This window comes from Stomoxys calcitrans, chromosome 3, assembly GCF_963082655.1.
Source record: "Stomoxys calcitrans chromosome 3, idStoCalc2.1, whole genome shotgun sequence".
Classification (NCBI taxonomy): domain Eukaryota; kingdom Metazoa; phylum Arthropoda; class Insecta; order Diptera; family Muscidae; genus Stomoxys; species Stomoxys calcitrans.
The window spans coordinates 150,679,729-150,822,588 of NC_081554.1; the positions used below are offsets into that span (position 1 = coordinate 150,679,729).

Below are 142,860 nucleotides of genomic sequence, written 5' to 3' on the forward strand. Positions count from 1 at the left end.
TTTTCGTCCTATTAGTATGTCATCCTTTATGCTGAAGATTCTTAAGAGGGCAAATTTCCCTGAAGATCGCCTGTCTCGGCAGCAGCATGCATATAGTAAAGGCAAATCCACTGAAACAGCCTTCACGACCTAGTCGACTACATATAAGGTTTTCTCGCTGTCAAGGAATATACAATGGTAGCATTTCTTGACATTGAAGGTGCTTTCAATAATGCAAAACCAATTTCAATCATGAAGGAGTTTCTAAACATTAAAAGATGCATTACGACAGGCTTGGGATCTGTGGATCTAAAAAGATGGGTCAGCAGAGGAGTACCTCAAGGAGGTATACTGTCTCCTTTACTTTGGAAAAATGCCATTAACAATATATTATTGTCTCTGGAAGAAAAAGGTTTAAAAGTTTAGGGGAAAGACTCTAAGGGATATAATTCAGGAAGCTCTACATGCAACAGCGAAGTGGGTTACCAAAAGTGGTCTAGGCGTAAATCCGTGCAAGACAGCAGTAGTTCTTTTCAGCAGGAGATACAAGTTACATACAGAGGCACCTGTCTCCTTGGGAGGAGAGAATTTTTCATTTACAGAAAGCTCGAAATAACTGGCTGTTTTGCTGGACAGGAAATTGAACTTCAAATCCAACATTTTGGAAAGGGCAAAGAAGGCAACGCTTGTCCTGTACATCTGCAAGAGAGCCATTGGCAAAAGTTGCGGGCTTTGACCGCGCGTCATGTACTGGGTATATACTGCAGTTGTCAGACCTATAAAGCTATATGGTGTTGATGTCTGGTGGACGGCGCTTCAAAAGTCCACCTACTGTTCAATAGTTAACCGGATCCAAAGGATGGCTTGTTTGTACATCACATACGTACTGAGGACGACACCATCTGATGCACTGAATTCAATGCTACACCTAATACCTCTGGACATTATGGCTAGACAAATTGCTGCGACTACTGCCGTGAGGCTAAGGGTGCTTTCTCTTCGATCGTGTGGCGGCAACGAACACTGTGTTATCCTTGATAAAATGTCCGATGTTCCAGGTAGTGTAGAGCAGCTTTTTAATAAAATGCACTGTATCACTATTCCTGATAGAACCAATTGGAACTACGATATTCCTGGCAATAAAAGTTACATAGACTTCTATAGGGATTGTTCTGAACCAGGCGACCAGGTGGGCTTTGGGGTTTACTCTAAAGATCTAAAACTGGTCATATCGAAAAGGTTACCCGACCACTGTAGTGTGTATCAAGCGGAGATACTTGCAATTAAGGAAGTGGTGGAATGGCTAAGATATAATGTCTTAACGACGATTGGCATAAATATCTTTTCAGACAGCCAGGCAGCCATTAAATCCCTCGAGAACGTATTTCTGAACACAAAAACCGCCCTCGATTGACCCAGAATTCCCAACGAGATGGCTGGACAGTTCAAAATTCACCTGTTCTGGTTATCGGGCCACAGTGATATTACAAGGAATTGTAAAGCGGACGAGCTCGCGAGACTAGAAACTACACTACAAATTCCAGGGATACTGGTATCTGTGGGTATGCCTCTAGCGATATGTAAGCTAAGTTTTCAGAACCAGGTCCGAAGGACAACGATTGATAAGTGGTCACAAAGAGGGAGCTGTGAGCATTCCAAAACTATGCGGCCTTATCTAAACTAAAAGAGGTCTACTGCTTTGCTGTCATTGGCTAGAACAGACGTCTAAGTTAATGTGTCCGTCATGACAGGTCACTGTCTAATCGGAAAACATGCTGACAGACTGAAGGCTGCCAGCAACAACTTTTGCTGAAGCTCAGAGAACATCGAAGACGAAGAGACTATAGAACACCTTCTGTGTATGTGTACCGCACTAGCAGTCAGAAGAATTTCCACTTTCGGTTCTCATTTCTTTGAGAACCTATCTGATTTAGCGGATATGAACATTCGAAAGTTATTGGGTTTTTTAAAGCGATGTGGATGGTTCAACGGTAGGAACTAGAAGGCATCCTTACCTTCTTCTGTTCCTGTGGTATCACAATGGATGAAAACGTCTAAGTGAGTCTGATGGCAGACTACCACTTAAATTTCAGAAAGTTAACTTTACTATATATTGCAACTGGCGTGAACGGTTTATGTTTTCCAAAACCTTTTGAGCAAAACGAGTCAATGTAGATATTATATTGGGTTGCCCAAAAAGTAATTACGGATTTTTTAAAAGAAAGTAAATGCATTTTTAATAAAACTTAGAATGAACTTTAATCAAATATACTTTTTTTGCACTTTTTTTCTAAAGCAAGCTAAAAGTAACAGCTGATAACTGACAGAAGAAAGAATGCAATTACAGAGTCACAAGCTGTGAAAAAATTTGTCAACGCCGACTATATGAAAAATCCGCAATTACTTTTTGGGCAACCCAATAGAATTTGATCAGACATTTCGGTCAACATTTAATTCTGTTAAAATTTTTAAATTTTCATAAAATATTGAAACATTTTCCTACTCCGAGCCGCAATTAATACTTTTTATTTTCTCTATCATTGGCTCTTGGTGTCTATTGGGATATCATATAAATATCCATAAATAACCATTTGAAAAAACGGCATAGCCTGGTCGTTGAACTACTCATATAAACATTCTTCCTTACTTATGTATACAAATGACACTAATTTCGAAACATTTTTTTTTTTGGTTTAAAAAATTAATTTCGGATCTTTTTGAAATTCTCACACCTTAAATGTTTCCGTTTGACATTAGCGATACGTTTCCGTTAGACTTCCATGATCGTAACATAACACGTACTTAGTTGTGATGAAGTATTTCGCCTTAGAAAAATTCTATGATATCCAGCAGATAAAGTAAACAACGTTTCCGCAATATAATGCGTGCCTTAACTCGCGGCTATGTGTATAAACACATTCTAATTACCAGTGGAGAAAAATACTGATATCACGTGTTTATGTTATTTTTGAACTTCTGTCCTAGGGTTAAGGGCCAACCTTACTTTGGTAGTGTTAACTCTTGTCGATCCAATGTCATCGCTAATGAGTTAGGTTAGTGAGGTTTCGATTTGTGACCCGTGAAGGATGCTCAATGTAAAATGCCACATTAAAACTATATACCCACCACCATGGGATGGGAGTATACTAATCTAGTCATTCCGTTTGTAACAACTCGAAATATTCGTCTAAGACCCCATAAAGTCTAGATATTCTTGATTGTCTTGACGTTCTTAGTCGAACTAGACATGTCCGTCCGCCCGTCCGTCTGTCGAAAGCACGCTAATTTCGAAGGAGTCGAGCTAGCCGCTTGAAATTTTGCACAGATACAGATAGATAGGAAGACAAAGATGAGCAGACCAAGGATATTTTCTACGAGCACCTAGAGAGAGTATGTGACCGCTGCCCTGCCCATGATATTAAAATCGTTTTGGGAGATTTTAATGCGAAGATAGGGAAGGAAGACATTTTTGGTCCAACAGTCGGAAAGTTTAGCCTCTACGAGATAACGTCCAGTAATGGGTTGAGACTGATAGATTTCGCCGCGGCAAAAAACATGGTAGTTAGTTGCACCAGATTTCAACATAAAAATATTCACAAAGCCACTTGGCTGTCACCGTAGCGCAGAAGTTGGCATGTCCGCCTATGACGCTGAACGCATGGGTTCGAATCCTGGCGAGACCATTAGAAAAAATTTTCAGTTTCAATTGTAAGGTACTATGTAAAACTCCTCTGCAAAGAGGTGTCGCACTGCAGCAAGCCGTTCAGACTCGGCTATAAAAAGGAGGTCCCTTATCATTGAGCTTAAACTTGAATCGGACTGCACTCATTGATATGTGAGAAGTTTGCCCCTGTTCCGCAGTGGAATGTTCATGGGCAAAATTTGCATTTACATGGCTGTCACCCGATCAAAACACGAGGAACCAAATTGATCATGTTGCGACATATGGAAGGCATTCATCCAGCGTGTTAGATGTACGATCGATCCGTAGAGCAAATATAGATTCGGATCTTTACCTTGTTGCAGCAAAGGTTCGCACCCGATTGAACATGGCGAGGAAAGTACGATCTGATACTGCACGGAAGCTGGACATTGAAATGCTGCAAACACAACAGATGGCAGCGGCATACTTCACTCGACTGACCCAACTTCTTGTTTCAATGATATAATGGTGCAGTGTCAAACTATTTCCCACTCCATGGAAAATGCAGCGAAATCCGTACTTGGGTAGCGGAAGCCTCCTCCAAGAAACCTATGATACAACCAAGAGTGTCGAGATGCGACTGAAGCCAGAATGCGGCATATAGAGCAACGCTGCAATCAGTAGCAACGTGCCAGATGAAGGAGAGGTATCGGGAGGAAAAGGAGAGAGGAGAAACGTCTATTCCGCAAAAAGTAAAAGGAAATGGAAAGACAGGAGTGTGAGCGAATTGAGATGTGCAGGAGTCAGAATGAAGTCCGGAAATTCTACCAAAGAAGTAAACATCAAACCGATGGCTTTGGTGCAGGCACATCCTCCTGCAGAGACAAAGAAGGAAATCTGGTAACTGACACTGATAGCATGCTGAGGATATGGAAAGAACATTTAACCCATCTGCTAGTGTCCGACGTTGGCGACGAAGATGATACCGCAGAACCAATCAATGATGATGGTATAGAATGTTTACCTCCTAGTCAGAATGAGGTCCAGGTAGAAGTGACCCGACTAAAGAACAACAAGGCAGCTGGAACCGACGGGTTACCCGCTGTACTATTTAAGACCGGAGGCAACACGCTGATAAGGCTTATGCATCAGCTTATCTGCGCAATCTGGCTGGAATAACCCATACCCGATGATTGGAACCTCAGCATACTATGTCCCATACACAAGAAAGGAGACAAGACGGAATTTGCCAATTACAGAGGAATAAGTATCCTCCCCATCGCCTACAAGATACTCTCGAGCATACTGTGTGAAAGATTAAAACCTAAAGTCAATGAGATAATTGGGCCCTATCAATGCGGCCTTAGACCTGGTAAATCCACCCTGGACCAGATATACACCGAGGAGGACAAATCAACACCTACCATCTCTTTGTTGACTGCAAAGCCGCTTTCGATAGCCCTTTACGTTCAAAGGTATTTTAAGCCATGACTGAGTTTGGTATTCCTGAAAAACTAATAAGACTCTGCAGGATGACACTTGCTGATACGCGTTCCTCAGTAAGAATAGGAAAGAATCTCCCCAAACCATATAATACCAAACGAGGTTTCAGACAAGGAGACAGCCTATCGTGTGATCTCTTTAATATCCTGCTGGAGAAGATTGTCCGAGATGCAGATATGACACACTAATCACAAGAGAACAAATGCTACTCGCCTATGCAGATGTCATCGACATCATAGGTCGGTCACCGGAAGTAGTAACTGCAGCCTTTAAAAGAATCGAAAGACAACAGTGAAAATGGGTCTGGCAGTAAATGAAGATAAGACGAAATGAATGGTTTCGAAAACACCTTGCACAACCGAGCAGATAAAGAAAATGGAAAAGTTGGAAACCACAACTTTGAGATAGTCAGTAACTTTATCTACCTCGGCACCGCCGTAACCGAAACGAATGACACCAGTTTTGAGATAAAGTGAAGAATAATACTTGCAAACAGATGCTACTTTGGACTAAGTAAGCAGTTTAGAAACAAGACCACCTCTCGACAGACGAAGATTGCACTATACAAGGCACTGATACTACCCGTGTTGTTATATGGTTCTGAAGCATGGGTACTTGTGAAAGCAGATAAGGCAGTGCTTGGAGTATGTGAGAGAAAGATTCTTCGTAAAATATATGGATCAGTTTGCGTTAATGGAGAATATGGGCGACGTATGAACCACGAGCTGTATGAGCTGTGTGACGACGATAGCATAGTAACATGCATCAAAATACAACGGCTGCGTTGGCTGGGTCATGTTGTCAGAATGGATGAAGAAGCTCCAGCAAAGAAGTCTTTTGAAGGCAAACACGGTGGTACAGGGTGGCTGATGAATATTGCTACAATGATGAATATTGCTACATTTTTTTTTCGGTGTATGGAATACATTTTTCTTTTATTCATGTTAAATTAAATTATTAAATTAATTATTAAATTATTATTAATTAAATTAATTAATTAATTAATTAAATTAATTATTAAATTATTATTATTAAATAGAAAAAAAGTTATTACATTTTTTTTTGGTAGCGGCTTTCATCAGCCACCCTGTACACGCAAACTGGGAAGATGGAATCAAGTGGTGGGAGACACCTCGAAACTTGGTGTCAGAGATTTGAGAATGAGCGCAGAAGATCGAGACGCTTGGAACGCTATTCTACTTTCGTCTAGTGGAACAAATATTCTGTCATAGCCAATTAATTAAACAAACAACACAAACGTTGGGGATTGCAAATGAGCCATAACGGTTCAGATTTAGATATAGCTCCCATATAAACCGATCTCCCGATTTGAGTCCCTGGAAGCCGCAATTTTTGTCCGTGTGGACGAAAATTTGCGTGTGGTGTTCTGTTATGGCTTCCAACAAGTGTGCTAAGTAATCGGTCTATAACCTGATATAGCTCCCATATGAACCTACCTCCCGATTTGACTTCTTGAGCCCTTATAAGCAGCGATTTTTATCCGATTTGACTGAAATTTTACATGTAGTGTTCTGTTATGACTTGAAATTTCGCATGTAGTTTCCGGTTTGGCTGGAATTTCGCATGTAGTGTTCCGTTATAACTTGCAACAACTGTGCCAAGTACGGTCCAAATCGGTCTATAACCTGATATAGCTACCATATAAACCGATCACCCGATTTGACTTCTTGAGTCCTTACAAGCCGCAATTTTTGTCATATTTTGGTGAAATTGAGCATGTAGTGTTTTGTTAGGACTTTCAATAACTATGCCAAGTACGGTTCAGATTGGTCTATAACCTGATATAGCTCCCATATTAACCGATCTCCCGATTTGACTTCTTGAGTCCTTACAAGCCGCAATTTTTGTCTTATTTGGGGCCAAAATTTTGCATGCGGTGTTCTGTTACGACTTCCAACAACTGTGCCAAATATGGTCCAAATCAGCCGCATGTAAAGTGGTTTCTCGATCATCCTTGTTCGGTTCCAAGAAGCTTTCATTTTTGCTGGTTTGACAGAAGTTCGGTTTTGACTTCTTGAGCTTCTAGAGGACGCAATTCTTTTCCGAATTGGCTGAAATTTTGCACGTGGTGTTTTGGTATCACTTCCGACAACAATGTCAGGTATGGTTTAAATCGGTTGATAGTCTGATATAGCTGCCATACAGCCCGACCTTGGGTCTTGACTTCTAGATCTAGCTGAAATTCTTATCCATTTGGCTGAAATTTTGCATGAAGTGTTCTATATAAATATAAACCGATCTTGGGTCTTGACTTCTTGAGCTTCTAGAGGGTGGTATTTTGTTTTGACTTCCAAATCAATCCATATCCTGATATAGCCGCCATATAAACCGATCTCCCGATTAGGCTTCTTGGGCTGCTAGAGGGAGCAATTCTTATGCAATATGGTTGAAATTTTGCATATGTTGTTTTGGTATGGCTTTCAACATCTGCTCCAAGTATGGTATAAATCGGTATATAACCTGATATATATATCGATGGTGGAGGGTATATAAGATTCGGCCCGCCTGAACTTAACACGCTTTTACTTGTTTTTTTTTTTTATTTTTGGTTAAAACACATTTTGCAGAATATATATGAAGCGTTCATTTCACTTGCTACCTTAAAAACAATCAAAAAGACACTCAACTGTTTAGAAACAACATAAAATTCAAAATAAAATTCTTTAAAACTACAGTGAGGTAAAAAAGTTTTCGATATACATACAAGGGCGATACCTTTTTGACATTTTTTCTTAAGAATTATTTCTTGTTGAGCGAGGGAATCATATTTTGCCTATTAATGACTAAAAAAGCGTTTATTCCAATTAAATTAAAAAGTGTTACGCACAAATCATTTGAAATTATATTTTTTTGAAAAAAATTAAATTTTTTCTTTTTGTTTATAGAGATATTGATCGTAAAAATTTGTTAACATGCTTCGTTTTTATTAACAACAAGCCGAACTGGACCCGCTCCGCTGCGCCTTCTGTAACTCTCTCATATCTTTTTAAGGCTGGGACACTTCGCCCCGAATGGGACACTTCGTGCCAATGTAGCTTACGTCCGCTTATAAAGCTGAACGCCTGCATTCAAATCCTGGCGATAACTTTGGACAAAATTTAAAGCGGTGGTGACCCCCTCTTAATGCTGGCGACAGTTGCCATGCATGGTCATGTAAAAAATTCTCCCCAAAGAGGTGTCGCACACGCCATTCGGACTCGGCTATAATAAAATCCCTTATCGTTGATTTTAAACTTGAATCGGAAAGCTTTCATTGATGTGTGAGAAGTGTGCCCCCACTCGGTTCCTGGGTACATTTTTACTCCACTCCCAAATACCTATATTATCGCATTGGTACATATTTCCGGTTTATAGAAACACATACCCTTAATGTAAATATACGCTTCGTGCTCTACTTTTAAATACATTTTCGCTAAATAAATTCTGTTTGAGGGTGCGGTGGACCCCAGGGAATTTGTCCCGAAAATGAGTGTCAATTTCCAGAAAATCAATCAATTTAAACATCAAATAGCTTTTATGTAATGGGGAGGTGTTTTCGGATGGGGCAGTTCCCCAAACACATGGCACTTCAATTTGGATATCGAATTCGTTTTTTTTTCTCAAGCTCCTTTCGTTTTGAAGCTCTTTATTGTTGTGATTTGTCTATACACCCATTTGGGGGGTTTTGGACGGCAGCCAACCCCAACGATAGAAACCATGTTTTGCTTTGACTGTAAGAGTGCCAAAAGATTTCTAACGAATCGCATTACAAATCTCCGAGATCTGGTGTTTTTGAAAATAAGGGTAATGAGAAGTGCTTTTTATTTATATCAAATTCGTGCTGCACTCCCAAATACATTTAATGTGAGCCCCATACCGCCATTTGAACTGTTTGGAGGGTGTTTTGGGGCTGGGGTGGCCACCGGCACTTTGCCCTGAAAATATTTAGATATCAAATTCGCTCTTTACTCCAAAATACCATTGGTTTGAACTCCATATTGCCATAATCGGAAATGAAGTTCAGTTTAGGGAGTGCTTTAGGGCGTACCCTCAAACACTTGGCTCCAAAATTGGATATTAAATTCGTTTTCAACTCTCAAATACCTTTTATTTAAGTCCCATATTATGATAATGGGTCAATCAACCTATTGGACTTATTTTTGGAAGGAAAAGCGCCACCTAGACTTGAACACAAATTCATATTCGTAATCTACTCCCAAATACATTTCATATGAGTCCCATATAGACATGGTCGACTAATATGGCAATTTGGGGTGCTTGGGGTGGGGCTACCTCCCATTACTTGGACCTTATTTTTTATGCCATATTTGTAATCTACTGTCGAATACTTTTCATTTGAGGCCCATATTGTCATGAACGTGGAATATATCAGTTTGGGGGAGTTTTTGGGTTTGGGAGGCCCGCTGGGTACTTGGAACCAAATTTTAATGCGATATTCGTTTTCTAGTCTCCAATATATATATTGTACCCATATTGTGCCTATCGGTCCACTTTTGGTTTTGGATGGCGTAGTTGGGGTAAGTGGGAGGGACCCCCCCCCCATCCTATATCTAAAAATTATATAGCATATGTTTCCTTCCAGACAAACTTACACAATCTGTGAAAATTTTAAGAAAATCGGTTTAGCCGTTTTTGATTCTACGGAACAAAAAAAAAACGAGTGCCATATAGTCATGATGGGTCATACACCCATTAAAGGCGTTTTTTTATGTCATATTCGTAATCTACTCCCGAATACCTTTCATTTGAGGCCCATATTGACATGAACGTCCAATATGACTGTTTGAGGGAATTTTGGGGTTGGGGCCCTGATCGGTCAACTTTTGATTTTGGTTGGTGTTTTTGAGTAAAGTGGGAGGGTCCGCCCCCTTTCGAAATCAACAAACTATAAAGCCTATTTCTCGTTCCTAACGATACTCGCAATCTACTCCCGAATACCTTTCATTTGAGTCCCATATTGTCATGATCGTCCAAAAAAACTATTTTAGTGGGTTTTGGAGTTGGGGCGGCCCCCAGTTACTTGGACCCAATTTTCAATATTACATTCGTACTCTTCTCCTGAATACCTTTCATTTGAATCCCATATTGTCCCGATCGATCCACTTTAATTTTTGGATAGTACTTTTGGGCTAAGGCGAAGGGTCCGCCCCCCTTCCGATATCTATAAATTATATAGCCTATGTTTCCTTCCAGACCAACCAAGATTGGTTTTAATTTAGTTTTGCCATTCACAATAGAGGTATCTCTGCAGGGTGGTCGCACTTACTTGAGAAAAGCATAACTGGCAATCCTGGCGACAGGTTGAGGAGTCGGGCGGGGTGCTCATTTAATCAATTAAAAATAAGACTGAAGTCGGGCATTGTCGACCGTAGACTACAGTGGCGATAGTGCAAGAATTTCAAACAAAGCAAGCGGAAAACAGTTGAATAGGATGTACGTTATATATATCCTATGCAACTGTTTAAAAATAGGCTAGGAGTCATGAACAATGAGTGACATATCAGATCAAAATAGAACAAATAAAAACGTGTTAAGTTTTGCGGTGCCGAACTTTGGATACCCACCACCATGGATATATTAATCATTCTATTTTATTATAACTTCACTACCATATCCCAAAGTTATATCTAAATAGGGGCTGGTCTGATTATTTTTTTATTCAGGTCTCGAGAACTCTTATACAAACGAAATCAGGCAATAAATCCAGTTTTTATGGGATTAAGGAATCGGTCTATATGGCAGCTATGTCTATATAGTCTGATCTGGGTCATATTTGTGTCGGATGTCGGGAGGCTTAAAACAAATCACTATTTCAAATTTCAACGAAATCGGGCGAGAAATAAAGCTTTTATGGGCTTCAGACCCTAAATCAGCAGATCGGTCTATATGGCAGCTATACCCAAATATTTCCGATCTAAACCATCATTAGGTCAGATGTCGGGAGGCTTTGAACAACTCACTGTTTCAAATTTAAGCAAAATCGGGTAATAAATAAAGCTCTTATGGGGTTCAGACCCTTAATTGGCATATCGCTCTAAATGACACCTATATCTAAATATAGCCCGATCTGAACCATATCTGAGTCGGATGCCGGGAGGCTTAAAACAACTCACTTTTTTTCGAAATCGGGTAATAAATGCCGCTTTTGTGGATTTCAGACCTTAAATCGGCAGATCAGTCTATATGGCTGTTTTTAGATATAGTCCGATTTGAACTATATCTAAGACGACTATCGGGAGGTTTAAACAACTCACTGCTTTAAGTTTTTGAGGAGTCAGGTAATAAATTCAGTGTTTTAGACCCTAAATCGGCAGTTCAGTCTTTTTGGCACCTATAAGTAAATATAGTCTGATTTGAACCATATTTGAGTCGAATATCACTGTTAAAATTTCAGCGAAATCGGATAGTAAATGCAGCTTTTATGGGCTTTGGACCCTTAACCGACAGATCGGTCTATATGACAGCTATATCTAAATATAGCCCGATCTGTATCATATGTGTATCAAGAGGCTAAAAACACCTTACTAATTAAAATTTCAGAGAAATTGGGTAATATATATAGCTTTTATGTGCCTCAGATGTCAAGAGGCTAAAAACAACTCACTGATTCAAATATCAGCGAAATCGGGTAATAAATAAAGCTTTTATGGGTTTTAGACCTCAAATTGGCATATCAGTCTATATGACAGTTTATCTAAATATAGTCCGGTCTAAACCATATTTGGGTCAGATGTCGGGAGGCTTAAAACAACTCGTTGTTTCAAATTTCAGCGCAATCGGGTAATAAAAGCAACTTTCATGGGCTTCAGTCCCTTAATCGGCAGATGGATCTATATGCCAGCTGTATCCAAATATTTGTATCAGATGTCGAGAGGCTTTAAACAACTCACTGTTTCAAATTTCAGAAAATCGGGTAATAAATAAAGCTTTTATGGGTTTCAGACCTTAAATTCGCATATCGGGCTATATGGCAGCTATATAGTCCGATTTTAACCATATGTGAGTCGGACGTCGGGAGGCTTAAACAACTCACTGTTTCAAATTTTAGCGAAATCGGGTAATAAAAGCAGCTTTTAAGGTTTCAGACTCTAAATCGGCAGATCATTTTATATGGCAGCTATTGGGTTGCCCAAAAAGTAATTGCGGATTTTTCATATAGTCGGCGTTGACAAATTTTTTCACAGCTTGTGACTCTGTAATTGCATTCCTTCTTCTGTGAGTTATCAGCTGTTACTTTTAGCTTGCTTTAGAAAAAAAGTGTAAAAAAAGTATATTTGATTAAAGTTCATTCTAAGTTTTATTAAAAATGCATTTACTTTCTTTTAAAAAATCCGCAATTACTTTTTGGGCAACCCAATATATACAAATATAGTCCGATCTGAACCATTTTTGAGTCAAATGTTGGGAGGCTCAAAACAACTCACTGTTAACATTTCAGGCAAATCGGATAATAAATGCAGCTTTTATGGGTATCAGACCCTTAATCGGCAGATCGGTCTATATAACAGTTATATCCAAATATGGTCTGATTTGGCCCGTTCAAGAACTTAACCTGCGTGCAGCAAAAATACGTATCTGTGCCTATTTTCAGCTCAATATCTCAATTTTTGAAGGTGGTAGAGTGATTACAACAGACGGATAGAGTGATTACAACAGACGGATAGACATCGTTAAATCGCCTTAGAATTTTACGACGATCTGAAATATAAAGGGTGATTGTTTAAGAGCTATAAGAAAGTTTGTAAAAAAAAATACATAAAATTCATAAAGATGCATGAAGTCTTTAATTTAATCGATAGTACGGTCCATATAATTTAATCTTAAAAGATTATTTTATCCAAATGTTGACCGTCACTGCACCACAAATGGTCCACCCGCTTAGTCCAATTATGGCACACTCTTTCCAACGTTTCGGCCGGTATCTTACGAACAAATGCTGCAATGTTGTCTTCCAATGCGTCAATTGACAAAATTTGCTTTAATGACGGCAATCAGCTGTTAACGCGAGCAGTTCATCTAAATTTAAGCGGTCACGAATATACATGATATTCAGTGTACGCCACTATTTAGGTGCAAGTGCTTATGATATCAGCACTCTCCACCGTAGACTTGGCATGGTGTTAGAAATGCAGGAATTTTGCACTCTCTATAGGCAGCACCATTACAAACGAACACTACACCCGGTGGTGGGGTTAAATTTTTTTTTGGTCAAAAGAACACAAAATTTCGGTTTCAGTGCGATATGTCATCATTAAAATTTTTCGTGAATGAGTGAGTGCGAATCAAGTTTGCTTAGGATATGGAAAGAACATTTCCTTGCCGCTGGCATTCGGTTGTGGCGGCGACGAGGATACTGCAGAACCAATCCCTGATGGTGGTAAGTCTGCATACCGCTTAGTCTGAACGAGGTCCAAGTAGCAGGAACCAGAGCTGAAACAAGGCAACAGCAGCCATTGGATTGCCATATGAACTATTTGGAACCGAAAGAGACACGTTAATGACGCGTATGCAACAGTTCGTCTCCGCGATCTGACTAGGTGAACTCATACCCGGCGATTGGAATCTTAGAATATTTTGTGCCGTACCCAAGAAAGGGAACAAAACAGAATGTGCCAAACACCGAGAAATAAGTCTCTTTCTCGTGGCATATAAGTTCGTCTCCAGCATTTTGTGTGAAAGATTTAAATCTAAATTCAACGAGATAATTGACTTTTGTTCACGACTGACCAGATATTCCCACTGCGCCAAATCCTGGAAAAGATCCGAGACGGACAGATCGACTTCTAAAATTTATTTCATCAAATACTAAGTAGCATTCGATAACCCTATATGTTCAAAGGTATTTCGAGCGATGACTGAGTTTTGTACTTTGGATGTAGCTAGCAGTCCAGAAACAAAACTACCTATCGACAACAATACAATACTCTGAATCTTCCAATGTTATTATTTGTTCCGAAGCCTAAGTTCTTGCGAAAGAAGGTAAGGTAATTCTTGGATTGTTTGAAAAAAAAAAATTTTCGTAGAATTATCGACAAATCTGCGTTGAATATCGGGTATGAACGGAGAATATCGGGTATGAACCAGGGGTTTTATTTAAACGTGTCAAACTACAACGATTGCGTTGGCTGGGTCATGTTTTCAGAATGAAAAAACTCTAGTGGAAAAATCAAATAAAGAAAGACATCTCGAAACTAGGCTCAGAAATTGGAGAATAAACGCCGAAGATCGAGCCGTCCAAAAATGTACTCTGAGTTCGGCTGTTAGAACAAACGGTCTCTGAACCAACTTAGTATATTACCTAACGGGCCTCCGAGTCCGGGGCTGATAAGTCCTGAAAAACAATTTGTTGCCAGTATTCTCTGCAGAATTTGAAAAACGCGATTGATCCTCATAAACCGACCAGTAACTTACTAATTTGATGTCCGGAAATCCAAAACGGATAAACGGTTTTCCTATAACATTGTAGTGAATTATTTGACTTTTGGTTATAAAAAAATCATGCACTGAAGTACTAAACTACCGCAATCACTGGTTTGTGTTCATTTGTTGCATACAAATTTATTTGTGGTTAAAAATTGATTTCAAATTACAACTTGTTTTGAAATGGCGAGGTTATAGAAAAAGTTTCATTTGGACAGCATTTTTCTAATAACGTCAAATAATTTTTGGATCACTGTAGTTTTTGCTCGTAACGTTTTAAATCAATGCTCCATCGCAATCAATATTGAAAAACCGCTCGGGAATGATGGCACAATGCACGAGTTGATCTAATATAAACAAAAGAAATTTCAAAGTATTTTTAAACATTTACACATTCTTGTTTCACAAATTTAGAAATAAAATTACACTAAATATTTTTTGAAGCGTGGTAGTGAATACCTACCCATTAAGGAATGAAGTTGTTTAATTGGAAAACGAAGAATAACAATGATCTGAAACAATAAAGACTTCAATGTTTATATTCAAATACTATTTTACACCTTCCATGCGACTACGACTTCGAGCGTGCATGGATATGTCTTTGGGTATTTTTAGCGGAGATTCATTTACATCTTTTACACAAAAGGGAAAGGTAAAACTCACTAAAAAATCTATTGGGAAGGTAGAAGTGTAAACATTTGGAAATTCACAACAAAATCAACATAGAAGGGGAAAATACTAACAAATTTGCTCTTTAAAAACATACGAGGGCTGCTATGTAAGTTTCCGACCTAGGCAATGCCAAGTGCTGCTAGGTGCGATTTGACATTTCCATTGAAAAGTGTGACATTTTCTAGCATTATCGTACTTAGAGCGATTTGAGGTACGACCATCGTTTGTCATGTTTACAGTGACATGAAAAAATTAATTTGAAACAAGTAAGGACGGGCTAAAGTCGGGCGAAGGCGACCTTTTGATACCCTACACCACATTGTATATGTAGGCTAAGTCATCGAATTTCAAATTTGATTAAATTTTATATGTAGAATTTCGATCAAAATCCGTACATATTGTAGGAGCCACAGAGTAAATCTTTATGCAACTTTTTGAGAAGATCGATTAATAAATGGATAAGCAAAGGCCTTAAAAGTGAAAATAGAAAGGTACATATATGAGAGCTATATCTAAAACTGAACAAATTTCTATGAAATTCATCAGTCATCAGAAGAGTTATGGGAGAAACACTTGTGCCAAATTTTGTGAAGTTCGGTTAAAAAATTACTAAATTATTGAGTATTATTTAAAATCGGTCGAAATTATATATCGGAGCTATATCTAAATCTGAACCGATTTCTATTAAATTCAATAGCATTTGCGGGAGTCATAAGGGAATCCTTTGTGCTAATTTTTGTGTGAATCGGTAAACAAATGACAAAATTATTTCAATACTAGTCCAAGTCGGACGACTATATATATGGGAGCTATATCTAAATTTAAGCCGATTTCTATAAAATTTACCAATAAGGTCGAGACTTGGTGCAAAATTACGTGAGAATCGGTTTACAAATGACGATAAATTGCAATTTTAGTCCAAATCGGACGAACATATATATAGGAGCTATTTCAAATCTTAACCGATTTTTTTACAATTTCAATACGCTTCGTTTCTAGGTCCAAGAAAATACTTGTGCCAAAATTTAAGACGATCGGATGAAAATTGCGACCTGTACTTTGTACACAAATTAACATGGACAGATGGAAAAACAGACCGGCAGACGTACAGACAGACAGACAGGCATCGCTAAATCGAACCGAAAAGTGATTCTGAGTCGAATTTCCTGAGAATCGGTTCACAAATGACGATATAATTGCCATTTTAGTCCAAATCGGACGAACATATAAATTGGAGCTAAATCTAAATCCGAACCGATTTCTATAAAAATCACCAATAATGTCGAGAGCTATAAGAGAATCATGAGAAACATATATATGGGAGCTATATCTAAGTCTGATCTGATTTCTACGAAATTCACCAATAATGTCGAGATTTATAAGAGAACCCCTCGAACAAAATTTCAATGAGAATAATTAAAATTTTAGTTCAAAATAATACGAACAAATATATGGGAGCTATATCCAAATCTGAACCGATTTTTCCAATTTCAATAGACTTCGTCTATAGGCCCGTGAAGATTTTCGTGCGACCATTTTCACTACTTTCGGCGTGGATTATAACGACAAAAGTACACGGAAGAACTTAAATCATTATATGGCGATGAAGTAGTGATAGTGATAATTCGATTGTTGATAGATATATACCTCTAGGAAGCATAGTTTGGAAGATACAGCCAGTTTAAAATTTCGATAGTGAAAATTAGATTTTTGATGGATTTTCAATGAAATTTTGAATTTTTGGGTGGACTCACGACTTAAGGCCCATTTCCGTAAAAGTTAAAATTTCCATGGTGAAAATTCGATTTTTAATTAAAAGTGATTAAATGAATTCAGTCCTGGCCGACGCTCGCACAAATTCAGTGAAGGTCGTTCAAAAATGGTCGTTATACCAGAGAACATTGATACCATGCGAGAAATTATAATGCAAGATTGTCATGAGACATACCGTGAGAAAGAGGCATCGTTGGGCATCTCATCCACAAGCATACATTCGATATTGCATGAATACTTGCCATGAAAAAGGTTTGTTCTCGTTAGATCTTGCACAATTTGACAATCGCTCAAAAAGACTCGTGTCGATTAGTGCGAGAAATGTTGAAAAAATACGATTGTGGTGCTTGAAAATACTATTATAAGATCGTCACTAGTGGCGAATCGTGGATCTTTGTGTATGAGCCCGCAACAAAACAACAAATGACCGTGTAGGTCTTCGAACACGATCCAAATTCAACGAATGTTGTTCGTGGAAGAAGCATTTCGAAGCAACTGGTCACCTGTTTCTTCGGTAAAACTGGTCATGTGGCTACTGTTTTGCTTGAGTAAGGTAGGACGCTCAATTCTGAGTTGTACATTACTATTGAAATCCAAACCAGCGCCTTTTGGACCGACCAAAACGTCGAATTACTGGGTCATCCGCCGTGCAGCCCTGACTTGACAATAAATGAATTCTTTTTACTCCCGCATCTTAAGATAAAAATGAGTGATCAATGATTTTCTACGCCGGAAAATGCTGTTGAAGCGTTCAATAATCATGCTTGGAGGTGTTTTGAAAGTGCTTCGACAATTGGTTTGAGTGTATGAAAAAGTGTATAAATCATGATGGAGGATACTTTGAAAAACAATAAAAACCTTTTTTGATGATGAAAAATTGCATTTTCATTACTAGGCCAGCAATTTATATAGCAGCCCTCGTATAAATACAGTTGGATAAGTGAACAGTACATGGAGTTGAGCTTTAACGATGTTGCGAGTTAATCTTTTTCTTTGCAGAGATTATTGCAAAATTTTCCCGTTATGAATAAATTATTCTTATTATATGTCGGATGTATGAAGCTGCTATTACACGATAAGACATATCATAAGTTGTTTCAAAAAAACTCTGAAAGCAGAAAATAATAATTTTGAAAAAAAACAACTTTGATTGAAAAATCGACGACGAAATTTGTTAATATTCCTGCAACATTCTGCATTGTACTTCTTTAATAAAGGGTGATTTTTTTGAGGTTAGGATTTTCATGCATTAGTATTTGACAGATCACGTGGGATTTCAGACATGGTGTCAAAGAGAAAGATGCTCAGTATGCTTTGACATTTCATCATGAATAGACTTACTAACGAGCAACGCTTGCAAATCATTGAATTTTATTACCAAAATCAGTGTTCGGTTCGAAATGTGTTCATTCACCGTAACGTTGCGTCCAACAGCATCTTTGAAAAAATACGGTCCAATGATTCCACCAGCGTACAAACCACACCAAACAGTGCATTTTTCGGGATGCATGGGCAGTTCTTGAACGGCTTCTGGTTGCTCTTCACTCCAAATGCGGCAATTTTGCTTATTTACGTAGCCATTCAACCAGAAATGAGCCTCATCGCTGAACAAAATTTGTCAAAATTTGAACACATTTCGAACCGAACACTGATTTTGGTAATAAAATTCAATGATTTGCAAGCGTTGCTCGTTAGTAAGTCTATTCATGATGAAATGTCAAAGCATACTGAGCATCTTTCTCTTTGACACCATGTCTGAAATCCCACGTGATCTGTCAAATACTAATGCATGAAAATCCTAACCTCAAAAAAATCACCCTTTACATCCGCCAGTGCGTATACTGCACCATCTCTATAGAGAGTGCGGACATTTCAGGTGCAGAACTGCAAATCATGGTCTTTTTTTTCGTTTGCGTGGGTTGCAACGTTAGGGGGTCCGATTTTAGTATTCTTTTGTTTCTAAGAGTGATAAAAAAAAGTAAAGAGTGATTTTTTTTACCTATCACCTTTTTGGCAACCCTGATTTAAACAGTGCACGCACGTTTTGAGTGCTGTTTCACTATCAAACAGCTTCAGTTTGGTCTATGATATAACCACGAATCGCCTTACAAACGAACAACGCTTGCAAATTATTGAATTTTATTATCAAAATCCATGCTCTCTTAAGAAAGTTCAACGCGCGCTTCTTTCATTTCATCGACAAAGCTCATTTTTGGTGCAATGTGCAATGGTTCTTAATTAAAATACACACACACAACCAAAACTCGTTGAGGAATAGTGCACTTTATAACTTGTTTTATACTAATTTTCACTTGGTGGTTTTATCTGCTGGCAACTCAACTGTATTCGAGTTGCAAACCATAATCGACCCATTAATTTTTGGCAGTACTTGGCATGGAGGATGTCAACTGGTTCCCTTTTTACATTCATTCTTTGTTTACGTTTTCTCCTATATGATGACATTTTCAATCGACAGATTTGAGATCCTGAATGATGTTCATGGAGAAGAAACCAAACCAGGATTCACTGAATAAGGTTAAGCCAAGCGATCAGCCGATATACTTTTTTTTAATATTTGACAGTACTTGGCATTGAGGATGTCAACTTGTTCTCTTTTTACATTCATTCTTTGTTTACGTTTTCTCCTATATGATGACATTTTCAATCGTCAGATTTGACATCCTTAATGATGTTTATGGGGCCTATCCACTTTATGTTTTTACATGTGACCTAACCTTCTATTAGTGAATCCTGAAACCAAACAATACTCCGAAAAATACTTGACAAAGCTAAGCAACCATCCTAATCTATTAGCGCTCTACACTCCTCATTACAAGGCTATAATTAGCTGATTGATAAAGGGAAAACAGATGATCGAGCCATTAAATCCGCATTTAAAGAGCAGTTTAAACGGGGTTTAAGATTTGTCCTATATATGTTATATACGAACAGAACGCGCTCTAATCGGCATGTATTTTACTTTTTGTATAGTCATGTGTCTACATGTACATATATGCGATGATATAAAAGCTTGATTCAATCGAAAAAGTTGCGTACTTATATCAAAATCTATTTGTAATATTCAATTTTTCGTACGTATAACACGATGTGTACAGCTTTCAGAATTGTTATTTTTGAAATTACAAATGACATGTCTGATCGTGTAATGGAAGCTTAAATACTATCAAATGGATACGTTTGGCGTAGCGCGCACATTTTGTTGGCTGCTGGAATATCAAAGTTACCAGATCGAAATATGTACATTTACAAAGTAATAATACAAAACAGAAATAATTGTGCAAAATAAATTGGTAAAAGTTCAGAAACTATTGCCAAAATCCTTCAAGGGTACTTCCAGAAACGCGAATAAAGCGACCAATGGCAATAAAAAGGAGAAGCCAGGCAAGGAAGTTAATGTGAAATCAAAGAAGACAGAACAAAGTTAATAGAGCAAGTTGTTCAAGAAAAGCAGTTGGGTCAAACCAAATCCACGAAAAAATATGTCGCAAAGGAACAAAAATATAGATAGAAAAACATACAGATATTTTCTGAATGTCAGCAGTTATAAAACTCCCAACCGTCCTAAGCGTATGGTCAAACTGTAAGTAAAAACCATTTAATATGTGGTGTATAACATTCGAATTGTATTTTTTTTTTTGGGTAGGAATGTGGATCTCTTTAGTAGATCCAAAAGATGACGATGTCGTTAGGAATGTAAATCATTTTAGTGGATCCAAAAGATGACAATGCTGTTATTATTATACCCGACTTAACGTGATGCTAAATTGGATCATAAACCTACTGTACAACACTATGAAGATGTGTTTTGAGAGGCCGGGGTCTCGAATCTTAAGATTGCAATCAAATACAAAAAGAAGATCTCATTTCTATACCTGGAGGTAATCATCGCTATAGTATCGAACATTTGGCCGAAAATGTGCAAATGGTGGTTGAACAATTGAAGACATTCTTTCCCGGAGGTTTGGGAAATATTCGCCAAATAAATATGAAAATTGACATTACTGGCACATTCTCTCTGCCATTGTATGTTAATTTGGCTGGTGCTCCTGCTGAGACAAAACATTGTGGGTTTACGGGATCAACGTATGCTTATATTGAAGAAGAAGCTAATTGCAGTTGTAGTAGCCACATTTTCATGTGGAGGTGGCGATCCTCGTCAAGCTCCTGTGTAAGCACGCTCGTTCCGGTCGAAAGAACCGATCGCTGCGGGAACAAGGTGGCCATTGGTTATTTAATGCCGCCAATAACTCGCCTCGTCATTTCGAGCATCATAGGCACTCAGTATTTGTGGAAGACCCAGTGCCTCCCGGCCAACGCTGATTATCCGCGACTGCCGTTGCACCTACTACGCATGGAGCATTCCACTATCGACAACCTGTGGACGCGCCCGGTAGCTCGGAAGCTAATGGTGTTTTGGAACAATTTAATCTCCTTAAATTGCTTGTTAAGCTAGATATGACACAAGTGGAACGCAAACGCCAAATCAAACAGGCTCGGCAAACATTGTTCACTGGTCAATCACCATGGGCCCGATGGAGTCTTTCATCGGCAAGAGCTGCCGCCTCAGTTTTCAACACACTGCTACAACAACTGTTGAAGCGGAAAATGAAGAAACGCCTTCTAAAAAAACCAAGAAAGATCACGAAGAGGAGAGTTAAAACGATGATTCGAAAAAAAAAACGAAGAAGCAGAGGATGATGATGAGGATCAAGACGGCGAAGATGACGGTGATGGTGAACAAAATGAGGGGATGATGAATAAGTAGTTTTATTAAGATTAAGTTTATTACACAATAGATCCCGCCCTATATATTTATTATGTTTGTGAACCTAAAACAAAATCTAAAATAATGAAAAATAATATTGAAATTTGTAAATGAGCACTTACGATACATTTGGTGTTATTATCTTTAAATTCCAATACAACTTTCTCTTTAAAAGTAAAATTCAAATAAAATTTTACTTTGATATTTATGAATTTATGTTTAAAGACAACATATTAATAAAATTTTGCGAATATGATATGACATTGGAGATACATCAGATTATGGACACAGACCATTGGTTTGAATGTTGGAAGCAGACCTTACTAGAAGTCATTGTGCAAAATTCAATTCATTGTGCAATATGAAATAAATCTTATTTTAACGCATTTAATTCTTTCAAATCAAAAGCGGTTTTCATTTGGCAGCGTTTTAAAATGTATGATGTAAGGCGAATGTTCAAGGCACGCAATTATAATTTTCAGTAATTAGGTCCACAACTATTACAGCTTCTAATCGGAATGCAAAGCGAATCTTTGTTAGATTTTGCTAAGACCATCAATCATTATTATCACATTAGTTTTAATCTATTTACCTTGCCTTTCATTGGAATCCCATATTGTCGTAATTGGTCTATATATCCATTTGGCGGGTTTTTTTAGGCACCCCACCGGAATAATGAATACCATTTTTTTTGGTTATAAAAGAATGCAAAAAAATATACATCGGACCAACCCTCTGACGTTTGGGGTTGTTATTCGACCCCCAAACATTTGGCCCCAAAATTGGATAACTGATTCGTTTTCTTCTCTCATATTGACACCTACTTTAGTTGATTTTAGGAGACAAAGCGCCACCTAGATACTTGGATATAAATTTTAAAATCATATTCGTAATCTACCTCTAACTATCTTTCATTTGAGTCCAATATAGCCTTGATCTGCTAATATGCCCATTTGGGGGGATTTTTGGAGGTGGGGTACCCCCCATTACTTGAACTGCATTTTTGCCATATTCGCAAACTACTCCTCAATACCTCTCATTTGAGCCCTATATTGGCATGACCGTCCAATATGTCTTTCTGGAGAAGTTTTGGGGGTGGAGCGGCCCCTGGGTTCTTTTTTTAACTTCATATTCTACTCTCCAATACCTCTTATTTGTTACCTATATTGTCACGATCGGTCCACTTTTGATTTTAGGGGTTTTTACTTTCTTTCCAAAAATAACTCGAAATGGAGCGTTTTAAGCTCCATTTCGAGTTATTTTTGGTATTCTTCCCATAAATATGACTTGTAACTTTTGCAACCATAGTAAAAATTAAATTTTCTTTTTTCGGTTTTTTCGACTTTTCAAAAATTTTCGACTTTAAATTCGATTATTCAACTCATGGTTGAATTAAGAATTTGCCCAACAACAACGAAATCAAAGACACGGAAAAAAATAAAAATTAGTTTCAATCACGCAAATGATAATATCAATCACCGCTTTGAAAAAGTAAGTAAATTTTTTTTTTTTCAATTAAAAAAATTGCATATTTAATTAAGACAATGAATGATATTTTCAATTAATTTTTTAATTGGATTCATTAAAAAATCATTGAAATTTTCAGTTAATTTCAATTTCTAATTAATTTCTATATTTTCTACACAGATGTGTACCTGGAACATGAACTTTAGGTGCTTTGTTTGGGCAAAGGTGCGGCGGGCCACCGTATGAAAAAAATTACCCGCGGGTTCTCCAAAAAATTTAGGTTGTCGGGTACGGGTGCCCTATGATTTATTGTTGTAGTCATAGCCGTGTGTTGTGCACTGAGGCGGCAGCCCTCGGCCGATGAAGGACTTCATCGGGTTAGTCTGGCATGTGAACCAGCTGCCATGCTTTAGATTTGTCGAATTACTGGACATATGGGTCATTGAATTTTTTTTGGTTTTTACTGTTCTGTTAGCTGTTTTTAATGAACTGGTGAACGAATCGACTGACAGATAGAAAAAAATTTAAACTTAGGCCGTTATTATTTAATTAAAAAAGATCAAATTTACAACCACATTTATATTAAAATTTTTTTAGATTCAATCAAAAAAATTATTGAATTAAGAAATTTTTTAATTGAAAATTTCAAAATATTGTTGAATCAATTAACTTTTTAATTGAAAACGACAAAAAATGCAATCACAATCGTAACTGAGAAAAGTTCAGATTAAATTAAAAGAATTATTGATTGAATTACTTTTGAATTGAAAACATTCTTATTTTCAATTGAAAAAATTATGCTGATTGCCTTTTCTGTGTACAACCTTGTGGGGATGGTGGCTCGAACAGCCTCTGAACACTTTCCAATTGAAATTCTAGTTTTCATTTGTATTATCATGTGCGACAGCCACAAGAATAAAAGATTTATGACTTTAAAGTATAAATTATAAAATAAAACAATTAAAATGTGAAAAAAGGAACAAAATCTGAAAAAAATTTTAAATTCCAAACAGAGCATTTGACATTCTAGTGGGATTTGGATACAACTATGGAATTGGAAAATTTAATCAGCTGGGCAAGTGACCTATCCTTCTTTAGTGAACCCTGATTCAATGTTCGTATCCAGTGAAAGTCGACTTCGACTTTTTTACACAAAAAGTCGATTAAACGATTAGTCGACTTTTAGATCCCTACCATATACACACATCAATCTCTTGCGCGAGCAAACTAAAAATAAATGTTATAGGAACTTCCAGCTTATAAAATTTAAATATTTTTTTTTACATAATCGAGTTGTTCATATAAAGCCACGAGAATGTATTTATTACGATTATTAGCAAATATGTATGATATGGATTTTGAAGAACGTTTATAAAACACAAAGTGTTTGGAAGAGTGGTAACGCAAAAGAAAGAAAAAGTGACCCTAACAAAGTACAGTAGTACAGTGTTTTCTCGATTCACATCACGACGAAGGCACGAAAATAAACTGATAGCTCATTTGTTTATATTAAACAAAGGCACTAAATTATTTACCACGAACAACAAAGTATCTTTCAATTGTGAAAATTTGTGAAACTTTATCGCGTGACGATAGTGAATCCCATTGTAAATCTGAAAGGTGACGCCATTTTGAAAAGCCACCACCAACACAATCGCCGCCGCTAGCCTTTAGCAGACGAAGAAACGAGATTTTCCAAAGCAGAAGAATTTGTGTTAGATCTATTCCGGTATAATCGGGTTTGTTGTATTAGTGTAATGTTTACTCAGCAACAAAAACTCAGACTACAACAACAGGCAGCCAACAAAATTTACAGCATAAACAGAGCCGGAGTGAAGAAGAGAATCCTTGTCCATCCCTCTACCATGTTCAGAAATTTCAATTGCCAATTGACGAAACCAGTAGCCACCACAATAACGAAAAGAACAACAACGGCAATGAACTCGACCTGTGCCCTCAGACAAAGAGTCGTCATCTGTCAGCAACCGTGTCTCATATGCCTCCTTCAAGCTTAAGAAGTGTGACAGCGACCTTAAACTTCAAGTCCAATTGAAATTTAAACGTAATATCCAAGAAATATTATCAACCTTAAAAAAAGGTCGTCTTGTCCCCTCTTAACTTATATTTGTTAAGTTATATGCATCGTTAAAACAAACGTGATTTCAAACAACTACACTAGTGTTATTATATATTTAAAACACAAATTAGTTACCATAGCCAGCCAAACGAAAGGAAAATAACAAGGAAATATCCATAATACAATAAATCAATAGACATACCAAACATACACACACAACCTTTAAACTCTTCTTGGCGGCTTAAGGATATTTACCTGGAACGTAAATTTCCTAAAAATTTGGATATTACAGAAATCTCTAAAGCATCACAGTATAAAAAATCTATAAATATTCGCCATGAAACTATTGGAGAGTTCGCGCTTTGAAGCGATCAATAATGCTTTGTCCATAGGTTCGGGCAGTAGCACCATATTTGGACGCATTGAATCTTACTCATGCAAAATGGTTGCTGCCGACAAGACGTTGTATAAACGCTTCACCGCTGAAACCCATGGCTATGGACCACACGATCTACAGGCCCTTTCGCCACCACAGACCTTGGCTGATCTCTCGCCAAATTTTCATCGAAATAATAGCCAGTCAGGTGATGAGGGCGTCATTTTATGTGATACCATTTCACGTAAGACCCTCTTTCATTTGATTGCTACGCTAAATGCTTCGTTCGAGCCGGACTATGACTTTTCGGAGGCAAAGGTAAGAATAAGCTTTTTTATCGCTTAAGCTTCTATCAGATGATATGTATTTTCGGTGATATCAACTCTGAAAGTTGCACACATCGTGTGATACGCACGAAAAATTTAGTATAAAAAAGGGGTTTTGGAATAAATATGCACATTTCAACCGAGATACATGTAGACACATGTCTGCAAGAAAAGTACAATACATATGAGAATATACGCCGATTATAATGAGCTCATGTTCGATGTACATGGGGAAAGTCTTCAGGATACAGAAAGTGACAACACATATGTAAAGCACATATCGTAATAAAAAAGTAGGATTATGTGTTAAGAATAATTGAAGATTTATGAATTAACTCAGTTCAATTGGCGGTTAATATTCCCAATTTTGGAGGGTCTAATCAATTATTTATTTAAATTGGTTTGAAATTCACATCTGTAGATTGATAGGATTGATATGGATGTCCTTTTTGTATGGAGTTACACACATAGACAACTAATATTGGAAACAAAGAGGTCACCAGGCCTGACTACAGAAGCATGCGAACTACCTGTCGCCCCTTCTTGCCAATACATTATTGGCAGGAGGCAAGGCTAGTATCGACCTATAAACGTAGAAACGCTTCTGGGGGTGGCCTAAGCGCCCAAGATTAGTTCTAGCCCACTTCAGAATTTTTAAAACTACGTCGTTGTCGATTAAATTTGTTTTCTCGGCAAAGGCTGGGCGATGAAGACCACGTCTACCACGGTACGGGAGATAACCTCCACTGCGGCTATGAGAGGGTAGGAGCAGATCATACCATTACGGAATAAACAAGGCGACCATTGTTGTTGTTGTGGCCACATTTGTTTGTGGAGGTAGCGAGTCTCGTCAAGCTCTTTAGGTGAGCAAACTCTTTTCGTCCTATAGGAGCGATTGCCTCGGGAAATTGATGGCCATTGGCTATTTAAAGGCGCCAATAACTCACCTTATCTTATCGAGTATTACAGGCGCTAAGTATTTAAGCAAAAGGCGGTGTCGGTCGACTTTTCAATGAGACTCTCCATTCGATGCCGCTGGTTGTCCGCTACAGCAGTTGTTGATATTCCTTATATGGAGTTTTCCACTATTTGAAACCTGTGGACGTGCCCGGTAGCTATCAGTTGAGGTTCTTGTGATGATCACCACCCGGTACGGGATAGGTGGCAGCACCACACAGGCCGGAAAATGGAGGTCCGATCTGTGTGGTGTTCAATGCTATCTCGAGAATCATAGCTGTGAGCTACCGGGCGCGTCCACAGGTTGCGGATAGTGGAATGCTCCATACGAAGGAGCTGCAACGGCGGTCGCGGACAATCATCGGTATCGAGCTCCGAGTCGCAGTGAGAGGTCGGGCAGAACCGCCTCTTGCACAAATACTGAGTGCCCATGATGCTCGATATGACGGCGATCGGTTCTTTGGATTGGAACGAGCTTGCTCACCTACAGGGTCTTGACGAGGATCGACACCTCCACATGAAAATGTGGCTACAACAAGAACAACAACAACGATGAACAGCACCACACAAATCGGAGCTCAGAGCTCCAACCCGTGGTCATGGTCACACCGTGCCGATACTCGGAAGATTTCTGTATAGAACTTTAAGAAAAGTTGATCGTTGAAAACTATTGAGTTCACAAAAACTTAAAACTTTTATCTGCCCACCCTATTATACATGTTAACAATTTAATTAATATTTTACATGTCTTTAATATTAATACTTTTTTAATAATTTTTGTTGCGTAAGGTAAATACTAAAACGCCTTTTTTATTTACACAAACGTCAAAAAGTCTAAAACAAATTTTAAATGTGCTATCAATACAAAGAAAGCAAAGAATTTCAAGTAAACATATCTCGAAAATAATAAAAATAAAGGCTGATTACTTTATATGTGGTTAAGTTAAAGCACAAAAAGATAAGACATGGGATTGAGAAAACAACATTGAAAATTTGAAATATGAGTGCATGTTCATACGTGAGTTTAATATTAATTTATCAGCCAAACATGAGTCATATTCCAATGTGGAACAATGAACCTAAATTCACACTTAGCCTATTTCGAAAAGGTATTGTACAGTACTATCAGTAACCAATGGTTAAAATCACTAGTCAACAATATAACATTGACTGCAGTTTCCCCCTGTTAGTTTATATTTCGAAATCTATTTTGTTCGTAAGAGCCACATGATGCTTATATAAAAAGATACATAATGATCTACTACTTACCTTTTGGAGAGAAAAAAAAAGTTTTCTGCCAAATCTGGCAAAAATTATAGCTATTAGGAACCGAAGAAGAGAAATTGGGATATCGGTTTATATAGGAGACATATCAGGTTATAGATCGATTTGGACAATACTTACCACGGATGTTCATAGCAAAACACTACGTGCCAGCCAAATCGAGCAACAATTGTGGCTTCTTTATCGCTTAAGCTTCTATCAGACGATATGTATTTTCGAAGATAGCAACTCTGAAAGTTGCACACATCGTGTCATACGCACGAAAAATTTTGTATGAAAAATGGGTTTTGGAATAAATATGCACATTTCAACCGAGATACATGTAGACACATGTCTGCAATAAAAGTACAATACATATGAGAATTCACGCCGATTATAGCGAGCTCGTGTTCGACGTACGTGGGGAAAGGTCACCAGGCCTGACTACAAAAGCATACGAACTACCTGTCACCACTTCTTGCCAATACATTTATGGCAGGAGGCAAGGCTAGTATCGAGCTATAAACGTAGAAACGCTTCTACGGTGGCCTAAGCGCCCAAGATTAGTTCTAGCCCACTTCAGAATTTTTAAAACTACGTCGTTGTCGATCAAATTTGTTTTCTCGGCAAAGGCTGGGCGATGAAGACCACGTCTACTACGGTACGGGAGATAACCTCCACTGCGGCTATGATAGGGAAAGAGGGTAGGAGCAGATCATACCATTACGGAACGAGACGACCATTGTTGTTGTTGTGGCCACATTTGTTTATGGAGGTAGCGAGTCCCATCAAACTCTATAGGTGAGCAAACTCTTTTCGTTCTATAGGACCGATTGCCTCGGGAAATTGATGGCCATTGGCTATTTAAAGGCGCCAATAACTCGCCTTATCATATCGAGTATTACAGGCGCTAAGTATTTAAGCAAAAGCCGGTGTTTGTCGACTTTTAAATTAGACTCTCAATTCGATGCCGCTGGTTGTCCGCTACAGCAGTTGTTGATATTCCTTATATTGAGTATTCCACTATTCGGAACCTGTGGACGTGCCCGGTAGCTATCAGTTGAGGTTCTGATGAAGGTTGTGATGAACACCACCCGGTACGGGTAGGTCCGATCTGTGTGGTGTTCAATGCTATCTCGAGAATCATAGCTGTGAGCTACCGGGCGCGTCCATAGGTTGCGGATAGTGGAATGCTCCATACGAAGGAGCTGCAACGGCGATCGCGGACAATCAGCGATATCGAGCGTAGAGTCTCAGTGAGATGTCGGGCGGAACCGGCTCTTGCACAAATACTGAGTGCCCATGATGCTCGATATGACAAGGCGAGTTAATGGCGCCTTTAAATAATCAATGGCCACCCTGTTCCTGCGGCGATCGGTCCTTTGGACTGGAACGAGCTTGCACACCTACAGGATCTTGACGAGGATCGCCACCTCCTACGCCACCGCTACAACAAGAACAACAACAACGATGAACAGCACTACACAAATCGGAGCTCAGAGCTCCAACCCGTGGTCTTAGTAAAACCGTGCCGGTACTCGGAAGATTTACTGTATAGAACTTTAAGAAAAGTTGATCGTTGAAAACTATTGAGTTCACAAAAACTTAAAACTTTTATCTGCCCACCCTATTATACATGCTAACAATTTTATTAATATTTTACATGTCTTTAATATTAATACTTTTTTAATAATTTTTGTTGCGTCAGGTAAATACTAAAACGCCTTTTTTATTTAAACAAACGTCAAAAAGTCTAAAACAAATTTTAAATGTACTATCAATACAAAGAAAGCAAAGAATTTCAAGTAAACATATCTCGAAAATAATAAAAATAAAGGCTGATTACTTTATATGTGGTTAAGTTAAAGCACAAAAAGATAAGACATGGGATTGAGAAAACAACATTGAAAGTTTAAAATATGAGTGCATGTTCATACGTGAGTTTAATATTAATTTATCAGCCAAACATGAGTCATATTCCAATGTGGAACAATGAACCTAAATTCACACTTAGCCTATTTCGAAAAGGGATTGTACAGTACTATCAGTAACCAATGGTTAAAATCACTAGTCAACAATATAACATTGACTGCAGTTTCCCCCTGTTAGTTTATATTTCGAAATCTATTTTGTTCGTAAGAGCCACATGATGCTTATATAAAAAGATACATAATGATCTACTACTTACCTTTTGGAGAGAAAAAAAAGTTTTCTGCCAAATCTGGCAAAAATTATAGCTATTAGGAACCGAAGAAGAGAAATTGGGATATCGGTTTATATACGAGACATATCAGGTTATAGATCGATTTGGACAATACTTACCACGGATGTTCATAGCAAAACACTACGTGCCAGCCAAATCGAGCAACAATTGTGGCTTCTAGGGACCAAGATGTCAAATCGGAAGATGCTATATCAGGATATGGAAACTATATCGGAGTATATACGAAGTTGAAACGTATTTGGCACGGTTGTTGAAAGTCGTAACAGGCGTGCATAATTTCAATCAAATCGGATGACAATTGAGGCTTCCAGAAGCTCAAAGTGTCAAATTAGAAGATCGAAATATATGGGAGCTATATCAGATTGTAGACCGATTTGGAGAATACATACAGACCATGGATGTTGGATTAAAAACCAAACACAAAGCACAAAATTTCAGCCAAATCGGACAACAATTTCGGCTTCTATGGGAGCAAGAAGTCAAATCGAAGGAATATTTACATGGAGTGTATATCTAAATACGAGTCGATGTGGTCCATAAGCAATCCCCAATGATGGAGGTCATTGCGCCTCCCATTGCATCTGAAGAAATTGACCTCCCCCGGCAAACCAGAGTAGTTCTGGCTCAATTATGATCCGGCAGATGAAGCCGCCTAAACTCCTCAGAGCAAGGAATGATGCCAAAGTGCAGGATGTGTGTACCGATTGTGACCTGGCACACATACGACACACGTTCCAGTGTTACTGCCCAGCCAGACCCACTCGTTTTAGACCCAGATCACTCTGGAGGCACCCCACCTTAGTCGCAGAGTCTCTGGATCTCGATACTCGACTGAGTCAAGCGGACGAGAGATGGAACACGATACACTGCTACAACAACAACAGCAACAACCTACGTCAATAAGTATATGTGCAAAATTACAAGCGTATAGGTTTACACATTCGACTGTTATTGTGATTTCCTCAGACGGACGGAGACAAGGAAGGATGGAGGGCGACAGACAGACGACGGTCATGGCTAGATCAAGGAATTCCTTGCTATGCTCAAAGTTCCTTATTGTTCTCTATTTCACATCCTTAATGTGGTTTAAGTCGGCTATTGTGTCCCCAACTAAGTACGATGGTCTGTTAGCTGCAAAGGACGGGAAATGATGCAATAAATGGTTAGCTCGGATTATGTCCTCCCGAAAACGCTCGGATTAACCAAGACGGCATTCCTCTGGCATTCGCGGCCAAATCGTCCGATGAGCGTTTCATCCTCAGAGAAGGCGTTAATGACCTTACACTCCAAGACTGTTCGTGACCTTATCATCCTGTCTGTTAATGCCCTAATGGACGGTTTATTGTCCGAAAGGATGTTCCCACTCAACGTCCTCGCATTAACATTATACTACCTCATGCATTCCATGATCGCCCGGATATTTGCCTACAGGACAGTATTATGGTCAGACAATCGGAAACATATCTCAGTTCCTGGTTCCTCTATTTAGGCTCCCTGGCCCACTATGTTCTCTAACATTGATCTATTCTTGTATCACTACCTTCTAGATGGTAATATCAGAGTTTTGTCAATCTGGGACTACTGCTGACAGTATTGTCTCGCACTCGACCTCAAGTGCCGTCATTTTACACATCCTGTTAATTCCTGCCCCTCGGATATTGAAATCGTTCTGTTGAGGAAACGTGGTGCGTCAAATTGATCCACCTTGTCTTCCACGTGAACAGGCAGATTTCATTCTTCTCTGGCTTAACATTAAGACCCCTTGGTCTAGCCCAGTCGTATACCATCTTCAAGACCCTTTCGGCCTTCCTGCATTGCTGTTTCGATCCATGACCCTTAGAAGTATTATAAGATGGTCTACGTAACAGACGTATGCAAATCCCTCTTCAGTCAGGATCCGTTTGTGCTAAATGTATTGTTCCTTTTTGGTGTTCAAAAAGTCGAATCTAGAAATGGATATATATCCAGTCTGCTACAGACTTTGTTGTTGTCGTAGCCACATTTTCATGTGGACGTGGACTCATTATGGTCCATAAGATGGATCGCCGTGTCAACGGCCAATGGTTATTTAAAGTAGTCAATAAATCACTTTGTCATATCGAGCATAATAGGCACTCAGTATTTAAGCAAGAGTCAGTGTCGCCCGGCTATTCACTGGGACTCTCCACTCACAGACTATGTTGTTGTCGTAGCCATATTTTCATGTGGACGCGGATTCATTCCGGTCCATAAGACCGATCGCCGCGTGAACGTGATGGCCAATGGTTATTTAAAAAAGCCAATAAATCACCTTGTCATATCGAGCACAATAGGCACTCAGTATTTAAGCAAGAGTCGGTGTCGCCCGGCTATTCACTGAGACTCTCCATTCGATACCACTGATTGTCCGCGACTGCAATTACAATTACTCCATATGGAGCATTCCACAGGCTGTGTATTCGCGGCCCCCAACTAACACCACACAGATCGGAGCTCAAATATCCAGCCTGTGTGGGATTCATGGCTAAAATCCGTGCCGGCCCTATACAGACTTTACTAAGCATGTATGATAGGCAGGTTTATACTTTAGTGAACATATGAAGGCTTTGTATATTACTTGACATCCGTTTTTTCCTTTAATTTTTTTGTTCAAAGATAAACAGCAACAAGTATTTTTAAGGCGATGTAATATGATTTGATAAGAGCCGTTTTCTATATCACAATAACACTCGCAAGCGGTATATTTAACTTTCGTACAATATTATCTAACAATACATATTGTGTCCGCTACACTTAAGAAAAATATATTTTCATCAATTCAAAGTTGCACCATCGATTGCGTAATCTGAAGATTCATCTTGGGGTTATTGCTTCAATTACTGAGGAAATATAATAGAAAGTATTTCGTTTAACAAAACAATCCGCTAAAAGTGACAACAGTTTAAAAAAACCAGAAAAAAAAACAAAAATGGCATTTAAAAACAAACATATATTTGCACAACCACAAGCGTAGTAAATAACTTTTAGAATACCTATTTGTTTTCAAAACAAGCCGTTTGGGTTGTGAGGTTGCCAAAAAAAACCCAAACAAAAATACAAAAACAAAAAATACAAATACATATACAAATGAACGTAGGAGTTCTTGTTGTTGCTTAGCTCTTTCATTTCGTGTGTTCTTTATACATATTTTCAATGTCGTGATATAAGAAGCTCTTGTACGCATACTATGTAGTGTGTAGTATTGTTTGTATACGTATACTATGTACTCGTAGTATGTGCGCATAAACTTAGTACATTACCCGAAAATCATAATATTATTTGTTTTTAAATTTAATGTATGTATAGATTTATTGTATACGATGTGTTGTTCAACCTATTCTCCCTCTATATAGTATTTAGATTTTTGTTTATAAAAATAAGCGGTAAACAGTTTATAAATTATTTGAATTGAGAGAAAAACATATTAACCTATATAAATGTCTAGGGATGCAAGAGTTAATTGCGTTTTAAAAACTAATTTGTATAGTTGAAAATGAAATAAATATACGAAAAGTTGGAAAATGGCCATGTTATATACAGCGATATATCCATACATTAAACAGGATGAATAGTTTGTTTTTTTTTTTCTACCAAACTATAGATTCCCATTATTAGTTTTTATCCCATACAATAACTCAAAAGATATGGAAATATATTGTCTCTAAATTTTTATCCTATAAAATAAATAAAAAAGACAAAACAAAACAGCGTTAAGTTCGCCTGGGTCGAGTTTTATACATAAATCTTCTGTCATGGATTACAATTGCTAAAATTTATATTTAAAAACAAAGACTAAGAACCTTAAAAAAACAACTAAAAGTGTGCTAAGTTCGGCCGAACTTTGGATACCCACCACTATGGACATATTAATTATCCTATTTTAATATAACTCCACTACCATGTAAATGCAAAAATGCACTTCTCACACATCAATGAGTGTTGTCCGAATTAAGTTTAAGCTCAATGATAAGGGATCTCCTTTTTTATAGCCGAGCTGGAACGACACGCTGCAGTGCGACACCTCTGTGAGGTACTTTACCACGTTAGTTGTAACGTAAGTATCTCACAAATGTCGCCAGCATTAGGAGGGAATATCCACCGCTGAACATTTTGTCTGATGTTCTCACCAGGACCATAGTTATATCTAAATAGGGACTGGTCTGGATCATATTTGATTCAGGTCCCTAGAACAGTTTTAGCGAAATCAAGCAATAAATCCGCTTTTATGGGATCTCAATATAGTTTGATATGTATCATATTCCGATCGGTTGACGGGGAGATTAATACAAGTCACTGTCAAATTTCAGCAAAATCGGATAATAAATGCTTCTTATACGGGATTTAGACACTATGTTGGCATATCGATCTATATGACAGCTATATCCAAATATAGTCCAAATTGGCTCGATCAAGAACTGCGTGCAGCAAAAAGACGTGTGTGTGCCAAATTTCAGCTCAATTTCTCAATTTTTGGAGGCTGTAGCGTGATTTCAACACAAGGACGGACAGACACGCGGACATCGTTAAACCGCCTTAGAATTTTACGACGATCCGAAATATATATACCTTGTAGGGTCGGAAATGGATACTTCGATATATAAGAAACGGAATGACTAAATGAATATACCCCTTATCCTATAGTGGTGGATATAATAATGGGGTGTTTAGTTTGTCTTTATTTTGGATGGTACTTGCAAAATCCTTTAGACAATTTCCATTTATAAGCAAAAACTAAAAATTTTAGCCAAATCAAATTAGATTTGCGCCATCAACCAGAGTGATATATCATATCAAATGATCGTTTTATATGGCTACTTTGTTTTATGACCGATTTGTGTCCTCAAGAGGCTCAAAAAGTTAAATCGGGAAATTAGTTTGTATGGGAACTACATTCGAACATAGACCAACTTAAGCTAGTTTGGAAGGCAAGCGGCTAATAACCTCTTTGCCATCCGCGTCACTCGGTGTCCTTAGGTTTCTATGTCGTTATACCCACATTTTCATGTGGAGGTGGCGATCCTCGTCAAGCTCTTGTAGGTGAGCAAGCTCGTTCCGGCCCAAAGAACACATCCAAGGCCATGAGGATTGCGAAAACTTCAGCCTGAAAAACACTGCAACCAACCAGTTTCCCGGTTTCCCTCCCAGCGCTGTACATAGTCCTTCGCATCTCCACTCCGCAGAACAACTGAATGCCCGAAATTCTAAGAGCACCATGACCCTGAATTCCTCTGTCTGAGGGTAGTCTTCAACTCCGCGCAGTCCAAGTATAAGTGCAAATGTTTCAGATCAAGTATCGCATTCAGCTCTACTCTCAGAGCAATCCTACACGCAGCCGATATCAGCACCGCTGCAATACCCTGCAACTTCTCCAACATTTTGCGAAAACACCTCGAGAGCCCGGTGCCATACCAGGCACTCAAAGGTGAGGATCAGCCGAACCACAACAGTGAAAATTCAATGGACCGTACTCGGCCTAAGTCTCCGAATCGACATGAGTAGAGCGTTTTTAGTTTGATTCTCTCCTCAACGTTTCTTCTCCAGTTCAATTTCTGGTCAAGAATAACGCCTAAGTGTTAAGCCCCTAAGAAAATGGCGGCTCCACTCCATCGTGAACACTGTTTTGCTCGAGTTTATGCCAAGCCCATTGGCTTTCGCCCAATCTTGAAGACGACAGACTGATCGAACTAAAGTTCTTGGGCGGGAAGTGACCCGGTTTCGCAGCCTTGGAAAGAAAACTACCCCCTAACATCCCGCTACGCAGTCGGCAGAAAGCCCTAAAAATCCCCTGTAGGAGACTCATGGCCTACGCTCTCGCTCTTTGCAGCATGACAGGCGATATCCCATCCTGCCCGATTAATTTGTAGGGCTCAAACGAATTAATCGTCCGGACTATACTTCCCTCCGTTATCATCCTCTCAACAACCGATAGCGCCTCGGCATTGCTATGTTTCTATGAGACATCCATAACGTCGGAAGTCACCGGTCCACTGGCACATCTAAGGACCTCGGAGAGTGGGCTGTGACCAGGAGTTCGAGAGTTTCGGAACTAAACTCCGTCCAAGTTTCGCCACTCCCGAGGTCTTTCCGGTCCTTATATGACGCTCTCCGAAACTTAAAAGACTTTTTCATCCCCATCACCCACTCAGAAAGGCCGATCCATGAGACCCTCTTAGTAGAGCTGGCAAACTATCGATAATCGCAACATTCGATATTTTCGATTCTTTTAATAATAAATATCGATAGTGTATGTACTATCGATACTATCGTTAATTTCCCATCACCTATATTTCAAACGAAAATGAGAAAATAAAAATCAGGAGATCGATTTATATAGAAACAATATCAATGGACAGACCAAAAAAACCAAGGATAATAAAGTCAGGTGGAAGTCGAGAGAGAAATCGTTGTAAAAAATGTTAGTCTACTCAGACGAAAATTGCGCCCTCCATAGGCGCAATGTACCTAAAAGGATACATTTAGTGTCGGATTGCTTACTTTGTTTAGTTTTGCAAAAAATTTAACTTTTGCGATAGTATTCATCGGAAAAATATCAATCGATATTCAGTCAAAAAATTAATATCGATAGTGCCATTGATATTTTGCCAGCTCTACCTCTTAGTCGATCATACCTCTCCCTCGTACCAGATTAGGGACTCCATATAAATGTCCAATTCAATACCTAGCATGGTATGCCTGGGCTTGTTGTACAGCCTCCTCGTAGTCCGCCCTAGTTTCCTCTGAACCACATTCCATCAAACAGTCTGCGAGAGAGGGCAGGTAAATGAGAGTGCAGTTCTACTCAAAGCTGCTCACCAGGCTGCTGTACCATCAAGCACAGTGCTAAAGGTTCGAAGCTTTACATAGCCACGCTCGACATACGGCACCAGTTCTGTTAGGATTTATAAATGATGGATTATTGTTCGTGGACAAAAACAGATTGCAATAGATATATTTATGGTTTGGGTAGGAGGCCTCCTTGGACCCTCCAATTCGTCAAAACAGTATTATCGAGACTGGTCAACGTTATGTATATCACCTCTGATCTATTATTTATCTTCAATCCCATGGCAGGTGGTTTGTACGTACCGGATTGTCCCGATGGATTCCTTGTTGGTGTTGTAGCCATGTCTATATGTGGAGGTGGCGATCCTCGTCTAGCTCCTATAGGTGAGCAAGACCGATCGCCGTGGGAACATAATGGCCATTGGTTTTTCAAATGCGCCAATAACTCGCCTTGTGATATCATCATAGGCACTCAGTATATATGCAACAGCCAATGCAGCCCTGCGTCTCACTGAGACTCCACTTGATATCGCTGATTTTCCGCGACTGCAGTTGCAGCTACTCCGTATGGAGCATTCAACTATTCACACACAGATCGAAGCTCGAAGTTCCAGCCTGTGTGGTGCTTATAGTCATCCCGTGCCGGGCCGATGGAGTCCTTCGACAAGGACTGTTGCCTCAGTGTACTTAACACTGCTACAACAACAACAACATTCTTTATTCTCAGAACAGAATAAAATCGTAAATCGACTCCTTTTTTATTGATAATGAACTCCTCCATTTGAGTGGGGCGCGTTCGCATCGCAATGAAGATCAGGCGAGTACTATTCTCGCGCACAAACCTACGCACAGCCTCATTCGGCTGGTCCGTTTCCTCATAGGGCAGATATATAAACGAAAAGTCTCAGGGGTTGGAGTTTCTCCTATCTAATCTCAACTTTGTCAGATCGCCATTTCTGTTTGAAGGATTAGATTTAAGTTCTCCTTTCCTACAAAAATGTCCTCACCTTGTCACCCGTGTACTTCGCATTGCTCAACCCAGAGATCTATTTCTCACGATGTAAGGTTTCTGAATCAAAGCTAATTTTCCCATGAACATTCCATAAACTTCTCACATATCAATCAGTGCTGTCTAATTCAAGTTTTAGGCTGGACACTATCCACAGAAAGGTTGAGGACCTTAGTCAGGTACTCGACTCCCGTTTCATTCAGATTCTCCAGAGTCTGATTCTGGGAACAGTATGGTTAGAGCGCCCAACCCCATCACACTCGTCTGCGAGTTACGCTGCCTGCACCGGGAAATTGGCCTCAACTGTCGTATTAAACCGTCTGTTACGTGTGATTCCGCCAGTCTGTCTGTTGACTTAATTTTGATTCCAATTAATATATGTATATACAGCGGTCAAAAAAAGTATTCATCATTAGCAAAATTGATAATAAATTCACTTATTTTGGGTAATTGAAGAAAATTTAAAGTAAACAAATAATGCAGTTTTATGCAATAGTTTATTTTTCGTAATATGTTTTAAAATAAATTCAAAAAATAAATTTAATTAGCGCAAAAAATGCAATTTTATATAATAACACCAAAAACAGAACAAAAAAAGTATTCATCATTGATGTGCTATCATCAAAGTCAAATTCAAATATTATTTGGGAATCCCCCTTTTCTGTTTTATTTAGTAAAGGAGGCTTTGCCCTTGACAGCAAATATTTAATTTCATTGAAAATATAGTTTTTGTCAAAATGGGTCGTAAGCAAAACGAGGTTTCTGATGAGGTAAAAGTTTTGATAATAAAACACCACAGGAATGGTTTAACTCAAAAAACTATCAGTGAAATATTAAATAGATCTACTATACAATCTACTATACAATCCATCATCAGAAAGTGGACAGAAACGAAAACTGTTGACAATAAACCAAGATCTGGTCGACCAAAAGCACTTTCAGTTGGAGATGTGCGTTGGCTAGTGCGGCAAGTTCAGAAAACTCCGAAGACAAATGCGACCATTCTTCGTAAAAACACTATGGAATATTTAGGGAAGGAAGTTACTACACAAACAATTCGAAATACACTCAAAAGGCATAGTTACAGAGGAAGAACTGCACGTAAGAAGCCCTTTATAAATAAAATAAACCGAGTGAAAAGGCTAAACTTCGCAAAAATGTATGTAAAACAGCCCGAATCATTTTGGAAAACAGTCATTTTTGCAGACGAGAGCAAGTTTAATCTTTTTGGGTGCGATGGAAAGGTCATAGTGTACAGAAAACCAAATACAGAGCTTGAAGAACGAAACACAGTTGCTACTGTAAAACATGGTGGAGGTGGTTTAATGGTTTGGGGGTGTATGGCGGCTTCAGGAGCGGGAAATCTTGAAATTATTAATGGAGTAATGGATCATAAGTATTACATTGACATTTTAAAGAGGAATTTAAAAGATAGTGCTGTAAAACTTGGGCTTGGTAATAACTTTCAATATTATCAAGATAATGACCCCAAACATTCTGCTTTAAATACCAAGATGTGGATGCTGTATAACTGCCCCAAAGTCATTAAAACTCCTCCTCAAAGTCCCGACTTGAACCCAATTGAACATCTTTGGGAACATCTCGAACGCAAATTGAGAACGCGCAATTTTTCGAGCAAGAGTCAAATGCAACAGGTGATAATGGAGGAATGGACTAATATAGACCAAAATATAACCGCTAAATTAGTCCAATCGATGTCAAACCGTTTAAAAGAAGTTATAAGACGCGGTGGTCGAATAACAAAGTATTAATTTTTTTAAATTATGTTATTTATTTTTTTGTTTTTTTGCAATGATGAATACTTTTTTTGTTTAATTTTTTGTGTTCAGCTGTAAAATGGCCCTTTTTGTTCCAATAAATACTATTTTTTTCTTTAAAAACAATGAAATTGTGTACATATATATCACACAAGCACTACTGCATCATTAGTTTAATATGTTTTTATTCCAATTGTCTTTTGTAGACTTATTAAAAAAAAAAAACATTGAATGATGAATACTTTTTTTGACCGCTGTATATCAATCATTATCAATTAATATCTGAATGTCACATTTAAAGAACACAAAAAGCAAACTGTTAATATATTTTAATCAAATATTGACCTAAAGTACTGGATAACAGCACTTGCTTGGTTATAGCCAGTGGGAATGGTGACCTCACAACAGTTTAAACGAATACTTAACAATGTGCTATGACTTTTACATATGCATTAGGGTGTCAAATTCGATTATTATATTGGAAGGAAGGAAACTGTATCCTCTAAAAAAAATAATAATTTTTGGTCACGATAAATTTGTTGATTTTTCAAAAAAATAATTTCTATTTATTCAGTGCATTGTTTTGTCAAATGGTTGGTTTGAAATCGGTAGGGAAGATTATATTTGATTTAACACTGAAACAACAGAAAACAGTTTGTAAAACCTGCCCTTTCAATCGTTCATATGTATGTATGTAGGTATGTTAAACAATTATTCGTTCGTATAATGCTGTATACGATGTTTGTATATGTGCGTATCCATTCATGTACGTACAATACGATTTGCGTTGGCTAGAGTTGTTCTCTATTTTATGAATTGCCCTAACAGAGGTTATTGACATTCTCTTGATGGATAAAAATAAGTGAGATCTCTCTTTTGTGAAACACTGTAGTTGAGAGCAAAACTTACTTGTATGAAAAGAGTTTTTTTTTTCTATTTACATATGTGTCCACGGCTATACTTTCTTGCTGCCTGTTGCATAATTTGGCTCCCATGAAAATCTTGTAAAATAGAATTTTTTTCTATTCCTTCATAATACAAAATTATGGTTGATTTTACAAAAGATTATGATTATGGGTATTAGTTTTGTAATGAAATATATTAAACGACTCAACAAATTAAGACAAAAATCGAAAATATCGGTCCACATAATGCCAATCATACCCAAAACAATTGAGCGAAACATTATAAATATCTGTTGAAAAATGCGCTTGCTTTGACTCAAAGAGTTGTTGTAGCAGTGTGTTGTACACTGAGGCGGCAGCCCTTGCCGATGAAGGACTTCATCGGGTCAATCCGGTACGTACAACCGGCTGCCATGGGATTGACTCAAAGAGTGAAAATTGGCAGTGACATACATACATATATGTATATACAGTGTCGTGCAAAACAAAAGCAGAGCTTTTCATATTGATGAGAAAAAAAAACCTACAATTCGGTTAATGCATTATGTGCATATAACGCCTTCCCTGAGAATGGCACGATCCGCATCGTTTGGTTGCCGGGTCATAGCGGAGTAACGGAGAAGCCTTTCGGGCCGACCCAGTCCAAGTTAAGGGCGTGGGCAACGAATGCGCATACAGCCCTGTAGAACAGCGAAACGGTCGATAGGACGGCGAAAATCCTATGGGGAGACTCAGATCGTGAGAAGACGAGTCTACTACTGAAACGAGGTCAGTAAAGCTTTTCCCACCCCCTTACCCTAATGTTTAGAAATGCCAGATTTCGGAGTCAATGGTCACAAGGCGGTCTTAAGCTTGATTTGTGGGGAGGAGTCATAGATGGTTGAGCACCTATTGTGAGACTGCCCTGGAATTGCGAGAGTAAATGCAGGTTTATGGCTACACAAAAACCTATTTCCCTGTCTAAATTGTTTTCATGCAACAGTCCTTTTGACATTTTGGGCTATTATAGCTTTAAATTCTATACAGAAGGAGCTTCTCCAGACTGCCTGGTCGTTTTGTCATCTATGTTGGCTCCTAATCTTCTTCATTTTAATGCCTGACATTGTACTGACGTAAATTTTATCAGTGTTCTTCTTTCGAGGGCGACAAAATAGACCTAAGTTCGAGTTTGCTAGACGCGTGCCTAAGTTTAAAAACATAACAGCAGCAAACACAATTTATAAGATAATTATTTTGAAGTTTATATTTTGGTACAATCCAAAAATGAGTTGACATATCAAATTTTCTCAGCTGGGTTGATGCGGCCACCTGATAAATACGCCCTGCTCCAAAGGCTAACCCACAAAACCATCAAAGAAGGCAAAGTTTTCACAAGGTTATTATAGCGGTGGATAGCTACCAAGTGAAGCTGATGTTTAATACTGCAGCGTAGTTCTAGCAAAGGGCTCAAAAATAAAGATTTTAACTAGAGGGGTTTTATATGACTTTTTGAAGCTCTTGGATATTTTTGGGATTTTCAGGATAGTTAAAGTTTGTTGGCTACGAGGATGACGTTGTCTTTACGGTGTGTGGCCGTGTGGCAAGATTGACCAATGTGCGTGATGTATCCCATGAAAGATAAAGTTGGTGCTATTCACCAATTTGAGGGAATTTGATGTGTTCGGACTTTGTCAGGACTTTGACGTCGCGCCGGACATATGACGGACTTACAATTGATTTGTGGGGATGAGGATGAATTATAGACTGTTGAGCACCTATTGTTTCATTGCCCAGAAATTGCGGGAGTAAGTGCAGGATTATGGCCAAACGAACACCTTTTATATGTCTAAATTTTCTTCAGGCACATAGTCCTTTAGCCATTCTTGACAACTAAAGCTTTAAATGGTAGACAAGAGGAAGGAACACTCCAGCCCGCATTTTTTTCATACATGTTGTCCTCCTTATTCTAATGTCTGACATTGTACTGTCGTAAACTTTATCTATGTTTTTCTGCGCTCTAATTCTTTCAAAAGTCAATTCAAAAAAAAATATTTATTTTGAAATTTATATTTTTGTAAGGCGAAATAAAAAACGAATTGACATATCACGTTCTATCAGCTGGGTTGATGCGCCACCTGATAAATACGCCTTGACCATATGTAAATTTTTCTAATCTCCAAAGAACTTAGTTGATTTGTTTCCTTTACTTATGAAAATATCTTTTAATTTTTTTCAGAGCCACGAATTCAGTAAGGAACCCTCATTGCAATGGGTTATGAATTCAGTACACTCGAACTTATCGGCTTTGGCTGGTGATCAATATCAGGGCTTACGTCAGCCATTATGGTCAGCTATTGATGATGAAATCAATTTACAGGAATGTGACATTTACAGCTACAATCCAGATTTGAGTTCGGATCCCTTTGGTGAACCAGGCTGTCTCTGGTCATTTAACTATTTCTTCTACAATAAGAAATTGAAGCGTATCGTATTCTTTACATGCCGTGCCGTAAAGTAAGTTTTTACATTGAATTTTAAACACAAAGACATTTAACCATTAGTTTAAATTGGGTCATATAATTTTTAATTGATAATGCATATCGATGGCTTAATATTGGGTTTTCCTATAAGGACTTGACCCCGAGACACCGTAAAGTGTATATATTCTTGATCAGCGTAAAAATCTAAGACAATCTAGCCATGTCCGTCCGTCTGTCTGTTGAAATCATGAAATCACGGACTATATCTTGATATAACCCCCATATAAAAAGATCCGCCGATTTAGGGTCATATAGCCACATTTAATATCCGATTTTGCTGAAATTTGGAACATTGAGTTGTGTTAGGCCAGTCGACTTCTTTCTTCAGTTTGGCCCAGTTCGGTTCAGATTTGGATATAGCAGCCATATATTGGGTTGCCCAAAAGGTAATTGCGGATTTTTCATATAGTCGGCGTTAACAAAGTTTTTTACAGCTTGTGACTCCGTAATTGCATTCTTTCTTCTGTCAGTTATCAGCTGTTACTTTTAGCTTGCTTTAGAAAAAAGGTGTAAAAAAGTATATTTGATTAAAGTTCATTCTAAGTTTTATTAAAAATGCATTTACTTTCTTTTACTTTTTGGGCAACCCAATAGATCGATCTCTCTATTTAAAGTCTTGGCCCCATAAAAGGCACATTTATAATACGAATTCGCTAAATTTTAAATAGTGAATTATGATAGACTTCTCGACAGCCGTGTCGTATATGCTTCAGATCGATCTATATTTGGATATGGCTACCAAAAAGACCAATATTTTGTTCTACAAAATTGAACAATGACTTGTACTTATTATACCACTTAATATCCGCGTCGAATTTGGTCCAAGTCGGACCATATTTCGATAAAGCTGCTATGGGGGCAAATTATGCATTTTTCACCGGATAATGACGAAAGGTGGTTTACACATATACCCGAGGTGGTGGGTATCCAAAGTTCGACCGAACTTAACGCCTTTTTTACTTGTTATACCCTCCATCATAGGATGGGGGTATACTAATTTCGTCATTCTATTTGAAACACTTCTAGCCATGTCCGTCCGTCTGTCTGTCGAAAGCACGCTAACCTTCGAAGGAGTAAAGCTAGCCGCTTAAAAATTTGCACGCAATTCCTATTCGATTTGGCTGACATTTTGCATGGGGTGTTTTGTTATGACTTCCAACAACTATGCTTAGTATGGTTCAGTAATTATAAGATCATTGTTATCTTGTTGTATGTGAAAACGAACAAATAAATCTAATCTAAATCTAAATCGGTTCATAACCGGATATAGCTGCCATAAAAACCGATCCTGAATCTTGACTCCTTAAGCCACTAGAGAGCGCAATTCTTATCCGATTTGCTAGAATTGTTTTGTTCTGACTTCCAAAAAATTTGCCAAATATGGTTTTAATTGGTCCATAACATGATATAGCTGCCGTATAAACCGATCTGGGATCTTGACTTCTTGAGCCTCTATAGTTTGCAATTATTATCCGATTTGGCTGAAATGTTGTACAACGACTTCACTCATGACCTTCAACAAACGGTATATAGCCTGATACAGCTCCCATATAAACTTTTTTACTTCTTGAGCCCCTAAAGGGAGCAAATTTTATGCGAATTGGCTGAAATTTTACACAACTTCTACTATGGTTTACAACATTCATTTCAAGTATAGTTCGAATTCGAAGATAACTTGATATAGCCCCAATAGCTCCGCGGTCAAGTTTGGAACTGTCAATACGTTGGACACAATTTTCGATGATTCGGCCTCACATTTCAGCCGAAACGGTCGCTATTTCCCGTTGTTGGCTTAGACCAATGAATTGACGTAGCCCCAAAGATAAAAGTCTAGAAGCGTCAAACCAGAGTCACATGTCGTCCACGTCCATATCTTCCAATTCAGGCCAAAAATATTCAATGAGCACAGGCACCCCGGTAGCCAAGTTTGTAGCGTGCTAAGATTACCAGTGCAGGGGTCGTGGTTCGATTCCCGCCAGAAGCCTTCGTCTGTCGCTACTGTGGTATCACAATGGACTTAAAATTGTCTAAGTGAGACTGTAAAGCAATGCCACTCTTACCTAACCTAACCTATGGTGCTGTAGCGTTGTCCATTCATGGTAACGTGACGATTGGCATCGTCGGTGAAGAAGTATGGCCCAATGTCGGCGCCGGCATGCTTACCGCACCAAACAGTTTTTTTGTGTTGATGAGGTGTCACGCACATGTGGACTTTCACCGGACCAATAACGCTTATTTTGCTTTCCGATGAACCCATTAAGCCAAAAATGAATTGAGACCAAGAATTGGAGTTGGCGCTCTTTAAATAGCGGTCACCGACTCCGCATTTTGGTAGTAAATTATTATGATTTGCAGACGTTGTTCGTTCGTGTAGAACAGTGGCAGTTCGATGAATAGTGTAAAAGTGCGTTCACAAATTAAATTCAAAACTTTCAAGTTAAGCTCTATGATAAAGGGCCTCCTTTTTATAGCCGAGTTCGAACAGAGTGCCGTTTTGTGACATCTCTTTCAAGAGAAATTTTACATGGCATAGTACCTCACAAATGTTGCCAGCGTTGGGAGGGGAAAACCACCGCTAAATTTTTTTCTGATCGTTTCGCCAGTATTGGAACCCAGTCGTTCAGCGCCGTAGGCGGACATGCTAACCTCTTCGCTACGGTGGCCCCTATTGGAAAAATCTTTATAAAAAGCTCGGGTTTTTTTTTTAAATCATTGTTAATCTGTCATTTGAACTTTTATCCACACGAAATTAGGAGCCAAGGTGTATTTGACATTTGAAAAAATTGAATTAGGAAAATTGAAAAAAGAAAAAAATAAAATTGAATTAAAAAAATTGAATTAAGTCATTGTTATGCACGTACTATATTTTTTTTTATTCGCATTCAAAAATGTCTTCATTTCCTTTAATTTCAGTTCATTGTACGCTGGAGACACCTCGGATTTTTCCATGGAAGAAGAAGTTTATTAAATCAATAAAATCAAGGAACTTCACAACAATAATCTATGCATGTCGTCAATGTATGGCTGAACTTCATTGTTTTTGCTCGTGCGTGCGTGCCACCGCTTGGTCATGACCATGCATCATCACATATTGTCTAGAATTATTTGCTCAGATAACGCAAATTTCTGCTCCTTAACAAAATCAATCAAATGAATGAAAATAATCCCATATGTTTGAAATCTTTAATTTGTTTGTGTATTTATGGGGCCCGAAGGCAGGTGAGAGCTGCGGTGTGAGAATTCGTGCCTCTAAGTACACGCGATGCCCATTGAATTATTATTCAATATATTACACACTATGTATAAAAAAAATAATGTTAGTTTTAAAAATTTATTACTGTTTTAATATTTTTCACTCACTCCTAAGAAAAATCACTTATATAAATGTAGTTTTAGAGAACATTTTTTTTTCTGCTTATAGCTAAAACGCGTTGACATTTTTGGGTTTTGCTAACCATTGTACTAATTATAAAAAAAAATAGAGGATATCATTATTGTACGGATGTTATACCGACAGCTCTTGCACATAAGCAACTTATAAATGCCTCTGTGTTTGAACACCAAGAAAGAAATGCAATGAAAATATTCTTTAATTGGATGAAAGTTTCAATATCGCTTATATGGAGTACATCAACTATCCGTTTTGTCAGTTTTTGAATTTCGTATAAACGATTTTGAAATGTATCTACTGTGTTTACTGCATACTTAAATAGTTGCATATTATTAATCACAAAGTTTTTAACATTTAACAATAAAACTAGAAAACGATAAAGTTCTTGTTTACTTTACTTTATTTCCTCAAATTATAAATATCTAATACTTCAACTAATTTCATTTTGTTTTTAATTTAGTCGTACCCAAGTTCTATTATCTATATATCACCTTTTTCCTTATGATATAAGCATAAACAATTTTTGAAATTTTTTTAAATCATACTTTTAAGCAAAATCAACCCCCTTCATTTGTCTTCTTTGTTGTAGAGCAAATATTAAAATTACAACAAATCAGCACATTACCGAACAATGTCGTATTTTTAAATAACATTATTGAAATATGTAAAAACAAAAATGCTTAAAATAAAAAAAGTAGTTTTATTTCAAAAAATTCATTAGTTTCATTTCCATTTTGGGTATTTCCAACTTAGTGCCCTGAACTATATTTATGGATGAAGTACGGGAACGGCGATACATTTTTATACGGAAATTGTTCAAAAAGACCAACGGCCTTATTTACAAAACTTAATGAAGCCTTACAGCCCAATTCTAAAAACACCCTGGGAGTTTATTTCTCCTCGAATAAAATCCTCTTATTCTGATTGAATGGGGAGAGAAAAAATATGGGAGAATAACAGCTGCTTTATTTTGGCTTAACATTTGACTGTTATTTTTTGGAAAAAAGAACATAAAATGGAAAAAAATAAGTTGTAACGATTGCTAAAAAAGTTTACAAACAAGTTAAGTGTTGCTTGTGTAATGTTTGTTTTGATTTTTGTATTTTAATAGAGCACAATAATGGTCTACAGCTTCTCACCATATTTCTGTCTTCATCCAACAATCGTTGTCTAAATTAGATGCTTCCGGAGTGTTTTGATGGATAGATAAATAGATTAATTGTGTCGTTTTGTCCCTGGTTTCATGCGGGGCAAACATCCTGCATGTTGGCGTTTTCCCTTGCCAAAAGGAATTAAGGAGGCTGAATCGTAATATAGAGGTTTGCTTCCCCTTCGGCCTCATAATTGCTGTGGTGGTCTGTCTGATGTGCCGCTTTATCTAAAGGCCTACTTTTATGGAGCTGGAACTTGAAGATCTAATCGACCTTTCTGGGCGGCCGCTTTTCTTGGTGGTTGGAACGGCTGCTGGACATAATACTGCCGAAAAGCGGCTTGTGGATTTATTCTTACTCCTGTGAAGTGCCGCCCGATTCTACTTTAAGCTAGCGATAAGGGACCTCCTTTTAGTATCCGACTCGGAACCGAGTGCCAATAAAATTGAAAAACTTTAAACCGGAAGAACCCAACAAAATTTTGATGAAAAAGTGAAAAATAATTTCCATACATTTTAAATTGTTCGTGACTCATAAGAAGTGGTACCATTTTTTTTTATATAAACAATAAAATTCATAATTTTTTATCCTAACTCCCTTTCTTTTGTTTGTGGGATTTTTTTTTCCAAGTCTTATCGTCTCATTCTCCCTTTTATATCGATTCAGAATAGCTAACTTTTTCCCTGGGAGAGATTTCCCTTCTTCGAAGTTTGTTTAAAATAAGGGAAAAGGGATTAGGGAAAAAACTCCAGTAAATTGTTATTCGGAATAGGGGAAAAGGCAGTAGGGAATGAACTCCCAGGTAATTGTTATTGAGAATAGGGCTGTTAAAGTAGGTTTATTTGAAATTTCAATGGAGGAAATCTGTCAAAGAAAACCCTATTTCAAATGTACATTAAGTTTTGTAAATACCGGTGTAAGTCTTTTTATACAAGAAATAATGGAAAAATACATTGAGGCATACCTACCAGAGCACATATTGCTACCATTCGCTTTTATAACGCATTCATAATTTCGCTGCTTTTAACTTGCCTTCATTCAACAATAGTATGTAACACTGTTGCTTTCAAATGTATTAATTTTTTGATGATTGCTTTTCTATGCATTTGTATGCCCGCCACCATAGGATGGGGGTATACTAATCTAGTCATTTCGTTTCTAACACCTCGAAATATTCAACTAGGACCCCATATTCGAACTAGCCATGTGCCGCTTTATCTAAAGGCCTACTTTTATGGAGCTGGAACTTGAAGATCTAATCGACCTTTCTGGGCGGCCGCTTTTCTTGGTGGTTGGAACGGCTGCTGGACATAATACTGCCGAAAAGCGGCTTGTGGATTTATTCCTACTCCTGTGAAGTGCCGCCCGATTCTACTTTAAGCTAGCGATAAGGGACCTCCTTTTAGTATCCGACTCGGAACCGAGTGCCAATAAAATTGAAAAACTTTAAACCGGAAGAACCCAACAAAATTTTGATGAAAAAGTGAAAAATAATTTCCATACATTTTAAATTGTTCGGGACTCATAAGAAGTGGTACCATTTTTTTTATATAAACAATAAAATTCATAATTTTTTATCCTAACTCCCTTTCTTTTGTTTGTGGGATTTTTTTTCCAAGTTTTATCGTCTCATTCTCCCTTTTATATCGATTCAGAATAGCTAACTTTTTCCCTGGGAGAGATTTCCCTTCTTCGAAGTTTGTTTAAAATAAGGGAAAAGGGATTAGGGAAAAAACTCCAGTAAATTGTTATTCAGAATAGGGGAAAAGGGAGTAGGGAATGAACTCCCAGGGAATTGTTATTGAGAATACGGGTGTTAAAGTAGGTTTATTCAAAGAAAAACCTATTTCAAATGTACATTAAGTTTTGTAAATACCGGTGTAAGTCTTTTTATACAAGAAATAATGGAAAAATACGTTGAGGCATACCTACCACAGCACAGATTGCTAACATTCGCTTTTATAACGCATTCATAATTTCGCTGATTTTAACTTGCCTTCATTCAACAATAGTAAGTAATACTGTTGCTTTCAAATGCATTAATTTTTTGATGATTGCTTTTCTATGCATTTGTATGCCCACCACCATAGGATGGGAATATACTAATCTAGTCATTTCGTTTGTAACACCTCGAAATATTCAGCTAGGACACCATATTCGAACTAGCCATGTCCGTCCGTCCGTCTGTCGAAATCACGATAGTGGTCGAACGCGAAGAGCTAACCCCTTGAAATTTTGCACAGATACTTTATATTGATGTAGGTGGTAGGGGATTGCAAATGGACCATATCGGTTCAGATTATAATAAAGCTCCCATAAAAACCGATCTCCCTATGGAAGACACAATTTTCATCTGATTTGGCACATGGTGTTCTGTTGTAACTTCCAACAACTGTGCCAAGTACGGCCCAAATCGGTCTATAACCTGATATAGCTTCCATATAAACCTATCTCCCGATTTGGCTTCTTGAGCCCTTACAAGCCGCGATTTTTTAACGATTTGGCTGAAATTTTGCATATGGTGTTCTGTAATGACTCTCAACAACTGCACCAAGTGCGGTCCAATTCGGTCTTTAACTAGATAGAGCTCCCATATTTTAGCAGAATCCATGGTGGTGGGTTCCCAAGATTCGGCCCGGCCGAATTTAGCACGCTTTTACTTGTTTTTTATTGCCGTTACACCACAAGCAACAACTGAAAGGTGAAACACTAATAATAAAAGATGATTCGCACCATTCGCTCAGTATTTGTTGTCGTTTTGGTGTGGCGCGAAACATGGAGTTACAAATTGCAAACAAAATTAAAACTACCTTAACCGAACTGCACCGTCCAAAATCAAAAGTAGACCGATCGGGACAATATGGATCTCAAATGAAAGGTTTTTTCAGAGTAAATTACTTATATCATAGTAAAAATTGGGTCCAAGTATCTAGGGGGCCGGCCCAAGCCCAAAACTGCTTCAAACCTAAAACCGCTATAAATAGGCATTTTGGACGAACATGCCAATATGGGACACAAATGAAAGGTATCTGGTAGTAGAATTCGAATATGAGCCAGACACTTGATCCTGGAAATAGATATCAGTTTCGTGCTCTCAAATACTTTCCATTTAAGTCTCATATTGAATGCCCGGTCTGTATGCCTATTTTAATGAGGTTTTTGGAGAATGTCGGCCCCCACATAATTTGACACAAATTTTAATACCATATTCATGTTCTACTCACCAAAAATTTTTATTAGAGTCACATATTGCCATTATCCGCCACTATGGGCTTTTAAAGGGTGGTTTAGGATATAAAGGCTGTCTAAATTTGCAAATTTTGCCCATGAACATTTCACTAAGGGGCCTCCTTTTTATAGCCGAGTCCGAACGGCGTGCCGCAGTGCGACACCTCTTTGGAGAGAAGTTTTACATGGCATAGTACCTCACAAATGTTGCCAACATTAGGAGGGGAAAACCACCGCTGAAAATTATTTCTGATGATCTCGCCAGGATTCGAACCCAGGCGTTCAGCGTCATAGGCGGACATTCTAACCTCTGCGCTGCGGTGGCTGTCTAAATACTTTGGCCCAATATTTAATACCAAATTTGTGCTTTACTCCTCAATATCTTTCATTTGAGTCTCATATTGTCCCAATCGGTCCAATTTTATTTTTGGTCTGTGTTTTTGTGGTAAAGTGGAGGGTCCGCTTCCGATATCAACAAATTGTATATCGTATTGCTCCATCCCATGGGAGCCGTTTGTGCGTACTGAATTGACCCGATGGAGTCCTTCATCGGCAAGGGCTGCCGCCTCAGTGTATAACACTGCTACAACAACAACAACAACAATGTATAGCGTATTGCTCCTTCCAGATTGTAATCGTAATCTACTCTTGAATACCTTTCACTTGAGTTGTAGTTGGGGCGACTTCCTAGGTACTTAGACCCAATTTTTAATATCAAAATCGTACTCTACTCCCCTACTCTACTTTTGGGTGTTGTTTTCGTGGTAAGGGGTAGAGTCCGACCCCTTTCAGATATCAACAAATTATATAATCTATTACTCCTTTTAGATCAACCTACACAATCTGTGAAAATTTCAAGAAAATCGCTTAAGCTGTTTTGAGCTATACTGAACAAACAAATTTATAAACTCTGGCGGAAATTTTGCAGTGTTCTGTTATGACTTTCAACAACTGCGTCAAGTACGATCCAAATCAGTCTATAACCTGATATAGCTCCCATATAGACCGATCTCCTGATTTGACTTCTTAGGTCCTTACAAGCCGCAATTTTTGTCCGATTTGGCTGAACTTGTGCATGTAGTGTTCTGCTATGACATTAAACAACTTTGTCAAGTACCGTCCAAATTGGTCTATAACTTAATATATTGGGTTGCCCAAAAAGTAATTGCGGATTTTTCAAATAGTCGGCGTTGACAAATTTTTTCACAGCTTGTGACTCTGTAATTGCATTCTTTCTTCTGTCAGTTATCAGCTGTTTCTTTTAGCTTGCTTTAGAAAAAAAGTGTAAAAAAGTATATTTGATTAAAGTTCATTCTAAGTTTTATTAAAAATGCATTTACTTTCTTTTAAAAAATCCGCAATTACTTTTTGGGCAACCCAATAGTTCCCATATAAACCGATCTTCCGATTTGACTTCTTTAGTTCTTACAAGCCGCAATTTATGTCCGATTTGGCTGAAATTTTGGATGTGGTGTTCTGTTGCGACTTCCATCAAATGTGCCTAATACGGACCAAATCAGTCTGTAACCCGATATAGTTCTCATATATCGAGTCTCTCGATCATCCTTTTTCGGTTCCTAGAAGCTTTAATTTTTGCTGGTTTAATTGAAGTTTGATATGTAGAATAAAATTCTGCCCTTCAACTAAATTTCTTTTGCATCAATTTTTAGCAGAATCCATGGTGGTGGGTCCCCACTTGTTTACTTTAAAATTATAAATCAATAAATTATATTTTATGGAGAAATAAAATAAACTACAATTTCTATTTTTATACCCTCCATCATAGGATGGGGGTATTTTAATTGCGTCATTCCGTTTGTAACATCTCTCGTCTAAGACCCCATAAAGTTTATTTATACTTGATCGTCATGACATTTTTGGTCGATCTAGCCATGTCCGTCCGTCCGCGTGTCTGTCGAAAGCCCGCTAACTTTCGAAGGAGTAAAGCTAGACGCTTGAAATTTTGCACAAATACTTTTTATTAGTGTACATCGGTTGGTCCAAATCGGTGCATATTTCGATATAGCTGCCATATAAACATATCTTGGGTCTTGACTTCTTGAGTTTCTAGAGGGCTCAACTCTTATCCGAAATTTGGCTGAAATTTTGAACGTGGTGTTTTGTATAATTGTACCAAGTATGGTTAAAATCGGTCTATAACCTTAAATAGCTGCCATATAAACCGGGGGATCGTTTAGATTTATCGAGCTTCTAGAGGGCGCAATTTTTATATGATTTGTCTGAAATGTTGCACATGTCGTTTTGGTACGACTCTCAACAACCGTGCCAAGTATGGTCTAAATCAATTCATTACCTGATATAAACCGATCTCCCGATTTGACTTCTTGAGCCTCTGGACGGCGCAATTCTTATCCAATTTGGCAATTTTGTACATGTCGTTTGGAAATTAACAACTATGCCAAATATGATTTAAATCGGATCATAACCTGATATAGATGTCATATAAACCGATTTTTCAATTTGAATTTCTGAGCCACTGAAGGGCGCAATTATTATTCGATTTGCCCGAAATTTTGGAGGTGGTATTTTTCTATAACTTTTAACAGCCATGAAAACTATGGTCTATATTGGTCAATAACTTAGTATAGCTAATATATACTTGAAGAAATCATACAAAGAACTTGTCACACGCGTTTCATGGTGGAGGGGACATAAGATTCGGCACGGCCGAACTGATCAAATTTTCCAATTTCAGAGTTGTACCCAAATCCCACTAGAACGTCAAATGTTTTGTTTGAATTTTAAAGGTATTTTACATTTTGTTTCTTTTTTCACATTTTGATCGTTTGAATTTATAATTTACACGTTTATAATCATACTCTTTTGATCTTGCGACTGATACACATGCTAATGCAAATAAAAATTAGAATGTCAATTTGACAGTGTAAAGAAGTTTGACAGCCTAGTGGGAATTTGCGCCACCAAACCCACAGGGTTGTCCCATTGATTTCGTTGTTGTTGGGCTTATGACTTTACCTTCTAATTGTACCAAGGAGCCAACCTTCTTAATTCAACTATGTTTACATTGATACATTTTGGAAGTCAGCCAAAGTACGCGAACAACCTAAAGTAACAATTTGTGCAAATTGTTACTGTAAGTTGTCCGAAGACTCAGACGAAGAAAACTAAAAACCAGAAATCTGCCATTAGCTCAAGCAATTGAAGCAAGGCAGTTGTTCTTACGCGAACAACTGTAACCAGCCGGCCAGGTTTGACGGTATAAAGATGTCAGTTTTTTTTTTTTTTTGAATTCTCTTTGTTGTTATCTTTGCTCATGCACGCACACGTATGCATACACGCACATAAATTTCTTTGTGTGTGTTGGCAAAAGTTCGATGACAAGATGGCGGATTGCACCATATGATTTGTGGTTGTTGTACAAATAAGACCACCCTTAATAGTTTTGCGATGCAATAGAAGCATACAGTTTGTTGTTGTTGTTGGTGTTGTAGCAGTTTGTTGTGTTCTATCTTTCTTCTGCTTGATTCTGTTGAGTGTCAAGACCCAGAAACTCTGCGACTAAGATTGGGTGCGTCCACAAGGATCTGGGTCTGAGTCGAGTGGGTCTGGCTGGGCAGTTAAACAGGTAATGTGTATCGTGCGGTCCCTGGTTACAATCGGACATACATCTCGCACGTCGGCATCAATCCTTGCTCTGTAGGAGTTGAGGCAGCTGCATCTGCTGGAACGTAATTGAGCCAGAACTACTCTGGTTAGCCAAAGCTACCAACCGGCGGTATGTACACGTTGTATAGCTCTATCCCGGCAGTACCGGACCTGACTGCTATCCCCATGCACTCCATGTAGGGGTCACTAGCGCCAGTCGCAGGCGAGATGGGTCTATATTGCACGGAATTTTGTATCACTAAGGCCATAGTCACATAGTCCGACGTCGAGGACCCAGAAGGCGAGAACGACGCTTGTAACCCACTGCTGTCTATGTTAGCACAGCACCTTGCAACATATTCAGAATGACTATACTCCCGTAGTGATGTGAGGCCAGAGCAAGATCGGAAATGTACCCAGTAGAGGCGGTTCTGGCAAACCAAAGAGAAGCATACCTAAGTACTTATAATATTAAGTACTTATAATATTTTTGTAATCTTTTGTTTTCAGTTTTCCTTGCTCGGTCCCGAGCGAACCGGGTAATCGATGTTCAACTGTACTCTGTTTTAATTTTTGATATTACTGAGGAGGAATTTTTATAAAAATCGGTTAAAATTACACTTACACCGGTATTCACAAAACTTTATGTAGCTTTGAAATAGATTTATTTGACATATTTCCTTTATAGTATTGGGTTGCCCAAAAAGTAATTGCGGATTTTTTAAAAGATAGTAAATGCATTTTTAATAAAACTTAGAATGAACTTTAATCAAATATACTTTTTTTACACTTTTTTCTTAAGCAAGCTAAAAGTAACAGCTGATAACTGACAGAAGAAAGAAAGCAATTACAGAGTCACAAGCTGTGAAAAAATTTGTCAACGCCGACTATATGAAAAATCCCCAATTACTTTTTGGGCAACCCAATATATTTGTTCGAACTATGGCTTGATGTAAACATACAAGATAGATAGTGTGCAGTAGTTTAAATTTTTCCCTTTTTTTGTTTTATTTACAAAAATCATTTATTTTTTTACATATGTAATTTAAAACTCCAATAAAACTTGTCTTTTGCTTTTAAAAAGAGTAAATATCGGCTATTGAAACAGAAAATGTTGACTGTACAAAAATTTCCTTGAGAAATATACAATTTTAAATCTGATTTACAAGACAGAATTCACTTTATAAATAAAAAACCTTCTCTTTATTCAAATTACTTCATTTTGTTTTGGGCTAAATTGAGTACATCTTTTCAAAACACTAGCTCCATCATCTACATTAAGCAGCATATACATAAATGAATTGAATTGTTCCTGGTCTGTTTGTGCTAAACACATTGCACCATACTGTGAAATAAGAGATCAAAAATATATGCATGTTAGTATATGTGTTTATAGGGTAAGTAAAGGGGTTTTCTATATACAGTCGAATTTTTTATAACGTAGCAATTGGGGACCGACTACGTTATAGAGAAACTGACCAAAATTATGTTTAATAAACAAACAATCTGGGAATCAAAAAAAAGCAAAAAAAAAAACTGCCGTTTGAGAAAGGGTAGAGATAACTCCTTGAAATTTGTCATGCTAATAGCTGAGGTGTTATCGAGATTATGCACAGAATTTGAATTTGGCCCCTAAATCAAATCTTCATTTGTGGTCCGATTTTCAAAATGTTCAATTTTCTGAAAACAAAAAAGTTTTGAACTTTGCAGATAAAACTGTCCTTAAAACAAAAAATAAAAGTTACCTAAACTTTTTTTCATTAGAAAGCCTGCCTCGTCAAGAATTAAAAGTCGAAAATCGCCGAGACCAGAAGAGATATTGTAGACCTCAAGCGAACTTTTTTGTCGGGATTTTTGAGCACTTTCCAGAAACAATTTGGAAATTGGACCACAAATTAAAATTTGCTAGCCTGAAATTTTTTTCGAAATGCCGAGGAGACCAATTTTAGTGGTGTGATGAGGGGCGCCCGAACGAATTACGGCCTTGAAACTTTGCATACAATCCCGTTAACCTCTACCGTTCTCATTTTTTTTGTCAGTCTTCCGATCACTACATAACTTATTATACCCACCACCGTAGGATAGGAGGTATATTAATTTAGTCATTCCGCTTGCAACACATCGAAATATCAGTTTCCGAACCAACAAAGTATATATATTTTGGATCGTCGTATAATTCTAAGACGATTTAACGATGTCCGTGTGTATGTCCGTCCCTCTGTTGTAACCACTCTACAGCCTTCAAAAATTGAGATATTGAAATTTGGCACAGATACGTCCTTTTGATGCAGTCTGGTTAAGTTTTTGAACGGGCCAAATCTGGCCATATTTGTATCTAGCTGCTATATAGGCCGATCTGACGATAAAGGGTCTAATACCCATAGATGCTTCAATTTTATCCGATTTTGCTGAAATTTTAAACAGTGGGTAGTTTTTGGTCTCCCAGCAGCCGCTCCAAATATGGTTCGGATCGGATTATATTTAGATATAGCTGCCATACAGACCGATCTCCTCATAAAGAGTATGAAGCCCATAAAAGCTTTATTTTTTATCCGATTTCGTTGAAATTTAAAACTATAAATAGTTTTAGGCCACCCGCCATCTGATCCAAATATAGTAAAGATCTGACTGTTTTTAAATATAGCTGTCGTTTAGACCGATATGCCGATTAAGGGCCTGAAGCTCATAAAAGCTTTATCTATTACCCGATTTTGTTGAAATTTGAAATACAAAATTCAACAGTGACTTTAGACCACTTTATTAGACCACTCAATATCCGTGCCGAATTTAGGTTTCATAAGTTATCCAATTTTCACTGGATTGTGACGAAAGGGGGTTTACATATATACCCGAGGTGGTGGGTATCCAAAATTCGGCCGGCCGAACTTAATGTCTTTTTACTTGTTTTAAACCGGTATTTTTCCTTTTTCGTTCGTAACTTTCTAATCAGTCGTCAGGCCACCACAAAATTTATTTTAAACCTATACCATTTAACACACCACTGTTTGTTTTTGAACACGTAGAGCAAAAACAAAGCCTTGTTGGGTACGTACGAGAAATTAAGCACAATATTCCATGGAAACGTAACGTATTTTACAGCAGCTTTTTATTTTGTGGCTGTCTATAATAAGTGAGTTAACGATCAACATTGAATGTGTTTCGTTTTGTTCCACCATTTTTGTTTTTGTATAAACAGCATTAAAAAGTTTGCTAAAAAATAGAGAGATTTATTTGTGCGCTTTAAAAACAATTTTTTATGGAGAAGTGGTTGGAAAAAGACGATTTTTCAATTTTTTCGTCATAGAGAACATTTCGGTATAGTGAAATCCGTTATAGAGAAGTTCGACTGTATATCAATTAGTTGATAATGTTTTTACTCACCTTTGCTAATGCCGGATAGTAGGTTGCTTTACCTAAAGTGTTCACCTTCGATGACAAACACAAAATTTTAGCTAAATTTGTAAAATCCCTGCGCAATAAAAATTGCCGGGCACATTTTAACTTTAATGCCATGTCAGCATTGTGTAGTCGGATAAAATGCCCGTAACGATGAATTGACGGAAGGCATGAGGTGTTTCTTTCCTCCCACATTTGATGATCCATTTCATTTAGCAGCGTTAACGTATTCTCAAGGCGTTCCCTTGGTATTTGTCGGATGGCTAAATTGGTTATTTTTGCCTTGGGTCTATGTTTATCATTATTATTTTTTGGTGTTTCTACCTTTTGGGAAGAACTTTTTGGTCGTCTAAGGGGACGACCTCTTTTACTCGTTAGGACTAGGTTTTCGACATTGTTTTGAATGTCTCCATCAATATGTTGAATTTCATGATTTTTGATGTTTTGTAGGGGATCTTCAATACCATCTGGTGAATTGTGTTGAGCTTGATTTTCTGTAGTATTTCGAATGGAAGGCGAGATTTTGTAGGTATTGTCGATATAAGCTTCAGACTTTTTTGGCCTACCTCTTGGTCTTTTCTTACTAGTCGCCGCTATATTTTGTAATATTGGAGTCTTTCTGGGCCGACCCTTTTGCTTCTGCTTCTGTGCTAAAAAATGGTCTTTATCTACTACTTCTGAGAATATGTTTGGCCTTGTTTTTAGTGAAGCTGCTCTTTTCTTCAAGACAGGAACATTGGTAGTGATTTTGGCTTTTATATTATGTTCACCTGGATTTTCAATTATTCCACAATCTTTATCTGCAGTGTTTTCATTCTTGGAATCAATTATATTGTTTTGAGAATCATCAGATTTTTTTGGCCTACCTCTTTTCCTTTTCAAAGGATTGCGTATATCTTCTTCACTTACTCGAGGTCTTTTTCTTGCATTATTATCAATATGAAAGTTACATGGCCCAGCATCAGCAGAATTTATGCTCTCTGCAGAATTTATGTAAAATTTACCTAAACTTTCTATGCCACATATGGTTTTTCTTCTTTGCCTAGTCATAGGTTTTATTAGTTCAAGCTCATGTTCGTCCTTGCTATTGGATTCCGATTGATGTTTTGATATCGGCTGCCGCCCCCTTACAGGCCTCATCCTTTCATTATCGTCATTGTGAATACATGGTGGATCAACACAAGCTGTATTTATGCTCTCTCCAGAATTTATATTACAATTATCTAAACTTTCAATGCCACATATGGTTTTTCTTCTTTGCCTTGTCATTGGTTTCATTAGTTCAAGCTCATTTGCTGCAGGGAAAGCATTAAAGGATCTTTGTTCGTCCTTGTCACCGGTATGACATTTGTTTTTTGATCCCAGCGGCCGCCCTCTTGCTGACGGTTTTTGAATTTCATCTATTTTGGTCAAATGTTCAAATAAAGTCAAATTCACTTCATATATCTTTGCCCCGCCTCGAGGTTTCTTATTCATATTTTCTTTTGCTGCGACTTGTTCAGAGATCAGTTCCATTCTCCCGTTAGATAAGTTAGTGGTCTACAAATTTAAAATATTTATATATTTGTGGCTCATAGCATAGATTTATATAAGTATAACAAAATATTCTAAAATCATTCTTCCCGGCAAAAGATTTACCATTTCCTCTTCACCTACTCGAGACCACTTCGTGTCTTCTTTGTCAATGGGAATATTACATGATTTGACATCATTTGCATTTTTACACTCTTCAGAAAATGTTTTGCAATTATCTAAACTTTCTATGCCGCATAATGTTTTTCTTCTTCTCCTGGTCATTGGTCGCATTTTACTTGTTTTCAAAAGGAAGCTCCCAAAGGTGTTGCTACTACTAGTGCTCGATAAACAAAACAACTTTTTTTTTGGTAGCTATGGGCAAATGGCTATGGGCTGTTTTGTTTAGTACTATAAAGTACAAGGGACTTGTTATCGATTTTGTTACTTTCGATTAGACAGCACGACAATAATCAAGACAAATTTACCTAGGTAGTGTACAGCAAACCACTCAGAATAATTTTTTCTGTCGGAGTACACTATCTGCCATGGCGAAACAATTATAGTTGGTCTCATTTGTACAAAAACCATAAATCATATGGTTCAACCCGCCATTTTGCCATCATACGTGTGTGTAAACGTGTACGTACATGAGCAGAGAATATGCGAAAAAGAGATGATAGCTAAGAGAATGCAAATCACATGGTGCAATCCGCCATCTTGCCATCAAGCTGATTGACGGTTTGTCAACACACACAAAGAAATTTGTGTGCGTGTGTAAAAACGTGTGCGTACATGAGCAGAGAATATGCGAAAAGAAAATGACAACAAAGAGAATGCAAACAAAAATCTGACACCTAAATACCGTCAAACCTTGCGGGCTGTTAACAGCTGTTTGCTTGAGACCACCTTGTTAAATCCGCCTTTACTATCTGTCGAGATTTTATAACGTTCGGTTGTGTGTGCGCTTTAAAACCCGTTTACACTGCTCATTAAATCAGGATATAAGGCTCTCGTCAGCTGATTTTATAAAGGGGAAATAGATGATCGAGCCATTAAATCCGGGTATAAAGCGAAGTGTAAACGGGGTTTTATAGTTAAGAACCATAGCACACACGAGCAAAAAAGTAACATACTAAAAATCAGAGTTGCACTAATCACTGATTTTGGCAGATAGTGCACTCGATTTTTTATTTTTGGCCAACTGCTCCTACCTGTTATCTTGGCATTAATAACGTTTTATCGGGAAATATGATAATTTTTAACAAAAATATATGACCACCATCCAGGTAAGACAGCTGTTAACAGGCGACAAGGTTTGACGGTATTAAGATGTAAAACCATGTTTCCACTAGACCCTAAATCCACTTGATTTGAGATAATCTCCAAAACCCGTTTCCTCTACGATTTATGGGGTATTTATTTGTTTGTCAACAGCGATCTTTTTGACAGCGTTTTTATTGTGATTAGCATTTTTATTGTGTTCAGAATATATATTTCGGCCAGCAATTAAGTTTGTGAAATGATTTTATTTAATTACTATTAAATTTTATATTGGGTTGCCCAAAAAGTAATTGCGGATTTTTTAAAAGAAAGTAAATGCATTTTTAATAAAACTTAGAATGAACTTTAATCAAATATACTTTTTTTACACTTTTTTTCTAAAGCATGCTAAAAGTAACAGCTGACAACTGACAGAAGAAAGAATGCAATTACAGAGTCACAAGCTGTGAAAAAATTTGTCAACGCCGACTATATGAAAACTCCGCAATTACTTTTTGGGCAACCCAATACTTTCACATTTCAATTTACGGCATTTGCCACACAAGGTAGTTTCATTGGGGGTAGAATTTTGTTGTTGTGCTAATGATTCTACCTCTTGCACCCTGAAAAATCCATAAATTCGGATTTAATTGCCAATGTAAAAGTACTTTTACCATACAAAAATAAATCCCATTTTTGCAGGATTTTTTTTTTAAATCCCAAATAAAACCAATTTCATGAATAACCGATAAAAGTACAAAAAAATATGCAACTGTTTTCAAGAATTGTGTATGGTGTGTATGATATGCACATTCATGTATATGCATGTAGGCTTGTGTATGTCACTTAAATCCCCAAAAACGCAGTGTAAACGGACAGGTTTTGATTTTGGATTTAGTTAAATTCCGCTTTAAAAAATTCTATAATTGGACGATTACATTGAAATTTAAATATAAATCCTGCAAAAATTAGATTTATATTTGTATGGTTAACCTGCAAAAAAACACAGGATTTAGCACTTAAATCTTGGAAAGGCCATAAATCCGTATTTTAAATGTACTTTTGCAAATATGATGTCGATAACTCGTCAGTAAAATTTTTCACTGATATTCTAACCAGAATATCTGAATTGCGCCTGGTAGGACTAAAATTAAACCAACAAATAATAACCGATTGACCGTGATTTTTTCTGTATATGACCAAAATAACAAAATAAAATACATCAAATATGGGCTTAGTTGGTGGCGCACCAATAGCAATGTCGAAAAATATCAATTGTAAAAACGAAATGGCATACGGCAACACTATTCATACAAAACCAAAAAAAGCCCTGGTATGATTAATGAAATTCTTGGAACGTACTTACTTTCTTTCTTATCGATATTCTTAGCGATAAGCAATTTATCGTCGGTATTACCAAGTAACGTAAAATATTTATTTTGCAGGTATGAAGAGGGGACGTAATATTTTGCCTTTACATATCTTCATACAAATAATATATTACTAATAAGTGAAAAGATTGTAATTTAAATAAGATTTTCAAGCTCATTTGTGCAAAGGTACCGCAATTTTTGAGATACATCACTGAACTTTTTTCTAAACGGAATATGAAAGGAGAATTTTAGAAAGACATGTAATCAATAAAATATTAGTGATGGCAACACTGAAGTTTTATTTTCTTTATTGTCGAGAAAATATATATTTTTTTAGGTGCCAAGTGGATTTTTCTATATTATTGGAATATTGCGCTTGAAAAAATTGTTGCTGATTTAATCGAAATGATTCGAAGTAGATATTTGGAAGAAATATAAAGGTAATACACGTAGCCAATTAAAATATGTAATTTTCTTCGAGAGAAATGATCACACAAAACTATGTCTACAATCTAAACAAATCAGTTGCTGCACATAGTCTGTGCAGCAACTCCATGGTGGTAGGTGAAGCCAGTGCTAACGATGCTTGGACATTGACTATAAGAATACATTTTCGGTGAAATTACTTACGGCAAATAATTGCAATTATTGATACGATACTGATAATGTTGTATTTTCAGAATCCGTAGATGAAATTCAACAGAATTAACCATAGAAACCATGGAGGAGCAAGCGGAAACTAATAATTTAGATTTGGCTCTTAGTTTGGATGTACAAAGTTCTATAAGCTGCCTCAATCCATTCGATAGACCACCCAATATAATGGATGACGAATTAAATAGTGTTACCCAAGAGGAATTGGAAGCAAATCTCTCCACAGACTGTCCCATTACAAAAAATACTGAAAGTGCGCCAACCAGTTGGGAGCAATTAATACAGAGCGTTTTTCTTGAAGATAATTCAACACAAGACGCGGTAGATCATCAGTCAGAGGTGTGCGAGACACAAGATAAAGATGTCGTCGAATCAGTGATCACAGAGCAGGCAGATATTGATGCTTTGAAATTGTTGAAAGATGAAATTAAAGAAATCGAAGATGGTGGTATGGAATGGGGTCCAGGGACAGGCTCTCAGACTGATCAAAAGGAAATGCCTATGGAAACAGAGGAAAGAGTTGATAGAAACCCAGAGATAACGTCTGAGGATACTGAAGAAATTGAGAAAGACATGGATCAAGACAAATGTGCTGATCAGCCTGACACTTCCAGTGATCAAGGTTTATCACCTAAGACGGAAATATCAATTCATAGCACAACCTTACTGTCACAAGATGAAGACATGTTCAACTGCTTTTACGATGAAACTACGAATGATGTTGATAATGAGTTGTGCCAGGTGGAAATCTATTCCTCAAACTCTAATGAAAATTTAAATTTGATTGTGCCCAAATCCCCAGGGTTCGTGGAAAATAATAAAATGCCCATCAAGGAAGAGTTGCCGGAAGATAATGACGACATTCTAAGCGATGCCTCATCACTATCAATTGGACACATTGAGGAATCTGTAAATCTGCAAGAAAATCCTGCGCGAAATGGAAATGTACAGTTATCGATTATAAACAGCGATCATTGTTATTCCCAGGAAAAAATTACACTAAATGAAAGAGAAACACTAAAACAAAACCTTATAAATTATGTCATACAACAATATCCAACAAAAGACCACGAGAGAATTAGCGATTTGGTGGACAAATTATTTATTGGCTTAGATAATCACAAAGTAGATTTCATATTGGAGTCAATGGAGAAGCAGGAAGATGTGCATGAAGAGCAAGTGGGACTCATTGCAGAAGGGAAGGAGGAGGAGAAGGAGAAAGACCAAGAAGGAATCGTAGAAGCGGAGGGAAATCAAGTAAAAACAGAAGAAGAACAATCAAATGGCAATAGTCAAACTATAGGGCTGACAGTTGATGAAGCCGTTCCAACCAAAGTTGAGACAGAATTTTCGACTGATAGCCAAGAACTGGGTTTAGATGAGCCAATTACAAATGAAGAGAATAAAAATTCTATAAATTTGCCTAAAGCAAATGAAGTAGAAAACGAATCTTATGAAGAAAATGTAAATCAAGCCTGTTCGGAGAATACGGAAATGTTGGAAACAAATGAATCATACAAAGGTGAAGCTGGTGGGAATGTTAATTTGGAGGAAACGGAAGCAAAAGACAATGAAACAAGTGACAATGCTAATGACGAAAAATCTCTTGAAAGTTCTTGCAAGGATATCACTGAATCGAAACAACTCAATGAAACATTGGTGGATAATTGTTCTGAGCCACTAGAACACCATATGTTTGAGGAAGAATTTGAAGCGCTGTGCAAATCCGGTAAACTGAAATTAGAAAACTATAGGCAAATCCATTCAGCTGGCCTTTTGGAAAAACTTAATGATTTTGCCACAAACATTCAAAGAGATTGCAGATATTTTTCTTCAGCTTCAACCAACATTGATCAAAAATTAAACGATTATATCCAGCAGCAGTATAAACATTTTCAAGAACAATTCAGTGCATATTGTATAGTCTCAGATGCTAATAAGAAAATCACAGTGGAAACACAAACTGATTTTAAAAAAATAACCAAACGTCACAGACGTAAACTTAACTTAGAATCGAAAAGTAATCTTATGAAGACCTCGGATAAATCTTCACAATACGATTCGTCCTCTTCTTCATCTCTTTCGGGGGATGAAAAAGGAAGCAGGAACAGTATATTGGAAACAACTAAGCGGAAGAAACGATCCCCGAAAAAAACATCCATTAAAAACGAGAATAATTCTTCAGACCCCGAAAATGCATTACCAAACGAAGCAAAGCAGTCGCAAACAAATCCTTTTCAAGAATATGATGATGGCATTAATTTATCTCAGTACGTTCAGTCTGAAATATTCGATATAGAATCCCAACAAACTCCAGTGCCATCATCCGTCGAGGATAGTGACGCTTCGGAGAAAGAAGTCGAAGGCGAGGGTGTTTCGAATAATTATTTGCCAGACGATGGCAATGACAGTGATTCCACAATATTCTTCAAACCTAAAAAGAATAAGAAATCAAGCTTAGATGATACAAAGTCATTGAGCACGGACACGAAAAAATCTCGTACCAATCGAGGTGATAATATGTCGTCGCCAAATAGTGAAAGCGATAAAGAAAATCAAATTGTCTGTTCAGAAAGATCAGAAAGAAAGTCAATGGATGAGGATGAAAAGAATGACAAGGAAATAGAACGGTGAGCAAGCAAATGCTAGGCCAAAAGTGGCATGTCTTTACATAATATTTTCCACATTACTTTCAGACTGATCAACATTGATGGCCTTGCCAAAAGAAGTGTAGCTAATACGAGCACTTCTGTGAAAAGTAATGACAAGAGCAAGGCTAAGGCAACAGTTGCAAAAAATGTCGACGATGGCTTGGGTTTCATGGATATGGACGGCTTATCCGATGATGAGGTGAAAAGTGATGTGAGTATGTAGCTAAAAAGATGCATTGCAAATATGTATTAAAGGTAGAAAACAATTTCTGATGACTTTTGTCTACTAATTTCCTATTCTTTCGTTTACTTCTTTTCAACCGAATATAGACCGAAGAGGAAGTTATTACAGAAAAACAGTTTCTCGAACGTTGTAATGAGGACATCAAAAGACAAATGTTGGACGAGTCTAGTACTGATTCTGAGGAATTAGAAGCAGAAGATGATGAATTCCTCCAAGGTGAATCTGATGAGGATGATGAGGACGGCAAAAACTCCCCATTAGTGGATAAATTCCTAAAAACTTATGTTGTAGACGATAGTGACAACGAAGTGCTGGATGAGGATGACGATATAGATTTGGATAGTGATAAGGAGCCTGGTGAAGCAGGAGCTCCACCCTCGACTAAAGAAGTCAGCAATGAGGACGAGCCTGCCGATTTGTCTATTAAAGAGAAAGAATTGGATGAATCAAAAATATCGGATGCAAACAATGTCAATGAAGAACAGGAGGGTGCCCATTCGGCGTCTGAAATTGAACTTTTAAATGACAATCTGTTGTTTCGAAAACGTGGTAGTAGTCGTCCTCAAAAGTTGGACAAAATGTTATCAGACGCAGAAAAACGTAAAAGAATCAGCAAAATCGATGAAGAGCTTATAAGCCTAAGTTCAGAGAGTGAAAATTCCGATGTAGAAGAAATCGGCGTTGAATCTAATCAAGCAGCAAAGCCACGTGCAATCAAACCTATGCTCAGACAGGATCAATTAGCTGGCGAAACTTTAAAAGCTCAAAAACATGAAAATGAACGCATTTCCCGTTTGGAAAAGAAACATAATATGCTAGATAAAGCCCTCAAAGAGCAAAATGAAGTGGACAAAAACAAAGATCTTGTCCTTGATTACATTAAGGAAACGAAAACATTTATCAAAGTTCATCCTGGTATTGTCAAATACCTCAAGCCACATCAATTCGATGGCGTTCGTTTTATGTACGACTCCTGCTATGGCGGAGTGGATTCTTTGAAGAAAAGTCCTGGTTCTGGTTGTATATTAGCGCATTGCATGGGTCTTGGGAAGACACTTCAATTAATAGCGCTTTTGCATACTGTGATATCTTATAAGGAGTTAAAAACTACTAAAGTTTTAGTTTTATGCCCCAAGAGTACCGTTATGAATTGGGCCGATGAGATTGTAAGGTGGTTGGGTCCATTACGGCAAAAAAATTTAAAAGTTTACACATTTAATGATACATCAGATATCTATGAAAAATTGAGCATCTTAAAAGAATGGTCTCAATCAAATCAAGCTCGAGCAGGTTGTTTGTTAATTGGCTATGAAGCGTTTCGAACGTTAGTCTTTTATCATTCCTATAAAAATCGTGGCAATGTGAGTGCACATCGCCTGGAGGAAATACGTAAAAATGTCAACACATACCTTTTGCAGCCAGGTAATACATGTTGTGAAGAAATCAAAACCCCTCTTTTATAATGCCGCTAATTATAAATGATATTGTTTTATCCTAATAGGTTCTGACTTAGTAATATGCGACGAAGGACATATAATTAAAAATAGCAAATCGGCCATTAGCATGGCTGTGGCACAGATTGTAACGCCGCGACGTATTGTTTTAACGGGCACTCCCATACAAAATAATCTTAAAGAATGTAGGTTTATTTATTTAAAAGTTAGTTAAATTGTTTACAATCTCCATTAATGACCATACAATTTTTTCCGTAATTCTTTTATAGACTACAGTATGGTAAATTTTATAAAACCTCTGTTTTTGGGTACGGAAAAAGAATTTGCTAATCTTTATGCAAATCCCATCAAAAATGGTCAACACAAGGATTCTGGCAAAACCGATATAAAAATAATGAAACAAAGATCATTTGTGTTACACAAGAAGTTATCGAAATTTGTTCAGGTAAGTCAAAATATTCAGCTTATATTGATGTAACATCTTCCCCATAAAACAACAAGAACGAAGTTCTTTTCTTTAGTGTAAATATTGGGTTGCCCAAAAAGTAATTGCGGATTTTTTAAATGCATTTTTAAAAAAACTTAGAATGAACTTTAATCAAATATACTTTTTTTTACATTTTTTTCTAAAGCAAGCTTAAAGTAACAGCTCATAACTGACAGAAGAAAGAATGCAATTACAGAGTCACAAGCTGTGAAAAAATTTGTCAACGCCGACTATATGAAAAATCCGCAATTACTTTTTGGGCAACCCAATAGATTATTTATATTTTTCAATTTTTGCCATGGCTAGAGCTTAAGACTAAACGGACGTAGCTAGACATATACATTTATAAAGCATTTGGTTATAAGTCTGGAGTTTTGCAATTTTTTCCGCAATTCGAAGTTTTTTCAAAAAACAAAAAGCAAATAAATTACTCCTGTTAATGAAATTCAACATGTTAATTATTGTAGATTGTGGACTCAATCTTTGGACAAAAATAAATAAACCCAATTAAGATAGCACAATTTGTATGTATTTTTAAGTTGAAATTTAGGTCCACACCTTTTGAAAATCTAAATTCTAGGACAATATTTTTTTGGTAATTAATTTATTTTTTATTTTTATTTATTTCCTATTAGTAATACATAATACATTTATTTTATCTTACAAACAAAAAATTAAAAAAAAATTGGGAATATCCCCTGGTAAATAAGTTACACAGCTTCTGGCATTCAGCAGAATTTGAATGTATGGAAACGATGCTTACTTGATGACTAAAATATTTTTGCTAAAATTCAAATATTATCCCATGCCATCTTTGGCTTAACAAATTTTAATAACGCACACCCACGCACAACCTTTGTCTGTTGACTAGCATTCACGCACAATAACGAAGCAAATATTTTACTCACTCACGACGCATTTGTGTGTTAGGTTAGGTAAAGGACACGAGCCTGACAACCACAGTTGCCAACCACTTCGCTCGGCCTCGGTTTTGGCAACCCTAAAGCGTACAAAGCTAGCCCACGCCGAGTCAGCATATTCGTCACCATCGGTATCGCAATCTCTAGAGTCCATCCAAACCTGTCCAGCTCGTCAGCCGTTTGGTTATCCGTCACCCCTTCATTGCCTGGACCCAGCACAATCTGACAGCAGCACCAGTCGCTCCTTGCGTCTCCTGATAAGCCTCGATCTGACGTGACCCGTAGTTAGGGCCTTCAGCGCCGTCTGACAGACGGGACTGAGAGGGCCACCACATCTAAGGCATTGTGTATGGCAAAACCTCTGACTGAAAGACACTACATCCATCAAGAAGTCTATTTGACTCCTTACTTCCTAGGAATTTAAAAACGCCCTGCCCCGATGCCTCATCCATGTAGACAGAGGGATCCAAGAATCGCGCGACGCCCTCAGACCAAAGATTTTTCCCGAGAAGACAACCTTCAGATCGCCATCGAAGAAGGATGCACATAGTCTATCGTGTCGCTAATGTCACGTAGTCGTTCCGCCATAGTGGCCTTTCGCAGAAGAAACGAATGCCCGAAGTCCAAAGATCGCCCTTCCTCTCTAATTTTGAAGGCAGTTTTCAACGCCGCGCACTCCACGAAAAATTGCAAAGGTTTCAGATCAAAAATTGTATTCAGCGCTGCTCTCGAAGAACTTCTCTTCGTCCCCGATAGACGTTCCACCGTAATACCCTGTATACCACAAAGATCCGGTGCCACACCAGGCACCCATAAATCCAGTGGACCGTACGCGGCCTTAGTTCCCAACTCCTGTCCACCGAGTTGCGACATGTATAAAGCGAATTCAGCCCCCGTTTGACTCTCTCCAAAACCTTTCACTTCCAGTTCGTATTTAGCCTCCAAAGATAGCAGCAGCTCAACTCCATCAAGAACCGGTCGCCCGAACTCGCCGTATCTCCTCCTTCTCGAGAACAACCCCAGCTCTGTTTTCTTGGGATTTATGCCAAGCCCATTGGCTTTCGCCTATCTTTTCAGCTTCCTCAGCGCGCCCCAAAGGATATGCGTGACAGTAGAGGGAACGCGACCACCACCCAAACTAACAACGTCATCATCATAGGCAACTACTTTGCAATCTTTCCTCCTTGAATTGATAACCCATTGTTGTTGTTGTAGCAGTATGTTGTACAATGATGCGGCAGCCCTTGGCGATGAAGGACCCCATCGGGTCTATCCGGTACGTACAAACGGCTGTCATGGGACTGTGACAACCCATTGATAACCAAAAGCCACAAGAGGGTGATAAAACCCCCTGATCACAATCTTCTTCACCGAACTCTCAGCCAGTAATGCATTGATAATTCTGCCCTTGAGCATAACGTCAATTCAGTTCAGCAGAAGAGGGGGCACGCCCATCTCAATCAAAGAACGTCGAATGGATCCCAAATGCCTTCTATATCCAAGAAGGTCGCAAAAGTGTCTGTTCCCGCGTCGTGGAAAGCAATTTCAACTCATCGACCTTTGGTGTAGGCATGCTGGTAGCCGCTAACCAACGATGGGTCAAGAAGATCCCTGATTTACGCATCCAACAGCCTCTCAAGTGTCTTCAAGACGAAAGACCACAAACTGATCGGCCTAAAGTCCTTGGGCCGGGAGTGAACTGGTTTGCACGCCTTGGGAGTGAAAACGGCCCAAACATCCCGCCGCGCAGTTGGCACAAAGCCAAGCAAAATAAAAACCTTAAAATTCTTCTAAAAGACTCATGGCATACGGCCCCGCTCTATACGGCATGCGGCCAGCATTATATGCGACATCGCATAGGGGCCGGTTGATTTGTGGAGCTCAAACGGATTGATCGCCAGGATTATCCTCCTCTCGTTATTATCATTCTCTCAACAACTGACAGTGCCTCAGCACTGCTTTGTATCCGAGAGACATCCAGCCCACTGGCCACATCCGAGCACCCCGGAAAGGGCGTTGCAGTCAGGAGTTTGAGAGTTTCGGAACTAGACTCCGTCCAAGTTCCGTCAGATTACACACAAACCTAGAGGTGAACACCTCTTTCACTGATTCACAGAAGCCGACCCATAAGGCCCTCGTAAGCGATGCCATCTCGCCCTTGTACGGGTTCAGGGACTCTTTATAGAGGTCCTACTCAGTACCTAGCCTGGTACGCCTGGCCTTGTTGTACAGCCTTCTCGTATTCCGCCACAGTTTCCTCAGCTCCCATTCCATCAAGCAGGCTGCGACCTCTTACCTTAAAGCTGTTCACCATGGCCCCTTTTAACGCGTTCGTCGTCAACTCAAGATCCGCTGTACCATCAAGCACAGTGCTAATGGTTCGAAGTTCGATTCTTAAATGGTGGATTTTTGTCCATGGACAAAGACAAATTGATATGTCTATGATAAGATAAGGGGGCCTCCTCGGACGCTCCAATCCGTCAAAACAGTATCATGGAGACTCGTCAGATTTATGTCCATCACCTCTGATCTATTTTTTATACTCAGGCCAAGATCTAGGATAAAATCATTAATCAACTCACCTCTTTTATTGATACCCAAACTCTTCCCTTGTGAGTGGTGTACTTCACATTGCTAAACCCAAAGACCCAATATCTCACGATGTAAGGTTCCTAAATCAAAACAATGTCTACCGAGGTGTTAGAGATTGCAAGAATAATGCACAACTCTTAGCTTTCTCGCTCGAACCCTTTTTTACTTCGAGAACCGGTCACGGCTAAACCGAATTGCGGTCCTTAGTCTGCACTCTATCCCTCAGGTAGCGTTCCGATTCCTCGTCAATAGCCGGCTTCAGAATCAGACAACCGCAACAGGGTTTTGTGGAAAGATTGCGGCTGAAGGAGCAATTCAGTCATCAATACAACCTTGAGCTTCGCCCCTGGTCATTTGGGCACAATGTTCTCAATTGTCTAGCACAAGAAATCCGCCGGCACAATCAATTATCATCTTTTCAATTGTTCCCATAAAAGATTATATCGTCGCTGCTTTAATTATCTGAAAGCATCAACTTATCCCGGTTTCCTACTGCTTACAGTGGGTTGGTCTGACCTTATCGTCAGCTTCCGCACTTTCCATAATGGTCTCCCTCTGGCTCATAGGACCTGTCCGCCTCGCCCCAGCCTGTCGACCAACAGGTACCGTGCGTGTTTTGGGCCTTTTCCTTGTAGTAACATCCCCAGTTGTACGTACCGGATTGAACCCATGGAGTCCTTCATCGGCAAGGACTGCTGCCTCAGTGTACAACACACTACTACAACAACTATCATAGCCCACTGTGACTACTACTATTTTTATTATTCGGTTACAACAATCTCTTGCTTTCTTGGCCTTCGGCTTCGGTTTACTTGGCGGGGTATTCTCACTCGAACTGGATGGATCCTCCTAGCTGGCTATTCAGCGTCTCAAGGTCCTCTTTCACGGCTAACCTATCTCCTTGCGCCTCACTCATTCCGAGATCGAGTGAAATCGGATTCACATTATATAACGCACGATCCGCGGGTCGGGTAGGGAGTGATCCATCAAACCTATGCTTGGTGGAAGGACTAGTCGGACGTACAGAATCCACCTTGGTGTTCTCACCAGCACCGATCAACCCATGGCAGCCGGCTGTACGTACCGGATTGACCCGATAGACTGCCGCCTCAGTGTATAACACACCACTACAACAACAACAACGGGGATGGTCCTATAAGTGAGGAAGATCCAATTAAATTCCTTGTAGGAGAGGATGTAAGGTCACAACGTTTGTTCTTCCTTTTTCGCCGTCATAAGTCGGACCGTGGATGGAAGGCCACACAACAAGCAGAAATCCACCACCACCGTCAGAGTTCCAAGCGGCAACTACTCCTCGGCAGATGAATTAATATGCCGTATGATTTGACTAATGCAATAAATTGTTTTGGGCGTGACACAAAAATATTTGTCACCGTAAGTAGGGATTTCCCCCCAGCGATCGGGAATCCGAACGATCAGGTCCAGGTTCGCGTCAACAGCTTGTGGGTCGTTACTTTTTCTTGATTTTTGTATTAGTCGTGATTTTTTTGTGAGTCGTAATTTTTCTCGTCAGTCGTGACTATTGTTATGGGCTCTCATACTATACGAAGTATATTTCGTATATTTCTCAACAACTACGTGACTCACGCATGACACCACTACTCACGTGCAAACCTTTAAAAAGGTTTAAGTGCCTGGAGAGAGCTCAAAGACAGAAAGAGATGTTCAACTATAATCAAGCCAAAATCATGCTTTATCAACTCAGTATGCCTTGTTTGCATTGCAACCCACATCATCAGCCAATGCCTCATTGGTGTGATTGTTGTTGTTGTAGCCGCAGTAGTATGTAGAGGTAGCGATACTCGTCAAGCTTCAAGGCGAGCAAGCTCGTTCCCGTCCATCGGAGCGTTCGCTGCGGGAACGTTATGACAATTGATTGTTTAAAGGCGTCATATGGAGTATCATAAGCACTCAGTATTTAAGAAACAGCCGGTTCCGCCCGGCCTCTCACTGAGATTATCCACTCGAAATTGCTGATTGCCCGCAATTGCAGCTACTCCGTATATGAAGCATTTCAGTATCCGCAACCTCAGAACTCGGCCGGTAGCTCCCAGCTGAGCTTCTCGTAATGATGATGACTACCACACAAATCGGAGCTTAGAGTCCCAACCCGTACCAGGACATTTGTGTGGTCATCTTAGAAAGCGTCTATCCTTGCAAGCTCAGCTTATCAACGATCTATGCTTAGCCAATTCGTCGGTGTCTATATTTCCATCACTCTTGGCGGCCCAAGAACAAGCCGAGCTGCCTAATAGGCCTCCACATGGTTCCAAGAAGCTGCTTCCATCACCTATCCAGGCTCGACTGCACGTGGCCCAACAGCCTTCAGCGCCGCTTGACCATCCACATATATTGTGACAACCGTTCTCCATCGCTGCGGTACCACGTCTTAACATGCTATCTGGGTTTCTTATGGGAAGTTTCTTCTGTTAAATTTGGGCATGTGGCGAATCCATCCATCTATCTTTAAGGTCGATGAAGAGGTAGACAGTTGTTGTTGTTTCAATCACGAAATTAATTGATCCATTTAATTATTTAATTGAAACTGCTTCAATATCGAAAATGATAATATCAATCACCGTTTTTGAAAAAATATTCAATAAAAAAATGCATATTTAAGTAAAACCAGTAAGGAAAGGCAAATGTCGGGCGGAGCCGACTATATAACACCCTACACTTACTCTACAATTGTAAATTCGGGCATATACAAATATATATGTATATGAGAGCTATATATCTAAATCTGAACCGACTTTCAAACAAATCGTTTGAAAATGGTTGTTACTACGGCCATATTAATGCAAATCCGGCGATAAAAATGTATGGGTGCTACATCCGATTTTAATGAAATCTCGCAGATATGTTGAGATCAGTAACAAGATCAAACAAATCAGGAGGCCACCATAACGCAGAGGTTAGCATGTCCGCCTATGACGCTGAACGCCTGGGTTCGAATACTGGCGAGATCATCAGAAAAAATTTTCAGCGGTGGTTTTCCCCTCCTAATGCTGGCAACATTTGTGAGGTACTATGCCATGTAAAACTTCTCTCCAAAGAAGTGTCGCACTGCGGCACGCCGTTCGGACTCGGCTATAAAAAGGAGGTTCCTTATCGTTGAGCTTATACTTGAATCGGACAGCACTCATTGATATGTGAGAAGTTTGCCCCTGTTCCTTAGTGGAGTGTTAATGGGCAAAATTTGCATTTGCAGTAACAAAACAGTCTGTGCCAAATTTTTTGCAGATCTGTTGAAAATTGTAGTTACTACAGCCATTTAAGTGCAAATCGGCGAAACATATATATGGGAGCTATATCTAAATCTTCTCCGCGTTTTACCAAAATCAATAGCGTTCATCCTTAGATCAAAGAAGTGATGTGTGCAAAATTTCGTGATGATTTGACAACAAATACAAACTGCACTTTGATTACAAGAATACATGGACTCACAGACGGACAGACAGACGGACATGGCTAAATCGAAACAGAAAGTGATTCTGAGTCGATCGGTGTACTTATTAATGGGTCTAGCACTTCTTCTTATTAGCGTTGCAAACAAATGCACAAACTTATAATACCTTATACCCCAGTGGTGGTGTATGGTATAAAAAGGATTGAAATTTTCAATTAATTTTCCAAATGATCCAATTAAAACATTGAAATCTAAAAAGTTGGTCGCACGTTGGAACAACTGTTAACAGCCGGCCAGGTTTGACGATATTAAGATGACAGATTTTTGTTTGCATTCTCTTTTTTGTTATCTTCTTTCTCGCATATTCTCTGCTCACACACGCACACGTAAAAACACACGCACACAAATTTCTTTGTGTGTGTTGGCAAAACGTCGATCAGCTTGATGACAACATGGCGGATATAATTTGTGGTTGTTGTACAAATGAGGCCATGGTTGTTGTACAAATGCGACCACCTTTAATTGTTTCGCCATGATTTAGTACACAGATTTTTACCTCTTGGAACATTAACTTAAGGTGCGTTGATTCAGCAAAAGGCCGTGGGCATCCGTTCAAAAAAAAAAAAAAACTTCCCTGTGGGGGCTCGTCAAAAAATTTCGGGTAAGGGTCCCCTATAGAGTTGTTGTTGTTGTCGTCGCAGTGTGTTGTGCACTGAGGCGGCAGTTGCCATGGCATTGCTATAGATTTGTCGAAATGTGGGACGTATGGGTGAGTCTTTGAAATCTCCTTCCCTTTATATTGTAGGGGACAAAATATGCTTTAATCGAATTTACTTAAGCACAGTATTTGAAAAGTTTTTAAGATTAATTTAAAAAAAATTATTGTATCAATTAATTTTTTAATTGAAACTTCCAAAATTTTCAATCACGATTGTGATAAATAAAAATTCAGATTGAATTAAAAAATTGATTGAATCAATTAATGTTTTAATTAAAAATTGCAAATATAGTTGAAAAAAAAAATCAAATTCAATTAAAAAATGATAAAATCAATTAATTATTTAATTGAAAACGATTTTATTTTTAATAAATATTTTAATTGAAAATTGGTTTGCTATTTTTCTTTCTGTATAGTAGACACATATTTACATGTGGAGATAGCGATCTTTGTCAAGCTCCAATGGGTGAGCAAGCTCGTTCCGCTGGGAGTTATTCGTTAAATTTGGAAAAGAGCACAGTTGTTGTAGCAACTGTGCTCGTTTCACAGTGTTATGTAGCTGCTCCTCATGTTAAAGAACTACAGGTTAACGGACACTACAAACAAACTGAGCGCATAAGTGTGGATATCAAGGAGGACATGCTTTTTTTCAATATTATTATGGGTTAAATTCTTCTGTATTCAATTTAAAAACATTTATCTTTTTAGCGCAAGGAAGCTGAACTTTTAAAAACATTCTTGCCACAAAAGTTTGAATATGTATTGTTTATTCCAATGACTGAAGTACAGAATAATCTGTATCAACACATATTGAGTGCTATAACTAATCGAGATGAAAATTATCGGGGCAAGGGTCTTATAACTGATTACACTTGCCTTCGTAAGGTAATTTTTTTAACATAGAGAGATGTGTTGACGATGATGAAGTTACTTTCTTGTTTTTAAATTTTTTCAGATTTGGACACATCCTAAAGTCTTAGAGGATGCTTGGAAGAATGCTGTTAATGTACGTATAAAATAGTTTAATTTGTAATATATCCTAATCATTCTTACTTTTTTGTTTGCCAACAGCAACGCAATAAAAAGGAAATACGTCAAAAACAGAAAGATCACAACTCGGATGATGACCAACCAGATGATATCTACGACAGCCAGACGGGTCAGATGTCAGTTACAAATGATTGGTGGCGCAGTTTGCTCACTGAAAGAGATTTAGAATCTATAATGCCCAGTAACAAACTGAGGACAATGTTTAAAATTTTGCAAATGTGCGAAGAAAAAGGGGAGAAATGGTATGTCAAACGAAAAAATAACATTTGCAGAAAGAAATAATAATTTTTTATCCATTCATCCTAGCCTGATATTTTCTGCATTTGTCGCAGTCCTAAACGTTGTAGAATATTTCTTTAGGAAAATAACCGAAAATGATGAAACCGTTCGAAAGGAACTAGGTATGTAATTTATAATCACATATAAAAAAAAACAATAACATTTAAATTTATTAATACATAGGCATCAATAGCTCATCTCAGTGGATTCTTGGTAAAGATTATTATCGTTTGGATGGCAAGACTCCGAAATCCATACGCCATGCTATGATAAATGAATTTAATAATGTCCTAAATAAGACAGCCAGAGTGTTTTTGATATCAGCAAAGGCTGGAGGCCAAGGCATCAATTTGATTGGAGCAAATCGTGTTATAATCTTGGATACATCTTGGAATCCTTCCAATGATCAACAGAATATCTTTCGCGTTTTTCGCTTGGGCCAAAAGAGAAATTGTTATATATATCGATTATTGGCCATGGTAAGTTCGCGACTATAACTTCCAATAGGTAGCTTAACATAATACATTTTTGTACAAATTTTTCAGGGCACCATGGAGGAGAAGGTATATTCTCGTTCTGTTACCAAACAAGCTATGAGTTTTAGAGTGGTGGATGAACAACAAATTGATCGGCATTATAATATGGCTGAGCTAGCAGAATTATATATGTATGTATTGTTTTCTTTTTGTTAAAGAACAGAAGTTTTCGTGCTAATTATCTTATGTTTTGTTCCAGTTTAACAATACCCGATCACAGTAATCGACCCACGCCGATTTTACCGCAAGACAGCATACTGGCAAGATTATTGCGCTCTTTCCCCGATTTGGTGTATAAATATCATGAGCACGATAGTTTGTTAGAAAACAAAGTAGAACAAGAACTAAGTGAACAGGAAAAGAATGAGGCATGGACTGCTTACGAGAGAGACCTGCAAATGAATTCGGAAATAAACGAAAAGCAAAATATTGAAGAGTAAGTTTTATGACATACATATACAACATCGTATTTATTTCATTCATCTTTAATGAGTTAGAAATTAGTTATTTCTGCTTTCATAACATTTCATTGGTTACTCTAAGATCTAACTCTCTTATTTGCAGTTTACAAAATAAATTCAATGCGCCCAACTTAGCCAATTATCTATCGCCATTTTCTGGTTTAGACGTGAGTACATCTAATACAAATAACAATAATACTGGTAAAAACGTGAGTATTTTTTTGTTTTTAGTTTTGTTTTTAGTTTCTTAAGTTATTAATTATTATTAATATTTGTATCTTCATTTTTATTAAACCATAAGAAAAGAGAAAAAAATCTTCATATATAACTAAAATGTGGTTCATAAAAAAGGATGCAAATGCAAATTTGCCCATAAACATTCCTCCATGAAAAAGAGGCACACTTGTTACATATCAACGAGTGCTGTCCGAACCGCCAAGTTTAAGCTCAATGATAAGAAATCTCCTTTTTATGGCCGAGTCCGAACGGCGTGCCGCAGTGCCACACCTCTTTGGGGAGAAGTTTTTACATGGCTGTTTCAGCAAAAATTACAAAATAGGGCTGCTGTTTTAGCAAACATTTCCATCTGCTATTTAAAACAAAAAATATGTGCTGTTTTAAATACAAAATTCTGCTGAAATATTAAAAACGTATTACTGCTGAAATGGCCAAAATATGTTGCTTTATGTTGTTGTTGTCTCCACATGTCACTATGTGGAGGTGGCAATAACTCACCTTGTCATATCGAGCTCATATGTAATCAGTATTTATGCATGAGCCGCTCGGCCTCTCACTGAGCCTCTCCGCTCGATACCGCTGATTGTCCGCGACTGTAGTTGCAGCTTCTCCGTATGGAGCATTCCACTATCCGCAACCTATGGATGCTCCCGGTAGCTCCCAGTAGCTCTCAGCTAAGCTTCTCGTAACAGCAATGATAACCACACTGATCGGAGCTCAAAGTTACAGCCTGTGTGATACTCATAGTTCCACAAACGACTGGCGACCACACAGATAATTCGCGACCCAACGTTTTAGACCTGGCTGGAGGGACATATTGGCGATGTCCTCAAATAGTTTGGCACGGCTGACCGTGTTGAACGCCTTCGATAGGTCCAGTGCAACGAGGACCATCCTATCACATGGTCTGGGCTGGTTGAAGCCACGGCAAATGTGTGCGGTGATGGCATGCAAAGCTGTTGTTGTGCTATGCAGTCTTCGAAATCCATGTTGATGCTCGGCGAATGGAAATTCTCCTACGAAGCTCGGGAGGAGTAATGCCTCAAGCGTCTTTGCTACTAGTGAGAAAAGGGAGATCGGTCTGTACGACTCCCCCGAACTCGGGTCCTTTCCAGGCTTCAGTAGTGGGATCACTCTGCCTAAGTTACATTGCTCCAAATGTTCCAGTCACAAATTCCGCTTATGTTCGTTGACTAGCCTGTTTATTTCCAGATTCAGCTCGCTGATTCTGGGTTTAGTGGTGTCCATACTGGGGTTAGTGTCCCCCCTAGGTAACGACCAGCGGGGCATAGTTTTGGCAGATCAGATTGAAGGCTCCACGTTTTGCACGGTGAATGAGGATGCCCCCACTAGGATTTCGAGGAGGTGTAGCAGCTCGCCAGACATTTCCATTGCATCCCCTGATCTCCTAAGTGACGTATCCCGACAAGCCGTCATCTCTTTGGGGTCAGACCACCTCCTCATAATTCTCACCATCGACCGACCACCCGACTTCATAACCTCTGAGCGCCGAACGTTTATCAATCAGAAGAAGGCCGATTTTGCTGGCTTCAGAGAGTATACCAATCGCCGCTTCAGTGAACTGCCACCCCCTCGGACGTGCTAGTGGCCGAGAGGAAATTCCGAGACATCATTAACGTAGCAGCCGCTCGCTTTATACCAGCCGGTTGAATACCTCAAGTGCGGCCTAATTTCCCGGCGCATCGTGATGGGATTCCTTGTACGGACCCCACTAACCCCAGAATCAGCGAGCGGAATCTGGAAATAAACAGGGTAGTATAAGAACATAAGCAGAATTTGTATAGCTTTCGGTTTTTTAACGGGACACATAGAACTACGAGCGCACTATGAAGAATACGTTCGGCAGGACATGAGAAGAAAATGATGAGACGATGGAGCATTTCCAGACCTGAAGAGAGGGGGCTAGGAATGGAGAACAATCAGAGATTTTGTCAGTAGCACGGAATTCCTGACTTTTTATTTTTTGAGGTTACTTTTTAGTATTTAGAGCGCACAACCGATTACTGACTTAGACCCGGTGCGGGATAGCTATGAACACCACACAGGCCTGGAATATTGAGGTCCAACCTGTGTGGTGTTCATTGCAGTCGCGAGAAGCTTAGCTGCGAGCTACCGGGCGCGTCCATAGATTTCGTATAGTGGAGAGCTCCATACGTAGTAGCAGCAACGGCAGTCGCGGACAATCAGCGGTATCGAGCAGAGTCTCAGTGAGAGGTCGGATGGAATTGGCTCTTGCGCAAATGCTGAGTGCCTATAAGGCTCGATATGACAAGACAAGTTATTGGCGCCTTTAAATAATCAATGGCCACCCTGTTCCTGCGGCGATCGGTCCTTTCGACCGGGACGAGTTTGTTCACCTACAGGACCTTGACGAGGATCTCCACCTCCACATGAAAAAGTTGTTACAACAACAACAACAGGCTTAGGTGTGTGCCCATAGTGGCATGGGTCGGTTTAATATTCGCACCTTCTTTTCAACCTATCCAATCTTAATATGCATTTTCCATGAATATTCCATCAATGATTGCTGATAAAAGTTTAAGGTCAACGATTAATAATAATATAATTATAAAAATAGGTTATAAACAAAACCATACATACTTATTTTCAATAACACCATAAACGTAGATAAGTAGCAGATATAATTGTCGTAACTATACTATAGACGGTCATTGTAAGTACGCGTTGAGTTCAATTTAAGGCCGTACAATGCAACAGTGTTTTAACGTCAAGTAAAATGGACACTATCAGTATGCTATTACTACTTAATGAGGTGCATGGTAAAGTTTCCCCCAAGGCCTTGGTAAGACGAATTTTCCATGAATTTGAGTGATTCCCATCAATTAAATAGAAATGCTGTTTTTATTTATTTTTATAATTTTATTTAAATTTTTTATTTGCATATTTTTATTTTATAAAAAACATATACAATTTTTTTTTGTAACTATATGCAATATGTATCCAAAATGACAATAAAATTTGTATAAACACTTGTTTTACCCAAATGCATAAGACTAATTTACAATTAACATATTTGTAATAATTGATTACATTATAATCATATATTTGTATATGTTAATATATGTAAATGTAAAAAAAAATTTAATTTTTTTGAAAATGGTTATTTTTGAGATCTATTGCAAAAACTTTAAGTTGTATACTCTAAAAAAATATATTTAGCAAAAACTTTTTTATACCCACTACCATACGATGACAATATATCAATCTTGACTTTCTCTTAAGCGATCTGAGACCCCCTTATGGTCTTGACTTGTTTTTGTTCGTAACTCTGGGATTGGAAAATTCCATCAGCTGGGCAAGTGACTTATCGTTCTTAATTCAATCGTGTATCTACCCTTTCTCGAACTTGTTTGAGTAGTTCATGTATGTGACAAAATAAAAATGTATTCAGAATCTATCCATGCCGTTCGAGTTGTGAGTACTGTATAAATGTTCCAAATTGGAATTCAGTAAGAGTATTTGACATACACAAAATCTTTGTGATATATCCGAGTACACTTTTTGAAAGAGTACACATTGTCATTCCAATCTACCAACACGGCCCTTGAAGCCTCACACTTAAAAGTATCCGATGCGACCTCCTGGCTTCACCGACCTTCTGGCTTTACTTGTTCACTGCAAAAAATGAGTTCCATTATGATGTCTTCCATATAAGTCATGTAAAGGGTGGTTTTTTTGAGGTTAGGATTTTCATGCATTAGTATTTGAGAGATCACGTGGGATTTCAGACATGGTGTCAAAGAGAAAGATGCTCAGTATGCTTTGACATTTCATCATGAATAGACTTACTAACGAGCAACGCTTGCAAATCATTGAATTTTATTACCAAAATCAGTGTTCGGTTCGAAATGTGTTCATTCACCGTAACGTTGCGTCCAACAGCATCTTTGAAAAAATACGGTCCAATGATTCCACCAGCGTACAAACCACACCAAACAGTACATTTTTCGGGATGCATGGGCAGTTCTTGAACGGCTTCTGGTTGCTCTTCACTCCAAATGCGGCAATTTTGCTTATTTACGTAGCCATTCAACCAGAAATGAGCCTCATCGCTGAACAAAATTTGTCAAAATTTGAACACATTTCGAACCGAACACTGATTTTGGTAATAAAATTCAATGATTTGCAAGCGTTGCTCGTTAGTAAGTCTATTCATGATGAAATGTCAAAGCATACTGAGCATCTTTCTCTTTGACACCATGTCTGAAATCCCACGTGATCTGTCAAATACTAATGCATGAAAATCCTAACCTCAAAAAAATCACCCTTTACAAGTATAAACTGAGATAACAAAGATTATTTTATAACAAAATCCATGGTAGTGGATACTCTAAAATTTGGCCCGGCCGAATTTAGCACATTTAATCTTGTTTTTCTTTTATCAAATGACTTTTTTTTTACCTTAAATACAGATGTCAAGTTTGTTTGGTTCCCGAGGTTTTAATCAACCACTTCTTCAGTCGTTGTTGGGACCAAATAGTACACCGTCTACTACACAACAATATTTGGATATGCTTGCTTATTACAAAAATTTTAACGCCTATGCTGATCTCAATTCATATTCAACGCTTTCCGGCATTGGAGCCGGTAGAATGCCAGTGGGACCATCAACATCTTCTGCTGCAAATCCGCTAGCAGCGCTGGGCGATCTAAGTATGTACGGCTTACCTTCTTCAGCATTACAAGGTTTGGGGGCAACTTCAGCTGCGACCAGTATGAGTTTAGCCAATAGTGTTTTGGCGGGAGCATTACCTCCAATGCCATCCGTTGTATCCTCTGCTGCACCAGCTCCAATGTACACATCACCAGCGCCCTCTTCTGTTGCCAATGTTGCACTTTCCTCTGCAGGTTTGACAAATACCACCAACACTTCGGCAGCATTGAATGCATTTGAACAGTATCAACAATCGTTAAGGAACACATTTCCAAACATGTACAGTTATGCGGGCGATTTTGGTATAGGCTCGTCGGGTTCTACAATTTTAGATAAATCGAAATCGGGCAAAAATTCGAAACACTCAAATAGTAGCGGTAATAAAAACACAATAAATTTACCAGGTGGATCTAAAGTGAACCCAATGGGCATGTTTCCAGGATCCGCTATGTATATGCCACAGCATCAGCAACAACCGCAGCAGCAGCAGCAGCAGCAGCAACAGCATCAATCAAGGCCCAGTTCAAGAAATACTCCTACAGAATTATCCAACAAATCAAAGGCTCAAACACCTTCATCATCATCCTCCTTAGTCGCTTACCCGCCAACATCTAATTCGACATCAACAGTTAACTTAACGTCAGCGGTCAATACTTCATCCGCAAGTACAATGTCAATATCACAAGTCATATCGAATGCATCAAAATCTAATACCAGTGACACGTCAAACAGTCTAATAAACTACCGTCGTTCTGAGCCTAACAGCAATAGTTCAGGACACACAAAAACTGTGCAGCAAACTTCAAATTCATCTACGGGACTGGGTTCTAAACGAACAAATGCCGATCAAACTAATAATAGCACTTCCAACATAAGAACATCAGCCTCCAGCAACAGCAACAGCACACCAAATTCTAGACAGTTGTCCTCTAAAACCCTGAATCCGTCGACTCCTGTACAACAACAACAACAACAATCACATGCGTCAAAACCTGTGCAATCTTCGAATCCTGTGCCGCAACAAAATTCTTCTTCTAATCAAAGATCCTCACAAAAGTCCTCTCACACAAACCAAGCTTCAAGCAATATGACTGCAAAGAATTCCTCTAATTCTGACAATGGTCGATCGACTTCGAATATAGGCATTCTGTACCCCAACTCTAAGGGGCACGAAAAAACTGGAGCCTCCAAACCAAATTCCCCCATGAATATGGGAATTGTGTATCCGAGATCCTCATCGAAAAACTCTAATTCTGAAATGCAAATTATACCCACCTCCTCACCACCGGGAACCACTAGCATAGCAAAGCAATTAAATGATTTGTCGCCGAGCATTTCATTAACGGCTGTCAAGAATTCTGGCCCCAACAACAAAAATGTCAATTCAAGTGCAAAACCAAATGCAGCCACACAAAATATGCAACTAAATAAAGTTCTTCAAAATAATACAACAATAAGGCGAACCACCAGTCCCGTTGCTATGTCTGGAGTAAACTCCTCGAAACCACCGTCTAATGGTAATACCAATAGCAACAGTTCTTCAACTACGCCGACATCTACGCAAAATCACAGCAACATTCTGGCGAGATTTAAGGCCGCAAATAGCAAGACATCCACAAATAATGGCAATAACATTAACAACCCGCCCCCTTTGCACAGAGCGAATACAACATTTGGCATGACTAAGAGCTCCACAGTGAATATTTCTGCGAAGCCATCGTCAGGTTTAACAATAACCAATATTAAGTCTGGCATAAAGCCCTCGCAAAATATTCAAAGCAAACAGCAATTAGGCAATAGTGGTGCTAATCAGGCTTCGACACTAGCTGCAAAACAGCAGGCAGCAGCATCGGTAGCTAAATCAAGCATTCAACGAACTTCTACATCTTCTTCAGGTGTTAACAATCCTTCGACACCTCACACTTCTAACTTACAAAGATCCTCTACGTCATCGTCTTTATCTGGAATTTCATCTATAAAGAGAGCTATTATTAAACGAACCCCACCCAATACACCCAGTGCAACTACCAGCAATAAATTACCCGCCGCCCTATCCTCACCCTCAGTAACCGTAACGTCGAGCAATAAGTTACCCATTATAAGTAGCGTAAAATCGATGTCCCCCGCAATGGCCACCATAACCAAAACAAGCGTTACCAAAAGCAATCAGCCAGCAGTGGCACAGAGTAAACAAAATATAAATTCTGTGTCCAATGTTTCCAAAGCACTTGCCCAAATGCAAAAACGTCTGCCGTCATCGTTGACGGCAACAGCATCGAATCCATCATCAACATCGTCATCGACAAGCGCCTCTAATTCACTGCGAAATACTGTAAATATTCGACCAGTGGATAATAAGCTGAATTCTACAGCCATGGGTGGTGGAGTGTATATTATAGAAACAAATATCAATGATAAGAAAGTTGCAATAGGAGCGCCCACAAAAAGGTGAGTACTTAAATCAATAATAATGTGAGTTAAAATTCAAACATTTGCATATGTTCCCACGAACACCGTATTAAAGCAAAAATAAGAGACTAAGCCAGAGCATTGTACCCAAAAGTGACAACTCTACATAACAAAGTTTTTTGTTGTGTCTCTGTAACTGCAAATCATACAATGGTTCATGGTTTTCTTATCTGCTACAGGTGCAAACAAAGTATTGTACATTAGCCGACCATTTTTTTTTTAATCTACTGAAATCATTTTCCTATGAAGTTTTTTATAGAAATAAACTCTTCAACTTTCTCTTCCTCCAAATACTTTAAATATGATACCAAAAATGTCCCAATAGTTGAACATATCCTGTTGAGGGGGTTTTTGGGACATAGGGCGGCCGCCATACACCTGGGGCCATATTTTTACATTGGATTTCAAGTCTACTTTCACAAACCTTTCATGACACGTTTATATTCAAAGTTAATAATTCATTTTTACTGTAGTTATTTATAAAAAGTTTAATGGTAAAGTTGGATTGAACGGTTTCACTCGGAGGCCAGTTTGGACCTTTGTGTTACCCGAGAAAGAAAGAAAAAAGAAAAAAAAATGTGAAACATCGGACCACATTCACAGGTTATACAGGAACAAAAGAAACAGGAAGAATGGAGAACCTGAGCTGAGGGTGAAACGCCTATTCTTCATGCAAGCACGAATTTGCCTTCGTCGGATCTTATCGCAACCTCCGTCGGAACCATCCCGTCTCGTCCACAAATTTCAAAAGCCCTCCCAGAGGTATGTTCGCAAGATCCCCAGATGACGAAGAACGCCTGCTTAGAAAGAAGAGCCTGCGTCCCTGCAGACCCGGCCGGAATGGACCAAGTGCTCAATAGTCTCTTCTTCAACTTCTGCAGAAGTCGTAATACTGTATTCCCTAGCGCGACGCAGTGCGGCTTATGTCACAGTGTCCGGATATGACCCTTGTCAACTTGCTCAGCAACCTCTTATCGAACGCCAATAACTCCTTCGTCCTCCTCCGGTCGATGACAGGCTATGGAGGTCCGGCAACCATCTCGCTACCCATCCCGCTTTGTCCATCTCATCTACTATGTTCAGTAGCTCGACAAATGACAAGTAGGCAAGACCGGAAGACAAACCTTCCAGGCGCATTCGTCCGCCCATTCATTTCCTGGAACCCCTTAATGTTTGGAAACCCATACCGGAGTCACATCGTGAACCCGGAATCTATCCATAGACTTCAAACAATCAGGCATCCCAAGGCTTTGGGCACTATCATACTGTTCACATAAATTCTGAGTTTTGAAGAGGTATACCCTTTACCAGAATTTCTCTTGTAACGTTGAGTGCGTCGGAATCCCCCGTCGGAAACCCCTGAATCCTTGACTCTATCTTGGAACCATCAGTGAATATCGAGATCTCATCCTCCTCAAACACAGCATTCGCCCCCTCCATACATCCCAAATCCCAATCGGTACCGGTGCAAAATAGTTGGGGATTTTGCACAGTCTACCCTCCGCTTCCATATCATACAAAATGAAACTGTGGCCGCTTCTGTCCTTCTTCAGCAAACCGAGCTCCCTCGGCCGAAGCGCGAACTTGCCGGCGAAGTTTCGGATAAAGGCCTTAATGGGCAGACCTGTGTGCGGGGCGGATCTTAGTGCCCCTGCGACTCCGACGCAGGCCTCTCTCTGGATCTTCTCGAACTCCCTAGTACGAGTCCTCTTATCAACGGCCCTCTACCATACCAGAGCCTCATAAGTCAGTACTGGTCGCACAATGGCAGAATACATCCAATAAATCATCTTGGGGGTTACCCGCACTTCCTTCCAAACATCTTCCTGCAGGTGTAAAAAGCGTACAGTGCCTTACGGATTCTTACCTCCGTATTCCTCTTCTAAGACAGCTTCAAATCGAGGCCTATGCCTAAGTACTTCGATTCCTTCGATAACCGCAGGGACCCGTCCAAAGACGGAAGTCTAAACTCTGGTATCTTGTATCTGCATGGGAAGAGCACTTTTTTCGTCTTCTTTGGCTTGGTCCTCAACCCATTTCTGGGAGCCCATCGCGACAATTTCCTTAGTGACCCTTCTATGATCTCGCTAATGGTCGATAGAAACCAGCCTCGGACCAGCAGCACGACATCATCCGCATAAGCGATTATCTTCGTGCCAACTCCGCCCAGATCCTAAATTTTCATTAATTACAAGAGCCACAGATTTGGGGAGAATACCCCTCCTTTGGGCGTTCCTCTTGTCACCCGACTTCTGACCACTCCTAGGTTCGCATTAATAATCCTGCCACAAAGCATATTACTACTCCATTGTGAGATAATAAGGTTGATCCTCGTACGGCGACTGTTGATCCTATCTCCACGTTATTGAAGGACCCCTTAATATTCAAAAAGGGCGCCATAGTGTCCCTCTTCGGTGAAGAAACGTCTCGTACCACTCCGTGAAGTGCCTTCTCGACCGACCAGCCTTTTAGGAATACATGTTGAGCGCCACTGAAGTTCTCCGGCTTCAGTCCCTCTCTCACCATCAGTTCTGCCAGTCTTTCCAGCGTTTAATAATAATAATCCTTCGTCGTGCTGTGGTTTATTTTTCCCGCCTTGGGAATAAAGACCACACTGACCCTTGGTATGTAAGACAATGCCAAGCCGCTCAGAAAATCCGCTCTAGCTTGGGCAGATTGACTCTAAGGGACTCCTGTTGTGATGTTAATGGGCGGAAAGTACAGACTACCAGTCATATGCCAAGGCCGCATAGGTGGGTATTGCGATATCTTGACCGTCGATTGCATCCTGAACAGGAACACCTCTACTCCTTCTTCTTGAACTTGCCAGGACCTCACGATATTCGTCCCAGCTCCCTGGCGTGTTCTTTCTCTTGGCTTTATTTAAAAGCCTCCTGCTTTCCTCCTGAGTACCTTTAGTTTCGGTGACCACCACGAATGAGTGGTTTAATGCGGCGCTCGGGACATGCCTTCAAAAATGCCACTTTCAGGCCTCTCGTGACAAGATCCACTGCGGCCTCCAGTTTCCTTGTGTCCTCCAGGCCCATTTTCTGCATCTGTTCCTGAACTTCGCCCAGTAGGTCCTCAGATTTCTGTATGTCTCGTCACTATATCGTGCTCGACCTGAAAACATCTTATAGTGATCCCAAAACGGAGCACTTGGTGGTGACGTTCCAGCCCAAGACATTCACCGAGTGGCTGTATGCCACAAGCGTTATATCTGAAACCTGTTCAAACCAGGCAATGCCTCAAAAATTTACTCACCCCTATTGCAGGTATCGTGCTTCCCCAGAGAATGTGGTGTGCTTCGGCTCATCTGTGGCTGCCTCTGAGTGGCAGAGCTGGCAAAATATCCATGCCATTATCGATATTTTATTATTTGTCTGAATATAGATTGTTATTTTTCCTATCGATACTATAGGCAAAGTTAAGTTTTTTGCAAATGGAACAAAAATAAGTGTTTGATACTGAATGTATCCTTTGAACTAACGGGACCAGGGCTATCTTTATGCCTGGCCAAATGAAATTAAATTTGAACTCGGAATCTAATAATTTTTTCTCGTCTTGACTTATAAAATGTGGGGTTTATTTCAATATATCGACAATAGTGATATTGTTTTTCTCAAATATCAAATATTTATAAGCCTAGATAAACTCCATTAAAAATCAAATTAAAATTAAATCTCATAATTCATAGCGTTTTGTTTAATAAAATTGCCCTCAACAATAAGATCGCGATTGCAACTATTGAATGGCTTTAGCTTTTGCATAGATTGGGTATTGCAATCATGTTTCAGACGGAATCTCTACACTGATGCTGAAGAATCTGGATCTGCCTGGAGTCGATTATCTTACAACTGTCCTCAGCCTATCTGAACACTATTATAGTACCCGATGTTTGGAAGATGGGCAGTATGATCCCGCTATTAAAACCGGGAACGGACTCGAGCAAGGGGAAGTGGTACAGACTGATCTTATTTTTCTCATCAGTAGCCAAGACGCATGATGGACTACTTCTCCGATCCTCTCGTTGGACAATTTCCATTTGTTTTAACATCAGCATGCATTTCGAAAGCTGCATATGACCACAACTGATTTTCATGCCATCACCGTACACAAATGTAGAAACACGTATTCAAGTCCTTTGTCGACAAAGAAACCTTGGACTAATGCTTATGGATATTGTGGCTAGACAAATTGCTGCGACCACCTATGTTAGGATAAGGGAGCTTTCTATTTGGTCAAGTGGTGGCTACGGACACTGTGTTATCATTGAAGATATCTGTATCCATTCACAATTGGCCGTCTAATTTTCAATATTTTTTTTTTTTTCTAATTCCACTGTGCGTCACTTGTTTAACTGCCCAGCTAGATTCATGGCAACATCTTCCCTTCTTAACAAATTCAAAGGAACGGTGTTGATTTTATCGTAGCTCTCCGATGAGGATGATTCCATCAAAATACTTAAGAAACCGGTAATTGATCTTTTCTTGGTGTGTGGAAGGATACAATGTTTTAATTTTTCAAGTTTTTCCAAATAATTCCGCAAATTTTGCACTTACCTTCTAATGTAGAACAACTGACTTGAGGTAAAATTGCAACTTCATTTGTCGAGTTTTCTGTACCTGAACACTAGCTGCTGCCATGAATCTTCATTAAAAGTAAATAAAAATGAAACAAATATAAAAATTACCAATGAACAATATTTATATTTTCTACTTACCTCTGCCTTTTTGATCCATTTTGCCGTTAGCTTTTGTATTTACATGTAACGGCTGCTTTTCATAAAACAGCTGACCTTACAACACATGTGCTTAAAGTCGCAAATTTCTGCTGGCAAAAAAAGTCTCAGTAGAAATTTGCATGTTCTCTATTTACTAACTGTCAAAATTTGCTCTCTCTCGCTCTTTCTTCTGCTGGCAAATAAAGTACGCGAACGACTTCCAGTAAAAATTTGTGCAAATTTGGACAAATTTTTTAGTTTCCGAACACAGCTAATAAATAAAAAAACGCTGTCAAAAACATCCCTGTTGACAAATGCAAATAACTTGAATCGTAGTGCAAACGGGTTTGGGAGATTATCTCTGGATTTGGACTTTAATGTAAACATGATTTTGCTTGTTTGACTTTCAAATGTGTTTTTCTTTTTCTACTTTCTTTTAGTGGCGGTGGCACAACTGTTACCAAAGTTCCCCTTCAAAATCCAAATAAACGGAAGAATACAGATCCTTTGTCAAAGGACACTAGCATTGACAGTAAACGTATGAAAAATTAGATAACTTTTTTTGAATGTTTTTGTTTTTTTTTGTTTATTAAGATCGATTATTTATTTTGATTTTCAATTATCGTGTATTTAATTCTCAAGTCTCGTGTATTTAATTTTCATTAATCGGATTTAAAAATTAAGAACAAAAAAAATATTAATATTGGAGTTTATAATTTATTTTTCTATATTGGATGATCATAATGTATATAAATATATGTTAAGATATTTTTTTAACATTTCAAATACATTAAAAAAATTAGCCAATAATTATTTTTTTACGTCGAGATATGTTGTAATTTAAATATCTCTAATATACTTACTATTATGTATACATATTTGTAAACATATTTTCTCGTTAATATACATCCGTATACTAAACTTCGTTTATAGTTATATCATTTTTATTAATTCCAACATTTTCTAAAACTTTTAATGATAGTTTAAAAACTAATACTTTATGTAAAATAAGTTGTGTGCAAATATTAAATATAATAAAATGTGTGAAAGCATTATTACTGAAATGTAATTTTTAATGGTATTTACTTTAAATGGAAATAAACATAACATAAAAAATAAATGAAGCCTTTTTGAATTTGGTACATAAATATGTCTTCTCCGAAGAAGCTGATATAACAATACCCCTTTATCTTCCTGCACATTACAGTGCATGTTTAGGTTGCAATATTGAAAGAGAGGAAGATTCGTCATCATACATAGTAGCGTGTAAACATTTTTACCAGCTGTCAGGAGGCTCTTCTAATGTCAAGCACTAATATCCCTGCAACAAAACACGTTGTGGACTGTAGCGAAAAAGTTCGTTTGTCAAGAAGTTCAAGAGAAGTCTGTATTATCGCATGCGTGATCGAGTACGTTTTCTCAACGACATTCCGCAACAACCTGCCCAAAGCAGTAAGGAAACCTTGTAGAATACCTCAACTTATTAGGCAATATAAGGAAACCTGGTGGATTGGGAAAGGTATTGGATCGGATGCATACGGAAAAGGTGTCGGATCGTATTTATGAAACGTCACTTGAGTTTTAGTGCAAGGCACTGGTGCCAGCGTCGCAGTCTTGGTTTGACGGAATTCTGGTATTTTTTTTATATTATTAACAAAGAAGCTAACAAAATATAGTAAAAGCAAATTAAAATACACAATTATTAATAATTTACTATTTGATTGTTGGTTGAAGATTGAAGGCTCCACCTTTTGCATGGTGAATGTTTTGCAGCACGCCATACATTTCCATTGCATCCCCTGATCTCCTGAGTGACGTAGTCTTGCAAGCCGTCATTTTTTTTGGGATCAGACCATAATACTCATCAATGACGGACCATCCGACTGGGTCGGTTTCAGAGAGTACACCAATCGTCGTTGGGAGGAAATTCCGAGACATCATTTACGCAGAAGCCGCTCGCTTTATACCAGCCGGTCAAATACCCCAAGTGTGTTCTAATTACCCGGTGCAGGCAGTGGTACTCGCAAACGAGAGTAATGGGTGATTCATTGCGAGCTGAATCTGGAAATAAACATGGTAGTTACAGCACATAAGCGGAATTTGCGGTTGGAACACTTAGAGCAAGGTAATTTAAGTGCCGGCGTAGGCAAGCTGTAGTCTACTATTTAGTCACCCGGTTACTACTAACCCCGGTAGACGGGATGATAAGAATAAGTCACTTTTGCTGACGTTACGGTGACTGACCCGAAGAGATGCTCCAGGTTGTTTAACCGTCAATTTATTGAGTATCCCGAGTTTGACAAAGCAGGGAGGAGAGCCATTAGCCGTATCCGTGGTCTCCGAGCCGATTGACAGCCAGTACAATTTACTGTGGGCGAAGTCACGAATGTCATCCGTCTTGCCAAATCACCAAGGCGTTGGCCCCCGACGGAATCTCCACACTGATGCTGAAGAGTCTGGATCTACCTGGAGTCGAGTACCTTAAAACTGTCCTCAACTTGTCTTTGATCATAATGTATCTTTTATAATACTCGATGTCTGGAAGACGGGCAGAGTGATCCCGGTACTGAAGTCTGGTAAGGTCGAAGCGCTGTAGAGTGAAACAGGGTGTTCGACAAGGCGGGATGATATCTCCGACACTAGGTGTGTTTATTTATCCATTAAGCGAATTTTCTCGCTTAGTTTGTATGGAGAAAAATGATATCCCCGTTTAACTAAACAATAAAAGGTGGTCTCATTTGTACAACAACCACAAATCATATGGTGCAATCTACCATCTTGCCATCAAGCTGATCGACGTTTTACCTACACACACCAAAATTTTGTGTGCGTGTGTGTATACATGTGTGTACATAGAGAATATCCGAGAAAGAAGATGACAACGAAGAGAATGCAATCAAAAATCTGACATCTTACATACCGTCAAACCTGGCCGGCTTTTAACAGCTGTTCACGTGAGACCACCTTTTTAAATCCGCCTTGGATGACACCATAGGTTTTAGTAAACGCCGATAAGATTATTCGCTTAGCTAATCGGGGATAGCACTTCTCCATACAAACTAAGCGAGAAAATCCGCTTTTTGGAGAAATAAAATACGGCAAATGTTGACATAGCGTCGTTGCACGTTTTCATTGAAATTTTTATGATCTGGATTTAACTAAATCCAAAAACAAATCCTGTTTGTTTACATTGCATTTCTGGGAATTTAAGTGAAATACGCAAACGTTACGCATGTACGTTTGTGTATTTTACTGAATGAGCATATCACACACATCCATACACAATTCTTGAAAACAGGTGCATATTTTGGTACTTTTTTCGATTATTCAGCCATGAAATCGGGGTATTCGGGATTTGAAAATAAATCCTTCCATGGTAAAACCTGCAAAAAAACAGGGTTTGGCACTTAAGGTTTGGTATTTTATTCTGCATTCGGAATAGTCGCGGACATTTTTAATTGTTCCGCCAGCGGAATTTGACAGCAGCTAAATGTTTTTGTTTCCATGCCAAAACACTTTTTATCTGCACTTATTGTTTTCTCTACTTAATTTTGTTTTTCGCAAATAACGATTGGTAATTTATTCCGCTTCGGAATAGCCGCTGAAATTTTCAAATTTTTCGCGTGCGAAAATTGACAGCTGAAATGTGTTTGCTTCCATAACAAAGCACGTTTCTTCATTGTTTTCTCTATTTTATAAACTTTTTCTCAAACAAATAAAGAAAAACGAACCACTGAAACCAACAAAACAAACAAAACTGTGTGTTAGCACACCGTCGATCAGCTTGATGGCGGATTGATTTGCGGTTGTTTTAAAAATGAGACCACCTTAAATTGTTTCGCCATGCCATATTCCCCACTATAAACAGAGTACTACTTATCAGCCTATTTTTAGCAAACGTTTCGCCGACTTTTGTTATATGCATTTTGACAGCATTTTGACAGCATTCTTCTTGAAAAGCTGAACGGAATACTCAGCTTCAGTCTCGAAAAGACTATAAATCAGAATTTAGTAGCCAATGTAAACGTACTTTAAATGGTAAATAAAACACCTCTATTAAGAAAAATCAAATGAAAGTCGACTTCGGCTTTTCGACTTTCTACGCAAAAAGTCGATTAATCGATTGGTCGAAAGTGGACTTTACATCTCTAGCCTAGCCATTGCAAATGAAACGTCAACAAAAATAAAGGCAATAATTAAAAACAAAAAACAAGAAAGTTAAACTTTACTAAATAAAATAAAATAAATAAATAAAATAAAATAAATCCTTCCATGGTAAAACCTGCAAAAAAACAGGGTTTGGCACTTAAGGTTTGGTATTTTATTCTGCATTCGGAATAGTCGCGGACATTTTTAATTGTTCCGCCAGCGGAATTTGACAGCAGCTAAATGTTTTTGTTTCCATGCCAAAACACTTTTTATCTGCACTTATTGTTTTCTCTATTTAATTTTGTTCTTTGCAAATAACGATTGGTATTCTATTCTGCTTCGGAATAGTCGCTGAAATTTTCAAATTTTTCGCGAGCGAAATTTGACAGCTGTCAAATGTGTTTGCTTCCATAACAAAGCACGTTTCTTTATTGTTTTCTCTATTTTTCTTTTTCTCAAAATTTTCGCGAGCGAAATTTGACAGCTGTCAAATGTGTTTGCTTCCATAACAAAGCACGTTTCTTTATTGTTTTCTCTATTTTTCTTTTTCTCAAAGAAAAACGAACCACTGAAACCAACAAAACAAACAGCTTGATGGCGGATTGATTTGCGGTTGTTTTAAAAATGAGGCCACCTTTAATTGTTTCGCCATGCCATATTCCCCAATATAAACAGAGTACTACTTTCAGTCTTTTTATAGCCAACGTTTCGCCGACTTTTTTATATGAATTTTGACAGCATTCTTCTTGAAAAGCTGAACAGAATACTCAGCTTCAATCTCGAAAAGACTATAAATCAGAATTTAGTAGCCAATGTAAACGTACTTTAAATGGTAAATAAAACTCCTCTATTAAGAAAAATCAAATGAAAGTCGACTTCGGCTTTTCGACTTTCTACGCAAAAAGTCGATTAATCGATTAGTCGAAAGTGGACTTTACATCTCTAGCCTAGCCATTGCAAATGAAACGTCAACAAAAATAAAGGCAATAATTAAAAACAAAAAACAAGAAAGTTAAACTTTACTTTTGCGGTCACAAATGCTGTTAAAAAGGAATTAAGAAGGTGATAAGCTTTTATTGAACATAAATCCAAGTCAGTATCAGTATATAAATATATATATATATATACAATACAATTTCGTTAAATTATGAATGTTTATTTGTGTATTCCATAGCTACGAGATACGCGCAACCGGTGGGTCGGGACTGACTACAAGTTGAAACCACAAGACAAACACAGCAGTCTTTTTGTTTAATTGCATTGCATATATTTTATTACTGTTGAATTCTAGACGTGATCCGTCGTCCGTTGTAAACCGCATTTCATTTGCCTACAAAATGTCGCAGCAACCTGTTGCCTTTCTAACCCGCAAAGAAACCTTTAGTGCATGTCATCGTCTACACAGGTAAGTGAGTGTAGGGGGAGATTATATTGTGTTTTCTTTAAGCAAGAGCCACATCAAAGTTTTACATAAAAAAGTAAAATATTGTTTCACACTGATGTTAAATGTCTATGCTTTGTTTGTAGTATTTTCTGTATGTGTCACTGTAATACAGAAAAAGCGATATGCAAACATATTCACCTTGTGTATAAAATTTCCGGGGTTTCTTTGTGCATTTAGAGACTTTCACCTAATATTTATAATGCTTATAAAAATATAGTTGTATCATTGCGTTTCTGTAGATTTTATAATTTCTATCCAATTACTGTTGCAGCAAACATTTAAGTGATGCTGAAAATATAGAAATATATGGTAAATGCAATAACCCAAACGGCCATGGACACAATTATACGGGTGAGTGTGAACATAGAAAATTTAACCAACAAGCACAACAAATTATTGTTGTATACATGCATCGTTGTTTGTTTATGCTGGAGTTTTTAGTATCGCATCATTGGCATAGCAAAGAAATTATACTGTTTGTGACTTGTGTACTGTAAAACTCTCCCGGTGGACTAATTTTATCAAAATTGGATTTATTTATTTTAACTTCTTTCAGTAATTAAAAGCCAACAAGGCAAATACAACTATATTACATAGTTATTAGTATGCGAAAAAAATCGTAGTTCATAGAGCAGTCTATTCCAATAGCGAGCTATTCTTAGTACATACGATGATTCTTGTTTGAACCGTTGAGTGGAGCGGACGTATTGTTACTTCACTCCGCAAGAATTTTCGTGTAACTCGTAATAGGTCATTACTTTTAGAAGAATGATGATCTGCGTTTGTTTCCAGTGGAGCGGCAGATCTAGAGTCCGGGAGTAGGCTTAGAATGGACTCCAAAGTTCCAACAGCTGCTGGTGGTATCAGGCCGTAGCATGTTGTCTGCTACTGAAACCTCGACTGGTGGAGCGGCTGCTCCAACCAAGCCAACACGCTCTTTAAGAAGTTGGAATAATAGAAGACGCATGGCTCCCAGGTTTAATGAGAGGCTTGGTGCGAATGATCCTAAGACTCTCACTGATAGGGAGATAGATTTCCTAAATTAGGCGACCACAGGTTGTGGATAGTAGAATGCTACGTACGGAGTAGCAGTAACTGCAGTCGCGGACAATCAGCAGTATCGAGTGGGGAGTTTCAGTAAGAGACCGGGTGACACTGTATCTTGCACAAATACTGAGCGCAAACATCATTGATATGACAATGCGAGTTGTGGCGCCTTTAAATAACCATGTCCTTGCAGCGATCGGTTTTTTTGGACCGGAACGAGCTAGCTCACCTACAGGAGCTTGACGGGGATTGCCACTTCCACATGAAAATGAAGTTACAACAACAACGATCTTTAATAATATTATAATAGAAAATTAAAGATCGGAAACTCACATAATTCTCAAAAGTACATCCCAAAAACCGTTGAACATAACCTGAAATGTGTTGTCTACGTCGAACGTTGTACGCAAAACGGACAATTAAATTCACAACTCGATCTAATTTAGTGAAATGAACTCCAATAGTACAAGATACAATTTCAAGGCCTTTTTAGTGTCCCAAAATATTTTTGTTTCACATTTGACAGCTTTCACACATTTCATTTGAAACTTGTTGGGTAACATCGCGTTTTATCTTCGTCTTTGATTTGCCTGCGGGTTTTTAAAGTTTACATAACTAGCAAATCTGCATCTTTGATGGGCTGCGAAGTAGTTGGTTTGGGAGACTCAGCTCTCCCTACTGACAGGGTTGTCCACATCCCCCAGTTGTGGAACTATTGAGAGATAAAGGGTCACATATCCATATGATATATGTGAAGTAAATATGTTTGATAAGAGCGTTGTCTGTCCCGTGTCAAGCACGGAAGACAAATTAATTCGTACTGTCAGACGCGTTCAAGCTTTGGTTCGACGGTATCTGTTAATCTAATCTAGTTGGTTTGGGAGTAGTAGGTATGGTTGGACAGATGAACTGGTGATGTGTGATCCGTGATTACAAGTGGGATTTACATATAGCCCAGCAGAAATTGCGTTGACTCCATTCATAACGTAGTTGGTCCACAACTACTCTGGTTTGCTGGTTCTGGTTAACTTATGGGCGTTCGATGGTCCTTAAGTACGGAACTTACTCGGTAGCTATTTACCGTTTCCGCTGCCATATCCTCGTTAAGGCTATTTTGACCCGCCTTAAACGCTGCTAAGTCTAGAGACTCTCTCTTAGTGCTGAACCTCGCTCTAAATCATGAGAATCGAATTTGAAATGTCTGGGCGGTGGTTGGGGTGGCTGCAGTGAAAACGGACCGGCATGAAAATTGTGAAGACAGTCCGAAGAGTAGCATTCTGGCAGTTCCGGATCTCTGTTCACTTTGTGCCAAGTACAATCTGGCACACTGAAGCTTTTTTATATGTAGTCTAAAAAGTCTCTTGGCCTGGACTCCAAGTGCTGCCGGCAAGTGACTTAGACCCGTAGAGACTGTCATATGTGACACCAAGTATTTTAAGATAGGTGGAATCGTGCACTTCAAGTGCTGCCGGCAAGTAACTTGGGGACATTGTTTCTACCGTTGACCTTATTGCAAATTGATGTGAGTGTGTGCAAGCGCTCCCAAATGAAGCATGCAAGTGTTTTGGGGCACTTGATGGTCGGAAACGTTACTCCATCGATTTTCTCATTCAGCTCGTTATTCACCTCTCCCGTATTTGTAGCGAACAATGTGGCTGAAGATTGGGCCTCCACAGTAAATTTAACAAAAAATGCCGACTTTGAAACCATATTTTTGTAAAAAATCGGGGAGAATTTGTTTTTGTTAAACACAATTTTGTCTGCAAAACTCAGAAAAAACTCATGGTAGAATTCGTCCTGGCACGGCATAACTATGAGCACCACACAGGCTGGAACTTTGAGCTCCGATCTGTGTGGTATTCATTGTTATCACGAGAAGCTTTGCTGCGAGGTACCGTGCGCGTCCACAGGTTGCGGATAGTGGTTGATAGTGTCATTTACGGATTTGATGCAATGACAGTCTCGGACAATCTGCGGTATCGAGCGAAGAGTCTCAGTGGGAGGCCGGGCGACCCCGGCTCTTGCACAAATTCTGAGTGCCTATGATGCTCGATATGACAAGGCGAGTTGTTGGCGCATTTAAATAATCAATGGCCATGATGTTCCCTGGGCGATCGGTCCTTTGGAGCGGAACGACTTGCTCACCTATGGGAACTAGATGAGGATCGCCACCTCCAAATAGAGACATGTGGCTACAACAACAACATAGTATAATTCGTCACCATTTGGTGTTGTTGTGATGCCATTCCCTGTCCATCGCACTTCCTGTAAGGAGGTAATATCTGCCTTGTACTTCTCCAACACATCCAACACAATAACGTTTGGGCAGTCCGTTACTGGCCCACTGCACCGGGTATAGTCCCGCTTAAGAACCATTCCATTCTTGTGTCTCTCTAAAATAGAAAAGTAAAAAAAAATCATTTTTATTGCAGTTGAAGTCACTGTGCGTGGACCCATTGATGTACGCACTGGCATGGTTATGAATATTACGGACTTGAAAATTGCCATGGATGGAGTCATATTTAAACAACTTGATCATAAAAATCTCGATAAGGATGTTGAATTTTTTAATAACACAGTAAGTAAAAAAGGGATATTTTCTAATTTAAGAGGAGGAGTGGCAATCTAGAAATCTCGATCTAGTGCCAAGTGCTTTAAAAAGCACGCAGTTTGTTTATATTTTTAAAAAGTTTTTTGTTGTTGTATCAACAAATTTCTTATCATGTATTCCAGCCCAGTACCACGGAAAATTTGACAGTTTTCATTTGGGATAACGTTCGTCAAGCCTTAAAGCGTCCCGAGCTTTTGTATGAAGTTAAAATCTATGAGACCGATAAAAATTCTGTTACCTATCGTGGACCCTATCTACAAAATGGTCACAATATGAACAATAAGCGTGCAGGCAAAACGAGTTGCACCAACATTTCCTCTGATTCCGATTAAGCTAAAGGCGTACAAAAACCTTAGAAACTGGTGCGGGATTTATTCATATAACACTGGAATTTCGCGAAAGCTTTAATCTCAGAATATAGATTTCCTCCATTTTTATATTGAACTATTATCTATACATATATTGTTGATATTATATATACATAAAAGTTGCTGAATATTTCTCAATGTCTGCATGTGATTTATTTGTGGTAGAAACAATTTGTGTAAAATTATATGTAGCATTTAATGATTGTATACGCGAGTCGGTGACACTATTTTCAAAACAGTTTATATTCCTTTAACCGTAGCTTTTTTTTTTAAATAAAGATATGAGTACTTTATAGATCATGTAAAATAAAGAATATTCTGCAAATTACTTTTTTTAAGAAAAAAAAAAAATAAAATTTGTTTTTTAATTTTCAAGTTTTTGCCCGTTAGGGCGAAGTTCATTAAATTTCACAATTTTTGTGTTTCTCTTTCGAGACGAGCTCAATGATCGGAGATTTTCTTTGCAAATGGAAAAGGAAAGCCAGAGATCGCAACACACCAACCACTGTGGGACGCGTTACGTCTTTGGTTAGAAGACTTTTCAACCGTATTATGTGTGATGGCTTCAAGGGCCGTGTGATGGTATGTTGTATTTGAATCGTATTTATTGCGAAAACGCCTCTATGATATAAATACCGCTTTTCCCAATGCATGTGTTTTCTGTTTGTTGGTTTTTATTCGATGGGTATTTGTTAGGTCCATGGGAAGGATGATACCGCCAAGGCATGTTGGGCTCGGATGAGTTGATCATCACGCCGGACCATTTTTAAACGCCTCATAATAGGCGACCACTCCATCGCTCACAGTTTCGTCTCGGAGTATCATGTATAACTCAATGTGCGAAGATGTCGAACGCTATAGCGGTTCGATTCTCATCAACGAGTAATATTGGCACTCCGGATCCGCGGAGGTCTCTTTCCTAGCACGCCTAAGATAACGCTGGCAAATTCGTATAACCAACGCATTCCGCTTAGATCGTAAACGTCTAAGCTGTCGTTGCCGTATAATAAGGGTTCGACGGAGTAAGATTATGTTGAAGAGCTCGCGTTTCATGAAGACCATAGATCTTTTCTTTTTGCTCTATAAGCAAAATACACAGTTCGTGCCAAGAATGAAAAAGTGAACTAAATGGTAAATACAACAGGTGCAAGACCAACCGCAGCGCTTCTACTAGCCCTCATTGGCTTTAATTTCTTTCCGCCAGCCATTTCGGTCCCCTAGAGTAGCCCAGAGTAATAGACGTCAATGCTACCTCATCACACAGACCAAATACAGTCCTTGGCGGACGCCTGACATTCAATGCCGATGACTAGAAAGTCCTGCCTATGAAGACCAGAACTACTCTGGCCCAATTGAGATCGTATGCTCGTGCATGCAACACAGGACTGCATGCCCAGCGAAACGGAATAACCTAACTGCTGAGTCACTGGGGAACGCTTCAATTGAAGCAATCAGATTCCTGGAACATAATCTCAGCATGAATTTTCCCGGCACGGGACAACTATTAGCACCACACAGGCTGGACCTTCGAGCTCCGACCTGTGTGGTGTTCATTGTTATCACGGCCAGCAATCTAGTGGCAGCCGGTTGTACGTACCGGATTGGCCCGATGGAGTCTTTCATCGGCAAGGGCTGCCGCCTCAGTGTACAACACACTGCGACAACAACAACGCGCGTTCACAAATTGGAATATTCCATACGGAGCAGCTGCAATTGCAATCATAGGCAATCAGCGGTATCGAGCGGAGAGTCTCAGTGAAAGGGCGGATGGCACCGGGTCTTGCACAAATGCTGAGTGCTTATAAAGCTCGATATGACATGTCAAGTTATTGGCTTCTTTAAATAACCAATAGCTAGAGATGGGCGATGGGTAAATACCCAAAAGGTATTTACCCTGTAAATTGGGTTAATATCCGGGTATTAACCCATTTATACCCAAAAGCTGGGTATTTAAAAATCTGCAGATATCTTGGGTTTTAAAACTTTTTCCAACAATTTTATATGATATCGTATTCTTTGTGTATAAACCTGACCTTCTGATCTCATAAAATCGGATTTTAGATCGATCTTCAGACTTAAAGTCTAGAGACAATAATTTGGTAATTTGTCATCCGATTTAAATACGAATGTAGACCCGTACCCATTTTTGTGAAGTGTGGTTCAGATCGGACTATATTTGGATATAGCTGACCTATAGACCGACCACACGATCTCCCGAAATAGGGCATAAAAGATCCATTTATTACCTGAATTAGATGAAATTTGGCACAGCGTATTTTGGTAGACCCCTAATAACTCCTGTTAAATGTGGTCCAGATCGTACCATATTTGGATATAGCAGCCATTTAGACCGATCTCTCGATATAGCGTAATGATCTTATAAAAGGAGCATTTTTCATCTTATTTCGATGAAATTTGGCACAGCGAGTTCCGGTAAACCTTTTTGTTGAATATTGTCCAAATCGGACCATATTTGGATATAGCTGCTATATAGACCGATCTCCCGATATAGAGCATGATCCCATAAAAGGAGCATTTTTTGATGAAATTAGAAACAATTAGTTTTGATTGACCATTGTGTCAAACATCGTCCAGATCGGACCTTATTTGGATATAGCTGCCATATAGATCGATCTCTCGATATAGAGTGTTGAGCCCATAAAAGGAGCATTTTTCTTCCGATTTTGAGGAAATTTTAAACAGTGTGTTTTGGCATGTGGCACTGACTCGGCGACAAGGCGAGTTATTGGCGCCTTCAATTAACCAATGGCGGCTGAAGACGATCGTCGGATCTTAATGCAAGCTGCTCGCTACATCGAGGAATACTGTGCGATCCTACATGTAAAGATTACTCTGAGAGGCAAAAGAATTTTAAAAAAGGACTCCCCTAAACAGTTTCCCCAAAAAGGATCATGACCTACGGATCTATATCTGGAATGTCCGTACTCTTTATAAACAAGGTGCGGTGCACTGGCGGATGTATTCGAAAAGTACATGGCAGATATAACCGCCTTGCACAATGGATTGGGAAAGAACTATACTATAGCTACAATGACACGAGTCATTAATTTTGGCTGTGGATTTTACACTTTGTATTCAGGTTTACTTTGATGGATGAGACTAGCCATACTCCGTTCGATGGCGGCGAAGAAGAACCAATCCCTGATGATGGTATATAATGTTTACATCCTAGTCAGATATAAACAGCAGTGATGCGACTTACGAACAACAAGGCATCAGGAGCCCATGGATTGCTGACAGAACTACTTAATACCGAAACCGACACGCTGTTAAGACGTATGAATCAGCTCATCTGCGCGATCCGGCTAGAAGAACGCATAACCGATGATTGAAGCCATGTGTCGCATACGAGAAAGAAAAATATAACAACCTAGATGCGGCTGTGACCATAGACTGCGCCAAATCCCTGAAAAGGCCTGAGAAAGACCAGATGGTAAAAGTTGACCTATCTTTCTTCGTTGAATACAAAGCCGCTTTCGCAGCCCTATTCATTCAAATGTACTTCAAGGCATTCCTGAATTTTGTATCCCCGCAAAATTAATAAGACTCAGCAGGAATAGGTTATACGAGATGCAGATATGAAAATATATGGCACACTACTCATAAGCAAACACATGTCACTCGCCTATGTTGACGACATCGATATCATGGATAGGTCACCAGAAGACATAACTGAAGCATTTGAAAAATTGAAAGAGAATTAGCCAAGTGGGTCTGGCAGTAAATTGAGATAAGACGAAATTAATGGTAACAACAACTCCTACAATGTCTTGTACAGAAAGAAAATGGATAAAGTTGGGATCCACAACTCTGAGATAGTCAGCAACTTTATCTACCTCGGTACCGCCGTAACCGAAACGAATGACACCAGTTTTGAAATAAGACGGAGAATACTATTGGTAAAGAGATGCTACTTTGGATTAAGCAAGCAGTTTAGAAACAAGACCACATCTCGACAGACGAAAATTACACTATACATGACACTGATACTATCCGTGTTGTTATATGGTTCCGAGGCTGGGTACTTGTGAAAATAGCCGAGGCAGCGCTTGGAGTGTTTGAGAGAGAGATTATTTTTAAAATATATAGACCAAATTGTATGACGACATTAGCATAGTCTTGCTTTCAGAATAATGAAAAAGTTTCAGCCAAGAAGTCTTTTGCAAGTGGCGGCCAAAACTCCTATAGAGGTGGGCTTTGGGTGTATTCAGAAGGACCGGATAGGGTTACCCGACAACTGTAGTGTGTATTAAGCGGAGATCCTTGCAATTAACGAAATGGTGAGAAGGCTAAGATATAATGTCATAACAACGATTGGCATAACTGTCTTCTCCGGTAGCCATTAAATCTGCTGCCACTGATCTCTCAACGAAATGCCTGAAAAATCCAAAATTCACCTATTCTGGGTTCCAGACCGCAGAGACATCCTAGGGAATTGAGGAGCAGAAATGTTTGAGAGATTAGGAACTGCCTTACACATTCCAGGAGAACTGGTATACAGGGTGGCTGATGAAAGCCGCTACCAAAAAAAAATGTAATAACTTTTTTTCTATTTAATAATAATAATTTAATAATTAATTTAATTAATTAATTAATTAATTTAATTAATAATAATTTAATAATTAATTTAATAATTTAATTTAACATGAATAAAAGAAAAATGTATTCCATACACCGAAAAAAAAATGTAGCAATATTCATCATTGTAGCAATATTCATCAGCCACCCTGTATGACGGTATGTCTCTAGCGACATGTAAGCTAAGTTTTCAGGATCAGCCATGAAGGGCAACGAATGACAGATGGTCACAAAGTGTGTCCCAATCTAGACTTGAAGAGGTCTACTCTGGCTTGCTGCCACTGGCTAGAACAGGCGTCTCAGACATTGTGTCCGTCCTGAAAGGTCACTGTCTGTTCGGAAAACATGCTGATAGTTTGAAGGTTGCTAGTAACGACTCTTGCCGAAGCTGCGAGGACGTCGAAGAAGAGAAAACTATAGAAATACTGCTGTTTGTGTTCCACTTTAGGTTCTCCTTTTTTTGAGAATTTGCCTGATTTAGCGGATGATAAAATTCACAAGTTGTTGCGCGTTTTAAGGGGATCTGGATGGATCTACGGTAGTATAGGGCATATTCCTTTTGTTATTCTTGTGGTATCACTTAAATCTAACCTAACCTATATACAAATATGGTCTGATATGAACAATCTTTTGTTTATAATACTTTCTTACTCTGATAGAAAAATTACGGTACTATGGTAATACCGCCAGGTATTATTTTGTTCGCGTCATTGGCAAAGATTTTTAATACCATTCGGTATCAACTCGATACCAGACAGAGGAGGCTATTAAGGAATAATCAATTGCGGTTGGTACTAAAACCAATAACGGTCTGGTGCTAAAACTAATAACAGATTGGTATTAAAACCAATACCAGTTCGGTAATAAGGCTGTTACCAAACGGTACTAATCATTTAATGTTTCATCCATACTATCCGGTATTGTTTTTGTACCATACGGTGTTGCTTTACTATCAATACCGTATGGTATTGAAATGAGCACAGGTATCAACTTTTCTCTGGGTGTGCAAATGCAAATTTGCCCATTAAGGAACTGGGGCAAACTGCCCACAAATCAATGAGTGCTGTCCGATTCAATTCTAAGCTCAATAGGTGTAAATTCACTATTTTCACAAAACTCTTTTACTGACCCAATAAATACGATCAAAGTGCATCTCTATCCCAAATTTCGTTGCTCTATCTCAATCCGTAAAAAAGTACAATTTTGTACGCTTTTAGTAGCCAAATGTACGAATTTTACAAAAACCTCCTAGTCGCAGAATATATATAAAGGGTGATTTTTTTGAGGTTAGGATTTTCATGCATTAGTATTTGACAGATCACGTGGGATTTCAGACATGGTGTCAAAGAGAAAGATGCTCAGTATGCTTTGACATTTCATCATGAATAGACTTACTAACGAGCAACGCTTGCAAATCATTGAATTTTATTACCAAAATCAGTGTTCGGTTCGAAATGTGTTCATTCCAACAGGCCAACAGACCCAATCAATGATTCGTTTGTATACACTGATGTAGATTTTCCGGCTATTAATTCGAAGAGGCCTAAATTGGTACGCTTGAATAGACCCCGGAAAAGAAGAGGTCAGACGAAAACACTGGTTAATGATACTAGCATGTGGGAGGAAGACAACAATGCCTCTGAATCAGAGGTGGTGACTCCTGACGAGAGACCAACTGTAATACCAGATATATCACCAACAGAACTTTCAACTGAGGATGTCAGTTCACTTAATTTGCCAGAAGACGCCGACGGGATTATTATGGAACCGATCGGAACTTCAACATGTGAAGATATTGTTATCACGGAGGAAGTGATTAACGAAAAAACAAACATTACTAAGACGACGCTCAACGACGAGCCAATAACATCAAGTGTCAAACCCAAAACCAGCAATACAACATCAACCACCAATTGTAACACAACGTCTTTACAAGATCCCTTTCAAAAATTCCAACAATCTGTTCCTATTGAAGAAAACTACCAAATCCCTAATGGGGATCAGGACTTACGTTTTACACAATATAAAGATAAGTGCTAGATGAAGTTAATTCAAATAAATCTCACTAGTATCAGGAACAAGAAATCACAACTTATGGAATTTTTGAGGGAGCACGAAATTGATGTAGCATGTCTTTCTGAGACATTCTTAGACCCGGATGAGGCTTTTACAATACCTGGATATGACATGATAAGATGGGACAGAACCACCAATGGCGGAGGTGTTGCCATCTTATTACGAAGAACACTGACATACAGGGCTATCCCGATCATAACTACTAACAACAGATTGGAAATTGCCGCGTGCAAACTGGAGACTCATTTTGGCAACATCGTAATTATGTCGGCATACATACCACCATCTGCCACTTTTAACAAGAACGATCTTAGCCACATGTTGTCTTTGGTTAATAGTGATGATCACTATATAATTTGCGGAGATTTCAACAGCCATCACCAGATATGGGGTAATCGTAATATTGACGACAAAGGTTCGATGATGGTCGAATTCATAGAGGACAACGATATAGTACTGCTGAATGATGGATCTAAAACGTTTTTTGGTTGCGCAAATCCTACCGCGATTGACCTTACATTATGCAACCCATCGTTGGCTCTGATTGCAACATGGACAGCCATGAATGAAACCTTAGGTAGCGGGCATTGTGTGATAAGGGTATCACTTCAATTAAGACCTAAGGTCCAACAAAAGATCTCTTATGGTGTCCCTCGTTTTATCCCTAAAGACACCTTAAACCAGGGTGTTTGGGGCATACTTCAGAGCGACACTTTTAGGATGACACAAGAGGGTGAGAAATTTGATGTGTTTTCTAGACTTTTTTATGAAAAGTTTAAGGCAAGGACTGATATGAAAAATCACCCTGACACGCCATGGTGGAACTTAAATTGCAAGAGGACTAAGGCTAAACAAATTCGAGCTGTTTGCGAATTCAGGAAGAGGCCATCGAGGGAGAATTTTAAGAGATTTGCTTTATCCAAAAAAGAGTACTTTTACACTATCAGGTCCGAGAAAAGGCGTGGCTGGAAGTTGACATGTGAGGGTATAGACTCAGAGATAACACCTACTGAACTTTGGAAGATCATTAAGAGATTTAGAGGCATGCACGTTCCCAAATCACCCTCAATACCTGATTCATGTATAGATCCATTTTGTGATACACTTGCCGGTCCTCAGGGCCCTATTTTTATTTCTCCATGCTATGAAGATGAGGTTCCCGACGCCGCGTTCTCAATGCCAGAGTTGGAAATGGTAATTGCTACCTCTCGGGATACCACACCCGGCTTCGATGGCATTCGCAATGGCCATATCAAGGAATTTGATGGTGATATTAGGAATGCACTCCTTGACTTATTTAACGATGTGTGGAGAAGCAGACGAATTCCAGTCTCATGGATGCAATATAGGATAACACCGATACATAAAAGAGGTAAGCCTAATGATCAACCTGATTCATATAGGTCCATAGCCGTCCTGTCCTGTTTACGTAAGTTGTTCGAAAAAATGATTTGTCACAGAGTCGAGCACCATTTGGAATATGAAACCAGGATGAATAACTCACAATTTGGATTTAGGCGCGGAAGATCTACCTACGACAATGTTGTGACCCTCTGGTCGGCAGCCCAGGTTGCAAGGAAGGAGGGCAAATTTACAATTTGTTTATTTCTCGATATTAAAAGCGCCTTTGAGAATGTGAACATTGACTTATTGATATCCAGATATAGGACACTTGGAATTAGCGGACATACATGCGAGGTGCTATACAACCTACTACGATATAAAGACCTTTTTATGGAGAGGAACGGTAAGACCTATCGGAGGAGGTCATTTACCGGAACACCACAAGGCTCGGTAATCAGTCCTTTAAGCTTTAATGTTTACATAAATGATCTTTTTGGCAACTTGGAATCTGAGATTTTGGGATACGCCGATGATGTAGCTGTGTTTTACTCTGACTCGTCATTGGAGAGGTGTATTGAGAAAGTACAGCACGACGTATTTATTTTGGAGAATAGATTGAGCGAGTTGCAGCTTTCACTCTCTCCAAGTAAATCGAAGGCTATGCTGATATTACCCGGCAGGAGGCGCTTGGGCCCATTGAATCCATGTTTGTTGATTGGAGGTTCCTCAGTCGAATTCGTCAGTACATTCTGTTTTCTTGGTTACATACTGGATCCACACCTTAAACTTGACAGACACGTCAAATATGTCAAGAAAAACTGTTTTGCGTTCATGAATATCTTAAGAGCATTGTGTGGCGTTACGTGGGGTGCAGATCCGCAAAATTTATTACTACTCTACAAGGGAGTGGTAAGACCCAGAATGGAATACATGGCTCCGTTGTTAATGGATTGCTCTCCCGCCGAGTCTCTTATTTTACAAAGAGTACAATTCAAGGCCATAAGGGTCGCTCTGGGAGCGATGATCTCTACTCACACCCTTGCGTTGGAACAGCAAGCTAAAATCATGCCAGTGCCGGAGAGAATTGGACTTTTGGCGAATAATTACATCAACAAGATCATCTCTAACAGAACACATCCAGCAAGAAAATATATAATGAGATATATCAACAACGGTTTCTCGGGATCTGTGTTCATGTCCGAATATGGAAAGAAAATTCGTGAGTTTAAGATCGAGGACTACGAAAAGATACCTAGATATCAACACCCTTTCGACAGTGTTACGTATAGACCTAAGGTGGAATTTATGGATGTTCGAAAGGGATGCACAGATGAGAAGATCGTGTTGCAGCAATTTAACCAGATCATTGAAGATAGATGGAGACAATATACCAGGATATACACAGACGGATCTAAGACTCGAGAAAGGACTGGCCTTGCATTTTGGGTTCCAGATATGGACATAGAGGCTTCCTTCTCGATACACCCAGTTAATACAATATTCTCTGCAGAGGTGTACGCAATAGTCGAGTCGCTAAAATTCATAAAGGTGAATGATATTGGTCAATACATTATTATCTCAGACAGCAGGTCGGTGTTATCGGCCTTGGATACATTTGGAAACAACAGGACACATCCACACATATGGTCAATAAAACACCTCTTACATCAATTGGCCGTGGCTGGCTACACGATAATTTTTCTATGGGTACCCAGTCATATGGGTATACCAGGAAATGAGTACGTTGACTCTGTTGCAGTGAATCATGAGGATGCCACGGACCATCCTGCGATACCCCATATGGAGATAAAATCATATGACAAGGCTAATGCTATCTGTCGATGGCAACAAAAATGGGACGACAGCCCTCACGGCCGCAGACTCTACTCTCTATCCTGTACGGTGAATACTACGCCATGGTTTAAAGATCGGAAATTACCTAGGGGTGTAATAACCCTCATTTGCAGACTCAGATTTGGACATACACTAGCCAGAGAGCATCTGAAAAGAATTAACATAGTCGATACCGACTTATGTGAGTGTGGCTCTATTCAGTCTATAGACCATCTCACATTTGAATGCCCCAACATGGATTTAGACGCCAGAGACCTACTGATTGACAGGGCCAGAAGAATCGGAATCAACCGAACTAGCTGTCTGGAAATATTGCAGAAGGACGACTGCAATCTGTACATGGCAATTTATAAATTTTATAAACGTTCCAACAAATTACTTTAAAAATTTCAACAATCAACCCTATCAAACAATCAAACAACATTAAATTTCAACAATGCAACCCGGCAATTTACTATAATCCCCAACTATAGATCCCAGGAAAGGTGGCATCATAGATCTGGTGTCTCAGTCACCTTTTATTAAATGTTTCATATGCGCAGCATATGAAACCAAGAAGAAGAAGAAGAAGACAATAAGTACGTTTCTTTCCACGTCTGGTACGACTTGTATTCCCGTTCGCTGTAGTCGAAGATAAACTATTTTGTAACATTTTGGTACTAAAATGTATGAATTTTGAATAAATCATTTAGTTACCCATTATATATTTCCTATTAGCCCCTACATTCCAAATTTCAGCCGCATCTGTGAATATATCATATAGAAAACCATCATATATTTCCTGTAGCTCCATTTGTAAAGAAGTTACCAAATGGTACTAATATTGGCAAAAAAAATCACGAATTGTGAAAAAAATCATTTATACTCATCATATATTTCCTAGTTGTACCTACATGCCAAATATAAGATCTCTAGCTCCATCTGTAAAGAAAGTACAAATAGTACCAATTGTGGTACTAAACGTACGTTTTCTCCCCTTACAGGTAGTATTTTTCCATTTTTTTTTATACCCTCCTCTGTAGGATGGAGGTATACTAGTTTCGTCATTCTATTTGTAACTACTCGAAATATTCATCTGAGACCCACTAAAGTATATATGTATATTCTTGATCGTCATGACATTTTTTGTCGAGCTAGCCATTTCTGTCCATCTCTCCGCCAGTCCGTCCTTCTGTCTGTCGAAAGCACGCTTACTTTCGCAGGAGTTAAGCTAGCCGCTTGAAAATTTGCACAAATACTTCGAATAAGTGTAGGTCTGTTGAGATTATAAATGGGCCATATCGGTCTATGTTTTCATATAGCTGCCATATAAACTGATCTTGGATCTTGACTTCTTGAGCTTTTAGAGGGCCCAATACCTATCCGATTTGGCAGAAATTTTGCACGACGTGTTTCGCTGTCTTCCAACAATTGTGCTAAGTATGGTTCAAATACAACAGGTTCAGAGAAGATGTTGCCTTGGCATAGGCGGAACGATGAGGACCACGCCCACTAGGGCACTGGAGACTATTCTAGATATCCGACCCATTGACATACAGATTAAGTGTGACGCAGCCACTGCGGCTATGAGACTTAAGGCGATGAGAGAATGGATTGAGGATGGGAGCAGCTCATACCATCTCGGTATAAACGAGGCGACGATAGGAAACCTGGGAGGAAGGGAAGAGGTTTCCGATCGGATACCTGAGAGGAACCTTGAAGTCGAGTGCGAGGCACTGCTGCCATCGGCACTGTCTTGGATTGACGGAACCCTAGTATTCCCATCTGGAAGCTCATGTTACACGGATGGATCAAAGCTAGAGGACAGAGTGGGCCTGGAGTTTACATTGAGGACCCAGGAGCAGAGATCTGTTTTAGACTGCCTGCCAATAATACGGTCCTTCATGCGGAGATCCGGGCGATCACGGAATGCGTGAAGTGGTGTGGTGCTAATGCGAGGACGTCGAGTGTGAACATCTTTACCGACAGTAAAATTGCCATAAGGGCAATAACAACCAGGACGGTAAGGTCACGAACAGTCTTGCAGTCTAAGAAGGAGATTAACGCCTTCTCTGAAGATGGCAAAATCCGTGTCGTTTGGGTGCCGGGCTATAACGGAGTGAGGGGAAATGAAAGGGCAGACGATTTGACGGCGAAGGCCAGAGGACTTCCGTCAATAAACTTGATTAACCCGAAGACTTTTGGGTCGACGCAGTCCGAGTTAAGGGAGAGGGCGACGAATGTGCACGCAACATTGTAGAACAGCGAAACGGTCGGTAGGACGGCGAAAATCCTATGGGAGATCCAGATCGTGAGAAGACGAGGCTATTACTGAAAGGAAATAAGAAGGAGGTCAGTATAGCTATTGGTATCGTAACGGGACACACAGGACTACGAGCTCACTTATATAAAATCGGTGCGGCAAGTGATAGCATATGTAAGGCATGCGGGAAAGATGATGAGACGTTCGAGCATTTCCTTTGTTATTTCCCGGCTTTCGCGTCTAACAGATACCGGCTCTTAGGTGGAGACACAATACCAGACATGAACCAACGTAGGGGAGTGGTATTGAAAACAATTAAGGATTTTGTAAGTAGCACGGAATTCCTAAATTGAAATTTTTTTTTCGAGGTTAATTTTTAGTTTTTAGAGCGCACAACAAGCCGATTACTGGCTTAGGTGTATATCCATAGTGGCATGGTGCGGATTAATATCTGCACTCTCTTTCCAACCTAACCTAACCTATATAAGATTCGGCCGGCCGAACTCAGCACGCTTTTACTTGTTCCTTTTCACTGTCATTATTTTTAAACATATGTCTTTTACGTCAAACTTCAAAATTCTAGATCTATCCATCCGCCCTGTTTAAAGTTCATCCATTTCGTACATTTTTGGTACTTTTTTGTACCTAAATGGAAAAAATTCCAAAAACTCATACAGTCACCTCATTAAGGTCGCCAAGGTGTACCTAAGTTCCAAAACTTAGAGCTCTAGCTCAATCCGTAAAAAAGGACCAATTTCCCACTTTCGGTATGATTTAAAAAATTTTCTTCAGAACTAATTTTTTCGAGACGCTCTTTAATTTGAGCCCAAGAACATTCTTCTAGCCCTATCCGTTCGCCACAGGCAAACCCATTACCCATTTTCGTACTATTTAGTACCTTAACATACGAATATCAGCAAACCCGGTGTTATATCGTGCCTCCGACCCAAGACCAACGTTCGTGCAAAATTAAAAAAAAAATTCTTCAGGACTTATGTTTCGTGACACTCTTTAATTTGAGCCCAAGAACATTCTCCTAGCCCTATCCGTTCGCCCTGGGCAAATAGTACCCATTTTCGTACTATTTGGTTATATTTAGTACCTTAACGTACGAAACCCAGCCTTATCTCGTGCCTCCGACCCAAGACCAATATTCGCGCAATTTACATAATTCTAGCTGTGGCTGTTTGGGCTGGCCAGTCAGCCATATATAACGCTACTCCGTTATATATGGTAATTGAAACAAATTGACGTTTACATTTCGAATCTATCAAAATTTATTTGGTCCGGCCATCCGACCAAGTTCCCAAAATTTAAGTTTTATCAATTTTGGCAGAAAAGGACCAAGACGGGAACATTGATCGGCACCGCCCTACTTTAGCCTTACCTTACCTGTTTTAATATTTTTTCATGAAAATAGAATAACACGTAGTTGATTTTTTTTATTAAATAAAATATATTTAGAATTTTATAGTATTTAAAGAAATAATTATTATATTAATTGTAATTTGTAAGATATTTTCTTTCGTATAATAAGTTATAGGTTGTTTAACATTTTTAAAGCTATTACTTTGCTTGTATAATTCTACTATATTACTACTAAATAGTGTTTTATATTTGATATATGACTATTTTGTTTGCATTTTTATTTTTGTTTTTGGTTTTACGTTTTTTTTTTGTGAGTTCAAAGATAATTACAAAAAAATCTAAATGATCTATTTTTGGGTCTAACATAAGAGAGCATAATTTAACAACAGTCCAAGAGAGTTTTTTTTATATTAATTAGCTATTAAATGTTTTTTGTTTGTTTCAATTTTAAAAATAAAATATAATTTATTATGGTTTATTCGTAAGTATTTAAAAATTACAACCTTTAACAATAAAGTATTGATTACTAAAGTTTTGTATGTCTTTTGTCGATTAAAAAATAAAATCTTGCTTTTTCGTTGGAAGTTCAAGTGGATATTTAAGTATGTTAATCAATTGTATTGTTTATATATGTTTTTATTTTTTTTTGTATTTTATATAATCTCTTCCTTAAACATTTCTATTAATATATTTATCTAATATAACAAACACTGTGAACACATTATTTTGTTTCGGTTTTAACCCACCCATTAGAGCATGTATCAAAACTGATCTTTTCAAATAATATGGAATCTTTTAAAGGAAATATTATTCTAAATCAGCCTGCATTTGACCCGATTGAAGATTGTGTGTGAAAGTTAGTAATTTTTGTTTCCTATTATAATATTAAATAACATTGGCATAGTAGACAAGAGTAAAAATTCAGCATAGAGGCGTCCTACTGTGTCCAGCAAATTTTTGAGAGAGCAAATTTTGACAGTTCGAAAATAGAGAACCTGCAAATTTCTATCGGGACTTTTTTTGCCAGCAGAAATTTGCAACTTTGAGCGTGTGCCGTGTGGATAGCAATCTCGAATGGTGAGATGTAAATATGAAGTAGGGGGTTGATTTTTACACTGGTGATTGCTGTGCAAATCCAATATATATTCATTTACAGGTAGTGGCAGTTGCCTAACAACAAGATATTGAGTGAACTATCCGTCAAAATCAGTGATTAGTGCAACTCTGATTTTGTGTATGTTACTAGTTCGCGCCATTTTTCGTTGTTTGTGTGTGCATGGTTCTTAACTATAATACACACACCCAACCAGATGTGTTTGACAGATAGTGCACTTCGCGAGAAAAAATTGTATCCAGATGGTAACGGTACACTACCTGGTAATTACAATGTGTCATGTGCTAATAAACCATTTTTTCATAAATCAAAAGTAAACAAGATGCGCGCGCCGCATACAGGAAAAAACCAGAAAATAATGATTATTTGCGAAATGAATATTTTTCAAAAATATTTTCCATTACTGCTAGCAGTTTTATTCCAAATGCGATCGTGGCAAAATGGGGCTATGGATATGGAGATGTTTACATGAAAAGGATAAACGAAACTCATGCCAAGTAAACAAACTATTGACGCCGTCGTAGAAAAATCACTAAACGGCGGCGCCATCATTTCAAAAATCTACAAACACAAAACTGTTGTTTTGTCCATTATTGTTTAATAACAACCGCATCAACCCAGCTGATAGAACTTGATATGTCAATTAAATTTTGAATTCGTTTTACAAAAATATAGACTTCAAAATAAATATTTTTTAAATTGATTTTTGTGTTTTCTGCTATTATAGTTCTGAAACATAGGCACGGATCCATTGTGTCGCCCCAAAAAGATTAAAAAAAAACAAAAGAATGTAGATAAAATTTACGTCAGTACAATGTCAGACATTAGAATCTGTCATTTAAAGCTATAGGAGTCAATAATGGCGCAAGGACTATGTACCTGAAGATAATTTATGCATTAAAAAAGTGTTCGCTTAGCCATATTCTTGCAAATAACGTCGCAATTTCAGGGCAGTACCACAATAGGTAAGTAAGTCAGTCATTTGTCCAGCGCGATGTCAAAGTCCTGACATTGTAATGAGAACGATGGCTTCACCATCTAGGAGAGATCCCCTGTGAACACACTAAGTTATCTCATATTGGGGAATAGAACAAACGTTATATTTCGGGGGATACATCAAGCCCATTGACCAGTATTCGCGCACGGGCATACACCATAACATCATACTCGTAGCCAAGAAACTTTAACTGCCCTCTTCAAATTACCTGATTGGTCTCTAGTCACAATCTTCCTATTTGAGTCTTTTGATCATATTCAGTTGGTAGATATCTACCTCTACAATAACCTGGTGAAAACAATTTAAACCTTCCATCTTGATGGTTTTTGTGGGTTAAGCCATTGGAGCTAATGGGAATTTTGTACTTTTTCAAATTTGTTTTTTCTTACTTGACACTTCAAAATAAATAAACTTCTTGCTCTGATTGATCGAAGCAAATTTGCCCAAAATTTGAAATGTCACGGCGAATTGAATTTATTCGCCTTGCTTAGAAATTTTGTCTCAAGTTCCCAAAAAAATATGCTTTGTTGTAGCAATTCGCCGATGCGGCCACCTTATTAAATACGCCTAGATAACAACCTTTTAGAATCCCGTTGCCAATGATAATAAACAATAATTTTACTTATTTTATGCCAAATAAGTCGTTCAAATTTAGTTACGTCTGCCCACAATGTAGGCGGCTAAGTTATGCCGCACGCAAATTGGTTACCAAAACACAAATGAATTTACAGTTACTGACTGGGACTCTGCTCAATGAAATGTCAAAATTTGCTGTGCTGTAAAAAATCTTACTAGCCCCCATGACATAATTACCAGGTAGTGTACGTAAACAGCTGAATACAATTTTTTCTCGCGAAGTGCACATCTGTCAAAGAATTTTGGTTTTGGAACCATAACACACAAACAAGGAAAAATGGCGCGAACTAGTAACATACACAAAATCAGAGTTGTACTAATCACTGATTTCGGCAGATAGTGCACTCAATATTTTGTTGTTGGGCAACTGTAAATGAATATTTCTTGCTAGCCCCTGGGCTACTCAAAAATTATTCACTACACTTAACGTCATATTTTTACTATCCCTACAACTTTGCTACCATTCGATACAAAGCCTTTGAACAAATGTTTTGTAAAGGTCAACTGTTTTATGAAAAGCAGATGTTACATGAAATACAAAATCTAACACCAAAATGGATCAAAAAGGCAGAGGTACGTAAAACCTAAAAATATTGTTTATTGGTATTTATTAAATTTGTTTAATTTTTATTTACTTTAATGAAGAATCAAAGGAGCAGCCAGTGTTCAGGTACAGAAAACTCGCCAAATTAAGTTTTTTACCTCAAGTCGTTTGTTCTACATAAGAAGGTAAGTGGGGAATTATTTGGAAAAAATTTGAAAAATTAAAACATTGTACATATACTTCCTGACACCAAAAAAAGAGCAATGAGTGGTTTCTTCTATTTTGATGCAATCATCCTCATCAAAGAGCTACTATGAAACCAACACAGTTAATTTAAATTTTTTAAGGGGGAAGATGCTGCCATCGGATTGAGGCTGATGCTCGGAAGTGGAAAAAATAAAAATTTTCCAACGGGAGGAGTTGTCCCTCATGCATCTTGGCTACTGATAAGAGAATGGAAATCGGAATGTGCGACTCCTTCTTGCTCGTGTCCTTTCCAAGTTTCAGTAGCAGGATCACACTTCCCATCTTCCAGATGATCGGGTACTCTAGTAATGTTCAGACATGCTGAGGACAGTTGTAAGGTACTCGACTTCAGGCAGATCCAGATTCTACGGCTCCTTCTTGCTCGTGTCCTTTCCAAGTTTCAGCAGCAGGATCACACTTCCCATCTTCCAAATAATCGGGTACTATAGTAGTGTTCAGACAGGCTGAGGACAGTTGTAAGGTACTCGACTCCAGGCAGAACCAGATTCTTCACCATCAGTGTAGAGATTCCGTCTGGGACCATCGTCTTGCACGACTTGGTGCCACGGATGACATTTATAGCATGGTGCACGCAAAATTGTGATGGCTGTCCAGCGGCACACAGATCACGGGTACGACGAATGACTCCCCTTGTAGCCATGTCACTCTCGGGTCAATAAATTGACCTTTATCTAAGGAAATACCTCACAAGTATCACCAATTGTTTTTCTGCAAATTTCGCCCATGAATATTCCACTAAGGAACAGGGGAAAACATCTCACATATTAATGAGTGCAGTCCGATTCAAGTTTAAGCTCAATGATAAGGGGCCTCCTTTTTTTTTATAGCCGAGTCCGGACGGCGTGCCGCAGTGCGACACCTCTTTAGAGAGAAGTTTTACATGGCATAGTATCTCACAAATGTTGCCAGCATGAGGAGGGGAAAACCACCGCTGAAAATTTTTTCTGAAGGTCTCGCCAGGATTCGAACCCAGGGGTTCAGCGTCATAGGCGGACATGCTAACCTCTGCGCTATGGTGGCCTCCTAAGCAAGCAAATAAATCAGCTGTTGTTCTGCAAATTTTCACTGAAAGTTATTCGCGTACTTTTGATTGCAAATTTTTTACAGAGAGTAAAATGGCTCGCGAACATACCTCATATTGTTGAAAATAAAGGTGTATGCATGACATAATTACCAGGTAGTGTACCGTAAACAGCTGAGTAAATTTTTTTTCGCGAAGTGCACTATCTATTAACAAGTTTTATTTGTGTGTGTGGGTGTGTATATAGTTAAGAGCCATACACACAAACGACGAAAAAAGGAGCAAACTAGTAACATACTCAAAATCAGAGTTGCACTAGTCACTGATTTTGACAGATAGTGCATTCAATATTTTTTTGTTGGGCAACTGTTACTACCTTTAAATGAATGTATCTTGGGTGTATGCGTCGCATGTTCACATAACCATCAGTCATGGCTGAAAAATCCAAATCATTTGATTTTTTTCGTTGATTGGCGTCTATCGATTATCGCTTACTCATAAATGTTTAATCATTACTAGACAGATATTGAAAAACACATTCTATCCAAAACAATGTTATAACAAGAGAAAAAGTATGGGAAATAAAATCAAAGAAAAGGAAAACCCGATGTATCGATTTTGGCAAAAGCTCTAATCAACACGAACGCACGATGAGTACGACCATGATGTACCGTATAAAGGCCTATTAAAGACAATGCGCACAGAGAAATAAGATGGAAAAACCTTATTAAAAAATCTGCCGTTTGAGAATGGGTATAGTTAACTCTTTAAGATTTTGAATAGTTAGAGTTGAGGACTCTCTTTGTTTTGTCAGCAATCCCAATCGCTAATCAGAATGAGGATTGAACCACATATCGCAAAATATGAAGGCGGCATCGGCCAAAATGCCAAAAAAGAAAAATTAAAAGTCTCCAACACCAGAAGTGATATTAGAAATTGGACCAGATCGGCTTCGGCTCCGATCTATGTGATGTTTTTCGTTATTACGAGAGACTTAGCTAGGAGCCCGGGCGCGTCCACAGGTTGCATTTTTTGGTAAAAAAAAACTATTTTCATCGTCAGGACCCCCACTTGATTGTGATAACACCTAACCTCTTAACATGCAGAATTTTAAAGAGATATCCCCACCCGTTCTCAAATGGTAGATCTTTTCTTGTTTTTTTCGATTTTATCCCACTGGACTGCCAGAACTTCTATCAGCAGTCCTAGGTTATGTTCCCTTAGCCTCAATCCATTATCGGAAGTTTGTTCGTGTAGGCTAAATTTTCCGACTGTTGGGCCAAAGATATGTTCCTTCCCTATTTTCGCATTAAAATTTTCCAGAACGATTTTAATATCATGGGCGGGACATAGGCTAGCTTCTCATCATGTCTCGTTTCATAGCAGCGATAATATAGGGGGTCACCTCTCGGTGTTATTGTGGAGGCCTTCCCGAGGCATCGGACTTCCTGTATGGCAGTAATGTCTGCCCTATAATTCTCCACTAACCCGAGGTCCCAACCCATCTTTTTATCGTTCTATAGGTGAACTCCTGGCACATTTTAGCCATGGGTTCCTACCTTTACCATTCGGAACCCAAGTGGCACCGCGGGGAGGTTTGTGTCCACTGAACTTTTTAAGACCAGAGGCGACACGTTAATAAGCCGTATGCATCAGCTCGTTTGCGCTATCTGGCTAGAAGAACGCATAACCGACGATTGGAACCTCAGCATACTATGTCCCATACACAAGAAAGGGGACAAGACAGTATGTGCCAACTACAGAGGAATAAGGAAGAAATAATAAGTCTAAGGAAGGAATGATAAGTCTCCTCCTCATCGCATACAAGAAACTATCGAGCGTACAGTGTGAACGATTAAAATCTAAATTCAACGAATTAATTGAGCCCTATCAGTGTGGCTTTAGACCTGGTAAATCCTCCATAGGCCAGATATTAACATTACGCCAAATCCTGTAAAAGACCCGAGAAAAACAAAACAACACCTACCATCTTTTCGTTGACCACAAAGCTGCCTTCGACAGCCCTATATGTTCAAAAATATTTCAAACCATATCTGAGTTTGCTATCACTGCAATACTGATACGAATTTGCAGGATGACGCTTGCTGATACGCGCTCCTCAGTTAAAATAGGAAAGAACCGTTCCGAACCGTTCAATACCAAACGAGGTTTCAAGCAGAGAGAGAGCCTATCGCGTGATCTCTTTAATATTCTACTGGAGAAGATTGTACGAGATGCAGGTGTGAATAAACATGGCACACTTTTCACAAGAGAACATATGCTTCTTGCCTATGCCTATGCCAATGACATCGATATTATTGGTCGGTCACCGAAAGAAGCAATTTCAGCCTTTGAAAGTATCGAAAGAGAATCAACGAAAATACCTTTAGCAGTTAATGGAGATAAGACAAAGTGGATGACGTCAACTATCATAAACTCCTGTAAACCCGAGCAGGTAAAGAAAATGGGAAAAATTGGGCATTACAACTTTGTTAGCCGTATCTACCTTGGTACCGCCGTAACCGAAACAAATGACTCCAGTTTCGAAAAAGCAACGAAGCTGAGGAGCAAAGCCATCTCTCGACAGGCGAAAATTACGTTACACAAGACACAGATACTACCGGTGCTGTTGAAGCATGAATGACTCTCTCTCTCTCTCACAAACTCCTGTAAATCCGAGCAGATAAAGAAAATTAAGAAAGTTGGGAACTACATCTATGAGATAGTCAGCAAATTTATCTACCTCGGAACCGCCGTAACCGAAACAAATGACTTCAGTTTTGAAATAAAAAGAAGGATAATATTGTCTAACAGATGCTGCTTTGGATTGTGCAAGTAGCTGAGGAGCAAAGCCACCTCTGGACAAACGAAAATTGCACTATACAAGACACTGATACTACCGGTGCAGTTGTATGGCTCCGTAGCATGGGTACTTGCGAAAGCAGATGAGACAGTATTTGGAGTGTTTAAAAGAAAAATTCTTCCTAAAGTATATGGACCAGTTTGCGTTAATGGAGAATATAAGCGTATAAGCCACGAGAAGTATGACGACGTAGCATAGTTGCGTTGTCTAGGTCATGTTGTCAAAATGGATGAAGAAGCCCCAGTAAAGAAGTCTTTTGAAGGCGATCATGGTGGTACACGCAAATCGGGACCACCAAGAGCCCGATGGAGGAATCAAGTGGTCAGAGATTTTAGAAGGAGAGCTTGGAACGCTATTCTACGTTCGGCTAATGGGATACATATTTAAATTGATCAAGTCAATCCCCCAGAACATCTCTAACAGATTTTAACGAATTTGTTTCTTTTCCAATTAATGATCGCAGGTGTACACAGCAACTCCAACTCTGCGACCGAGACGCTGTGTTTATTCCTCTTTGTTGCTTACCTTCATTGATACTCACTAGAGTCAGACTTCAAATATAATCTAATCAATTGCAAATGATATAAAGTCCTCTTCATTCATATACACCTTTGAGCATGGACATGGGATAGCTGTGAGCACCACACAGGCTGGAACATTGAGGTCAGATCTGTGTGGTGTTCATTGCTGTCCCGAGAAGCTTAGCTGCGAGCTACCGGGCGAGTCCACAGGTTGCGGATAGTGGAATGCTCCATTCGGAGTAGCTCCAATGGCAGTCGCGGACAATCAGCGGTATCGAGCGGAGAGTCTCAGTAAGAGATAGGGCGGCATCGGTTCTTGCACAAATACTGAGTGCCTATGATGCTCGATATAACAAGGCGAGTTATTGGCGCCTTTAAATAACCAATGGCCACCCTGTCCCCGCGGCGAACGGTCCTTTGGACCGGAACGAGTTTGCTCACCTACAGGAGCTTGACAAGCATCGCCACCTTCACATGAAAATGGGGCTACAACACCAACAACACCATGGGCACAGTGTTTAAAATATTTCCAACATAAGACTCAAAAGACTCTTATCTATGACTACTAACTGGCGATCTTCCTTAGAATAGTCACCACAAACACAACGAATTCAAATGCTTTTGATGTTCTCAATATGAAGGAACAATGAGAATGATAGTTAGGCAAAGAATTATTAAGTCTTTAGGTAATGAATTTGATTGGAGACAGTAGAATATGCTTTTATGGAGTCATTGACATTTTTTTTGTTTTTTATCTAAGCACTACAGTATGTAAGTATGCTTAATGAGGCACTTCTACTGTCTTAAATCTTGTAGTTTGCTCATTATAACAACCTCTATAACTTTATAAAAAAAAAACCCTGGGTATTATTCAAAATTTATATGACCTTTGTTCGATATTTCCCACAATGTGTAGGACATTAGGAAAAATATATATATATATATATTTATAATTAATATTTTAAAACTACTTAAGCATTGCATTTACATAACCTATGCAATTAATATTTGGTTATTGTTTTAATTAAAATCTAATACTGCTCAATATTTGTGTATAACAATTAATATTGATTTTTCGCTAATTGTGCGAATTTTCTTCACAATAATTTATCACTTTTAATAACGTTTCGTTAGTTTTCTTTTTGGTTTTTAATAATTTTGCATACGATTTTAGCTATGGTAATAAATCGCAGGACGACGGAATATTTTGGTTCTTGGAATTTTTCTAAAAAACATTTGTTTTTTACTACCAGCGGTTTTGCTAAACTAAAATTTTTTTTTTTTTGATTATTAATTAACATTGTTTTGTGTTTCCCTATTCCTGAATATATCACGTTTGGTTTTTGGTTTTTGTTTATTGTGATATCTACCACTAATGGGTAAAATTTAAATTGAATTTTTAAACTCTTTACCGGGATTGCGTATGGATATGAATGGTATGCCAAATTCGAATTCGTTGACTGGCCAATATTTGAGCAATGGTTGGCGCTGTGGCAGTTCACTCTCCACATATAAGTAAGCGTAGACTACCAGTAAGGTGTAGGCGGCGATGAAGATGAATACATGCCAAAATCCATGTAAATATGGGAAACTTATCGCTGACCAAATATCACAGAAGAGGCGGTCATTTACCCAGCAAAAGACGGCAATACCCCAAACAGCAGTTGAACGTAATCCCAAACGATAGACCCTTTGGTCTTGAACTCTGAAAAAGGGAGAAGAGAGTGGATTAAGGTTTCAATTACAAATGGAAGTGTGGGGTTGTAATAATCAAGCCTGTTCCGGTTTTCAAATTTGCAAAACGTAAAGAATTTCCTTACGTATGCTTTCCGAACTTAATACTTTTGAAGTCACTTAAGGTTCCTCTTACTGGAGAGACATTTGATTAAGGTAAGCACTCGAACTTTTATGTGGCAAGATTGGAGAAAAATATAGTCAAAGAAGATCTTTCGTTTTGAGTTTTCGAAAGCCGGAACAGGCCTGAATGTATATATGTTATATTATGTTTTGTGATAAGCTGATACTGACTTACTGATTGACTGATTGTACCCAAGCCCATGATTTTTGCCATAGAGATTTTATATGAGCTTGTCATTCAGAAGTCTATAGTGACATTGTCGATAGTAAGTAATTAGGGAATATATAGACACATTGTGGGGAATTGTAAACAGTATGTCAGTAGGGACATTTTTAATAATTTACTCCATAATTTTTTTGAGTGAAAAGTTACTCAATAGCTGAATAAGGCATAACATTAGTTTAAACTTATATTTATATATTTGCTTAAAATATATATTTAGTAAAGAAAAAACTTTTATAAAAAGAAATTCTTTGGATAGCTGCCAAATAATCCGTCAAAAATTGCTGTCTCCAAATACCTGATGTCGGTTCGGTTCAGCATTATTACCAAGAATTGTCTTCTTCTGTTGTGTTTATTAAGTACGAACAAGAAGTTTAAAATGGTTTCTAGAATTTGAACTACAATAAGGTAATATACTTACACTAGGGTTTTTTTTTGGAAAAGATTTATGAACAAGCAAAATTATTTTCACCAAAACAATTGAGAAAACGATTAAAAAACAAGTAAAAAGGCATTTAGCTCGTCCGGGCCGAACTTTGGATACCCACCACTTAGGATATACATTTCCGGTTTTCTTTCATTACAATCCGGTGAAAACTGGATAACTTATGCACTCAAATTCGGCACGGACATTGAGTGGTCTAATAAATATAAGCCACTGTTAATTTTTGTAGACCAAAATATTGGTCTTTTTGGCAGCTATATTCAAATATAAACCGATCTGAACCATATAGGACACGGATGTCGAAAAGCCTAACATAATTCAATGCGTCAAATTTCACCGATATCGGACAATAAATGCGCTTTTTATATGGCCAAGATTATAAATCGAGAGATCGTTTTATATGGCACCAATAACCAAATCTGGACTGATCTGGACCAAATTATACAAGGATATAGTAATCATCCTATTTTATTATAACTACACTACCATATCCGAAATTACATCTTAATAGGGGCTGGTGTCGATCATATATTATTCAGGTCCCGAGAACTCATATACAAGTAACATTTTCAGACAATAAATCTACTTTTTATGGGACTAAGACCCTAAATTGGAAGATCTGTCTATATGACAGCATGTGGGTCGGATATCGGGAAGCTTGAACCAACTCACTATTTCAAATTTCAGGGTAATTGAATAATAAATAAAGCTTTTATGAGCTTCAGTCCCTTAATCGTCATATCGGTCTATATGACAGCTATATCTAAATACAGTTCGATCTTTACCATATTTGGGTCAGATGGCGCTCAGATTAAAAGAACTCACTAAATCAAATTTCAGAGAAATTGGGTAAGCTTTTATGTGTTCGAGACCCTTAAACGGAGGATCGGTCTATATGCCAGCTATGTAAATATAGTTCGATCTGAAACATATTTGGGGGGATTTCGGGTGGCTTTAAACAACTCACCGTTTAAAATTTCAGCGAAATCGGATACAAAATAAAGCTTTTATGGGCTTCAGACCCTTTATCTGGAGATCGGTCTGTATGGCAGCTTTACCTAAATATAGTCCGATTTAATCCATTATTAGGTCAGATGTCAGGAGTCTTAAAATAACTCATTTTAATGAAATCGGGTGGTAATTGCAGTTTTTATGGGTTCCAGACCCTTAAACGGCAGACCGGCCTATATGGGAGCTATATCAAAATATAGTTGGGGCGGATGTTAAGAGGCTTAAAACTACTCACTGTTCAAAAATTTGGCGAAATCGGTTAAAAATTTTACCTTTTATGGGCTTCAGACCCTTTATCGGCAGATCGATCTATATATGGCAGCTATGTCTAAATATAGTCCGATTTGAACAATATTAGGGTCGAATGTTGGGAGGCTTAAAATAACTCACTGTATCAAATTTCGGCGAAATCAGGAAATAAATGCAGCTTTTATGGGCCTTAGACCCTTAACCGGCAGCTATATCTAAATATGGTCCGATCTGGACCATATTTACGGCAGATGTCAGAAGGTTTTTTATAATTCACCGTTTCAAATTTCAGTGTAATCGGGTAACAAATAAAGTTTTAATGGGCTTCAGACCCTTTATCGGCAGATCGGTTTATATGGCAGCTATATCTAAATATAGTCCGATCTAAACTATATTTGGGTCCTATGTTGGGTGGCCAGCGTGCATCAATTTTTGAAGGCTGTAGAGTGATTACAACAGACGAACGGACAGACACTCCGACATCGTTAAATCGTCTTAGAAATTTACGATGATCCGAAATATATATAATTTGTAGGGTCGGAAATTGATATTTCGATGTGTTGCAAACGGAATAAAATTACCCCCTATCCTATGGTGGTTTATATATATATATATATAGTTTGTCAACTGTCAATAAAAACAATGTAGACAAGATTGTAGGCAATTTGGTGACAATGTCATATACATAGTAGACAAAAGTGCTGACTTTGGGACACTTAACCTCATACTTTCTGACAACCCTGTATGTCAGAAATTTTGTCGAAAGAGTATGGAACCTACTTTTATATTATTTTTTTTTAATTTACCACAACATTTTTCTATTATAAAACTGTCGAAGGCGAATAAGTTGGGGAATACCACGAAATTTGAAATTCGCTTTCGACTACGGCTGCTGTCGATTTTAGCCTTCGACATTGGCATTTTCAATTAATCTTGAACAAATAAATAATAATAAACAAAACCTGGAGCTCAATTCTCTTTCCATGACATAATTACCAGGTAGTGTGCCGTAAACAGTTGAGTAAAATTTTTTCTCGCGAAGTGCACTATCTGTCAAAGAGTTTTGGTTGTGTGTGTGTGTATTATATTGGGTTGCCCAAAAAGTGATTGTCGGTAATATGGTAGTAATATAGTCGGCGTTGACAAATTTTTTCAACGGCTTGTGACTCTGTAATTGCATTCTTTCTTCTGTCAGTTATCAGCTGTTACTTTTAGCTTGCTTTAGAAAAAAAGTGCGCGAAATTTTGTTTACATTTCTTTGTTTGGCGTCAATTTTAATATGGATACCACATGTATTGAAAGAAATTCATATAATAAACCGAATCAACGCTTGTGATATGCACCTTAAACGCAATGAATTTGATCCGTTTTTAAAACGAATCATAACTGGAGATGAAAAATGGATTGTTTACAACAACGTTAGTCGAAAACGATCATTGTCCAAGCATGGTGAACCAGCTCAAACCACTTCAAAGGCTGATATCCACCAAAAGAAGGTTATGCTGTCTGTTTGGTGGGATTGGAATGGTGTGGTATATTTTGAGCTGCTTCCAAGGAACCAAACGATTAATTCGAATGTTTACTGTCAACAATTGGACAAATTAAATACAGCCATCAAGGAGAAGCGACCAGAATTGGTCAATCGTAAAGATGTCATATTCCACCAGGACAACGCTAGACCGCACACATCTTTGGTCACTCGCCAAAAACTGAGTGAGCTTGGCTGGGAACTTTTGATGCATCCACCATATAGCCCTGACCTTGCACCATCAGACTACCATTTATTTCGATCTTTGCAGAACTCCTTAAATGGTAAAACTTTCGGCAATGATAAGGCTATAAAATCGCACTTGGTTCAGTTTTTTTGCAGATAAAGGCCAGAAGTTCTATGAGCGTGGAATACTAAATTTGCCAGAAAGATGGCAAAAGGTTATCGAACAAAATGACAATTATATATTTGATTAAAGTTCATTCTAAGTTTTATTAAAAATGCATTTACTTGCTTTTAAAAAATCCGCAATTACTTTTTAGGCAACCCAATAGTTAAGAACCACACGCACATAAACAACGAGAAATTTTGATTGACAGTGCACTTAATATTTTGCTGGGCAACTGCCACTACCTGTAAATGAATATATCTTGTCTCTTTCTATCCCGGGTTCCCTGAAATTCCGGGTAATTTTTGTTCTTCCATTTCTATAAACATAAAAACTGAATGGAAGTTGAACAAAATCGTATTTACGTGTAAGTCCAGGTTTTTGGTCTCAAAAATCATATTAAATCATATTACACCTGAATTTGTAACGACGTTTTTGACGATTATTTTTAGTATTTAATATTTGGAACATAGACTATTTTAAAAACAATAAACGCCTCCTTGTTATAATGCACTTTTCCCTCGTCATACACATGTAATATTACACCATTATGTAAATTTCGCCCTTATAAAACTGTAAGCATTCAAAATTGTCAGAGTAATTCGACTAAAGGTTGAGAAAGGAAAACCATTTCCATTTCACCATTGCTGCTAAATTTTACAGCCGAAACCATCTGAAATACGCGAAATACGGCGTACTTAGCTGAATTAAAAGATATGTAGGCCGCATATTGAAGGAATATCCATTGTTAAAAATTATGGGCTTTCCACTAAAATCTTACATTGAGTGCTCAACTTGAAAAGGCGTTTGGGATTCCGTTTTTATTTCACGGAAGCCAATTTCCTTCAAATTATTTTCGGTTGTTTCCAAACGTGCATTGGGTAGTGATATACTAACTTCAATACTCTGTTTGTAAGATTCGGCTGTTGGAAGGACGCATCTGACGAACGTATAAAACTCTCCATTCCAAATTTAGCCCAAATAAAGGGTGATTTTTAAGAGCTATAGCAAGTTTTTCAAAAAAAAAAACATAAAATTCAGAAAAATGCATGAAATCTTAGTTCCAAAATTCAGCCCAATCGGAATAAATACTCATTTTATAAGTTTTAGATGTTTAATTTGGAGACTAATCTTTATGGCAGCTATATCAAAATGTGGACCAATTAATAACAGATTTTCCAAATTTTGGAGTCCTAAATCATGTAAATCGATTCAGTAGATTAAAAGTTATAGCCCGTTGACGGTTGGAGAAGTAGAAAGTGGTCAACTTTAACACCATGTATCACAACTTGTATTAAAGATATAGACTAACAACATCATTTAGTAATTAAAGCGCACAATAAGCCGATTACTGGCTTAGGTGTATGCCCATAGTGGCATGGGGCGAATTAATATCCGCACCCTCTTTGCAACCTAACCTAACAACACAATTTTCCTCAAATCCTATGTCCCCCTCTATAAATGTCTAAAACATTTGTTAGCCCTCAGATCAACAGATAAGAAGTTGTGTGTGCCGTTTGACCCACTGTACATTGGCAAATATGTCAATAAAATCGATGGACTCAAAATAAATTACTGCAATCCGAACGTATGCTAAGAAACGTCATTTATCTTTTTTTTAACGTTTACGGCTATCTATCATTTTATGTGAATGAACACCTGTCAAAGTGGATTTTTTTTTAATTGGTGTTGGTTCCAGATATGCGAATGAATGCATGTTACTCAGGTAACAAAGACCCTTTAATTAATTTATGTGTATGGTAAACAATTTATACTTTTAAAACACCATGTATTAACACCTAAAATTATGTTTTCAGGTTTTTGTTATCACTCCTTTGATTTCTCCCACGACCCTAGTTATCTTATCCGTGTTAATACGAAACTTTGCCATTTCAATATTTTTTCTATTTATCGAATATAAATTCTGTTATCTTGGTCATGTTCTCAACTCGTCATAGATCGAGCGACTTTGTTTATCTGGTTCATTAATTTTATTGGTTTGCGTTGAACCCCTGTCAATTTCTTATGGATTTGTCATTCCTTTCAAAAACCCAACAAAGAATAAATAATAAAAATATTTGTGTAGACATACATCATTTTTTTTATCGTTTTGGCAGTAGAATTTTTATCAGTGGAATTTGACCTCTTTGTTTTTTAATGAGAATTATTTACACTCTATAAAAGCATTTTCTAGTTGCATCAAAATCGAAATCTATCGATGTTATCCAAGCATCGGAATCGTATAACAATACGGATAGTACTAGTAGCTGGTATAGTGCAATTTTTGTCTGTCCAGATGTGGCTTGTTTCCTTAATCCAAAGTAGCATAAACGGACCCCCCCAACGTTGACGACCCGCGCAAACGAAAAAAGGGCCAAGATTTGCGGATTTGCACATGGAATGTCCGCACTGTCTGTAGAGCAGGTACAGCGGATGGCACCGGGTCTTGCACAAATGCTGAGTGCTTATAAAGCTCGATATGTCATGCCAAGTTATTGGCTTCTTTAAATAACCAATAGCTAGAGATGGGCGATTGGTAATTACCCAAAAGGTATTTACCCTGTAAATCCGGGTATTAACCCATTTATACCCAAAAGCTGGGTATTTAAAAATCTGCAGATATCTTGGGTTTTAAAACTTTTTCCAACAATTTTATATGATATCGTATTCTTTGTGTATAAACCTGACCTTCTGATCTCATAAAATCGGATTTTAGATCGATCTTCAGACTTAAAGTCTAGAGACAATAATTTGGTAATTTGTCATCCGATTTAAATCCGAAATGTATCGGACTATATTTGGATATAGCTGACCTATAGACCGACCGCACGATCTCCCGAAATAGGGCATAAAAGATCCATTTATTACCTGAATTAGATGAAATTTGGCACAGCGTATTTTGGTAGACCCCTACAAACTCCTGTTAAATGTGGTCCAGATCGTACCATATTTGGATATAGCAGCCATTTAGACCGATCTCTCGATATAGCGTAATGATCTTATAGAAGGAGCATTTTTCATCTAATTTCGATGAAATTTGGCACAGCGAGTTCCGGTAAACCTTTTTCTTGAATATTGTCCAAATCGGACCATATTTGGATATAGCTGCTATATAGACCGATCTCCCGATATAGAACATGAGCCCATAAAAGGAGCATTTTTTGATGAAATTAGAAACAATTAGTTTTGATTGACCATTGTGTCAAACATCGCCAGATCGGACCTTATTTGGATATAGCTGCCATATAGATCGATCTCTCGATATAGAGAGTTGAGCCCATAAAAGGAGCATTTTTCTTCCGATTTTGAGGAAATTTTAAACAGTGTGTTTTGGCATGTGGCACTGACTCGGCGACAAGGCGAGTTATTGGCGCCTTCAATTAACCAATGGCGGCTGAAGACGATCGTCGGATCTTAATGCAAGCTGCTCGCCACATCGAGGAATACTGTGCGATCCTACATGTAAAGATTACTCTGAGAGGCAAAAGAATTGTAAAAAAGGACTCCCCTAAACAGTTTCCCCAAAAAGGATCATGACCTACGGATCTATATCTGGAATGTCCGTACTCTTTATTAACAAGGTGCGGTGCACTGGCGGATGTATTCGAAAAGTACATGGCAGATATAACCGCCTTGCACAATGGATTTTGAAAGAACTATGACAATGACACGAGTCATTAATTTTGGCTGTGGATTTTACACTTTGTATCCAGGTTTACTTTGATGGATGAGACTAGCCATACTCCGTTCGATGGCGGCGAAGAGGATACCGAAGAACCAATCCCTGATGATGGTATATATATAATGTTTACATCCTAGTCAGATATAAACAGCAGTGATGCGACTTACGAACAACAAGACATCAGGAGCCCATGGATTGCTGACTGATCTACTTAATACAGAAACCGACACGCTGTTAAGGCGTATGAATCAGCTCAACTGCGCGATCTGGCTAGAAGAACGCATAAAACGAACGCAAAGGAAAATATAACAACCTAAATGCGGCTGTGACCATAGACTGCGCCAAATCCCTGAAAAGGCCTGAGAAAGACCAGATGGTAAAAGTTGACCTATCTTTCTTCGTTGAATGCCAAGCCGCTTTCGCAGCCCTATTCATTCAAATGTACTTCAAGGCATGCCTGAATTTTGTATCCCCGCAAAATTAATAAGACTCAGCAGGAATAGGTTATACGAGATGCAGATATGAAAATATATGGCACACTACTCATAAGCAAACACATGTCACTCGCCTATGTTGACGACATCGATATCATGGATAGGTCACCAGAAGACGTAACTGAAGCATTTGAAAAAATTGAAAGAGAATTGGGATCCACAACTCTGAGATAGTCACCGCCATAACCGAAACGAATTACACCAGTTTTGAAATAAGACGGAGAATACTATTGGTAAAGAGATGCTACTTTGGATTAAGCAAGCAGTTTAGAAACAAGACCACATCTTGCATAGCATAGTCTTGCTTTCAGAATTATGAAAAAGCTTCAGCGAAGATGTCTTTTGCAAGTGGCGGCCAAAACTCCTATAGAGGTGGGCTTTGGGGTGTATTCAGAAGGACCGGATAGGGTTACCCGACAACTGTAGTGTGTATCAAGCGGAGATCCTTGCAATTAACGAAATGGTGAGAAGGCTAAGATATAATGTCATAACAACTATTGGCATAACTGTCTTCTCTGGCAGCCATTAAATCTGCTGCCACAGATCTCCCAACGAGATGCCTGATAAATCCAAAATTCACCTATTCTGGGTTCCAGACCGCAGAGACATCCTAGGGAATTGAGGAGCAGAAGAGTTTGAGAGATTAGGAACAGCCGTACACGTCTCAGACATTGTGTCCGTCCTGAAAGGTCACTGTCTGTTCGGAAAACATACTGATAGTTTGAAGGTTGCTAGTAACGACTCTTACCGAAGCTGTGAGGACGTCGAAGAAGAGAAGACTATAGAAATACTGCTGTGTGTGTTCCACTATGAGTTCTCATTTTTTTTAGAATTTGTCTGATTTAGCGGATGATAAAATTCACAAGTTGTTGCGCGTTTTAAGGGGATCTGGATGGTTCAACGGTAAAAAATGTAGGGCATATTCCTTTTGCTATTCCTGTGGTATCAGACTGACACTTAAACCTAACCTAACCTAACCTATATCCAAATATAGTCTGATATGAACAATCTCTTGTTTACTATACTCTTTCAGGCCATGCCCACGGCAATGAGGAGCGGTTCATAATGGAAACGACAACTTGTCTCCTTTTCTTATATATTGCTGGACAGGGCCCGCTCCGCTGCTTCTTTTTATACCCTCTTATTTTATCTGACCCCTATACTGGCACGGTCAGGAAATAAGTCCGTTTTGGGAGTGCTTCCATTTGAGCCCTCTATTGATACTCCGATAGAAAATGACGGTACTATGCAAATACCCCCTGGTATTATTTTGTTCGCGCCATTGGCAAAGATTTTTAATAACATTCGGTATCAACTCAATACCAGACAGAGGAGGCTATTAGGTAAGAATCAATTGCGGTTTGGTACTAAAACCAATAACGGTATGGTGCTAACTAATAACAGATTGATATTAAAACCAATACCAGTTCGGTAATAAGGACAATTAAGTACCTAAATGGGCAAATTTACAAAAAAAAAATATTTTAGTCGCCCAGTATATATTTTTTAGGTGCACCTGTTATCCATATACAAAAGCTCTAGCTTAATCTGTAAAGAAAGTACTATTTTGTACAGATTAGTACCTTAATGTACGAATTTTCAAAAATTCTTCTAGTCGCCCGGTATATACTTTCAAGGTGTACCTATATTCTCAATTTCAGAGCTCTAGCTCAATCCATAAGGAAAATTACCATTTTGTACGTTTTAGTACCTTAATGTACGAATTTCAAAAAGATTCTTTAGTCGCCTTGTATATACTCTCAAATTGTAACTGCATCCCAATTTTGAAAGATTTGGATCAATATATTAAGAAATTACGATTTTGTACGCTTTGTACGAATTTCCAAAAAATCTTTTATTTGCCCTGGCGTATCTGCATCCCACATTTCAGAGCTTTAGATCAAATTGCAAAGAAAGTACCATCTTGTACATTTAATGTACGAATTTCAAAAAAATTGTCTTGTCGCCCAATGTATTCTTTCAAGGTATCAATTATACCACAATAAGTACGTTTCTTTCCACGTCTGGTACGACTTCTATTCCCGTTCGCTGTAGTCGAAGATAAACTATTTTGTAACATTTTGAACTTTTTGGTACTAAAATGTATGAATTTTGAATAAATCATTTAGTAACCCATTATATATTTCCTATTTGCCCCTACATGCCAAATTTCAGCCGCATCAGTGAATATATCATATAGAAAACCATCATATATTTCCTAGTTGTACATAAATAACATATTTTAGACCTGTAGCTCCATTTGTAAAGAAGTTACCAAATGGTACTAATTTTGGTAAAAAAATCACGAATTGTGAAAAAAATCATTTATACTCATCATATATTTCCTAGTTGCACCTACATGCCAAATATAAGATCTCTAGCTCCATCTGTAAAGAAAGTACAAATAGTACCAATTGTGGTACTTAACGTACGTTTTCTCCCCTTACCGGTAGTATTTTTCTTTTTTTTTATACCCTCCCCTGTATCATTGTGGTATACTAGTTTCGTCATTCTGTTTGTAACTACTCGAAATATTCATCTGAGACCCCCTAAAGTATATATATTCTTGATCGTCATGACATTTTTTGTCGAGCTAGCCGTTTCTGTCCATCTCTCCGCCAGTCCGTCCTTCTGTCTGTCGAAAGCACGCTTACTTTCGAAGGAGTTAAGCTAGCCGCTTGAAAATTTGCACAAATACTTCGAATTAGTGTAGGTCGGTTGAGATTATAAATGGGCCATATCGGTCCATGTTTTCATATAGCTGTCATATAAACTGATCTTGGATCTTGACTTCTTGAGCTTCTAGATGGCGCAATTCCTATCCGATTTGGCAGAAATTTTGCACGACGTGTTTCGCTATGACTTCCAACAAATGTGCTAAGTATGGTTCAAATACAACAGGTTCAGAGAAGATGTTGCCTTGGCGTAGGCGGAGCGATGAGGACCACGCCCACTAGGGCACTGGAGACTATTTTAGATATCCGACCCATTGACATACAGATTAAGTGTGATGCAGCCACTGCGGCTATGAGACTTAAGGCGATGGGAGAATGGATTGAGGATGGGAGCAGCTCATACCATCGCGGTATAAACGAGGCGACGATAGGAAACCTGGAAGGAAGGGGAGAGGTTTCCGATCGGATACCTGAGATGAACCTTGAAGTCGAGTGCGAGGCACTGCTGCCATCGGCACAGTCTTGGATTGACGGAACCCTAGTATTCCCATCTGGAAGCTCATGTTACACGGATGGATCAAAGCTAGAGGACAGAGTGGGCCTGGAATTTACATTGAGGACCCAGGAACAGAGATCTGTTTTAGACTGCCTGACCATAATACGGTCCTGCAGGCGGAGATCCGGGCGATCACGGAATGCGTGAAGTGGTGTGGTGCTAATGCGAGGACGTCGAGTGTGAACATCTTTACCGACAGTAAAATTGCCATAAGGGCAATAACAACCAGGACGGTAAGGTGACGAACAGTCTTGCAGTCTAAGAAGGAGATTAACGCCTTCTCTGAGGATGGCAAAATCCGCGTCGTTTGGGTGCCGGGCTATAACGGAGTGAGGGGAAATGAAAGGGCAGACGATTTGGCGGCGAAGGCCAGAGGACTGCCGTCAATAAACTTGGTTAACCCGAAGCCTTTTGGGTCGACGCAGTCCGAGTTAAGGGAGTGGGCGACGAATGCGCACGCAACATTGTAGAACAGCCAAACGGTCGGTAGGACGGCGAAAATCATATGGGAGATCCAGATCGTGAGAAGACGAGGCTATTACTGAAAGGAAATAAGAAGGAGGTCAGTATAGCATTTGGTATCATAACGGGACACACAGGACTACGAGCTTACTTATATAAAATCGGTGCGGTATGTGATAGCATATGTAAGGCATGCGGGAAAGATGATGAGACGTTGGAGCATTTTCTTTAGCATTTCCCGGCTTTCGCGTCTAACAAATACCGGCTCTTAGGTGGAGACACAATACCAGACATGAGCCGATTTAGGAGAGTGGTATTGAAAACAATTATGGAGTTTGTAAGAAGCACGGAATTCATAACTTGACATTTTTTTCGAGGTTAATTTGTAGTTTTTAGAGCGCACAACAAGCCGATTACTGGGCTTCTAGCCATATATAACGCTACTCCGTTATATATGGCGATTGAAACAAATCGACGTTTACATTTCGAATCTATCAAAATTTATTTGGTCCGGCCATCCGACCAAGTTCCCAAAATTTAAGTTTTATCAATTTTGGCAGAAAAGGACCAAGACGGCAACATTGATCGGCACCGCCCTACTTTAGCCTTACCTTACCTGTTTTAATATTTTTTCATGAAAATATTTAGAATAACACGTAGTTGATTTTTTTATTAAATAAAATATATTTATAATTTTATAGTATTTAAAGAAATAATTATTATGTATATTAATTGTAATTTGTAAGATATTTTCTTTCGTATAATAAGTTATAGGTTGTTTAACATTTTTAAAGCTATTACTTTGCTTGTATAATTCTACTATATTACTACTAAATAGTGTTTTATATTTGATATATGACTATTTTGTTTGCATTTTTATTTTTGTTTTTGGTTTTACGTTTTTTTTTGTGAGTTCAAAGATAATTACAAAAAAATCTAAATGATCTATTTTTGGGTCTAACATAAGAGAGCATAATTTAACAACAGTCCAAGAGAGTTTTTTTTATATTAATTAGCTATTAAATGTTTTTTGTTTGTTTCAATTTTAAAAATAAAATATAATTTATTATGGTTTATTCGTAAGTATTTATAAATTACAACCTTTAACAATAAAGTATTGATTACTAAAGTTTTGTATGTCTTTTGTCGATTAAAAAATAAAATCTTGCTTTTTCGTTGGAAGTTCAAGTGGATATTTAAGTATGTTAATCAATTGTATTGTTTATATGTGTTTTTATTTTTTATTTTTTTTGTATTTTATATAATCTCTTTCTTAAACATTTCTATTAATATATTTATCTAATATAACAAACACTGTGAACACATTATTTTGTTTCGGTTTTAACCCACCCATTACAGCATGTATCAAAACTGATTCTTTCAAATAATATGGAATCTTTTAAAGGAAATATTATTCTAGATCAGCCTGCATTTGACCCGATTGAAGATTGTGTGTGAAAGTTAGTAATTTTTGTTTCCTATTATAATATTAAATAACATTGGCATAGTAGACAAGAGTAAAAATTCAGCATAGAGGCGTCCTACTATGTCCAGCAAATTTTGACAGTTCGAAAATAGAGAACCTGCAAATTTCTATCGGGACTTTTTTTGCCAGCAGAAATTTGCAACTTTGAGCGTGTGTCGTGTGGATATCAATCTCGAATGGTGGGATGTAAATATGAAGTAGGGGGTTGATTTTTACACTGGTGATTGCTGTGCAAATCCAATATATGTATATTCATTTACAGGTAGTGGCAGTTGCCTAACAACAAGATATTGAGTGAACTATCCGTCAAAATCAGTGATTAGTGCAACTCTGATTTTGTGTATGTTACTAGTTCGCGCCATTTTTCGTTGTTTGTGTGTGCATGGTTCTTAACTATAATACACACACACACAACCAGATGTGTTTGACAGATAGTGCACTTCGCGAGAAAAAATTGTATTCAGATGGTAACGGTACACTACCTGGTAATTACAATGTGTCATGTGCTAATAAACCATTTTTTCATAAATCAAAAGTAAACAAGATGCGCGCGCCGCATAATAATACAGGAAAAAACCAGAAAATAATGATTATTTGCGAAATGAATATTTTTCAAAAATATTTTCCATTACTGCTAACAGTTTTATTCCAAATGCGATCGTGGCAAAATGGGGCTATGGATAAGGAGATGTTTACATGAAAAGGATAAACGAAACTCATGCCAGGTAAACAAACTATTGACGCCGTCGTAGAAAAATCACTAAACGGCGGCGCCATCATTTCAAAAATCTACAAATCTACAACCGCATCAACCCAGCTGATAGAACTTGATATGTCAATTAAATTTTGAATTCGTTTTACAAAAATATAGACTTCAAAATAAATATATATTAAATTGATTTTTGTGTTTTCTGCTATTATGGTTCTGAAACATAGGCACGGATCCATTGTGTCGCCCCAAAAAGATTAAAAAAAAGGCAAAAGAACGTAGATAAAATTTACGTCAGTACAATGTCAGACATTAGAATGAAGAAGGAGCCGACATACATGACAAAACGGCGGCGAGGCGGGCTGAAGAATTTCCTCCAATCTGTCATTTAAAGCTATAGGAGTCAATAATGGCGCAAGGACTATGTACCTGAAGATAATTTATGCATTAAAAAAGTGTTCGCTTAGCCATATTCTTGCAAATAACGTAGCAATTTCGGGGCAGTACCACAATAGGTAAGTAAGTCAGTCATTTGTCCAGCGCGATGTCAAAGTCCTGACATTGTAATGAGAACGATGGCTTCACCATCTAGGAGAGATCCCCTGTGAACACACTAAGTTATCTCATATTGGGGAATAGAACAAACGTTATATTTCGGGGGATACATCAAGCCCATTGACCAGTATTCGCGCACGGGCATACACCATAACTTCATACTCGTAGCCAAGAAACTTTAACTGCCCTCTTCAAATTACCTGATTGGTCTCTAGTCACAATCTTCCTATTTGAGTCTTTTGATCATATTCAGTTGGTAGATATCTACCTCTACAATAACCTGGTGAAAACAATTTAAACCTTCCATCTTGGTGGTTTTTGTGGGTTAAGCCATTGGAGCTAATGCGAATTTTGTACTTTTTCAAATTTGTTTTTACTTACTTGACACTTCAAAATAAATAAACTTCTTGCTCTGATTGATCGAAGCAAATTTGCCCAAAATTTGAAATGTCACGGCGAATTGAATTTATTCGCCTTGCTTAGAAATTTTGTCTCAAGTTCCCAAAAAATATGCTTTGTTGTAGCAATTCGCCGATGCGGCCACCTTATTAAATACGCCTAGATAACAACCTTTTAGAATCCCGTTGCCAATGATAATAAACAATAATTTTACTTATTTTATGCCAAATAAGTCGTTTAAATTTAGTTACGTCTGCCCACAATGTAGGCGGCTAAGTTATGCCGCACGCAAATTGGTTACCAAAACACAAATGAATTTACAGTTACTGACTGGGACTCTGCTCAATGAAATGTCAAAATTTGCTGTGTTGTCAAAAATCTTACTAGCCCCCATGACATAATTACCAGGTAGCGTACGTAAACAGCTGAATACAATTTTTTCTCGCGAAGTGCACATCTGTCAAAGAATTTTGGTTTTGGAACCATAACACACAAACAAGGAAAAATGGCGCGAACTAGTAACATACACAAAATCAGAGTTGTACTAATCACTGATTTCGGCAGATAGTGCACTCAATATTTTGTTGTTGGGCAACTGTAAATGAATATATCTTGCTAGCCCCTGGGCTACTCAAAAATTATTCACTACACTTAACGTCATATTTTTACTATCCCTACAACTTTGCTACCATTCGATACAAAGCCTTTGAACAAATGTTTTGTAAAGGTCAACTGTTTTATGAAAAGCAGATGTTACATGAAATACAAAATCTAACACCAAAATGGATCAAAAAGGCAGAGGTACGTAAAACCTAAAAATATTGTTTATTGGTATTTATTAAATTTGTTTAATTTTTATTTACTTTAATGAAGAATCAAAGGAGCAGCCAGTGTTCAGGTACAGAAAACTCGCCAAATTAAGTTTTTTACCTCAAGTCGTTTGTTCTATATAAGAAGGTAAGTGGGGAATTATTTGGAAAAAATTTGAAAAATTAAAACATTGTATACTTCCTGACACCAAAAAAAGAGCAATGAGTGGTTTCTTCTATTTTGATGCAATCATCCTCATCAAAGAGCTACTATGAAACCAACACAGTTAATTTAAATTTTTTAAGGGGGAAGATGCTGCCATCGGATTGAGGCTGATGCTCGGAAGTGGAAAAAATAAAAATTTTCCAACGGGAGGAGTTGTCCCTCATGCATCTTGGCTACTGATAAGAGAATGGAAATCGGAATGTGCGACTCCTTCTTGCTCGTGTCCTTTCCAAGTTTCAGTAGCAGGATCACACTTCCCATCTTCCAGATGATCGGGTACTCTAGTAATGTTCAGACATGCTGAGGACAGTTGTAAGGTACTCGACTTCAGGCAGATCCAGATTCTACGGCTCCTTCTTGCTCGTGTCCTTTCCAAGTTTCAGCAGCAGGATCACACTTCCCATCTTCCAAATAATCGGGTACTATAGTAGTGTTCAGACAGGCTGAGGACAGTTGTAAGGTACTCGACTCCAGGCAGAACCAGATTCTTCACCATCAGTGTAGAGATTCCGTCTGGGACCATCGTCTTGCACGACTTGGTGCCACGGATGACATTTATAGCATGGTGCACGCAAAATTGTGATGGCTGTCCAGCGGCACACAGATCACGGGTACGACGAATGACTCCCCTTGTAGCCATGTCACTCTCGGGTCAATAAATTGACCTTTATCTAAGGAAATACCTCATAAGTATCACCAATTGTTTTTCTGCAAATTTCGCCCATGAATATTCCACTAAGGAACAGGGGAAAACATCTCACATATTAATGAGTGCAGTCCGATTCAAGTTTAAGCTCAATGATAAGGGGCTTCCTTTTTTTTATAGCCGAGTCCGGACGGCGTGCCGCAGTGCGACACCTCCTTAGAGAGAAGTTTTACATGGCATAGTATCTCACAAATGTTGCCAGCATGAGGAGGGGAAAACCACCGCTTTTTTCTGAAGGTCTCGCCAGGATTCGAACCCAGGGGTTCAGCGTCATAGGCGGACATGCTAACCTCTGCGCTACGGTGGCCTCCTAAGCAAGCAAATAAAAAATCAGCTGTTGTTCTGCAAATTTTCACTGAAAGTTGTTCGCGTACTTTTGATTGCAAATTTTTTACAGAGAGTAAAATGGCTCGCGAACATACCTCATATTGTTGAAAATAAAGGTGTATGCATGACATAATTACCAGGTAGTGTACCGTAAACAGCTGAGTAAATTTTTTTTCGCGAAGTGCACTATCTATTAACAAGTTTTATTTGTGTGTGTATATAGTTAAGAGCCATACACACAAACGACGAAAAAAGGAGCGAACTAGTAACATACTCAAAATCAGAGTTGCACTAGTCACTGATTTTGACAGATAGTGCACTCAATATTTTTTTGTTGGGCAACTGTTACTACGTTTAAATGAATGTATCTTGGGTGTATGCGTCGCATGTTCACATAACCATCAGTCATGGCTGAAAAATCCAAATCATTTGATTTTTTTCGTTGATTGGCGTCTATCGATTATCGCTTACTCATAAATGTTTAATCATTACTAGACAGATATTGAAAAACACATTCTATCCAAAACAATGTTATAACAAGAGAAGAAGTATGGGAAATAAAATCAAAGAAAAGGAAAACCCGATGTATCGTTTTTGGCAAAAGCTCTAATCAACACGAACGCACGATGAGTACGACCATGATGTACCGTATAAAGGCCTATTAAAGACAATGCGCACAGAGAAATAAGATGGAAAAACCTTATTAAAAAATCTGCCGTTTGAGAATGGGTATAGTTAACTCTTTAAGATTTTGAATAGTTAGAGTTGAGGACTCTCTTTGTTTTGTCAGCAATCCCAATCGCTAATCAGAATGAGGATTGAACCACATATCGCAAAATATGAAGGCGGCATCGGCCAAAATGCCAAAAAAGAAAAATTAAAAGTCTCCAACACCAGAAGTGATATTAGAAATTGGACCAGATCGGCTTCGGCTCCGATCTGTGTGATGTTTTTCGTTATTACGAGAGACTTAGCTAGGAGCCCGGGCGCGTCCACAGGTTGCATTTTTTGGTAAAAAAAAACTATTTTAATCGTCAGGACGCCCCATGCACTTGATTGTGATAACACCTAACCTCTTAACATGCAGAATTTTAAAGAGATATCCCCACCCGTTCTCAAATGGTAGATCTTTTCTTGTTCTTTTCGATTTTATCCCACTGGACTGCCAGAACTTCTATCAGCAGTCCTAGGTTATGTTCCCTTAGCCTCAATCCATTATCGGAAGTTTGTTCGTGTAGGCTAAATTTTCCGACTGTTGGGCCAAAGATATGTTCCTTCCCTATTTTCGCATTAAAATTTTCCAGAACGATTTTAATATCATGGGCGGGACATAGGCTAGCTTCTCATCATGTCTCGTTTCATAGCAGCGATAATATAGGGGGTCACCTCTCGGTGTTATTGTGGAGGCCTTCCCGAGGCATCGGACTTCCTGTATGGCAGTAATGTCTGCCCTATAATTCTCCACTAACCCGAGGTCCCAACCCATCTTTTTATCGTTCTATAGGTGAACTCCTGGCACATTTTAGCCATGGGTTCCTACCTTTACCATTCGGAACCCAAGTGGCACCGCGGGGAGGTTTGTGTCCACTGAACTTTTTAAGACCAGAGGCGACACGTTAATAAGCCGTATGCATCAGCTCGTTTGCGCTATCTGGCTAGAAGAACGCATAACCGACGATTGGAACCTCAGCATACTATGTCCCATACACAAGAAAGGGGACAAGACAGTATGTGCCAACTACAGAGGAATAAGGAGAAATAATAAGTCTAAGGAAGGAATGATAAGTCTCCTCCTCATAGCATACAAGAAACTATCGAGCGTACAGTGTGAACGATTAAAATCTAAATTCAACGAATTAATTGAGCCCTATCAGTGTGGCTTTAGACCTGGTAAATCCTCCATAGGCCAGATATTAACATTACGCCAAATCCTGTAAAAGACCCGAGAAAAACAAAACAACACCTACCATCTTTTCGTTGACCACAAAGCTGCCTTCGACAGCCCTATATGTTCAAAAATATTTCAAACCATATCTGAGTTTGCTATCACTGCAATACTGATACGAATTTGCAGGATGACGCTTGCTGATACGCGCTCCTCAGTTAAAATAGGAAAGAACCGTTCCGAACCGTTCAATACCAAACGAGGTTTCAAGCAGAGAGAGAGCCTATCGCGTGATCTCTTTAATATTCTACTGGAGAAGATTGTACGAGATGCAGGTGTGAATAAACATGGCACACTTTTCACAAGAGAACATATGCTTCTTGCCTATGCCTATGCCAATGACATCGATATTATTGGTCGGTCACCGAAAGAAGCAATTTCAGCCTTTGAAAGTATCGAAAGAGAATCAACGAAAATACCTTTAGCAGTTAATGGAGATAAGACAAAGTGGATGACGTCAACTATCATAAACTCCTGTAAACCCGAGCAGGTAAAGAAAATGGGAAAAATTGGGCATTACAACTTTGTTAGCCGTATCTACCTTGGTACCGCCGTAACCGAAACAAATGACTCCAGTTTCGAAAAAGCAACGAAGCTGAGGAGCAAAGCCATCTCTCGACAGGCGAAAATTACGTTACACAAGACACAGATACTACCGGTGCTGTCGAAGCATGAATGACGTCAACTCTCACAAACTCCTGTAAACCCGAGCAGATAAAGAAAATTAAGAAAGTTGGGAACTACATCTATGAAATAGTCAGCAACTTTATCTTCCTCGACACCGCCGTAGGCGAAACCAATAACTCCAATTTTAAAATAAAACGAAGGATAATATTGTCTAATGGATGCTACTTTGAATTGTGCAAGTAGCTGAGGAGCAAAGCCACCTCTGGATAATCGAAAATTGCACTATTCAAGACACAGATACTACCGGTGCTGTTGTATGGCTCCGTAGCATGAGTACTTGCGAAAGCAGATGAGAAAGTATTTGGAGTATTTGAGAGAAAAATTCTTCGTAAAGTATATGGACCGGTTTGTGTTAATGGAGAATATAAGCGCCG

At 38.5% G+C, this 142,860-nt stretch overlaps 5 protein-coding genes across 7 annotated transcripts; 3 read left to right on the plus strand and 2 right to left on the minus strand.

Moving 5' to 3' along the window:
• The first annotated feature begins 24,434 nt into the window (after positions 1-24,434).
• Positions 24,435-46,650, plus strand: LOC106086322 (repressor of RNA polymerase III transcription MAF1 homolog). Its single transcript, XM_013250952.2, has 3 exons — positions 24,435-26,035; positions 43,196-43,473; positions 46,413-46,650. The coding sequence occupies exons 1-3, from the start codon at positions 25,679-25,681 to the stop codon at positions 46,465-46,467; spliced, it is 690 nt and encodes a 229-aa protein (XP_013106406.1). The 5' UTR covers positions 24,435-25,678; the 3' UTR covers positions 46,468-46,650.
• A 9,421-nt stretch (positions 46,651-56,071) lies between these two features.
• LOC106086310 (uncharacterized) lies at positions 56,072-60,312 on the minus strand. 2 transcript variants are annotated; one of them, XM_013250933.2, is made up of 4 exons: positions 59,931-60,312; positions 59,159-59,831; positions 58,278-59,092; positions 56,072-56,241 (listed from the first exon to the last, which is right to left on the minus strand). In XM_013250933.2, the coding sequence occupies exons 1-4, from the start codon at positions 60,096-60,098 to the stop codon at positions 56,104-56,106; spliced, it is 1,794 nt and encodes a 597-aa protein (XP_013106387.2). In that variant the 5' UTR covers positions 60,099-60,312; the 3' UTR covers positions 56,072-56,103. The 2 variants fall into 2 exon arrangements, with proteins under 2 accessions (XP_013106387.2, XP_013106386.2); XM_013250932.2 differs by having other exon boundaries at positions 58,278-59,831; positions 59,931-60,311.
• Positions 60,313-62,764: 2,452 nt separating this feature from the next.
• Positions 62,765-90,804, plus strand: LOC106086319 (transcriptional regulator ATRX). Of its 2 annotated transcripts, none has more exons than XM_013250947.2 (16): positions 62,765-62,880; positions 63,121-65,724; positions 65,791-65,956; positions 66,076-67,411; positions 67,491-67,628; positions 67,713-67,888; positions 76,299-76,475; positions 76,546-76,596; positions 76,662-76,882; positions 76,947-77,041; positions 77,103-77,398; positions 77,465-77,586; positions 77,655-77,891; positions 78,020-78,125; positions 82,608-85,297; positions 90,482-90,804. In XM_013250947.2, exons 2-16 carry the CDS (start codon positions 63,161-63,163, stop codon positions 90,591-90,593), a joined length of 8,487 nt encoding a protein of 2,828 aa, XP_013106401.2. In that variant the 5' UTR covers positions 62,765-62,880; positions 63,121-63,160; the 3' UTR covers positions 90,594-90,804. The 2 variants fall into 2 exon arrangements, with proteins under 2 accessions (XP_013106401.2, XP_013106403.2); XM_013250949.2 differs by having other exon boundaries at positions 78,020-78,083.
• Positions 90,805-95,117: 4,313 nt separating this feature from the next.
• On the plus strand, positions 95,118-99,974 carry LOC106086335 (6-pyruvoyl tetrahydrobiopterin synthase). The gene is made up of 5 exons (XM_013250969.2): positions 95,118-95,282; positions 95,365-95,595; positions 95,906-95,985; positions 99,114-99,259; positions 99,415-99,974. Exons 2-5 carry the CDS (start codon positions 95,528-95,530, stop codon positions 99,622-99,624), a joined length of 504 nt encoding a protein of 167 aa, XP_013106423.1. The 5' UTR covers positions 95,118-95,282; positions 95,365-95,527; the 3' UTR covers positions 99,625-99,974.
• Positions 99,975-122,492: 22,518 nt separating this feature from the next.
• Positions 122,493-127,166, minus strand: LOC131996187 (alkaline ceramidase-like). The gene is made up of 3 exons (XM_059365647.1): positions 127,134-127,166; positions 127,014-127,087; positions 122,493-122,811 (listed from the first exon to the last, which is right to left on the minus strand). The coding sequence occupies exons 1-3, from the start codon at positions 127,164-127,166 to the stop codon at positions 122,493-122,495; spliced, it is 426 nt and encodes a 141-aa protein (XP_059221630.1).
• Between the last annotated feature and the right edge of the window lie 15,694 nt (positions 127,167-142,860).

What these genes read in the sequence shown, in the direction of transcription:
- LOC106086322 (XM_013250952.2), top strand. Translation starts at nt 25,679, where the DNA reads ATGAAACTATTGGAGAGTTCGCGCTTTGAAGCGATCAATAATGCTTTG. An exon ending in ATGACTTTTCGGAGGCAAAG is followed by an intron (nt 26,036 to 43,195) that starts GTAAGAATAAGC and finishes AATTTTTTTCAG; the next exon opens with AGCCACGAATTCAGTAAGGA. An exon ending in TTTACATGCCGTGCCGTAAA is followed by an intron (nt 43,474 to 46,412) that starts GTAAGTTTTTAC and finishes CTTTAATTTCAG; the next exon opens with TTCATTGTACGCTGGAGACA.
- LOC106086310 (XM_013250932.2), bottom strand. Translation starts at nt 60,098, where the DNA reads ATGCGACCAATGACCAGGAGAAGAAGAAAAACATTATGCGGCATAGAA. An exon ending in GAGTAGGTGAAGAGGAAATG is followed by an intron (nt 59,832 to 59,930) that starts GTAAATCTTTTG and finishes TTAAATTTGTAG; the next exon opens with ACCACTAACTTATCTAACGG. An exon ending in ACTATCCGGCATTAGCAAAG is followed by an intron (nt 56,242 to 58,277) that starts GTGAGTAAAAAC and finishes CTTATTTCACAG; the next exon opens with TATGGTGCAATGTGTTTAGC.
- LOC106086319 (XM_013250947.2), top strand. Translation starts at nt 63,161, where the DNA reads ATGGAGGAGCAAGCGGAAACTAATAATTTAGATTTGGCTCTTAGTTTG. An exon ending in ATGATGAGGTGAAAAGTGAT is followed by an intron (nt 65,957 to 66,075) that starts GTGAGTATGTAG and finishes AACCGAATATAG; the next exon opens with ACCGAAGAGGAAGTTATTAC. An exon ending in ATTACACTTGCCTTCGTAAG is followed by an intron (nt 76,476 to 76,545) that starts GTAATTTTTTTA and finishes AAATTTTTTCAG; the next exon opens with ATTTGGACACATCCTAAAGT.
- LOC106086335 (XM_013250969.2), top strand. Translation starts at nt 95,528, where the DNA reads ATGTCGCAGCAACCTGTTGCCTTTCTAACCCGCAAAGAAACCTTTAGT. An exon ending in GCATGTCATCGTCTACACAG is followed by an intron (nt 95,596 to 95,905) that starts GTAAGTGAGTGT and finishes TTACTGTTGCAG; the next exon opens with CAAACATTTAAGTGATGCTG. An exon ending in CCATGGACACAATTATACGG is followed by an intron (nt 95,986 to 99,113) that starts GTGAGTGTGAAC and finishes TTTTTATTGCAG; the next exon opens with TTGAAGTCACTGTGCGTGGA.
- LOC131996187 (XM_059365647.1), bottom strand. Translation starts at nt 127,166, where the DNA reads ATGATTTTTGAGACCAAAAACCTGGACTTACAC. An exon ending in CCAAAAACCTGGACTTACAC is followed by an intron (nt 127,088 to 127,133) that starts GTAAATACGATT and finishes TTATGTTTATAG; the next exon opens with AAATGGAAGAACAAAAATTA. An exon ending in CAAGATATATTCATTTACAG is followed by an intron (nt 122,812 to 127,013) that starts GTAGTGGCAGTT and finishes TCCCTTTTTCAG; the next exon opens with AGTTCAAGACCAAAGGGTCT.